Genomic DNA, 134223 nt, shown 5'->3' on the forward strand with positions numbered 1-134223 from the left:
AAGTAATTTGGCTTGTGAAATTGCACCTTTTTTCCTCAACCCCCCCCCCCCCCCCCATAGTGCTCCTCTTCGATTTCCTGTCTGGGTGGCTGCAATCATTCTCGCCTTGTCCTTGGTCCGCGACCTTGGCAGCCAACAGCCCCTCTGATCCATCGTCATGGAGATGACCCCCGCATCTATCACCATGGAGACAACCTTTGCACAGCGGTGTGCCACACCCACTGGTGCTTATGTGGATACCCTCCCTTCTCCCACCCCCCAACACACACACACACACACACACACACACACACACATGCATGGATAATAAAACACACATAGCTGCTGTTTCCCTGGAAAGTCTGAAAGTCAGGTGAGGTGAGAGCAAATGTGGAATTCAAACAGAACTTTTTTCTCCCAAAGCGAACGTCTCGTAAATAGATCCTTCAGATGTATCAGTCACGTTGATGTGCCGTGATTAAAGAAGGGCCGCGATAAGGCGAACGAGGAGATGCAGATATGATAAATGTAGCATGAGATAGGCACATGAAAGGAGGGAGCCACGGCCCCCCCGCCCCCCCCAGGGCTGCCTGATTAACATCTCTGAACGCTGCTCTACTTCGTCTATTTGCAGATATTGACGTTAAAAAAGAATAAAATAAAATAAAAAAAAGTCAAAACAGAAGTGAGCGCTACCACCATCGCCCTCCTCTTCATCAGCTTCATCGCTAAGTGCCTTCCTTATTGAACGTATCATTGGCCCTAATCAATACAACAGCTGCCATTTTACTCCTCTTCGAACGTCGGCCTTTATTAGCATCACCCTATTTTTACACGTGCTCATCATCATCATCATCATCATCATCATCATCAGCATCATCATCATCAGCATCATCATCAACAGCGAGGCCATTATTCTGAAACGTTCCACTGATTGTTGCTGGAATACCTTCAAAATAGTCATAATAGTGATGTCTTTGATTAAAATCAATAATTCCTTCACACTCGTGCGCGCGGGCACCTACACACACACACACACACACACACACACACACACACACACACACACACACACACACACACACACACTGTCTGTAACGGTCTATCTGAACATGTAACCACAGGTCTACTGTCCCACCCACTCATACAAGCGCCGCTCTTCACCTTTAGAGTTCCCTTCCTGTTTATTCCACTGTATTATTTATTGTTGATCTCGATGCGTATGGATTCCACCTCCATCGACGAGCGACTCCCGTGTGTTTGTTTCACCAGATAAGAACGCAGACGAGATGCCAACAGATGATGAACTTTTGTCAAGGGCTTTATTTCGCAAGGTGATCAAATTGGATTCTGTATCTGATTCTGATTCCACTTCTCCTCAATGCCGCCAGATAGGAAGTGGATCTGGGAGATTAAAACACTGAATTTATATTTGGATCAGAAAATAAGCGAGGTAACAGAGAGGAGTAGAGATACGACTCCCCTCAGGTGACGCAGGTTCACAGTCAAGTATATCTATGGAACTGATTGATCCAAATCCCCCCAAAAAACAATTATTTTTAACTCCTCACACCGTAAACCGATGATAAACACCTGATTCCATGAAGCAGATCTTGGTGGGTTCATATCATCACTAATTCATCATCGCTCAGATGAAGTGTATTAGTTAACAACTCTCCAAGATGAACGGTTCCACAATATCTTCATGATAACGGTTATTCCACCTCTGCTTTATATTTTCCCAGAACAAATTTAAATATAGGAGGGTTAAATATCCCTTTATCATACAGTTTTAAAATTGCCCCCGTATCAAGGTGTATGTCGCCCCTTACCTGGGCCGATTCTTAGATGCCACTATTTGCTTATTATCTCTAACAGCTGTGCAAATTGACATCTTCCATTACTACAACAGTGGAGACAAGAAGAAAAGGGGTGTTGGCAGTCAGAAGACAGAACAGGATGAAAGGAAGGAAATGGGAGAACCAAAAATAACACCACACACCCCCACCAAACTTCAACTCTACCCACTTAGAGCAAGAGAAGAAAATATGTGAACCTCTGTTAGAATCGCACTCAAGTGTACTCATATGCAAATGCTGCTGTGTTGGTGTCAACGGTTGCAGTGTTAACAGGGAGAGCCGTGGTACGCGGGGCCCTCCTCGCCGCCACATCATTTGTTTAAGTCATTCAAACAAAAGCCAGGGGAGAGAGCCACATGATTGGTGAAATATGCTTGTGTGGGATCACTGCAGTGGAATAATGATTGCGGCATTACTCCTGCGTGTGCCAGAGGCTGTGTGGCCATTTCATGCCAGCACTGAGTGAAAGTAAGAGATGTTTATTCATGAAGGAGAGAAAGAGAGAGAGAAGGATTGTTAATAAAGGATGGTGGGGAGGTGGGAGACACCGATATTACTCCTGTGTGAGCTGCTAGTGTCTGTATGTGCTGAGACTGTGGATCAACACACACAGGAGTCAAGGAATAAAATAAATAAATAAAAAACAACACAGAAAAGGTCTGTAGGTGTTTTTGAAAGCATCTTTCAAATGGAGGTCAAGAAAATTATGATTTAGTGAATGCAGGAAACGTCTGCACAGCGTGTTCCAGAAATGGATGCAAGGCCTCGAGACTGAAGTCCACATGCATGACTTTTTTTTGTCTTTATTTTGAAAATGCGCAATCACATGCAAAACCTTTATTGCATGCTCTTAATTTGAAATGCGGTTTCTTCCACCGAAGCATCTCTAGAACGCAGTGATGCTGCTTCTGTGATGCTGCTGCATCGTTTTGCTCTATATGATTGCATGTGGGATGTTCTGTATAATCAGGGGGAAAAAATGGTTTCTGTCTCTAGTTTCACAGATAATGTCGACAATCGGACAAAAATCCAGAAAAATTCAAGGAACTTATGGAAAATTCTCTCCATTGAAATAACAAACGACAAGACTCGTAACTCAAAACTGTGTTTTACAAAACTTCAACAGCTATTATATACAGTATAAACAAGCTGTGATGTGATTATTAGCTTTTCCACTGAAGATCAATAAAAAAAAAAGCCAATACAGAATATGCATTGATCATCTGCTGCCAATTGATTTCTCTTTTAACACGTAGCTCAGGGGTGTCAAACCCATTTTTCCCGAGGGCCACATCAGCATGACGGCTGTCCTCAAAGGGCCAGATGTAACTAATAAATGTAACTCAATGTAACTCAATGTAATGTGAAATAAACGTAACTACACCTTAATGTTAAATAACCCTACATTGATTACTTATTCAAGTTACAAACATTACAGTTACACAGAAAATATGTTTGTTTCTCTGTTCTAACATAAATCTTTTTATTTGTCAGGTTACTAAACCCACAGAACTCCATCAATCAAGGATCAAACTATCAATCAATAAAGAAAAATAACATCAGACAGAAGTTAGGACGTTAACTTTGTTCAAAATGTTTTTGTCAGAATTAAAATGGGCTTAACTACTGCATTGTGGGAAATGTAGTTTTTCCTCAATGCACACTTTTGACCAATTTATTTTAGGACACACTGACCCTTTATGACCCTGGAGGGCCACATAAAATGTGGCGGGCCACATTTGGCCCCTGGGCCTGAAGTTTGACACATGTGATGTAGCTGATTGCTTTAGAACATGCACACACACACACAACACGCATGTTTTAGACTTCCCTCCTCTTCTCTTCCTTTTTTTTTGCAAAAAATCTTCTTCTGAAGCACTTTAGTGCTTCATCTAATGTGCAATTGCAAAATGTTTGAACGTGATTAAAGTGTTTTTGCAAAAATCAAAAAAAAAACTTCTATTCCTCCTCTTTTATGGTTTCTTACCTCTTTTTCCCCCCTCATCACAAGTGTGATGACATACCATCTGCCCGTCCTGTATCTACTCCAAACCGGGTCACTGCCACCTGCGCTGGACGGCGTTCTTCTGCCTTCCACCAGCGTGCGCTGGATGATTGTGTGTCTTCACGGGAGGGCAAAACGTTGCAAGAGACCCCATTTTTGTTCTCCGCTGTTAATGCATCAATCTAAATGCATGCACAATCAAAACAGACAAAAACCTTGTCTGCAAGATAAACACGGCTTTGTGACGCCGTGTGACAGAGACAGGAAGACAGAAGAGCGTCACAACGGGAGTCCATGTTCATGTAGTCCGCTTTCACCTCATCGACTGTTTTATGTTGATTTCACTGTGTTTAACTGGTTTACGATATACAAATGTAAAGTAAACCTGAACTGTGTGTGTGTGTGTGTGTGTGTGTGTGTGTGTGTGTGTGTGTGTGTGTGTGTGTGTGAAGCTGCCCCCCCCACAGCAGATTTCTCCAGGCCCAGTGGCACACATAACCAGCCAGGTGTGAAACATTTAGAAGGCCAGATGAGGAGAAAAGCTACATCTAAGTAGAGCAGAAATAATGCTTTGTTGCTTTATTCACATGTCTCTCGTGCGCGGCGGCTCACTATAGCATCCCTTGGAATCACAGTGGTTGTTTAGCATTTCTGCTATTTTCTGTTGTTGTGAGTCTTTGATGTCGAACAGCTTTGTGTGGCTCCTCTCCCCGCGCAAAGAACAAAAAGCCGATGCTGACAACGCAAAGCTCGAATGCATATTCAAGTTGCCACTGCAGAGTAATCTGGTAATCGCTATCTGTTTGACACAAGAGTTTGAAGGATGAGTGTGTGTGCATGTGTGTGTGTGTGCGTGCGTGTTGGTGTGAATATGTGTCAAGGCCTATACGGCACGCTTATTCAGATGAGAGGCCGTGCTGGTTATCAGTATTGAACACGCACCGCCGTGGCTGAGCCTTTGTTTGGGAGCCGCGCTGTTTGGTGATGAGAGGGACTCTGTCGCCTCCGTGTGAGCTGTGGAGGGAGAGGAAAAAGACGCAGCAGTAACACACACGCACACACACACACACACACACACACACACACACCAATCCTGGCCCCTGTACAAATCATAGACTCAGCTTCCTTAACCAACCACAACAGCACATAAATTGTCAGGGGCAGCTGTAGAGCAGCAGCTCTGTTCAAGAGCCAGTTGCAATTTATATTTATTTCCCTACGTGTACAGTTCTTTTTTTTTTGTACAACTGCCACATAATGGTGAGACACTAATTTAAAATTTAAATGGGCGTACAATGTTTCCCCAAGAAATTATTTTAGGCCTGGTGATAAGAGATGATGGACGCCGTTCCAATTTTTTTTCATCAGGATTATTTTTTGGGGTCACATTTATTATTTATTTCTGAGAGGATAACTCACTTCACTGGAACAATTTAGAGCAATTTTTTTTTTCTAACAAAATTTTGCTAAGTATTTTTTTTGTGTGTATGGGGGGGGTTGTTATCATAAGCCTGGCAGGGGGTCTATCCATCCTGATGATCTGCACAATGGTTGGAAACTCACTATGATGAAGCGCAGTGTTTGAAGATAAATAAAAATGGACCCATCCATTATAGCTGCTCTTACAGATTATGCAGGTATCATTATGGGAAAGCAGAAGAGTGCAGAGGTGGGTGGGGGGGGCGAGGGGGTAGGTATGATCTATTGCAATCAGTGTGAAGGAGGTGTTATAAAGAGGATGGGAGGAATCTAAGGTGGAAGGTGGTAAAGTAGGAGAACCAAGAAAGAGTGCAGATTGAGACATGTACACCAGCCATTCAGAGCTGACCTTGTAATCAAAGACAGTTGAAAAGCAATTAACTGGGACAATTATAGCGGCCAGAGGAGGCTGAATGGTTGGCTAAGTAAAGCATTGTGCCGCTGAATTGAGATTAATTGATGAGGGGAATATTTCAAGGTCTCTATTTGGTCTCTGCAACTTTAAGTTGAACACGCTTTGTCACATTCAGCGAGCAGCGACATATTCAGAAATCTTCTTAGTTTATTTGATGGAGGTATCATGACGCTGATGATCAAAAACATGTAAGCATCAATCTGCATAAAACAGCACGGGGTTGACTTTAATTATCAATAATGTGGGCTTAAAGACTTAACCAGTTGGTAAAACCTGAGGGTTTTTTTTTGAGAGGTTTTACAGTTCAGTTAAATAAAATGAAGACACGATTGATTTCCTCTGACCATCTCATTCAGGAACTGAAATGTGAATATATTCTGTAAAAACTGGCTGGAATTTTTTTTTTAAAAACCTAAGGGGTCAATAATAAATGCCCTTTGCCTTGTGGACTTCTTCTATTTTGTTTTCCCTTTCCTTTTTGCTGGAGCATTGTGTTCTTGGACAACAAGATACCAGCTGGCGAATGCAGGAACTCTACAGTCACCATGGAGAAACGCAATCCTCCTTCGCACTCTGCTACAACAGTCCACACAGCATGCATCACACATGAATAATCCAACCACTAACATTGGAAACATACGCGAGTGCGCTGCCTCGTTTTCTGTTTCATTTTCTGGTGCAGTTTGTTATTTTATTCAGGTAATCAATAATTCAATGAGAAACAAGATGGAGGAGAATGATTATGAATGTTTTAACTACACGGTCAGTCCAATTAAAAGTGGAGGGGAGGGGATTTTTTTTTGTAAATCCCCTTCTCTTTTGAGTGTGTGTGTGTGTGTGTGTGTGTGTGTGTGTGTGTGTGTGTGTGTGTGTGTGTGTGTGTGTGTGTGTGTGTGTGTCAGGCAAATCACATAATTTCAATTCCCTATGCACAGAGTTAGACTCACACTGCCATAAGGGTAGATGCGTGTTTATTAATACTTCACTTGTCATTCTTCATTATTTTCATTTTATAATTTTAATCACCATAGTAACAGTTGCTCCCTGGCAACAAGGTCAAACAGGGTGAACAATACAAACTGTTAGAAGAGCTAAAAGTTTAGCAAAGGACACCTAAAGCGGATGCTGCTGAATTGTCAGGAATAATAATGAATAAGTAGAGAATGATTTGGAAATTGTACGTAAAAATTATTAGGTCCTGGTTGAACCAGGAATTCAGCCTTTAGATTATAATAAATATTTACACCCAAGATGAAATATTCAATTTTTTTGCTGATCTCTTAGGATAGCTAAGGAAACGTCACCAAACTATGATATTTTGCATTTATATGACGTTTCTGTGATAACATCTTGAACTGTATGTACATGACAGCTGAAGGTGAAGGTGAAGCTGAAACATTGCCCCCTGGTGGCTAGTTGATGTATAGAACAAACTCCGCCCCTTCTACGTTAGCAGAGGAGACAAATGTCACCATCATTGTTTCTGCTTTGTCATTGATTTAATGCAAATGTCAAATTAAGTTCTGGAAAATTATATTACTGGTTTGTTCCAAATTAACTGAAGGTTACATTTCTTGACATGTTTTGGACTCGACCAGCTTCTATGAAGTCATTTTCGTTCATAGATGCTTCATTATATCCAACTGGCCACTGATAATGTCAGTTTGGTTCAGGTCACCTCCTGCACAATCAGCTTTCCAGTGTTTCTGTTTCATAAACTCAATGAGATGAAAATGGAAAAAGGTGCTAAATTGCAAGCTAAGTGTTTGCCTAAGTGGATAACATTTATCCAGTGAGGGATTTGCTTATTGAATTTTGACGGCAATCCATTTAGTTGTTATCGAGATATTTCACTAATAATCCAAAGTGCAAACAGACGAAGAGTCAGAAAAACATCAGTCGGTGAGTTGGATTCCTCCTCCTGGCACCGTTAACTTGTGAATCAAACTACCATAACAATCCGTCCGACAGATGCTGAGATAATCTCAGCAAATAAAGAGCTATGACTGCAAAGTTGTAAATGCAGGAAGAAAATTAAAAATTTAATAGCAGTTATCCTTTAAAATAAACGTTTCACGACTGCTTAAGTGACAGGAGCTACAAATTAATTTGTGCAACATATTCCTGGAGATGCCTCAGAAACCCACACATGCTCTGACATTGAGTCTTCACACCCATGATCTCTATTAGTCAAATTAAACCAATTAACCTACTGAAACAATTAAGACATGGCGCCTGCAACACCTCACCAACGCTCCACAAAACCCTGAAGGAACGCCTGTGTGACTGATCCCTTCCCAGATACAGCAAAAAAGGACAAGCGCTGTTTCATATCATTACCATAAACAAATGAGGGCATCGTTCCCTCGTTAGACCAAATATGTCTCATTAGCGCCGGAGCTGAACAAACCTCACTTATTAGGCCTTACTGTCTCTCTTTGAAGCCAGAAAGAGGAGTGTCTTTGTTTTTTGGTGTTTTTATTTATTTATTTATTTATTTATATTAAACTCATTTGCATTTACAAATGAGAAGCTAATTAAGAAGACTTTTTCTAGGGCTTTTCTAGTCTGGCAGGAAACACGCGGAAACAGTTTACTACATGCGTGTAGTAAGATGCGAAAGGACGACAACGACAGCAGCAGCAGAAGAAAGCTGCGGTGAGGATTGCTCTCTTGAAAAACAAAGCTTAGAGACCCTCCGGGCAGAACCGGCGATGGGGAGTAATAGGCAGCGCTAGGCTGAGAAAGTGACAAGGCAAATAAGGTGTGAATGAGTGTTAATGTGTGACTGTTATAGGAAAAAAATAGAACAAGGACCAAAAGAGAGATAGAGTAAAGAAAGGTGTGATATCATCAATTAAATAACCATCCCACACAGCATCTGGTGCTCTCTCTCTCTCTCTCTCTCTCTCTCTCTCTCTCTCTCCCTCAATCTCTTTCCAGACTGTCATACGCTTATTTTTTTGCCCCTTCATCTCTTTTATTCCCTTTCCAGTCATTTGTTGGCCTCAATACTTTTTTTTTTTTCACTCGAACTGAACACGCTAGTTATCCTGGGTTACAAAGTGCAGCTTCGATCCCTCCCTCTTCCTCTGTGTGATGCATTCATCCACCCACCTCAAAAAATACTCATAAATTTCAGCAGCTAATGGGAGGAGAAAGAGAAAGAAGGTCAGTGTAACCAAACAAACAAAAAAAAAATGTGTGAGGAGGAATAACCCGCTGACCACACATTAACCTGGCAGATGTGCACGTTTTCATCATGCTGCTAATTCATCCACAGACTTATCTGTGCTGCCTCGCTCCAACACACAATAAGAACATTCTCTCTGCTTCTCCATCACCTTACGGTTTAATAGTGGAACCAGGTCAGTTCACGTGTATCATGGAAAGAGTCGACACAGGATCGAACGGGGAGGATGAAGCGAGATTTTAATATTAAAAGATCCAATTATAAATGTATGTGAACTAAGTCATTTGCAGTTTAGCTTTTTGAATTTGACGTTAGATTCCAAGGTGAGAGAGAAAAGAGAATTACGTTTTGATTCAGTATGAAGGGATCAAAATCGGTGACTAGTGATGCGGGAAAAAAGGGGAATCTTGTTACACGTTAGGAGGATGCTGTGAGGAACTTTTATTTTTTGTCTGTCGTGTGTGTGTGTGTGTGTGTGTGTGTGTGTGTGTGTGTGTGTGTGTGTGTGTGTGTGTGTGTGTGTGTGTGTGTGTGTGTGTGCTGACACGGGGCAACATCTCCTTTAATGCATGTGGTTTGGGAATCTAGGTCAGCCTGGTGAATTAGAAACAATCTGCATCCCTCTGCAGTGAAGCCCTCCAATGACGATCCATGTTCATGCACTTTGGTTTACACACACACACACACACACACACACACACACACACACACACACACACACACACACACACACACACACACACACACACACACACACACACACACACACACACACACACACACACACACACACACTCACACACAAAGCATGCATGCACACATGCCAGTCAAATCCTAACAAATACAATCCCCTTTTTAGATACAAGCATTCACATCTTGATATTCTCAAAGATTTGAGAGAGGAAAATATTAAAGGAATATCTAACAGGGCTGCTGACATAAAATGTTGTGTGTCTTTGACAAATGAAGCTTTTTTTTCTTTTTTTCCACGCACAAGTTCAGTGCGAGAGAATGATGAGTGTGTGACACCACTGAGTGGGATTCGATAGAGTCTGCACTTTGTTGTAGAAACGCTCTCGGTTAATGATACGCCTCTCTCATCCAGAGCCCGACTCACGCCCCCCCCGCCTCCTGTCCCACAAAGTGAGGAGAGATAACGAGAGAGCAGACACCCCCCCCCCCCCCCCTAAACTTCACACAAAGAGCAAGAGGATTCAGCACAACGCGCCATCCCAGCCTCCTCTTCAAGAAACTTTCTCTTCCACTCCCTCTCCTGTCTCTGACATCTGTTTCTCCTCAGTCTTTACATGGTTGGCTCAAACTTGTTCAAATTTGCCTGCTGATCAAGAAAGGGGTGGGTTGGGGGGGCAAATGTACTTGTGTAACACCAGAAATGCTCTCTGGAAACACGTTAAAGTGAATATGGTACACACACAAAACTGATCCAGACATCCAGCTTCACCATGACTCACAATTTTGAGGACAACTAGGTGGAAATTGTGCTTCCTGCTACTTTGTGAACGTGTGTGTGTGTGTGTGTGTGTATGTGTGTATGTGTGTGTGTGTGTGTGTGTGCATGTGTGTGTGAAATGGCACATTTTAAATATCAATACATGTATGTGAGACGCAGTGGGACAGAAACTCGTCTCTCTCTAGAGCAACGTACTCTGATGGATGCTAATGTGGACTGACTCAGGGGTGTCCCCCGAGGGAGGGAACACGACCAGTGAGGGAGTGTGTGTGTGTGTGTGTGTGTGTGTGTGTGTGTGTGTGTGTGTGTGTGTGTGTGTGTGTCTATGTGTGTGTGTTGAGGAAGGGGATTCATTTCTCTAATCCTCTCCCTTCTTCACAGAGCGGGGAAGAAGCTCCGAACCACCCAATGAATAAATAAAAAGCCTCAGCCTCCGCTCCTCTGCTCCAGCCTGCAGCCCTGCACAGGAGCACTTAAAAGCATGTTAACAAGAGAGTCACTTCATTAAATATGGACTTCCTGCCCGCAAAAAAAAAAAAACCCTAGAAGGAAAACTCTAGGTGACTTTTCACATTTTGAAAAGCTTGGAATTGGAAGGAAGATGGAAAAAGGAGGAAAATGGAACTATTCTGCAGAGAGACAAAGGGAGGAGAAGATGGTGGAACAGGGGGATAAAGGATAAGCATGGGGAGATAACAGAAGCAGCGAGCTGGAAGTGGTGGTGGAGCTTTTTGTATAAAACACAAATCAGGTCATTCATTCATAGTGTGTCCCTTTTTGTGTTTTTTATATACTCAAAAGAACTTACATTAAATCATTATAGTATGTGACTTAAGAAGAAGATAAAATAAATATGAGGAAGAGGTCGTAAAGGAAGCAGCTTCAGGTAGAAAATGATGTCTGTTTAGTTAAATTCAAAATTTAAATCTTGATTAGCACCAAACACTTTTTTTGTTTTTGAGAGAAATTTGAATTTAAATGAACTATTTGAATCAAACCTTTGTATTTTTTTTTGAAGGCTTTGCCAGATGGGATTTTGGCTGCCTGTGTTCAGCTCGCTGTTGAATTATAAATAAAGTATTTGTCATGAACAGTTGTGTTTGTGTTCAAACTGAGTTGTGTTAAAAGAGAACACATTGCCTCTGAGCCCTTTGTGCTCAGTATGTAAGTTAAAGTTTCAAGCCTTAAACAGATCACATCCTCAGAATCTTCTTAATAGATCACACTTAACAAGATGTCTTGCAGAAATTTCACCGCTTATAAATTTATACCGTTTAGTGAATGCATTCAGTTTTTAATGCAAGATTGTATTTTTCAGTCAAGGAATTATTAGAACATCACTGAATTCATTAAAGTGATGGCAAAGAAAGAAAACCAGGAGATTCAACCAGCGATCATCCCTAGGATGAGACCGACTGACAGGTGAAGAACACTGGTTATCTAGACTGGAACCAGTCGGGGGGGGGTGGGATGTACAGTGTGAAGCAGCAAAAGTGAACATTTTGTCCTTGTAGATGAAATGTTGGAAGTGGGGAAAAATGGGTGAATGTGAGCATCTGGAGAGATTTCAACAGCGGGTCAAATTATGGTGGTTATCAGACGGGGTCAAAACTGCAGGTCTTTTTGCTTGTTCCTCGTCTGCAGCAGCTCAAACCCATCCACAGGGTCATCCACAGCTACTGGAGCACACAAAGGCTAAAGCTGGTTCTGACAGAAAGCCAGAGTGTTGACCTCCACCCGACATCGAGAACAACTACAGTAGTTTTGAAATGTGAAAATCAAAGCAGTGGAAGACGTCCTGCTCTGATAAATCAACTTATCTTTCACGTGTGTCGCGAACCTGCAGAGAATTAGACGAAAAGATTGATGACACGTTCTTACCTATGCATTGATTATGCATTAGGAGATGAGAGCTGATTAGGTTAGTTTACCATGAAGCATCTCAAAGGACTGTTCCAACCTGCATGGTGGGTGTCATTGTAAGATAACACAGACAAACCCAGTCGGTGCCATTTTTTATTACTTCATGCACAAAAACCCACTGATGACCCTTCACATTTTACCGTTCCCTGTTTTCTGGAACATTTCCGACAATAAATATGATACGTAAGAACAAAACAGGAAGGAGATTTCAGCTACTGACAATGGAAAACATGTCAATCAGCTGCTTTTTGTGAGTTCACTTTCGTTTAAAAAACCTGCTTAAATTTGTGCCGGTTGTTGGTGAACTGGTGCTACGAAGGAAACCATGCAGCCGCGCTCATATCTATTTTTAATCTCAATGAGGATTTCACCTGGTTAAATAAATTATACATCATCTTCCTCCTTAATTGAATATAGTTAGTGGTCCAGACAAAGCTACACCGAGGAAACACTGGGTAGGTGCTTCCCTGCACGAGATTCAACATAATCAGTTTAGCTTGAGGATTTATTGTTAGAAATTAATTTGTATTTAACAGTTTCCATAATTAACATGAGGCTAACAAACAACATGACACTCAAGGACTGTATTTCAATAATTAAGTTTAATTTTTCTAAATGCACTACTGCTAGCAAATGTGCACTGCATAAATAATAATTCGTCAGATATTTCTTGGAGGACTGCAAAGACTACTTCACGCTCACGCCACACATCTGACCAATGAAGTAGTTTTGCGTTTGAAGTTCACATTTAAATATCTTCAGTCGACCTAAAACAGAGTCGGGCGGCTGCGGCACCTTTAAGGGGGCCAAAAGGGACTCCAAAGTGGGTCAGAGTAAAAATATCTTCAACGATTATTCATGTAACCCCGCCTATCTCCACCATACCTCCACCCTGTGAAAAAATCTGCATTGCACTGCAGTGACGGAAGACAAAATGGAGAGGAAAAAAATAAGGATTGAAGAGGCGAAAGGGAGAGATGGTTGGGGATAAAGGGGGTAAAGACAGGAGAAAAAGTGGGTGCATTGTTTACTTATTTTGTGTTCCTTGTGATGAAGCGTGGGTGAGATGTGTGAGATGTGCACAAAGCACACTCTGCAATGTGTGCCATGCAAACACTTTTTGATGCTCAATGCTAAATTTTTCATTCTCCATCGTTTGTCAGCCATCCTCCCACCGAACACCAACACTGTACCCACCATCACAAACCAGAGCCAGGACTCACCGGTTTGAACATTTACCACACAGATCCACATCTATCTCATACTTTCTAATCCTCCTAAGATAGGAGGGGGGAAGACTGGGATGAGTGAAGGACTTTGTAAAGTCTCTCTGATTGGGTGGATGGGGGGGGGGGGTATGCTGGGACCGGGAACACGAACTACGGGTTTGTTTTTGTTCTTCAGTGAGAGCTTATATGAAATGGATCGATGAATAAAATCAAGGGCTGTGATTGGTTGCAACTAAAACTAGATTCCAGTGCAGGAGAAGAAGCGTGTCATGGCTGCCGGGTCCCTGTAGGTCTGCACTGTAAATCCAGACATTAATCAGAGCTGGCAGGAGGAGATCAAACGAGTCTGTTCCATCTTCACTCAGAGCTACACTTTGATGTGTGTGCATGCATGTGTGTGTGTGTGTGTGTGCGCGCATGTGTGTGTGTGTGCATGATGGAGAAAGACAGAGAGTATGTGTGTGAGGCAAGAGGTGGAAGTCAAACAGAGAGCGTGGTGCTGAAAATTAGGATATGAGAGTCAGCCTGGTGAGACGGCCCACATGAGTGCCTCCTTCTGGGTCTCACTACAGTATATCACATCAGGAATAATCTACACCTGATGTAAATTTGAATATAAACACCAGAAAACATTTTTTTTAAATTGTGGTTTGCACCGTTTTTACAAATATTTTCCTTGAAGACAGTCACAGCCATGATTTAATTCATTTTGCACACACATTTTGCAAAACAGCTACGGGTGCTATGGGATACATAAAGTATGCACGCTGACATGCATTTGTACATGCATGTATGTATATATGCACTCACTTTGCATCATTCCTGCTTAAGATGGAATATTCATAGGAATAGAAAATACTTTTCTGCCCCATGGCGGTCCTCTGCTGCCACTGCAAACACCAGCTTCTGTCTTATAGCACACAGAGTCCCAGCCAAATGTTGTATGCCACCATTGTATGGCAACTGAGCCTGCAGTTGCCATAGCAACATAGAGCCAAAGCACAGGCTCTAAAAGCATCATGTGTCATTAGTTGCCGTATTGACACTTTGCTGTTTTTCTTTCTATTCATTCGATATGAAGCTTTTTGTGCTCATTCCTCCTCAAAATAAGTTGACGGTTCTGCGCTGAGCCGTCGGACGAGCCCTGGAGGATGTGATCGCCACAGACCGTCAGCTGACATTGTTCATTTACAGCCTGCACTGGATACTTTTTCCTCACTGTATATCAATAGCCTTATTGATTTTGCATTTTTAAACAGACAGTACAAACACCAAAGCATTCCATTTCTCAATGTGCAGCTTTTTATTTTGTGCATTGTTAGATTAAGGAATATTGTAGAGGACAAGACATCCACCGGTTAAAATTATTTTTTTTTAAAGAAAGAAAACACTATATAGCACAACATGACCTTGAAATAATTATTTTTAATTACTGAATAATGAGTGATAAATAAAAGTGTGGTGTTCATTGTGAGATGGAAGTTTTTTCAACTTGTGGGCTTTTCTGCTCTCTGGTGGTCACTAGTATTATTGCACATTATTCTGTTGGAGAGTCTGCTGTCAGCAGCTCACACGTTTAACCAGATTCACACATATATCACTACATGCATGATATAATTTGTCAGATTTAAACACTATTCTCCTTTTTTCTTAAGTTTAGGTGAAGCCTTAGGTCAAATATGAGCATGCATGATGATTTCACTGGTGTACAGTAATAGGGATATTTTAGTATTTTGTATGATGTCTCTTTTCTATGAAGTTGTGTATTGTAATCTACAGGTACAGTCTGTACAGACTTTGTTTCGTATTTTTGTCTGCATGTTTTCTTTATTGTTCCTTTTTGTTTTGTAGTAATGTGTCTTATCATTAAGGACATTTTGACATTCCACAGTGAAAAAGAAACAAGTGGTAAGCAGAGTGATGGTTGGATTAATTACGGTGTTCAAGTCTCAGGGTCCTGGTGTTGTGCCTGCAGGTTCACTGTTACAGTCACATCTTTGCTGGACACTTTGAATCAGAATGTCCTATGGTGAAAATTACCACAAGACGTTTTTAAGATGCAACAACGACACAATAAGGGTAATTATTTAGAATTTTGTGTTGCATGTTTTCTTTTACCATCCTTATATCGGAATTAATTAAGATTTATTCAGAATTGTATCAGAAATAAATCAAGTCATTGAGGAATACATCACAGCGCCTCACTGCAGTGGTTTCCCCTGACTTTGACCACCGATAGAGGGCGCACTTGTCAAGCTTTATGCATTTTCACAACATGAGATGAGAGATTTACAAAAAATAAAACATTGTATTTGAAAGTGGAAAAACGCCACCCCAGACAGAGCAGATGGCATTACATAACCAATCACCATTTCAGATTCAAATGCCCCATCAGTTTTACATTTGTACATAAAGTGGTCAACTATTTTAATATGGTTGGTTTGACATGTATTATTAGCAGCACTGGTACTAAAAGAAAATTGAGATAAAGCTTTAAAAATATCAAATAAAAACAATGTTTTGACATTTAGGAACCACCAGTGGGCCTGTATGTTGAGAGCATGGCGCCCTAGATGGATTGTAACTAAAAGCTCTTTCAGATAGGTAGGTCTCTGGTCATGAAGGGCTTTGTAAGTGAGAAGGAATATTTTAAAGTCTATCCTTGTGTTGACAGGCAGCCGGTGCAGAGACGCCAACACAGGAGACACATTACATTTAGGATTCAGGTGTAAACATGATTTTAAAATAACTGCAACTCCTCCTTGGCCTGAGTCTCCAGGAATCTGATAATTTAGGTAAATGGGAAACACAGCCAGGTTTCAGAATAAATCTATATAACCGCTATATATACAGACTATACACAGCTTTTGAATACAGATCTGATATTCAGGAGGTCACATTTTATCTTCTTATGTTTTGATGTCCAGCTTTACTCTGGACTTAAAATCACATAGCATGTCTATCCATCCATCCATCCATCCATCCATTCATTTTCTTATCACTGCTTTATTCGATGTAGCGGGTCACGAGGAGTGGAGCCTATCCCAGCAGGCTTAGGGGGTGGGGCGGGAAAAACTCCGGGCCCGACGCCAGTGCACCGCAGAGCCACACAAAGACACAGACAACCTCACACACACACACACACACACACACACACACACACACACACACACTGACACCTGTTGAACTGGTGAACCTGAGACTTTGGCCACGACGCTTCCTTTGAATGGTCACTCACTGATCCTGGTTCCCCTGATCTGAGCTGGTGGGTCCGCTCTGGATAAAACTACCTGGCTAGCTGCCACAGCTATGGTTTCAGTCATGGTTAAGAATCAATCAAGATAAACAGCTAAAGATGACATTAGATGAATTTTCAATCCAAAAATATGTTGAAAGAAAAGCAAAGAACAGTAGAAACAAGCGTCTGGAGCAGCTCCACTCACTGAGTTTGTTCATTGTCCTCCAGTATTGAGGATGAATCCACTGGTTCTTCATCCTCAGAGTCTGATTCTGGAATTGTTGACTGATCCAGATGATCGGATGAAGGAACACTTTCCTTCTCCTGCCGTCACACAGACTCTGAAGTCTCCTCAGAAATCTGAAGGGAAAGACAAGTTTGGAGAAGTTAGATTTGTCCAAAACAACCCTTCTGATGTCTGCAGACATGCCATCAATACATCTGGCAATCGTGTTATCAGAGAGGGATTTTAGCCCTTTTTGTGCCGCTTCAGGACCAAACGTCTCCTTAACAATGGATTTGCAGGCAGGTGGCCTTCATGACTGTTACAGCGTGGGACTTTTAAGATTTGACTACAAGTTCAGCAATGACGTTGATATCTTTGAGTCTTCTTCCATTTCCCTTTATTGCATTTGTCATAAAAGTTGCCTGCTACTCCCATGTTTTCACACAGGCTAATAAAATGACCTTCATCTAGATCAGAACTTTGTCTAGGGCCCAGCTTGGTGCTAGTCTCTTCCCTTTGGTAAAAGTTCTCCATCACTGCCATCAGTTGTTTTTAAATTGTGCTAACTTTTTAATAATTTTAATTTGTAGTTTTGCTTTTGTTCCATAACGTGTACATCTTGCCTCTGTTGTTCGTTACATTCTTGTGTAAATGCTTCATGTCTCTGCTGTTTGGTTTAATACTGGACAGAATATTTGACCAGAGACAAGGGGACAACATACAAACTCTACGCAGAACAGGACTCGAACCTGGATTTCATAGGGTGTGTTTAAGGAGATCCAGGACCCACATGTAGAGTATAACGGTGTACAGATTTATTGAAAAAGGTTCAAAAAAAAAAAATTTCTTTCAGGAATTAATACTATATACACAAAGTAGGAACTGAAAACACCACAAGGGGCAAGTAAATAAAACTAAAAACACTGTTAAGAGAAATACTTACAAAGTAGCAACCAAAAACCCAGGAGTGTTCTCAAAACTGAAGAAATAAAATAACTTTCATGAGCAACAACATCTACAAGAAACCAGAAGCAGACCACAGAAAATCAGCTCAGAACAGAAACATGCAGGAAACTACAAGAACCTCCTGGCACCACAGCAACAGAAGCTGACTTAAAAATCCTCAGGCTAATCAACCTGATGGGGCACAGGTGTGAAGATGAGGCACAGGTGTGGAGACGAGGCTCTGCTCACAGGTTTGGCTCCACCTCCTGACACACTCCAGTACTGCAGAGCAACACCAACACAGAACCGTGATACTGGACCCGCCTGTGTGAGGTGATAGCGTCACACCCACTGCGCCACCGTGTTCAAATCATTCCTTTATTTACATTATTTGATCTCTGCAGCAATCATATAAATTTAAAAACATAGTGTTAAATCCATTTTGCACAACGGGGGCTTTTTCTAGTCTTTGAACCCCTGGGGGCCCAGGCTCCCTCTCATTTCTCAAATCATTTTTTTTCTTAACAGTATTTTGTATGAAATGCCTTCTACAATATATGTGAAGTGTTTGAACTATTCTTTCTTAGACCACCATAACTTCCACTGACAACTGCTAAAATATTTATTTCTCTCAATTATGACCATTCTCAGTATTTATGATAGAATAAAAAAGTAAAATTTCTTTTAAACTTAAATAACTCCGAATTTATACTCATCAGCATTTTACTACAATAATAAAAAATATTGAAAAAACGACCGTAACTCTGGAAGAAACATGGTAAATAAGGTGGTAACTTATTCTGATATTTACTGTCGACCTTCTTCCACAAGGTGGCGCAACAACACTTGATCCCGATGTTGCTGTAACCCAAGTGGAGACGAATCCTGCGTGACGTGGAAGTGAATACCCACCGGTGTAATGTTCTATATCGGACACTGAGAGGCAAACCTCACCTTCACCATCATCATCATCATCATCATCATCATCATCATCATCATCATCATCATCATCATCATCATCATCATCATCATCATCATCATCCCGTGTCAGGACACCTGTTTCCTACCGACCGGATTGTTGCCTCATTTACAAACCATTAATGATCGGATCGTCGTACTTTGTGCTACTTCGGGCCGTCTTTACGCTGAATAGATTTTAATACACAAACACTAATTAATTACCCGTTTGCTTACAGTATTGCGCTGGGACGTGATTTCACACATATGATGACTTAACGCCTTTTCTCGTCAGTAGCATCGCTATATTTGGCTGTTTTACGCCTCATTGTAGGCATGTAGTATTTATATGAATACTATAATGAACAGAAAACAGCTTTCAGTTTCCATAAAACCACTAATATTCAATTAATGATCAACCCGTTACCTGCAGAGGTGACTGAGTAGAACTTATCTCCAACTTGATGATGTGTAGGTTGAACGGTGCGTAAAAGCAACCTGCACAGGTGAATCCACACTTCCTGGAAAGAAATAAAACCCAAACAAGAGAAGAAAGGGAAACAAGGAGGTCACATGTTCCAACCTCACCTTGTCTTGTCAGTGTCTCCTACTCCCCGATCTCTCTTATTAACACAGACAGTCTTCAGACAGGTGAGTATGTGATCACCTTATATATTTATAATACTGTTAAGTTCTGAATTCATAAGGTCTCTTTTTATAGTGGTGAAATAATTTAAATGTCTTATATTATAATGTAGTGACGACCGCGCGTCATTTTACGCAACAATTAACACTTGATGATTGAAATTGGGAGCCGACGTGCTTTCCTCTCGATTTAATTAAAACGCCCCCCTGATTGGACGGCTGGATAATCCCGAGGGGGGGTGCCTCGTCCTCCTACTAACTTGCAAGCAGGGGCAGAACGCGAGTCACAACCTGCCCAAGGCGAGGGGAGGGCGCGTAAAAACGCACGGAAGGAAAGCGACCGTTCCGAGCGCTCCGATCTCTCCGCGCACAATTCAGAGAAGCGTCGTTTGAACGTAGGCTATGCGCGCAACAAGGGGGTGCACAGAGGAGGTGAATACATGTAGAGGATCGGCTTCACATTCATCCTACTTCTTGAAGAGTCACTGCGCGTAACAGAGGAAATAAAGTGAGTGGAAGAAGAAGAAGAAGAGTGGAACTCCTAGAGAACAACTCTTTGAGAGAAATACCGTGAGTACAGCCTGCAGGTTTTTGGGTTTGTTTGTTTTTACAAAACAAAGAGATAGGAGTGAGACAAAGCAGAAGAGTTTCCTACTCCTGCAAGAGAAAATGAATGTCAGCGAGGAGAACCTGCTCAAATCCATCAGCAACGACGCGCTCCTGGATCTGACGCAGCGCTACGGGCAGTCCGCCTTCGGATTTGGCGCTGGCCATGGTGCTGGAAGCCCGGGCCGCTTCCCTCTCACGCCGGCCGCAGACTTCATGTCAGGGCAGACGGCAAAGTCCAACGAGAGCGGAGGGGAGCAAACGAGCGAGGACGAGGATGGCTTCGACTCGCTGGAGTCGCGGAAGAGGGGCTCGTCGTTTGGGGACGACAAGCCCGGGGGGCCCCTGGCCAAGAAGTCCAAGGAGCAGCGCTCCCTGCGGCTCAGCATCAACGCCCGGGAGAGAAGGAGGATGCACGACCTGAACGACGCGCTGGACGGTCTGCGCTCCGTTATCCCCTACGCCCACAGCCCCTCGGTGAGAAAACTCTCCAAAATAGCCACGCTCCTCCTGGCCAAGAACTACATCCTCATGCAGGCTCAGGCTCTGGAGGAGATGAGGCGGCTGGTGGCGTATCTGAACCAGGGACAGACAATCACCTCACCGATCCCCCCCGCCCTGGCGCCCTTTGGACAGGCTGCCGTCTACCCGTTCTCGGGCTCTGCCATCGCCACCTGTGCCGAGAAGTGCACCACTTATTCCGCCACACCGTCGAGTCTCTTCAAACACTGTAACGACAAGCCTTGATTTGGTAGAAATATCTCCTGAACTTTGAACCCTTTACTGCGCCTATGTCACTCTCTCTCTCTCTCCCCCACACCCTAGTTATTTCTATAAAGAAAAAATCTGTGGAAAATAAAAACAAGCTTAGTCTGATGCATAATCTTAAAGTATGGTTAAGTAATTTTACAGCAATGTTCGTTCCATCCAGTTTTACATGGGAAATAAACTGTTTAGGCCTATAGAAGTCAAAGCCCCCGTCACTTCGTCGCTCGTACTTGCAGACACTACAGGCCATGTCCAAATAAGTTTAACTATATTTTAGTTAAGTTATCCTCTCTTATTTGTAATCTATGCAACATTACAACACAATGAAAAGTGGTAATGCAAAGAAACGTGACCCGATCTTGACTTTAAATTTTTTTTTTCTTCTGAAAGGACATCCCTTGAATGACTGAGTGTATATGTGGGGGGGGATCCGTTGATGGCTGAGGTTCTACTCATTGAGATGATGTGTTGACAAGTTTGTTTTCTCATCAGGTTAACTTGTTCAGTTCTTGCACATCTTTACATGATTGTATTGTACAACTGTGGAAAAAAATCACCTGCTCCAAACCCCGGCTATAGAATTGTTATTGAACTACAGCCTATACATACATGAAGAAGCGTTTTGGTTGTGTTGCAACATGAATTTCATATATTGTTTATATGTCTTTATAATTAAAACAAATATCTATGCTTGGACCCAGTTTGCTTCATTTCATCACACATTTTACTTTTGGTTTATATTTAATGGCAACACACACTAAAATGTCAATTTACGCACGACACAACCTAATATGTGAAATTAATATCAGAAATGCTTTTAATTAGGCTGTAGACCTAATGCGCAACAGATTCAATTAAAATTAATCCACTTTAAAGGAAGTGAAAGGAAAAAAGTTTTGACAAAAAACAGGTTAAATGTATTTTGTCTCATCAGTAAAATAAATAAATTAAATTAAATAAAACAAAACGCCCGTCATTCTGCTAAAATGATTCCTCTGAGTGACCCCCCCCCCCCCTTAAAATGAGTTGGCAACTTTCTTTTCCTGCATGAGAGGCCTCTGACAAGAAGAGCTGGGTCCAGACGAGCTCGGAGGGGCTGGTGGGGCCTGTTTGGCACGCACTGAGGACGATGGCGCTGAGGGGAAGGGCGCATGGAGCGCCCCGGGCACCCCGGACCTGTCTCTGAGTATTTGGGTGATTGCAGCCTCCTTGGCGCGCTCTTATACTCCTGACAGTTATTAACACGATTTCAGTTTCTGTCTCCATGCTCCATTTAATTTAGTAAATGTTAAGATGACAGTTCCCTCTTGCAGGTTGTTGGTGAGTTTAGAGAACAATTAATTGTTTATGTGAGTACAGTCCAGTAATATTTATTCTATTTTAAACATTCTGTATATTTTTGAGGTTGTTTTTTTTTTTTTCTCTGATTGTTTTTTTACATCCAGTTTTATCTGGAAGATGAAACTTTCCTCCCTTTGTGGTGTTCATATAAATTACAGACAGATTTTAGTGGAATATTATTGTTCTTAAAGGTCACCCTTAGAATTTAAAATTTTAAGGATTTTCTCAGCATGAATCAGAATAAACAACTTGTTATTATAAAGTGGCGCTTGTGGCGTTTGTGTCTCCAAAAATTCACAATAAGCAATTTTTCAAAATAAATATACATCTCAGTGAATTTGATTATTCCACAAAACGTGACTTGTGGAGCAGGACTTTATATATATAATGTTTATCCATTACAGCGAGTGCAAAAATTTGAGTGATTTTGTGTTGAATGGGATCTTTTATAATCCCACTCACTGTGCTAAACCCGGAGAAATCATTCCTTCCAATCCCACAGGTGCTCGTCTGCTATTAGCATATAATTTTGTAGGCCCGTTTGTGCTTTAACATGAATTAAGTCATGCGGTTTCTGATCAGAACACCCCTTTTAAACCACTGACTGATCCACTCCAGTCTCCTTCTTACAGTCCATCCTCACGCCACAGCAACAGGCCACCCGTGGCATATTAAATTGGCCCTCTAATGACACTTGTCTTGTCTGAGACCCCAAGAGACATTCAGGGAAGCCGGCATGAAATGTGACAAATGTTGTTAGATGACGTGAGGGATCAGGTCCTGCACTCCATCAGTCTATGCGCTGCTGCCTAATTGCCTTGAATGACACAGTTGCCTTTTTTTTGTTTTTTTTTTGGTTACTTTACGTCCCTGAAGGCCTGTTGTCCAGCGGTTGAAATAAAGATTTTATTGTTATTATGTCACCCACCTCATTATTTTAATGGTCGTCAGCGCGCGTCATGGTTGTGTGTGAAGTTATACTATAAGACAGATCACATGGTCACATATTTAAAGGCCCTTTAGTGCACCGGCAATGGATGGTGTGTCCATTAAATCACCATAAATTAATCTTTTACGCTTCTTTGAGAACAAATTCTGCAGACAAACAAATTAAACTTTAAATGTTTTCTGATGAACACTTGTAGAGTAATTAAACAGTATACTTTAAGAAATGGAAACACGCGCTTAGTGCATTAATGTTAGTGTGTGTAACATCTGTCAGATGCTTAAAGTGTAGAGATACACTAGACTTCTCATTTCAGTTCATTTTTAAATAGACCATGTACAACTCAGGTGTGTATTCACATTCACATTTTATTTTAAAGTTAATATATACAGTTTTGTGCTAATTTATTGGAACTATAATACACAATACATTTAGGCAAAAGTAACCACACCTGTCAGATATTGATGCACTTAAACTAGGATTGTTGAAAAGACGAACATTTTGCATGCAAAACAAAAACAAATTAAATAAAATATTGTCTCTGTGTGATCCTGCATGAAGTCAGTACCTTGTTTCAAAATCAGAAAAAGATAATCACTGAATGAGTCTGTCGGGAAGAAAACTGCACCAGAAAAGAAAGAAAAAACAACAACACAATACATGAAAATATCTCATTGGACTCTTCATTGATTTGTTGTTCCAAGAAACACTTTGACCTCCATCGTCATTGTCTGCTTTTCATAAAAGCACATTTTCATCCAAGTGGCGTATTTCAGATTCACATGTCATCCGTATTTATTCTATTCTATTATTATTCTCACATTATCGCTGCTCAGCATCACCACAGAACTGTTCATTGACTAGTTTTTAAGACTATGTGGACAATTGTGAAAACAATTCATGTACAGTATTTGTCAAAAAAATTACAGTTTGACCTGTGAGGTCATAATCTGGATTACTGCAAATGTGTGCAACCATATTGTTCTGTATGATCTGTTTAGACACTAGCCTACAATCATGGGTGCCCTCAGAAACAACAAATCAATAATGTTGCAGTGCCTGATAAATCATTTATTAAATATAAGTGTGCTAAACTTAATTTGAAATTACCTTGCGGTCATTTTTATTTAAAGGGCTGGATGGTATGAAGCGGTTTTAGTGAAATTACTCATTTTACCACTAATTCTAACTGACTGTCTGTCTCTGAAAGTGCCGTTATGCATTCAAACTGGCGCTCCGGTCGGTGCACAACAGCCCAGTGTGTTGCAGTGAGTACAGGCAGACTGTGTGATGTCTGTAAACATTTGTGTTTGCTCTCAGCGGGATGGAAAGGGAGTGATTTCATTAGCATGACTCTGAGCTTTGAGGTATGTTTGTGTGCTTTTCTGCGACCCGATGGTGTCGGACTAAACCATATGCCCTTAAGTGTGTACCTCTGTCTAATGCATCTGACAGCGCTGCTTTCTCTAATTAAGTTCTCATCTATGTGCAAGTTCATGTGTCTGGTGCACAATGTAGCACCCCCCCCCACACCCCTCACACACACACACACACACACACACACACACACACACACACGGATTGTACTTAAAACAGAGGATTTGAAGGAAAATGAAAATACTTCAACTCTGATTATGATTATAATGTGAGGGGGGGAGGGGGGGTTATAAAACACTTTCCTCCATTAAAATTTGCCCACAGGAACATATTTATGTAGATTTTGTGGATCCACGTAGGTTCACGTGGGGTGAAAGGGTGAAGAGGGGAGATAGAACAGTAGGGCTAAACAGGTGTGTGTGTGTGTGTGTGTGTGTGTGTGTGTGTGTGTGTGTGTGTGTGTGTGTGTGTGTGTGTGTGTGTGTGTGTGTGTGTGTGTGTGTGTGTGTGTGTGTGTGTGTGTGTGTGTGTGTGTGTGTGTAAGGCGTTAGAAACTGCAAAAGATTTGAATGAAAATCAAGGATGCTGTCGCCTTGGTTGTTTTGTGCTGGCGGTGGTGCTGCAAGGATACCCCCCCCCCCCACACACACACCCTTTACCCCATGGACCCCACTACTCCTCTACTCCGCGATGACATCACACCGTCGTCCCTCCCAGCCCCGCCTTGTCGGAAGCGATGAGCGGGTGAGTCAGTTGGTTCCGAGGAACCATGTGATTCGGGGCGACGTTGCTGGGGCCTTTCATTCGTTAATCAGACATGTAAAGGGGGGGGGGGGGTGTCTGTTTGTATGTCTCTGTGTGTGAGTTTCTCATGCTCGTGTGTGTGTGTGTGAGTGCCTGTGTTTTGTGCTCAGATGGCCACAAACCCTTGAAGCATGGCAGCGAAGGCAAAGCGTTTTGCCTATCGCCACGAGGCACCTGACGCCACGCTGGTGGGTGGGCCGGGGCAGAGAAATAGGGGCCAAACTGGGGGGCCTGGTGGGAGGAGGTGGAGGTGGAGGAACGCTAAGCACTGGATGACAAGCGCGCGGTGTTTTTTATCAGGACGGTTTTTCAGCTCAGGTGCTCGTTTGTGTTTTGTATGGAGTCTCGGTTCAGTCTCCAGACTTCACTTCCACTCAGTTAAAAACCTCCGTCTCCCCCTCGTTTCCCCGACCTCTTGACAAAAGATATGAGCTGACAATCGGGGGCATCCGTTACTGCAGCTACGCCTAATCTCTGTAATGGCCTCACAGATACAAGACTGGTAGTCAACGCTCACACACAAGCGCCGACACACCTCCAAGATGCACCAACGTGACCCGGAGGTCAGGAAGCATCCCGGCGTTCAGCCTCTTTTAGCAAACATCAGAACCTCCTTCACTCACTATGACTACACACACACACACAGCACCTAACACCCCTCTTTCTGTTTAGTACCAGCTGAGCAGCATCATGGTTTTGTGGGGAGCAAGAGGAGTGGGGGGGGGGGGGACTCGTTATCCTCATTAATTAATGACAAAAGCGATGTAATTGGCCATCCATAATCCTCCAAGCGGAGAAGGTGTGACAGGAAGGAACGGGACCATCCTGCACGGAGAGAGCAACTCATGAACACACACACACACACACACACACACACACACACACACACACACACACACACACACACACACACACACACACACACACACATCCCCACATGTGTGTGTTTTTTTCTAATGATGCATTTAACAAAAAATGGAGTTGCGTTCACCAAAAATGCTTGCGGAGGTTGTGACAGAAAACACGGACGGACCTTTAAATACGTCACGTTTTTAAAATTCCTTTTTCCTGTTGTGACACGTGAGGCAGCGTGAATGGAAAACAAAACGAAAAAAAAAAAACCAAGATTAATGGCACTTCCTGTCAGTGACGATGTGGCGCTAGCCTAATTAAAACCATTGGAACATGCGCCTGGCCAAGGATCAGTGGCTTTTAATGAGGGGCTTGTAGGCTGATTTGGGCCTCATTTTCTGCTTAATAAGGCTGGTTTAAAAAGTAATTTTGAGAGGGATGTGACTCCTTTAAACCTGCTCATTATCAACGATAGCGCTTCACTTAAGTACTTCAGGAAACGCTGTGTTTAATTAATATGGTGTCGCACACGTGGATTAGCTGACAGGCCGGTATGGCGCGAGAGGAAGCGAGCGAACGAGCGAGGGAGCTAAAATTGATGAAGAACTTTCAAGGGCACTGATTTCATTAAGAAGCTTCATTACAGCCCAAATAACTCTTCATGTCATTTCAATGCTTCGGTCCCACACACACACACACACACACACACACACACACACACACACACACACACACACACACACACACACACACACACACACACACACACACACACACACACACACACACACACACACACACACACACACACACACACAATAATCCTACGTTGAATAAAAAGGCTGCACTGAGGATTTCTTTTACATTTTAAGTGAAAATAGGACGCTGACACGTTTTACCTCAGGCGAACTCGATGACGTCTATTTTTTTTTTTCATTCTTTACTTATATGTAATATTGACATAAACTTTTTTGCAGGAGGCTAGTTTTGCTATTTAATGTATGGTGCTGCTATTTTTCATTGCCGTCTTTTTTCCTTGGACAGCTTATAAACAGAGCTTTTAAGGTCAAGCAGTTTAAGGGCTTGAGAGAATGCTGTCGCAACTTTCACTGCGCCTCACGACACCGAGGCTACAAAGGCTCTTACAGCCTCTTCATCCCATTGTGGTAATCTCCTTAGCCCCCTGACTCCATGTTCAATATGTATGGAGCAGAAAAGAGCTGGACTTATGAAGCTTTGGGTGTCCTGGGATTTTCTTCTCTCTAGAACCAATTATCATCCACGGGGCTGAAGGCTTCACCTATAGCACGAGGCTCCTTTTGTTACTCCATGGCAGGGGTTTTAGTGTACATCAGTCATCGAGGCGCTCAGCCTCCCCGCGGGTGATTGTTTCCAGTCCATTTGAATTGTGTTGCTCTACATAATCTGTTTTGGTTATGACAATGCGGCAAACAAGGTCAGAAAAGGCATTTCTGGAATCAGAAATCAAAACAGGTAAAAGAAGGTGAATTAAACCAGTCAGGTTAGCCGGTTTGAGCTAAAGGCTAACACTGGTCACTGAGTTGTCCAGGGTGAAACACAGAGATCCCATGTGGCTCATGATGGTCAGATAAATGTGTGAAAACACTTTGGATAAAATGCTGGTCTTTAGTTTGCCATGTCGCAATTGAAAAGTTGGGAATATGTAAAAAAATATGCTCATAAAAACACATTTACTTACAACCACTTTACTATTTTTATGTTTTTTCTCCTCATTAACCCCTGATCTGCACAGCACATTCATTACTTTTGCAATTTTATAAATGGCGGGACAAAGAAGACAAACAGCTTCCATCCAGCTGATGGTTTAATCTGGAATCAGAAAAGACGGAAGAGAGGAATGAGAGGCTGAACAAAAAGAGACGTTGCATTTTGGGAAAGAGATAAATTGAGAACACGGCATGTTCACTCTAATCTCCACAATGGGGACCCGCTTATATTATTTTGGTCATGTTGGTCTTGTTGATAGTATTCACACTGTACACCATCCTATCAGGTAATATCACAGTCTTTGAAGGATTAGCGGGAATAAAAGAGGGGTTTTGTTCTGTTTTGTGGAAGGGATAATTCCTCTGAAATATTCTAACATTTTCATACTAATATGGAAATGGATTTCAGCTTTTTTTTTGTGGTTTGTTTTGTTTTTATCCTGAGGTTTCTTCGGGGCACTGTGATGGAAGAGTGGATGATTTTTTTTTAGTGATTGGAAAACAGAGAGAAACAAATAGAAGCAGATGCTGCAACGGAAAAGACGTCAGTCAACCAAAAATGTTACGCAGCAGAAATGTGATCTTTCTCAGCGAAAATAAGTGACTATCAAACCATCTTAAAGTGCTTTATGATTAAGTTAACTTTCTGCTGCTAATGCTAATGCTACAGTGGTTAATAGAGGAGCTCTAGATAAGCCTCAGCTACCTTGTTATTCCTTTTTTCATAGAATGCAAATAAGAGGATAATAGCCCTAGATATGATCCGCAGACAGGGTTATTGTTCTGATTGTTTTTGTTGGGGTTTTTTTTGGTTTTGGATAAAACAACAGAAAAACACCTCTTGGAGTCCAGTTTTTGTTCCAGGAACACGGATGTCTGGGATCACAGCGACGAAAACATGTCTGGGAATAAAAAATAAAAAAAACAATACTGTTTTCAATTTACGAATCAATTAAGATGCCATATTACTGTATATAAATCATTCATTATCATTGCTCGACTAACCCTCCACTGTTATCTCAGTGATCCGATAGACGCCCCCCAGGGCTCCTGTCTCAAGGTTGATCTGCACAGAGGATGGACAGCAGACAGCTGCCCATCAGTCTCCTGCTCGCGGGTCATTAGAGCACAGAGGTCTGTTTGCGTCGACGTGTTTGTCAGGCCCGGCTTTAATTAGACACTACCGGTAATGGAGGCAATGACTTTGAGGGCAGTGGGTGAATGACACTCCGTCATCTCAGGCAGCAGCTTTACAATATGTTTCAGTGAGAGTTGAGAACCTGAGGAGGCTGTCGGAGAGGTGTGGAGGGAAAGCAGAAGGAAAGACTGAAGGGTGAAGGGAGGGTCATATTGATATTATTTATGAATGGATGGTTTTGCATGTGTGTGTGTGTGTGTGTTTGTGTGTGCATGTGTGTGTGTGTGTGTTAATGGTTGGTCCAGGTCACCTGCCGTTCCCTCTGTTGTGTTAAGGATTATCCCAGGAAGTGAACTGGAGCAACAGTAATGTGAAGCTTACCTCGTACTGTAAGTTGCCTGGATTCTCTAACACACACACACACACACACACACACACACACACACACACACACACACACACACACACACACACACACACACACACACACACACACACACACACACACACACACACACATGCTGACATAGCTCTATGTCTATGAAGCCTCTCCACCATACACACCAAATAATTCCCCAGCAAGAAGATTTTTGACAGAAAAACTTTTCTTCAGAGACTTGAAACTTGTGTGAGATTCATATTTTTCTCCAATAATTAAAGTCTCCTGATCTTCTTTACATTTTTGGCTCAAGTTTTGTGAAGTGGGGGAAATGGACCAGATTGTCTAATGTCTGTGAATCTAAATTGTCTGTTTGTCGATGTCAAACTCTAAAATGAATGGAAACTATCAGCTAAAATAAATGTCAAGAAGAGGGAAATTGACATTTGAAAATCAAACAATTGATTTTGTCATTTGAAACTGGCAACAACTTTAAAGATCATATGACTTCTGTTATCAAATTCAATTAAATATGGATTTTGAACAGATGGACGAAATGAAATAAAAAATCTCCACTGATACCAAAGAATTATCCAAAATTTCCTGATTATTTGAGAGAATATTTGGCAAATTATTTCATAAATTGGAACACAGTATAAAGATTTGAATAGAATTTAACAGCGACGTCAGTGAAGTGATTTGAGGTGAAGTGATTTGAGTGTCGCAGGTGCGTCTGTGCAAAACAAAAACATGTTTTTCTCAAAACACTCCGCTCATAAACAAATGATTTTACTACTTCTGAGAATGGAAATGTTAAATATTAATAATTCAATCCCATCAAGTGTAATCTTGTCTCTGCTATCGCGAGCAGTAAAAAAAAAGAAAAAAAAAACAGTGTTTACAATCCACGTCAGGGAATTACCTGGGACACATTTAAATCATCTGCATTTGTGATTTCACGCGCACGCACACACACACACACACACACACACACACACACACACACACACACACACACACACACACACACACACACACACACACACACACACAAACACACACACTTCTGATCTTCCTTACAAGGTGAACATGGGATTTCTGGTAATATCCCGGCTCCGTTTTCATTTTAATCACGGCAATGGGATCAGACAAGCTGGTGGGAGGGGCTTGGCCTGGCTCGGCTGATTGTTCTGATTGAGTTTTCTTTGTTTGGCAGATATGTAATACAGCCTGGTTAAGAGGATTTGATGAGGGAGGGGGGTTACTGTGTGATTTAATCATGTTCACTGAGGTGAACCTGCACTTGTCCACTTCCTGAAGACCGTAGCAAGAGGGGCATTAAAACTTTACTGCTGCTGGTGTCCCACATGACTTATTAGTGATACGTTCTCTCTCTCTCTCTTTTTGGATTTTGCATCAACGTGATTATTTTGTAATTTGACTTTAATAAATAAACGTGACGATAAAAATCAAATCAAAACCATCCTTGTTAACTACATTAAAAGTCACTCCCTGATGTCCCACACCCAAATCACTGAGACTGGTGCTCAAGATCTAAAATCCTTTGAAAATGGGTCATGATTAGATTCTTTCAAACCAAAAGAAAATGTTACTCAAACAGGCCTCAGCAGTCATTTTCATCTGCTGGTCAGTTTTTACTAACAAAATGATGTAAAAGCTCACTGAACACACACCACGCCCCAATGACGGGGTTTTAAATGTTCGTTTTTTTCCTCAATTTGAATTTATAGCATTTTTGGCTCAGAAGTATTTGTCACTGATCAGTTATTTGTTGACAGATTTTGGATTTTTACATCAGATTTGATGATAATATGAGAAAAATATAGAATTTGCCAGACACATTAGAAAGAAAATGTAAGTTTTAGAAGGTTGAATATTTGGATTCCTGGTTTGCGTTTGGTGTTTACAATTTTACTGAGGCAACAATAGAGGTGAACTAGTTAGTGGAACATCTCTGAATTGAAAATGTCTGTTTATAGAATTAACATTTAAAATTAAACTTGTTGAACTAAAACCTCACTTTGTTAGGTTTATTTAAAATAGACTGTTTATCTCCATGCCAAATGTCACTAGCAAGGAGACACCGTAAAATCAGTGCTCCATACATGTCCATATGGATCTCCTGATATCTAACTGGTCCTGTTGTTACCACTGGGGGGGATTAAAGAGGCGGGGGTAGAGGGGAGAGTTCCCCCTGTCCTGATGTTCACTTTCCCTCTTCCTGTTTCACTCTCTGCCCTTCATGACAATAATCATGTAAAGAAATGTTCTCCACAGATCGCTGGACTCATCTACAGCTACACTAGAGATGAAACATATAGAGGAGCGAAGCGTGTGTTAAGAGAGTTAAGTTAGCGTTAGCTTTACCCAGTTTGAGCATTACAGGACTTACATGAGAACCAGTGGGGTTCTTTAGCATTGCTTACATGGTGCTTTATTAATATCTTAATGTTTTTCTTATCATCTTTATTTTCATCTTTATTGATTCTTTTTTAATTAAACTACTTAATCTAATTTGATTGAAAGTGGACATCATTATGGAAATATGCTCATAGATTATAAATAAATCAGAAATATCATGAATGCACTTCTTTAAAGGTGAAGGAGAGGGTTTGGATTTCCTGGATCTAAACATTGCAAATTAAATCTACATTTTTTTTAACAGTGCAGCTGTAATGACTTAATCCTCTCATGTCGACTCCCAGCAATCCTCTAAAAAACAGGGTCATCTCTGGTGTTAATATGTGCTGAATATCATGTGAACACCTACTGTGTGTGTGAGTGTGTGTGTCTGATATGCCCTGACACACACACACACCCCACCCAAACACAAACGTGACCCCTACAGTCTCTCCCTCCACCTCATCCCGACCCATCGGATCATAATCTCATGTTAAGATTATTTCACGTGTGTGTGTGTCGCCTTTATTAGAGGGGACAACAGCCAGAATAGCGTCTCTTAATTCTGATCTTGTGTTTCATTATTTCATTTTAAAACTTTCTGCACGGCAGCAGATGCAGTTTCTCTACTGTGTTTTCTTTTAATTACATTCCTATCTCAGTGTCGCTATTCAAACTACATGCGTGACTTCACTCCTTCAGTGTGCAGCTGCCACAAAAGTGTTTCATATAAATTACTCTAAAAAATTTCCAACTTTTCCTCTATGGTGGCATTTTGGGCTTGCTCGACAGAAGCTTTGTGGCTGACTTGCTGGCTGGTTGAGTGTGACTGGCTGGCTTAGCATCAGATGTTGGCCCAGCCAGGCTCAGCTCAGATTGCTCCAGATTAGGAGATGGGGCACTCTGAGAGCAACTATGATCCATATTAAAGCTGCATAAAATGAAAATTGCAAAGATTTAGTGGCGGATCATAGGCCACAGAGAATTTAATCACAACCTGGCAGTGTGTGTGTGCACACATTGGTGTGTATGGATGTGTGTATGCAACTCTCAGCATAATACAGAGCACATAGTGACATGAGGATTATCGATGTAGGCTGTATTTACTTATCAACCCAGTGTTCATAGATGTATCACAAATGCTTTATCGGCGTTGCAGCGATTCTCTGTCAAGGCTACCCGGGAGCAGGATGGTGCGTCCACACTGTCCGTTTCACATTTATAAAGTTGACCGAGAAATGAGATGTGCACAGACAAAGACAAAAAAAAACTATTGTGAATTTGTTCGGTGTGATGTTCTGTGGGAGTGGGTGAGACAGTGTGTGTGTGTGTGTGTGTGTGTGTGTGTGTGTGTGTGTGTGTGTGTGTGTGTGTGTGTGTGTGTGTGTGTGTGTGTGTTTATGTGTGAGCATAGCTGAGGATGATACCGCTTTGTAACACTTGTAATCCCCTAAAGATTTAAGTCATGTTACCGTACATTCACAGGACAGTCTGGTAATAGATATACTGTATGATCAAAGATACAGATTCTTATGTTTTTGTCTGAATATCAAGCTATATTTAATTTTCCACTAACTTGCTACATGCAAAATATTATCAGTTTAAATTGTGGATAACATTCCCTAATAGCACGAGAAAGAATAGATTCATTATAGGTATAATAAATCCAATCCAATATTATAATAGTATAATTCCTTCTGCATGAGTAGTTTTACTCAAACGCTTATAATAATTCTGATTTTTATTAATAAATGCAGCTTCACTTGTTCAAATATTTTCACATTTGTTTCATTTTATTCAAATCTAATCTCATAATTCCATTACTGTCCAGATTTATCAGAAGCATGTTGCTGATTCAACCATGTATTATACTCCATGTAATTAAACGGGTATAACTGACTAAATTATTTATAGTATTGGTAATAAAAACTTTCAATCCCATTATAACGTGTTATGAATATTTGCGATGAATGTGCGTGCATTTAAAACATGTGTGTTTTTGCAGCCACAGGCTTTCTTTATTCTTAATAAACCTGAATTTTTTGACATGTGCCCCATTTATGTTCACCTGCGTCTGCATCTCAGCTGCATCCAAACACAGACGGTGTTTTCTACATTAACACTGTTTCTGTCTCTCTCACATCGTCTCTTTCATCACTGTGTAGGTTTTTGTAGCATCTCTCTTCTTTATCTGCTTACTTCTCCCTTTCTCACTCCCTCCCTCCCTCCTTTTTCTTCCTTTCCATATTTCCAAATCCCTCTCCAAGAGCACATTGTGTGCGTGTGTGTGTATGTGTGTGTGTGTATGTGTGTGTGTCTGCATGACTGTCATAGACACAAGTGTTCACATGCACAGAATGCAGACTTAGATTGAGCAGATGGTGACCGTATTCATTTTTTTCCCCGACTAACATTAACCATTCATTATAGACAGGAGACTAAGCCAATCCCACATCCTCCCCCATGCAGCGTGCACACACACACACACACACACACACACACACACACACACACACACACACACACACACACACACACACACACACACACACACACACACACATCCACACACACACAAACACACACCCAGAGTCCAGTAATTTTACCATTAAACCAGTGATGGGCCCAAAATCTTGCGTGCCCCTCAGTCAGTGTTGATACTCGCTCCTTCCAGAGAAGTCCCTATTCTGCTGTTTCAATCTGTTGCCATGTCTGAATCCACCCCCCACCCCCCATGACGTAAATTTCTTCTCCCTCACTTCAGCAGCCCGCAACAGGAATGCAGAGCATCTGACGATTCCCTCTGCCTCCCCTTCCGTCCAATTCTGTTATTTGTTTCTTTGTTCCCTCCACTTTCCCTGTCTGGCTTCTTCTGGCAACTCCTCCACAAGTCAGAGACACAATCTTTTTTCTTTCTACTTCCTTCTCATTTGCACACACTCTCTTTTATTTCTCACTCTGTGATCAAATAGAAAAAAAAAGAGTCAAACCTGTTGGGTTGTAAATCAGGTTTAATCTCGAGTTTGAAGAAAAGATGAACATTAATCCACATCTGTCCGTGCAAATGTTCAATGCTCATATTTGATTCGGCCCCTGCCCTAAGCTGCGTGCACATGGATCTGTGCGCTGATGCTGCCAGCTAAACACAGAGTTGTGTGTTTTTTTTTCTATCAAGGTTTGTGTGCTCGGAGTCATTCACATCCACATTCTTGCATGGTTCCCCCTTTAGCGAAAGCCATCTGAGGGGGTTCTGGCCCTCTGCCGCCCTGTGCGGTGTGAAGGCTGAGGATACCAGGAAGTCTGCTGCTCTTACACTAATGAGAGTTTTACATGCAGTCAGAGAGCAAAGTGAGGAAGTGATCCTCAGCCGCCCTCTGGGCATCAATCGCTCTGGAAGTTCTGCTCAGCTTCCCTTTTTTAACAATATGTACATCTATATCATCTATATCTATTATATATAGAATATATCTATATGTAGTATCTCTCTATATACACACTAACACACACACACATATGCATATGTAAGAGGAAAGACTATCAGTGGAGATTATTAGCACCAAGATTGTACAGAACATACCTATATAGAATATACTATATAGAATATACCCGTCTAGAATATACCGTATAGAATATACCTATATAGAATACACCATATAGAATGTGCCTGCAGTATTGCAGAAACAAAAGGTAAAAGTTTTCATTTAGTTGCGTTACAGTTGTAGAGTTTCTTTAAGGTCTTTTCAAAAACACAAAACCGTTGCATCGTGTTTGAGTAAATGAAGTTCCCAGATTGAGGCTTTAACATAAAAAAATAATTATTAGAGATCATTCTAAAAGGACATGAAGTATTAAAAAGTACCATCCTGTATTTTATTGCGTGTGAATCGTTTGTATTTGTTGCCCAGCGATATCAATCCCATAGATGCAGTGTGGTAGCCTTCCGGTTGATCACCATCTAAGATTGAAAATATCAGCATTTCTTTCACTGTTCACTGTTTTGATGTTAAGTACACAAAGCTCACACTTGAGCTAATATTAATTAATTAATTAATTAATTAATCCATTCATTCATTCATTGGTTGGAAGGTTCTCCATCAGCACCAGAAACCCCCCGTCTGTTTCCCAGAGCCCACAGAGAGACACCAGCTCCTGCATCAGGTGTGTTAATGTGGATTTCACTGACTTCACATCTATAAATAATGTCAAGGGTTTCTTATATTACAGAGTACCCCTACCCTGACTCCCAACACACACACAGACACACACACACACACACACACACACACACACACACACACACACACACACACACACACACACACACACACACACACACACACACACACACACACACACACACACATCACACAAAATCCACATAGAGGGCCATCTCTGTCTGTCCTTTTGTCTCTTCTTCTGTCAGAAACCCCAGTGCCCTAAAACTGTCCTAAATGACTTAATCTAGCGGGCGACGGCGCTCCAGAGAGGCTGGTGAGAGAGGACGCTCTCTGTGTGCTGTAAGGGGATTGCTGTAATTACTGGGATCTGTGCACCGTATTTATCTTTTCAAGGGACTGGTGATCCTGCCATAAAAAGCCCAACATTTGGCAGTTAACTAATGCATGCCATTAAATTGATTGTGTTGGATTTGTGTGTGTGTGTGTGTGTGTGTGTGTGTGTGTGTGTGTGTGTGTGTGTGTGTCCCATATTTCCCTACTGCTGTCATGCTCTGTGATGTGTGTTAAATAATGCTTGGTTGTTCTCCTTAATCCTGATTAAATGGGGGTTAATGTTTGTCTGTTTTACTTTTTTCATGCACTCGCCAGCCGTCACACTCTAGGATTAAAGAGTCGGTGTAAATGAACGGAGTGAGGATGAGGATGAGGAAGACGAAGGTATCATCAGGGGCTCTGTCGGTATCTGCCGTCTTCATTTATGACTATGTTAGATCAAGAGAGATGGAATGATTGACCCCCCCGTGTTGCAAAATAAACAGAAACAATTGTCTGATATGCTCTTCCCTTTAAACATAAACCTTAACAGCTTTCAAAATCTGACATTAGGATTATAATAAATAAAAGACAATTAAAAAAAAAAAACAACAAAAGAGAGAAAATAATGAAAGAAAATGAAATTATCACTCTCTTTGGATATGGCAGAGAAACAAACAGATTGACCACATTCTTCTTTCCAAAATCCTCCCCCGTGCAGGCAACATGTTCCTCACGTCCATCTTGGCTGTTTTTTCAGATATTTGGTGTCAGTGTGTGTGTGTGTGTGTGTGTGTGTGTGTGTGTGTCTGTGTGTGTCTGTGTGTGCGTACGTGTAAATTTGCCTGTACGGTTTGTGAAGACGGAGGCTGCACCAGGCTGTCCAGCCTACACACAAACCGTCCCGTCGTTAAATCACCTTACTGTTCCATCCACCATCCACTGCCCTGAGCATGTTTTGCATTTGATGTGTGTTTTGGGTTGAAATGAAAGACACACGGGGAGAGGAGAGCGAAAAGAAAAACGCAGGGGCATCGGGAGGGGATGCACAAACATCGGATGGCAAAGTAACTTCAGTCTACTTTCTCTTTGCATTAATAAAACTAACTTTTGACATCGTTGTCTCATTGAATTACCACACACACACACACACGCACACACACACACACACACACACACACACACACACACACACACACACATTTAATCGCTCTACTTTCTCTAACCCTTTCTCTCACTTGTTCCTTATTAATTTTTATGTTTCTGACCTCGGGAACGGACATGAGTACACAGATATATTACAGTAATTATCTAATTTTACAGTGTCATTAAATGTCACAGAAATGTAGAGTTATGGCATTAATACAATAAAGAGGGTTTGGGCCAAAGGGATGATAACTTAATACTTAAAAAACTGCCTACTGCCGCTTTTTCTGTCAACATAGGGGGTTTCTCTCATGGAAAAATCTGCCTCTGAGTGCAGAATAAAATAAATATATTAATACTGGATGAAGATGTCATTCCAGAGGTATGATAACTAGAAGTACATTGACAGTTTCACCAGTCAAATTCAAAGTTTGTGGAAATGCTTATGCTGTTTAAACCTGTTTTATATTTAGGAAAACTTTCATCATATCATCCTAATTTTAAAAAAAAATAAAAAAATTGACATTTTCATTTCTATATTCAGGAAACTATGTTTACCACCAGGATTTAGACGTACAAATTTTTATATTAAGATTGTCCTCATTGTCCAAGATGCCGGCCAGAAATAGTGTTATTTTACTGTGGCTCTGACTGAGGCACATTTGGGAGCAGTTCAAATTCAAAGCCGTGCCAATCTACTTGTTCCTTTTTTTGTCTTACCCCCCCTTTTCATCGCCCTCTATTTTCTCTCACTCACAACTCAACTCATTTTTATGTACCTATATCCCGGGAGATGGAGAAAAAGAAATATTTAAACACACTTTGTTGTTTGGGGGACAATGCACTTCAGCAGATGGGCCATCGCTGCACAGACCCCCAATGTATGCAAATCTCCATACAAAGCAGCCCAGGATGTTTTCAATATAACACAAGTGCCTCAGGCCCTGTTTTAATCCCTCTTTACCCGCAGCCAATGCACTGTTTCATCCAGTCAAACGCCTTAAGCGCTATGTCAACTTGGACATCTGGCCACATAACTGAACCCAAAAAGAGTGTGTGTGCATGTGTGTGTTTGGAGGAAAAGCATGTTTATGGAGGGTTATGAAGGAGAGTGACGGAGATATAGAGATAGATCGAGCGCATGCTGTTGGAATGAAATATCAAGAGATGAAATTATCAGTGGCGTCGGGACATCAAAGGTCCAAGGAGGTGTCGTTTCTGGGTGGGGTGGGGGGGCGATTCTTTTGCCCTTCACACCGAGGGAAACAGGTGCCACTGCTGCTTTCTTCATTGTCTCTTAACTTGTTTTGCTGTTTTCTCACTTGCTTTTCTCACCCCTTACCCTCTAGGAATAGGCAACACACCAGCTCTCCTTCACAGATGTGCCACACACACACACACACACACACACATACACACACACACACATCTTGTGCACACACAAATGTGGCACGGTAAGACATGCAGGATGCCTGCAGACTTTCCAGTCACCGTTCTGATTTTTGTCGTTGTGACATCTGAAGGGTGCTACAGCACAGCCAGACACCTGGATACACATGGCATCCATCACTACTGTGTGGAAAGGTGTACTGGTGGGTGCATGTTTCAGGGATGGAGTGGGGGGGCGGGGGTTGTCTGTTGGGTGTGGGGGAAGGTAGAATACAAGGCAACATTTCCAGGTTGAACTGTGAGTTCAGATGCTTGCGGTAGTGTTGCGTGTTCTTGGTGACATGAATGATACAGAACACACGTGTATGCTTGGAAACGTGTGTGAGTCTAGATCAAGATGCATTTATTTACCTGGGAGAGCAACGTCATACATGATCATATGTTATCATGCTATCCTTAGTCAATGCTCATGAGGGCCAGACAGGGTTTTAGGGTCATTTTCTCAATTCCACATCACCTAAACTCTCAGGGATTAAAGGTTTTCCAAGAAATAAATGTGCAAGAAGTATTATTTTATAACATGTTGGTAAAATATATACCTATACACCTACATCTCACAATTAGAGGTATTGATTCCATAACCACAAGTCAAAAATAGATGAATAAAAACATCTTATAAATAATCAACATGGAAAAATATATTTGACCCAGTCCATTGCATGTATGTCATACTTAGAAAAAGAAAATGCCATGCTATTCTTCTTCTTCTTCTTCTTTTCCTTTCGGCTTTTCCCTTCAGGGGTCGCCACAGCGAATCAATTTCCTCCATCTAGCCCTGTCCTTTGAATCCTCTTCTCTCACACCAACTACCTTCATGTCCTCTTTCACTACATCCATAAACCTCCTCTTTGGTCTTCCTCTAGGCCTCCTGCCTGGCAGTTCAAAACTCAGCATCCTTCTACCAATATATTCCCTATCTCTCCTCTGGACATGTCCAAACCATCTCAGTCTGGCCTCTCTGACTTTATCTCCAAGACCTCTAACATGTGCTGTCCCTCTGATGTACTCATTCCTGATCCTATCCTTCCTGGTCACTCCCAGAGAGAACCTCAGCATCTTCATCTCTGCTACCTCCAGCTCTTTCTCCTGTCTTTTCTTCAGTGACACTGTCTCTAGACCAAACAACATCGCTGGTCTCACCACAATTTTGTACACCTTTCCTTTCATTTTAGCTGAAACTCTTCTATCACACATCACACCTGACACTTTCCTCCACCCGTTCCATCCTGCCTGGACACGCTTCTTCACCTCTTTTCCACACTCTCCATTGCTCTGGACTGTTGAGCCTAAGTACTTAAAATCCTCCACCTTCTTGATCTCTTCTCCCTCTAACCTCACTATTCCACTTGGGTCCCTCTCATTCACACACATGTACTCTGTCTTACTGCGGCTAACCTTCATTCCTCTCCTTTCCAGGACAAACCTCCACCTCTCTAGCTTCTCCTCCACCTGTTCCCTGCTCTCACTACAGATCACAATGTCATCTGCAAACATCATAGTCCATGGACATTCCTGTCTAACCTCGTCTGTCAGCCTGTCCATCACCATAGCAAACAAGAAGGGGCTCAGAGCTGATCCCTGATGCAGTCCCACCTCCACCTTGAACTCCTCTGTCACACCTACAGCACACCTCACCACTGTCTTACAGTCTTCATACATGTCCTGCACCGTTCTAACATACTTCTCTGCCACTCCAGACTTCCTCATACAATACCACAGTTCCTCTCTGGGCACCCTGTCATAAGCTTTCTCCAGATCTACAAAAACACAATGCAGCTCCCTCTGGCCTTCTCTGTACTTCTCTATCAACATCCTCAAAGCAAATACTGCATCTGTAGTACTCTTTTTTGGCATGAAACCATACTGCTGCTCACAAATGTTCACTTCTGCCCTTAGTCTAGCTTCCACTACTCTCTCCCATAACTTCATTGTATGGCTCATCAGCTTTATTCCTCTGTAGTTGCCACAACTCTGCACATCTCCCTTGTTCTTAAAAATGGGCACCAGCACACTTCTCCTCCATTCCTCAGGCATCTTCTCACTATCTAAGATCCTGTTGAACAACCCAGTCAGAAACTCTACCGCCACCTCTCCTAGACACTTCCATACCTCTACAGGTATATCATCAGGACCGACTGCCTTTCCACTCTTCATCCTCTTCAATGCCCTCCTCACTTCATCCTGACTAATCTTTGCTACTTCCTGGTCCACAACAGTAACCTCTTCTAGTCTTTGTTCCCTCTCATTTTCCACGTTCATCAACTCTTCAAAGTACTCTTTCCATCTTCCCATCACACTACTGGCACCTGTCAATAGACTTCCATCCCTATCCTTAATCACCCTAACCTGCTGCACGTCCTTCCCATCTCTATCTCTCTGTCTTGCCAACCGGTATAGATCAGTCTCTCCCTCCTTACTGTCCAACCTAGCATACAAGTCATCATAAGCTTCTTGTTTGGCCTTTGCTACCTCTACCTTCACCTTACGCTGCATCTCCCTGTACTCCTGTCTACTCTCCTCAGTCCTCTCAGTGTCCCACTTCCTCTTGGCTAACCTCTTTCTCTGTATACACTCCTGTACCTCCTCATTCCACCACCAAGTCTCCTTATCTACTTTCCTTCCAGATGACACACCAAGTACTCTCCTACCTGTCTCCCTGATCACATTAGCTGTAGTTGTCCAGTCATCTGGAAGCACCTCCTGACCACCCAGAGCCTGTCTTAACTCCTTCCTAAAAGTCATGCAACACTCTTCCTTTTTCAGCTTCCACCATTTCGTCTTCTGCTCTGCCTTTGCCCTCTTCATCTTCCTCACCACCAGAGTCATCCTACACACCACCATCCTATGCTGTTTGGCTACACTCTCACCTACCACTACTTTGCAGTCACTGATCTCTTTCAGGTTACACCGTCTACACAAGACGTAGTCTACCTGTGTGCTCCTACCGCCACTCTTATAAGTCACTCTATGTTCCTGCCTCTTCTGGAAGAAAGTATTCATTACAGCCATTTCCATCCTTTTTGCAAAGTCAACTACCATCTGTCCTTCTGCGTTCCTCTCCTGGATACCAAACCTGCCCATCACCTCCTCATCACCTCTGTTTCCTGCACCAACATGTCCATTGAAGTCTGCTCCAATGACAACTCTCTCACTTCTAGGCATGCTCTGCATCACTTCATCAAGGTCCGACCAGAATTTCTCCTTCTCCTCCAGCTCACATCCTACCTGTGGAGCATACCCGCTAACAACATTGAACATCACACCTTCTATTTCTAGCTTCAGACTCATCACTCTATCTGACACTCTTTTTACCTCCAGGACATTCCTAACAAACTCCTCCTTCAAGATAATTCCTACTCCGTTTCTCTTCCCATCTACACCATGATAGAACAACTTGAACCCTGCTCCTAAACTTCTAGCCTTGCTACCTTTCCACCTGGTCTCCTGGACACACAGTATGTCTACCTTTCTTCTCTGCATCATGTCAACCAACTCTCTACCTTTTCCTGTCATAGTTCCAACATTCAACGTCCCTACTCTTAGTCCTATACTCTTGGTGTTCCTCTTCTCTTTCTTCGTGCGAACGCACTTTCCTCCTCTCCTTCTTCGACCAACAGTAATCCAATTTCCACCGGCGCCCTGTAGGTCAACAGCGCCGATGGCGGTCGTTGTTAACCCGGGCCTCGACCGATCCGGTATGGAAGTCATAGGTTTGATTCGCATATTTGATTTGGCAAAGTTTTACGCCGGATGCCCTTCCTGACGCAACCCTCTGTATTTATCCGGGCTTGGGACCGGCACAATAAGACACTGGCTTGTGTCCTCTTGCGGCTACATTCTATTATGGGCGTTGTATTTAAAATAAATCTTGTTGTGTTCATAATTTACTTGTTTTATCTTTACAAATTAGTAATTGCTAACAGTTCACTTAAGCAGCATCTTTGTTAGGGATCAAAGACCTGCATTTTAGTTTAAGTTTAACACAGCAACGTAAGAAAACGGCTCAGATTGGTGCTCCACGGTCGGGAAATCTTGCTAGAAAACACGGTCTGAGCAGCATTTTACTTGGATATTCAGTCTACGTGCCGATTTTCATCAAATTGTAAAAATGTGTTCAAGTTATGAGCAGCAACTATATATCGGAGCTCTGCGAGCACATTCCTTTTGCACTGTGTTTGTAGCTGGCATGAGAGAGACTGCCTGCAGCCTGTGTGTCGGTCTGTGGATGTGTGGATATGGAGGGGGGCCTGTGTGTGTGTGTGTGTGTGTGTGTGTGTGTGTGTGTGTGTGTGCATGTGTACTTAAACCTCAGGCCATGGATCTGTTTGTGTGGCTCAATATGTGTGTGTTTGTGTTTGTGCATGTGTGTGTGTGTGTGTATCTGCAAGGGTAGAAATGGTGTAGGTGAGTGCAGAAGACAAACCTGTCAGTTTCACAGCTGGTTTCTCTGGCTGCAGGGCTCAGGCCGGAGCAGGGTGACACTCAGCATCACAGTACCACCACACACAGCCTGGGGTAAACACACCATCATATACTGTAGGAAGAAAAACACACACACACACACATAGATACACACAACTTGGTTGGCTGCCCTCACCCATAAGACCAAGAGAGCAGTGAAACACACCACCTGGGCAAATCATCATATCTTGTCTAAGATTTTTTTTTTTTTGGCTCAATGGAGGTGTGAACAACATCACAGAGCAGATTGCCTGGCAATGGACTGACCATCATGTTATAAGGAAGGGGTGGTGGTGGTGGTGGGGTGGGGGTTGAGAGGAATACAGAGCGAGAGAAATAACAAGAGGAAAAAGTATAATGTAAGAAGAGAAACGCTCTCTTTTTATTAGTGGTGAAGGATGCGGTCGGCTTGTCTCCCCGCATCACCAGCTAGAGTTCGCTTGATCGGGACAACCAAGGGCCTCTCTTGACGCCTGATAGAAGTTGATGTGGAACTATTAGATAGATGGTCCCTTCCTGCGTGAAGACAAGAGGAGATGGTGCTCCTATATCCTTTGGCCTCATTTCAGGACCCGTTTTTCGTAGCGTGTTTCCAGCCAAACATGGGAGAAGAGCTCCGGGCGGTCCCAACCTTCCTTCCAAACAAAAGCGTCTCCCCTCATCCCCACGTGTTGCCGCTGAGATGGAAGTGATGGCAATTTCTTCAGGGTATCTAGATGATGTTGGATTTTTTTTTTTTTTACTTCTCATAACAGGAAAAACACACATTAAGAGTTAAGATTCAAACAAAAAAAACCTCTCACCTTGAGATCAGGAGACATCATCATTTAAATATTTGAACGTTAGCTGTGATTCTGTGGAGACCTGATGGATGATGGAACACTAATATTCATACAAATAAACAGCAACATCGTTAATCCTGTTGACATTTGGTGAGGGGGGGGGGACGACTCTAAGTGTGCTCAATTATAAAAATAAAGGAAACAGGTTGACAGGCGCGCTGAAACACTGTTTTGACCACTGCTGTCCAGGGAGGTTCCCTGTCTAAAGTTTACACAGCAAATGATTACGCCTCAGTGATTACGCCCTGGATACGTGCATGTGTGTGTGTGTGTGTGTGTGTGTGTGTGTGTGTGTGTGTGTCTATATATTTGAATGTGCACACTCAACGATCAACCTCTGCTAAATACTAATTACTGAATACTTAGTGCGGATGCCCTTTCTGTTGGGTCCCTTTAGTATAAACATTCATTATGGCTCTTTTTTCTCCTTTGTAGCCCCCATCATTATTATTCCACCACAGCCCCCGAGGAAAGAGGCAAGAGCTGAGACCGGGGCCGGACCGGGCTGGGGGAGAAAACACCGCAGAACCAGAGCGTCAGGACCTGGGAACGCACACAAGTGATATTTCTGCACAGAGATCAAAAAGCGTTTACCTTTAGATGTTTCCCTGATATGAATATTCAACATCCTTATTGAAATCTAATTTGGGTCTCCGTGTCTCAGGGGTCTTTTCATCAGTGCCTGTTGCCTGAGGCCACGGCTGATTGACAGCCAAACTTTAGTAAAGAGCAAACAGGAAAAAAAAAAAAAAAAAAAGGGGGAGATCTGGTGTTGGAGTTGTGAGCGGTGTGAGGCTGGAGCAGATGAGTGGAGGGATACTGTGGGAGGTGGGGGGGCTTCCATTGGGGGTGGGGTGGGGTACCTCACCTCCTTGCATGCATACACAAATAGAATGCTGTAGATTATTAGGAATTAAGAGTTAATAAGGAGAAACAGAACCATTTAACTATAAAAAAAACAAAACCCAAACCTCCAGTTAACACGAGATTATTGTTTTATTTGCATAGTACATAATTTAGTATTTATAATTAAAAAATTAACAAACGTCTGCAGTGAGCTCCAATTATTTTTTGATTCAATGGAAGTCGACAACGATATTGATAATTAACTATTTTAATTATATTTTCAAGCAAAATAAGCAGCCAAATATTCTCAAATCTCAACTTCTTTTTTGACATTTTACTTCTTAATGACATTGAATATTTTTTTGGTTTTTCTCAGACAAATAAGAAAGAAAATGAGATTCCAGATTTTTAAAAAAAAAAAGATTTCCTGATATTTTAGTCACACAGTGCTGTATGAATCAATCGCAGATTCAAAATGCACCTATGGCTGTGCTGAATGTATTTAGAACAATTTTACTCCCATAACATTTCACATAATGCATTTAAAATTGCTGTAAAACTATTTGTGAAAATTAATTAAGTCAGTTACCAGAAATAAGAAAGAAATGCTGATGATCACTGATGCAGACATTCCCATTTAACCTAAATGATTTGAATTTTATACTGGAGCAGTCAGTTACATTTAAACTGCTGCGAGAGCATTTCATTTCTTCTGCTCTTGTCTTATAACTGAGCATCTGACACTCTCTGCCAAAGGCACTGGATTTGTTTTTCTAAAATTACATTTCTAAATTTTTGTTTGGTTACTTGCATCTGTCAATTCTCATTTAGCAAAATGAGGAAGCAAAAAAACAAAAGAACTCTCAGCCTGACTGCAGGGGAAAGATGGTCGGCAATGACCAAATACATTTGTCTCTTTCTTTTTATGCCTTATATGATTAAAAAAAGAAAGAAATCAGAGCTGCCCATCTCTTGGTGCAACTCAAAAAATCAAAAAATTTAAACAAATCATACTATTGTTCTGTAAATATTAATACACCCTTTACCGGTTGGCCTGAAATAAGACAGACAACATGCTTGTGTACACACACACACCAACACTGTTCTCATCTGGCCAGTGGATTGAGCACGGTTTAATGTTATTATTGCGCAGGTGTGGGTCTTGTCCCTCAGGGTTCTATTAAAATGATGCCCCCACTCAATGGCAGCTCCATTTGCTCTTTAGATTTAACACGGGCCATATGTCTGGCAGGAGGCAAACAGCTGACAGGGTCTTAATTGACAGAAATCAACATATTTTGATGGCGTGTTTTTGTGTGCTGGTGTGCTCATAATACACACACCTTAGCGTGAGAGGATCGCTTTAAAGGGTCAATTATTTATCAGACCAGAGTTTGCAGAAGAAAGAAAGAAGTGTGTGTGTGTGTGTGTGTAGGGGGGGTGCTAGAATGAAGAAAGAGAAAACTCAAAGCTTCACATTACAGTTTATGTAATTCCATTCCCTTCATGTTGAAGCTGAAACCCTCGACTGCACCAGGAAACACGCTGTTCGTCGAGTGTTTACCGCGTGATTCATCTCGCTACACACACACACACACACACACACACACACACACACACACACACACACACACACACACACTCCATCCCTGGCTGCAGTCGAATCGATATCACCTCCGTCACAGAGAGCCCGATCGGGGGCTCGGGGGGGGGGGGCAAACAAATGAGAATTCATCCACTGCCATGGCCTCAGAACTCCATCAAACTGCAGGACTGAAGAGATGAAATCAGATACAACAAGCCTTTTTATTCCTGAATGAACTGCTTTAATTCATGGATACGTTTGGAAAAGTAGGAGAATGGTTAAAAGTAGTTTTAACTCACGAGGGACGAACCGACATTAAGCCAACAGGCACAGCGCAATTAACACATAAAACCTGTCAGTGGCCCCCAGTATCACTTTCCCTCTGAGGGGCGCAGACTTATACAGCCTCCTGATCTACCACGACAAAGTGCTTCGTTCTCCCCACACAATGACCAGTCTTAAAACGGGCCTCCATGTCATTAGGTAGTCCTATATGACAGTTTAGCTTTGCTCTAATTAGCATTCTGATCAGGGTCCGGAGAGACAGCCCCCCACCCCCCCAACACAGAGGAAGGACATAGGATGAGATGGCGACACAGTGAAATGTCATTAACTTGATGTTAATTACTAATTAATGGGGCTATTTCATTTACATGTATCTCTGGCTCTCTGATGGGGGTGGGGGTGGGGGTGGGGGGCTGCCTTTACTGGGTTAACCCTTAAAAGCCCCATAAGATGGGAGGGGGGAGGGTTTATCTCCCCTCTCCTCAATACTCCCCTTAACAGTTTTCATCTCCGCTAATGAAATAGCGCTCCACTCATCATGGTAATGTCTGCTTTTACAACGCCGTTCTGTGTCAGGTGACCCACCTCTGGAACCCGATTGGCTGTTTTTATACGAACTGAACATCAGAAAGACAAATTCACCTTCAACTCCGCTGACTTCTATCTGACTTGTTACCTTCACTCACTCATGACCCCCCCCATCCCTTTCTTTCTTTCTTTCTTTTCATTGCCACACAGCAGCCACAAGCCACCAGTCACCATGGCAACCTGAGTGGCTCGGTCCCATGAGAAGGGTTGTTGGTTTGGTTTGACTAGCGTCTGGCCGTTCACACATGGGCAGTGCCAGCTCGCCAACATGGCACCTAAGCGTCTCGCCATATGGCGCTTCGACATACGTCCTGCTAGCTCAGACCCGGGATCTGAGCCCCGGAGCGGGTCGGGACAGAACCGAACCCGAACCTCTTCAGCAGCTGACCCACATCAAGTGTCCAGAACTAAAGTTGTCAACTTTAGAACAGGAAAAGCTTCACCGTTCTCAACCGCTATGAACAAAAATACTCATCCGTGTTTTCATGATTGTTTTGCTTTTAAGAGAAATTTATCTCAAAGAAAAGGTCAAAAGGTCGTCCTTCCAGCATTTAGAGCCTAGATGTGATCTTGTGGCGTCTTTATTATTTGATACCGTACTGCCTCTCTGTGGACTTAGTGAAGAAATACATGCAGAACGCTCAACAACACACCGTTCCTGACAAAATATATTTTTATTCAAAGTTAATATGATTTTAAATACATATTTCATCACGATGTTACATTGTCTTGGGCTGAGGCATTTCTTTCATACCAATGTTCTTTTTTTTACTAAGATTATTTGATTGGAGGCTTTCAGTGGGCCTTGGGAAAACATGACTTGATCTACAGTTCAGAGTAACTTAAAGGTTTTTTGACCAAAACATTCCACTATTCAGCTGCTTGCAGACCCCAAATCAAACAATAACAGTTTAATTGCTCAATAACTACTCCTGTGTGCACAAAACCAAATGCATGATTTAAAATGCTGTCCTGTGGAGTGGTGCAACAGTAAAGAATCTAGAATATCTGGAGGAGGAACAATGAAGCGTGTAGGTAACTGGACCAGCAGTGGAGCGTGGCAGCGGCTACACGAACCCTGATATCCTCAGGAAGTCTGAGGATAAGCAGCGTGTTGAGGGCAAGACGGATTCCACCAAATGTCAGGAAATCAAGAAGGAAACCTCTCGTCTGTGAAGACACTGAAGTTTTGGACATTCCAAAAAGTACGACGGTCCCAGGCTGACCTCAAGGTCGACCTAGGTGAGTTTTTGGACATTGGACAGACGCCATCACAGTCCCTGATTTCAACGCCACAGAAAACCCCTGGCAGGATTGAAGCCTGCCGCCGCAGCAACTGAACGCCTTTGCTCATGAGGAAGACGGGGTGGGGGGGGGGGGGGTGAAGATTCCTCAAGACTTAACAGCAAATGTCGCTCTCTATACTGGAGATACTTATTGGAGGTGAAACGTTTTTAGAATGTAAAAGTAAATTATGTGTTATATTCTGCATAAACCACATACATGATCTCTCGTATCAAGTTATTGAAGCTGCTCTTGTTTGATTTGGTTTCTTGCACAGAGCTGATATATTATAAACCTGATAGGAAGCGGAGGTTGAACAAATCAGATTAGGAACAAAATGACACATGATGGTGAAAATAAAGAAAACACAACACATTTTTAAAAAAAATTTACATAAAAGAAGGCCATCCATCCATGTTTTCAAAGACAAGACGACCATGATTGTCTCGTCTTCGGCTGCTTTTCCACCTTGCCCCCCCCCCCCCTGATCTGCAAGGTGGGAAAAGTGGCAAGAGAAGGTCAAACGATCAATAACATTAACTTGTATCTTATAATTCTTCAGGTATAAAATAGTAAATGCATAGATTATTTCTATTTTTAAGGAGTTTAGATGGAAATCATCTACATGTAAAATGCTATCAGTAGAACTGTGCTGTAAATGCTAAATCTAACTAGCGATTGTAGCTCTAGTGAACTCAGGGATTATCATTGAATCCTCTCACCGGTCTCTATTCATTCTTAACGTGTAACATGGTGACTCTGGTACTTAACTCATTTCTGATAACACCACACTAAATGCATGAAATAGTTATTGCCTTACCAAATACTGACATCACATTTTTTTGTAGTGCATAATGGAAAATTACATCAAGTGTAATTTTCCATTATTTCCATTACGCTCCATCTGGATTGACGAGACACTGGCATCGACACACTTCTTTTAACCAAACCTGTATCCACAAGCAAGAAAGTGCAATAAGAATTATTCTTATTCCTCATTCATCTTATAATAATTTAGGAATAAGATTTCAAGAATAAGTGAGCAAACTAGACTTGCACGGAGGTCTATTTAGGTAAATAATTCGTTTTTTAATAACTTATAATAATTTGCTACTTTATATATATTTTTTCAGTCATTTCACTCTATACATTTTTTTGTTAAAAAAAAAGAGAATATAAATATATAAGGACTCACAATAGTTGAAATATTTCTATTCCAACCAGACATTGAGAAAGAAAAATGGAAATAATTCATATCCTTTGGTCTTTTTTCGTCAAAACATTTGAGTCAACTAATAAAGATTTGAGGTCTTGAAAGTTCCACTGGACTCTTTCATCCCCTCTGAACTGTAATGGTTGGATGAGTTTGTAACCATGGAGACGGGGATAACCGCAGCTAAATCACACCAAAATTACTGCAGCTGCAAAATAATTAGCAGCTGGCTGACGCAGTGTGACACTCAGTTCACCCCCCAGTCACACTGCGTGTGTGCGGGGCGGACTCGTGAAAGACGAGGTACACGAGGCTGGACTTCCTCGAATCATCGATCACATTCCCAAACCACCTCCTCCCATCCCTGCATGTAAGAACCCACCACCTTGTTCCGTCACAGCTGTCAGAGAACTCCTGGCACACACTCATACACACACACACAGAAACGACAATCCTAAACACCACACCAGCAGCCATTTCATCAATACAGCAAAAAGCTTTGACCTGGAGGTAGACGTTTTCTCATTCTATCCTGAGCTGTCAGAACATCCATCCTCTGTGCCTTTTCTCGGATTCAACGCTCCATCTGCAGAAGAGTTCTCAGTGATATTGTGCCGACTCTGGCTTGTGCTTTTCAGTAACTGTTGCAGCGCTTCCTACACGACAGTCAATCAAAGTCCTTTTTTTTGTTGTTACAAGAGCACGTTATCCATGTCACAGAAGTTGTCCAATTCCCCCAACCTGCTGGTTGTCCAAGGGTGTGTATCTTCCTGGGAGTGAGATTATTCTAGCATTTGGGCGTGATAACGGATTAGACGTGGATGCTGTGGTGATGGGCCTTACAAGACTCGATGTCAAACCGGCGAGCTTCAGCATAGATCAGGAATATGGAGAGGCCCAGCAGGTTGACTGTGGTGATGAGGGCAAACACAGTCGCCCATGAGCCCGTGGCCTCGATAAGATACCCCGAGACGTAAACCAGCACAACACCTGCAGAAGAGCACAGAAAGTCACCGCCGATCGATCGCACATTAATATGGAAGACACAAATGAAACCCATGCAACTGTTTTCCGTAGAGGAAATGTCACGGTTCATGAAAGCATCCCTCACAGGACTGCAAACTGTCACTCCTCTCCTCTTTGTGTGATTCATCTCACTGACTGTTCTGCTCTCTTGAAGCCAAATGCATGGAGTCACATAGGAGTCAGCATAGCTGACAGGAAGCACATCAGTTCAAAGTTTGAATATTGACAAGCGGATGAATTATTTCACCTAATGGATTTTTTTCAAGATGAAAACAGTAATTTTTTTTTTCAACTGCTGGTCAAAGATTCATCAAAGGTGTTTTGTTCAGGACGTGTCTGCTTGAAAAGTGTGGAAACTCACCTGAGAAAGCCCCACAAGTGTTCATAACACCTGAAAAAAACAACAAAAAAAACAGTTGCACGCATAAACATTTAAAAAACATATTTAATATTTCACCTTTATAGAAATTAAGTTTTTTTTTTAAGTTTTTCATTTAACTTACCAAATAAAGCTCCAGCACAAGACGGGGCGAGATCCTGAACGTTTACTGACACACCGCTGCAAAAGAAAATGTCTTCAGCCATTTAAAATGAAACGCCTACTAAACAAACTCTTTGTGTTTTCTGAGTGGCTCCAGAGTAGAATCAGAAATTATCCTGATAAATTATAGCCATTAAAAGTTATAAACATATTAGAGGAGAAAATAAATGCATCGCTGCTACACTCCTATTATTTATCCTGATGTGCTGCTGGAGTAAATCTAGATTGTAAAATATTAATCTGGAATTAAAGATATTGTTTGTTACCAATATTTAAAATGTGATCTACATTTCTATGTGTCACTCAGTACATAGGAGTATAATGTCAAGGAACAGGACATTTATGGGCCAGTTTAAAATACCATAAAAACATTTTTAAAAAATAGAAAAAACATCTACACACTTATTATTTACTTGTCATTGCATTCAAGTTCCATCATTGTCTTGACTTCATACCATTTACGTTGGCATGAAGTCAAGAACGGGGACAAATGATAAGTCTGGTGATGTATATAAAATTAAATTCTCACGATGAATGGATTACATCATCAAATTTAAGAATGAATGTAAAGAATAATAATGTTTTATTTATGACCTTCTTCAAGACAAACAAGCATGAAATACTCAGGATCCCCTGCCATGGGTGCATTTCAATGATAAGTTGAGCTGTTGATATCAGTTGCTAAATTAAATTAAAATGTAATAAATAAAAAAAAATGTATTAAATTCTTAAAACTATAAAATAGCACCTCTCCAATTCACAGGATATGATTCGTGATTATAGAGGTTTGGTGAAAAAAATGATACAGTTAAGCTCCACAAATGAAACATGATGAAGAGATAAATGAAAAAGATTGAACCGATTCCTACTAGAGCATTAATTTATTTGAGCGTTCGAATAGTAATGAGTTAATTGCAAAAGAAGATTATCCTTCTGATCAATTTTTCCCCTATAATTTTACATGTTGTTGTAATGCAACATGTTTGCCAGAAGGTGGCGTTAATGTACCTACAAGATCTTTGCTTCTGCTATACAGAACTAAGCAAGAGGAAGGCACAGTGACCACAATACAGACAACAGAAGCCTGTTAGCCATTAAAATAAATTAAATATTTTTTTTAAATAATTAAAGGAAAATAAGGTGCAACAACAACACAACCAGATCAATCACCAATCATCTGAGACTAAAGCTGAAGGTTAATACTAACTGATCAGTAGCTGATTGGTGTAGAGCAGTTCTTGATAAGTATTTTACTTTGATTTGATATGTACTAGTTCCTCCATTCTCCACAAGTGTGAGGTGGTTCTAGGCGCCAGTACCTGTGAGTGAAGGTGCTCAGGCCTATGGTGGCAGACACAAATGCTACAGCCCAGGGGAAGGTGTTGTTGCCACACAGAAGGAGGGTGAACACACTGGACAAACCCATGGTCATAAACTGACAGGAGGATTAATGCAAACAAAAACACATGAATCAGGATTTGACAGAATCCACTCAGTACAGACAGGATATTTATACACCGTACAACTAAACAGACGGCAGCAGACACAAGAAGAACCAGTCACATGTTTTACCTGCATCAACTTCCTCACTGAGACGGTGTTGAAGCCTGTAAGGATCAAAATAAAACACTCACATATCTGTGTTATCGTATCATTCTGATACACACTCTTCACACCTCCTACCTTGAGTGATCAGGTGGTCGGAGAGGCAGCCACTGAACAGCGAGGTGGGAATGGCGACCAACCAGGGGATGACGTTAAACACCCAACCCTGGAGAGACAACGTATTTTAAATGTGGGTCCAAATGAACTGGACTGCAATCAGCAGAACATCTCAGGTATATTTGAACGTATTCTGTGTGACGTGCTGTCTCTTGACAAGTCGCAATGCAGGTTTGAAATATCTGTGAGACGTAGATGGGCTTTGACATGATTTATCTTCCACATCCTGTACTCAGCAAGTCAGACGCGAAGTTTACACAAGTCATGTGATTTGTCTAAATAATAAATATGCGAGATTATGAAACAATCCTGTATGAACATATATTTTATATTTCCTTACCTATGGGTAGCTTATAAATAAAGACACATGCTGCTTTTGTTCTGTGCAGTAAAACTATGTGGATTTAAACTGCAGACAGGTCATCGAGTTCTCTAAAACTGCCTAATAAAAAATATTTATGACCTTTAGTGAAACAGGAATTTAATATCACGTCAGATCTGCTCTGGATAAAAATAACCTAAAAGTCCTAATTTGTAACCACGGAAACAGTAAATGACAGTCCTAAAATACCACCTGATTGTCAGTCTCCCGGTTGAGCTATGAAGGGAAAGCTTTTGTTGTGTTCAGTCAGTTTGTTCCAGGTTTTACAGACAGATATGTCCCAAGGGAAGCAAGCATGACATTAGGGCTGCATTCCATTTACATAACCAAACATCGAACGTCTTATTCGTCTTCAGGACTCATGTTGAATGACTATTATTTGATTTGTGTTATTTACTTTTGTTTTCGACCTTTGTTCCCTTTCAGAATTTATAACCTCTGGTATTTTAACCATCCTGTCAGACGACTGGATCTTTCCTTTACCCGCAGACGATGTAATTGGGTGTCACAAGTTTTTCTGAATCCATAAAGACAGGCAGAGACATGAACTTTGACGATTGCTTTAACCCACTATTGTCAGTCCAACTCCAGCATCTGACGTCTTTTCGTTCCTTTAATTTCTTTTATTTGATTAGTCAGTAAACATAAACATAATAAACATAAAGAAATCAGGTATATATTTTTGTATTGTAATAATTGAAACTGCTGTAGCTTAAAGCACCATTGGGCCTTGGTACAGAACTGTTACCATGACTTGTTGATTTAAGAGTTTAGGTACATTAATAATCCTTTCTTGACTTAAACATTCCGACCTCATTTTAAATAATGAATAAACTGAAATGCAAATAAAATACAAAATGATGTGGTCACCTCCATGTGCTTGGTAACACACAGCACATACTGAGAAGCTGCCAACCGACTTACATATACATTTTCAGCTACATTTCTCATGCAGCTAAGATAGATAGAAGTTTAAGAGTCATTAAGACTTATTTCTTATATTATTGAAATGTTTGTTATATTTAGATATATAGATCCACAGCTGCCATTATGGAAAATAAAAGCTGAATAAAGTCATAAATAACTAATGATTTGATGAAGATCAGATTAGAGTTACGATGTTGACACTGAAGCTCCTTCACAACTGAATCACCAGTGGCTATGGTGGAGGTATGTGAACCTCTGAGGACAAATATGTGATAAAATGGAAGGAGAAACGGTAAGGGTGTTACCTTGGCATCAGGGAAAGTGTCTCTAAAGAACGTCGGCAGCCATGACAAAAGAGTGAAGAAGGAGCTCGATGCACAGAGGTGCGTAATGATCACAGCACTGGTCAGGAGATGAAGGAGAGAGAGGTAGGGCATTGAAAATACACTGCTATATAAGTTATGAAAATCATCCATATCAAGGCCTTTGCCGTCACATTATCACCTCATTTGTTACTTTCAAGGTGGATCAGAAACACGAAATAAAACCACAGAGGTCCTCCCTGTCACAGGAAACAAGAGCACATGAGTTGTATGTGGAATATCGAGGAACGAAAGGAGAAACGGGGGGGGGGGGTATTGTTAAACCCAATAACTGAGACAGAAACAGAAAGCTGAGGAACCAGAGAGCAGAAATACTATTCTGAAAATCTGATAAATGTAGCTGCTTGTCTGCAGAAACCTCTTTACCGAGTTGTAGAAAATAAAATACATTAAACAATTTTCTACATTTTTCCTCTTAATTTTTTCTTCTACAATTTCTAATTCTCTGAGTAAGACTCTGACAATGAGAACATGTGGAATAAACTGACATGTCAGATGTTACATAAACCAGGATTGGGATGTTAGTGTAATATAGACCATATAGGCTTATGGTCTCAATGTCTGTTGGATGTGTAAAAATATGCCTGCTGATTTATAAAAAAACACTATAAAACTACTAGACTGAATGCACACACACACACACACACACACACACACACACACACACACACACACACACACAAACACACACACACATACAGTTATAAAATGAATCTCACCATATTGCAGGTTGTTTAAGGAGCCATAACCACCGTCTTTTGGACAGCTTAGACTGGGACCCTCCACTTCCCAGAGACTCCAAGGTAATGATGGGTCCTGAATACGCAGATGAACGCAAGCATATGAGCATAAGAAAGGACACAAATATTCTGCACATACACAAAGCAGCTCAACGGCTCCCTTGCCTTCTCCTTTGAGTAGACATTTCCATATGCAGTGGGCCCACAGGACTGAGAGGAGACCAGACACATAGAAAACACTCTGCCAGCCATACAGGTCCAACATGATGGAACCAACACCTCCGATCATCAGCGTTCTGAGAGGTTAGGGCACAAAGACATTCATGTCAGAATTTTGTACCGCACTGTGCATAGAAACATGAATTAAACCCTGCTAATAATGAATAACAAGTATAAAGTAGTACCTTGAGATACGAGTTATTTGAGATACGAGCCGTCACTCTGTCCATATTTGTGTTTGACATATGAGAAAAAATCCGAGATACGAGTCGTTCTTCGGGACACCACCGCTAGTTGGCCGATGGATACAACATCAGTGAGACTGGATCTCGTTCTTTACCACGTGGTGGCGGATGGATACGACATCAGTGAGACCGGATCTCGTTCTTTACCACGTGGTGGCGGATGGATATGACATCAGTGAGACCGGATCTCGTTCTTTACCACGTGGTGGCGGATGGATACGACATCAGTGAGACCGGATCTCGTTCTTTACCACGTGGTGGCGGATGGATATGACATCAGTGAGACCGGATCTCGTTCTCTACCACGTGGTGGCGGATGGATACGACATCAGTGAGACCGGATCTCGTTCTTTACCACGTGTTGGCGGATGGATACGACATCAGTGAGACCGGATCTCGTTCTTTACCACGTGGTGGCGGATGGATATGACATCAGTGAGACCGGATCTCGTTCTCTACCACGTGGTGGCGGATGGATACGACATCAGTGAGACCGGATCTCATTTTCATTCATGGATAAAGACATACTATAGCTCGTGTCTTCTTTTGCGTTTCTTTTCATACTTTATCATTGTTCACGTAAATTATAATTAATTATACACAGGTAAAGTCTGCATGTCTATTGGTTGTTAAAAATAACTCGTTTTTCCATAATGGTTTTTTTACAAGGCTGGAACAGATTAAAATGATGAATGGTGAAAATTTGTTTGATTTACGAGTTGTTTGACTTTCAGTCAATGAACAGATTAAACCTGTATTTCAAGGTGCTACGATAATATGAGGGGTTTTTTTGTGTGAAACTGTCTAAAATGCACACCGACAATATATAGTTAACATAAAAGTAATAATATCACTTATTTTATACAATTATTAATTTATTTATTTTTTTTAGAATTTTAAAAAAATGACAGGTATGACAGAAACTTTCAGAGGAGACAACCCTCACTCGTGTCATTCTATTAAAACGTGACTCACCCCAGGTAGGAGCCGCTCCCCACGGTGCTCATGAGGAACCCTCTCTCACTTTCCACCACCTTCTGGGAGCAAAGACTTGCTAGGGAGGGGTAATGAACCCCTAAGAAGGACACAACACATGATTAGTTCACATTTTGTGAAATTCCAACAAGCATAAACAACTATATTTGCTTTTACACACACACAAACATACACACACACACAAACACACACAAACACGCATGAATCTCAGGAATGACAAAATCACCACAAATATTTTGATAGGTGTGGAGCTGGTGGATGAAATGTGGTTCAGACAACACCTTTGTTTGTCAAGAGCTCAGAGGTAATTGTTATTTAGACGCACTCGCTGAACACACCGGCCTCCCCAGGGCAGTCCTGTTCTCGACTGCTCACCAAGTGACAAGTAAAAATAGTCAGACTCTGTAAGCCACACACACAACGATGCTGAGTTACAGGTTTGAGTTGATGCATCTGAAATGTCCTGCTGTAAACCTACTCAAAAAAAGAATGAAAAAATAACGTAGCTGACTACTGTACTGTAAATAAAATTGTGTTCGTTTCTGTTCTGCACTTTCCAATCTGATATGAAATCAGTTCCAAATCAGTTTTCCCTCAGTTCATGAGAAAATTCAGTAAAAACAGGGAAATAACATTAAATGATGATAGACAGACCGGATGGGAATGATGTCTCTGCTCCATTATAATTGCATCAGTTTGCCTTTTTACCAAGTTGGTGCTACGCAGAGGAAACGGGGCGTCTTTCTTCCTGCATCCATTATTTTTCATGTAAGTTGATTATTGGACATTAAGCTGTGTTGAAACATGTTTTTATTTTCCAAAGCCGCCCATCTCACCTTGCAACAAGCCCATGAGGAAACGGGACAGTGTCATGGAGACGATTGGCTCGGAGCAGAAGTGGGATAGGACGGGGGTGAAGGCTGTCATCGACCCCCAGGCAGCGGTAGACAGTAGGAGGACCTTCTCACCACCCACCCTGTTGACACAAGTCCCAGTCTGTCAAACGTTAACGTACGGATTTATATCATTTAAAGCTTCTTGTTAGATGTAGCTACAATTATTTGACTGACAAGCAGAACGACAGGAAAGACCACATTCTAAATAGTGATCCTACTGGGGTTGCATAATGCCGTGAGATATACAGTATATATGTACAAGTGTGTGTATATATATATATATATATATATATATATATATGTATCATGCTAAATGATAAGACAGAAAATATTCAGCTTTATTCTCTTTATCTATCCAGAACTGGTTGAACACAAACAATCTGTGTCCTGAAAACATTAGAGACCAACTGTTTCCCCACCGGTCGCTGACGTAGCCCCCGAACACCTGGGTGAAGCAGTAGCCCCAGAAGAAGCTGCCCAGCACCATGCCCGACTCGCTCTTACTCCAGTGGAACTGCTCCGCCATGCTGACGGAGCAGATGGGCATCGCCACGCGGGCGCAGTAGAGGAGGCACGTCCCCAGCAGAAGCACCACCGTCCACACCCTCGCCACAGGCCTACACGGGGGGGCAGAAAAGACAGCATTTGGGTTCAAAGGCGGCTTAGATTTTTGCTCCTAGTCTGTGAAAAAAATTAAAGGTGCACCGATGAAGAGAAAAGTTGTAAATCATTGATAAGAGCTATAAATCATCCTCACAAACTATTTCCTTGTGTGCCTCTGGCGCTACAACAGCGACAACTAATTACTCACGAAACTTATTATACTATATAAACACTTACAGGAACAGGGAGGCAAAACTATTTAAAACATGCCACTGGAAAAGCACGCAAATGGGGCACTTATCTATGTTCAATCTACCATACAGACATCCAGGGGGGGTACTTTTATGGTTTTTATTTTGAACATGGGGAATAGACGACTCCTTTAATAGGATAAGGACTTTATTGATTCCAAACTGGGATCAATAACACATTCAACCTTGAAGCAGCCACTAGATTCCACACATCCACTGTGTTTCAAAGTTAACTAATTTAAAACTGAACATCGACTCAAAGTAAAGATCACATGAACTGACTGTAGCGTCCTCAAAGTTAACGACGCAGCTTCAGGAGACGTGAAAAATATCTTCATTTTTGGTCGTGTCCCTTCAGGGGTCACCACATGTTAGCCGATCATCTTCATCCCTCACCAACATCCTCACCATCTCTCCTCTGGACGAGTCCAAATCATCCAAGTCTGTTCTCTCGGACTTTATCTGGTAAACATCTCACCTCGACTGTTCCTCTGACCCGATCCAACCTGATCACTCCTAGAGAACCTCAACATCTTCATCTCCTTCACCTCCACTTCCTGTCTTCTTTTCAGCGCCACTGTCTCTAATCCGTCCATCATGACCGTCCACAACACTGTTTTATAAACTTTGCAGTTCATTCTAGCAGGAATTATGAAAACATAGTAAATTCTTGTTATTCTATGTTCTTATATTCTTGTTAATCTGAACAGACGACCCACTGTGATCCACAGCAGCACCTGGACTTGAACCACTGCTGAAGGTCCAGACAGATTTCATTGTGTACATTTAACAGACACACAGCTGTGTGTGTCTTTACTGTCGGATCTCAAACCCCACAAAAAGCGCGTCAGCACTGCTTTGAGTCCATTAAGTCATGATTTAACATGATTTAATCACGGTTCTGATGATGGTGGTCAGCAGCCCTCTCACCTGGACCAGTAGCTGTTGGGTTCCGGCCACCTCCTCCGACACCCGGACACGGGGGTCCTGTCGGGCGGGTGGTTCTCCTTCAGACACACCAAGTCTTGACAACCGTTCTTGCCACATTTTTGAATAACTGCCATTCAACGTCAGTTTGACGGGGGCCCCTTCCTTAATCCCGTTCGGCTGATCAACCCAGTCCGTCTGGTCCCGGTCCGAAAGGCGATCGGGGGGGGGGGGGGTCCAACGAGCTTTTTCTTGGAGGTCTTTTTCTTCCACCGGACTCCTCCGAACCGGGCGGCGGCTAATGAAGCAGCGAAAGGGGAGGGCGCCTGCTTTTCCCCGATGCTCTGACTAATCCACGTGTCAATCGCCCCCCCCCCCCCCCCGCTCAGCCTCCTCCGGTGGAGCCCAGCAGTTCTCCGGGTGATCGGTAGGGTCAACCAGGAAGTGCTCCCTGTCCACCGCCTCGCTCCTAGCGGACACCCCCACCACCACCACCGCCACCACCCGGGGGGGCTCCGATACTTCCGGTCGCGTTGGTGCCGGTCCGGGTCTGAGGTGGACCGGGTCGAAAGTGACGTTTCCCCGCGCTGACAAAGTCGCCGTGTCAGGTCTACGTCACCGTGACGCGGCATAAACCGGAAGTGATGACGTCACATTCTGCGCTGGGTCACTTTATTCTGAGGAGAAACGAAACTGAAATGCGTGTCGCCGCTTTGCATTTACATTTGACAAAGATCAGATTTATCGATTTTTTTAGAGGAAGCCCAACACTGGCAGCAATGAAAAAATGTGTTTTACATATAGATACATATATATACATATAGATACATATAGATACATATATATATACATATAGATAAGACATATACATATATAAGCCTGTATTTGATTTCCTAATGTATAATATTTGATATGTTAATGTCAAATTATATTATTTCATAAAGTGTTAAGTGAAAGAATTTGTTTGAATTAACTGTGAATTGATTGTGGCAATTTAGGGCAACAAGTTACCACAAAATATTCGTTACAACTTGATGCCAGTCGAAGTGTGACCGCAAACACCTGGAATATAAAAAGCACCACATGATAAAAAGTAAATTAGGCTCCCACAAACAAACTCAGAGGTGTGTTTGTTGTGTGCAAACCATGTAGAAATTGTCTGTGGTTCAGATCTTACAAAAAGTTGTCAAGTAGTGACTTATACTTTCAGAATTTTAATACTTTTATTTTGTATAATTACATATTATTTGTATTCTTGTAAATGCAGGATATATGGTTGCACGGTTTGATATGTTTGATTTTTTCAACTACGACCAACACTGATGCTCACCAGAGATGTGTGGTCTGCATAAACACCTGCAGTTCAGCTCTATCTGGGGTGTCAACATAGGATTCATAAAGATTTTACAACAATTCATATGTGCTAAACAAGCCCTCCATTAAGGACTTATATATATCCAGACTAAGGAAACAAAGTGGAGACACCTAGAATAAGACCTGTTTTGTCTCCATCACTCTGCTTGGTGCTCAGAGCTAAACAGGATACAGACAACCACTCTCTCTCACACACACACACACACACACACACACACACACACACACACACACACACACACATACACACACACACACACACACACACACACAAGAAGAATCCATTCTTAAGCGCCATTACTTTGTTGAGCAGTTAAATCATTTAGTATTAACTTCCAACAGTAAATCAATCCACTGGTTTCCATTATAGATGGTATTTTCAGTTTAATATGCAATTTTTTCTCATGAACATATGCACTTCAGTACAAGTCGTGCAGGCTGCATATAGTACACAAATCTTATCAGAAAATCTGATTCTGATAAATGCAGTCCTGCATATAGCACTGTAACAAACTCCATCTCATCCAACTACAGCAGTAAAATCTTACTCAGCCATAACTGATTGTAACCCTAACCCTGACTAACAGCAAATTATTACATTTTTCTGCAATGAATGTTCAACATTTGATATTTCTGTACGTTATTTTTGATCATTTGATCATGTAAGGATTTTACTTCCTTCACCACTTTGCATTCAGTAATATTCATATTGGTGTTGCTGATGCATTAATGTGAACATTTATCAGGCTGTAGTTGGTCAAAATGGAGCTAACTGGACTATTTAATTGGGTGGGTTATGATATAAAGAAATGAATCATATTTTATAGATCAACAGTTTAATTTTTGACAGAATGAATAAAATGACCGGTATATCCATTAACTGTAATGCATCAGTACAACAGTTCTCTCAAATGTTGTGAAGTATAAAGTACCATAAAGCATGAACAGCTTAGCAAATGAGTTTCATTCAATCACTTCTGCTGCAACACTGAGCTGTACAAATACAGCAGATATTTCAATAAAATTTTTATGTAATTAAAAATAGGAAAAGCTGAAGTTCTTTTTGATTTGCAATTAAAAAAAACAACTTTTAGTGCAAAGTAAAATTCCAGCAAAAAAATCACAACAGGTTTTGTAAGAGCTACTTATTCCACATATGTAAATAAAACATATATAAGAGTTTCATGTTCGTGGACAAATATATATCCTCACATAATCTGAGACACAGTATGAAACTGATGCTACCTTTAAGCTTGCAGAGTAACAGCATCCTTCTTGCTCGTTAATCTCTTCAAAAATATATCACTTTAAAAACTTTCTATTGATTTATTCTACGCCAGCATCTTTTCAAATGCCTAAAGCAACAATGCAGAGCCAATCTACAGAGAGATTTAACATACAAAGTCACAGTACTTTGAAACATCCCAAAACTCGTTTTGTTATTCACTTATAGTAATAGCTAAAAAACAGTTAAAGCTACAATGTGTGTGTTTTTATAAAGAAATGGTTATTTTTGAGGCAGTGCAGCGACCCAGCCATTTTCCCCTAACTTTAAAATTCAGCACCTTCTAAGTGGCCACACACAAAAAGTGACATCCTAATTATGGCTTTAAAAACACACTTTCATGCCAGCAATGTTCTTTGTTGACATTAAAAACTAGACTACTAATTCTGAATTATAAACCAAGTAAAATGATGATTCATGTTGATGTGAGAAGTCACTTTAATATATCAATAGAGTTTTCACATTCTAAGTTATTAAAGTATCAAAAAAGCAACCCTTACAAAAACAAAAGGTTGTACTCCGTATAACTAAGTTTGTTGCGGTATAAATAGATAAAAGGAAATGTGTCCATTTAGTAACGCTCTGGTATGTTTTCACTGGTGGTGGTTCTTATTTGGGGTCTTCAATTGTTCCCTTGCTGAGGTCTGTCATTTTGGGATATTTCACTTTCTTTTGATCAAGTTCATTTTGAACCCACAGCAGGAGCTTCAGCAGTTTAGCCAGTTTGGGTGTTGATTCTCTGTTTTCATAGTCTAGCACACATTGATTTACTTCACTCCACACCTGAAAGACAAAGACATAAACAGTTATTGCTTTGAAAACTTTACAACGGGACAGCAGCTCGACGGTTACACATCACATTAAATCAATACCGCACCTTGAACTCTTGTTCATTATGTCAACTATGCTTTTAGTATAGTTTTATTAAAATCCTGGACAAAAAGTGTCTATATATATGGACGACATTATCCCATTTTGTAAGTCAGAATCTTAAGTTCACTGAAAGACCGGCCATATGGGAGAAAATGTGTTTTTATGTCAAGATTTAGTAAATGAAAATTGTTTTTATTTTTTGAAATATCATCATATAATTAACATTTTTTAAAAATGTAGTTGAACTCAGTGTTTTGTCATTTTACTCTAATTTCATGCAAATTTTGTCTCATCTGTTAAACGGGTTGAATGATGAAGAACACAGCTTTGAAGAATGTGTTCAATCTGATGATGATAGAGGACATTCAGAAATTAATGTGTTGTGATTTGCATATTTATTTTGAACCATACCTGCCCCAAGCCTGTGAGCCAGGCTCACTATCCATCTACAGCTTGAGAATAGGTTGAAAAAGTTTCAGCATCAAGATCTCCAATTAATTGTAACACTGTAAGCCTGAGAACCAGGTATACTGAGAGAATTTTTGAAGGGGGACTGGTATGATAATGAAATTTACACTACGTTCATTAATATTTAATGAATACACATTTAGCAACAGCTAAATGTCTCTGTGTGATGCACTCATGTGCACTACCAACTCTACAAATGTGACATCCTAACTGCAATATCTGGCAAAAAAAAAAAAAAAATCTTATTTTGCCAGCTGGTACTGCTATTGTTCATGCAGAACCATTTTCGTGTATATTTTGTTCTTATTTTTATCATTACTTTTTTGTAAATGCACCAAACGAGAAGCACCCTAATTTCGTTGTATTTCATACTGTACATAGTATTTCATACAATGACAATGAAGGTGATTCGATTCTATTCTGTTCTACTTAAAATCAAAGATATCTTAGTATTGAGTTCAACGAAAATAAATCTTGAGGAAGACATAGATCACAGAGAAATTTCAGTCTAAACTAATGTAATCAATGTGTATGAAAATAATAGTGGAAGATGATAAAGTGTCTGGCAAAAACAATTTTTACAAAGACAGAGAGATCCTACCTTTTGCCTCTGCATCATATTGAGCAGATCTCCAAAAGGGGAATCTTCAGGGTTGTCAAATGCCAGCAGGGCCAGAGTCCTCTCCATTTCTGTCAGGCATTCTCGGCTCTCTTCCCCCTGCTCTGCCAGCTGAGACTGGGCGAACTCAAGGGCAGCTTCAGTCTCCCTCAAGCGAATGAGCTCAATCAAATGTTGCTGCTGCACACGTACACACAGAAAAGACGTAACGACTATGTCAGACAATAGAAAGTGAAAACATTTGATGTATGCAAAATGAAAGGTACCTGTAAATGGAAATAAAGATAACGATTGGTATCCAGCAGCTCTGGGTGCAGACTGTTGATCAGTGCAATAGCATCCTGAATCTGTCCTTTCAAGATCATCTCTCGGATCTTAATTCTTTCGTCGAGAGAATCCAAGTCCACACTGGGCTCTATCCCTGACTCCATCCTGAATTTCTCTGCTGCCTCCTTGAATCCCTCTGTTAAAAGTAATACAGTGAGAAACACAGCGCCATAAACATTTACACATAGAATTAATCTGCCAGTTTATCAGTAAAGCTAATTTATCTCAAACGAGATAAATTAAAGTACGTTACATCACCTGTAACCAAGTAGTTCATAATGAGCCGGTTCATGTCGCCTCTCTGGATGTGGACATTGTTGAGTTTATCCATCCATTCTTCCCTTGTTATGTCCTCCGGCTTCTCAGCATAACTCATCATGCTCATGTCCTAAACGAGTACAGTAGGGATATTTTAAAAATGAATGAAATAAATAACATATTGAACTCGTGGGAGGGGGTAAAACGGTTTTTGTAACTGAAATCTAACCACACATCACTTCGGGCCTTCGATGAAAACACATCACTGAAGCCTGACATTTGTCAACACACGTCAAAACAAAGCCAACTTCGGCCTGTCGGTGCATTTATAATGAATACATTCATCTTGAACGGGTGTAAGTCTATTTTAGCATCCTCTATTGACATGTATGTACAGTCCTACACACAATTATTTAATATTTAACTTACAATCCTTAGGAATGTGTCGCTACTTTCCAGCAGTAGCTAGCTAGCTAGCGCAGGTCTAGTTCTTCTTCGTGGCTTTTCGTACCATAAATTGTACAATCCACGTAGTACCGCCCCCTACAGTCACCTGATTGGACGTTGGGAGGGAGGAAGGAATCATTCTTCTTCGATGTTTATATTTAAGGTTGGCAAAGTAAATTTTATCTGTATTACTGCCACCAAGTGGTAAAGTGTGGAATGACAACTTGTGCGATGATTATTTTTGAGAACAGAACGTTGTTCCCTCCTGATTCCCATCAGGAATTCTAGCTTTTCTTCCACCAATATTGTTGATTTCTAGTTGAACAGAAGTGTGAATGCAGTACCCAGTGACATCTGTATGTTCTCAATAAATGTGTCAGTTATTTTTCCAGAAGCTCATGATCCTGTTGTACACAAAATCATCCATTTCCATTCGCGTTTATGTTAATGACCTGAACAGTTATCATCATACTGTAACAAATAAAATTACCTATAGAAAAAAAATGTAAATACCATATATGATGTATATATACACAGTATATATACACCGTATCCTCTGTGTGTGAAAATTTTCTTCAATATTTTTGCCATTATTTTCTACAATAATTCTAAAATATAAATTTAAATATACTATATAAAACTGTTACATTACTAAAATGACTCATCACATTAATTAACTTCATTCCTGGGTCGCTCCTCTTCCATAGGCGAAAAGTAAAATTATGTCGTGTCGTTAGTTGTCAAGACACAAAAAAACTAAAAACCAACCTAAAATATAGTAGTTTTGACAAATGTGTTCTAATAATAAATACTGTTTATATCAAGTACATCTTTAATTTCGTCACAAAAAGATCCTGGATTATAATAAATCCGATTTCTCTGAAGAATTTGTATGTAAATAAGTGTTTTCCTCGTCATCTGATGATAAACTGGTAACTGGTAACCAGTATCTTCTTCTTATCGGGTACCAGGTGGGATGGGATCCAGTCCCGCCCCGCTCGTCTGCACAACACGTGGATCCAGAATGTGGATCGATGTATGGATGGAGTTTACGAGCGGGTGAGCCACGAGGAGGAACAATCGATTCCTGATAGGTCAGGAGAATCAGACTGGACCAATCAGAGCCAGAGGTGGGCGGGTGATGCGTTCAATGACCAACAAACAAGTCTTCCTTTTTCTAACTCCAGTGTTTAGAGTTTCTATGGTAATGACGCCATAAAGTTCGTTACAAAATTAGTTCAGCCTTTAAATTAAAGACCTGACATTAGTTGATATCAGCGAACTAACCAAAAGGAGTGTATATCGAACGGGAAAAAGGTAAATTAATAGCTATCCTGTTGTTATTCATTGAAATAAACTTTTGACATAATGAAATTGAAACTTGCGAAAGAACAAGAAGTGTAAGAATTGTAATTATTTTAAATTCCGTGTTCTATTTGGTGGCTTGTTGGCACAGATGGCTGCATTTCATGGTATTTCCACGACCATCGGGGCGAAGGACCTGTCCAGGAGTCTGGTCCTGCCTCCGATCGAGGGCCCCTATCAGCGGGATCGAGGCGCACGGAGCAGCGCGGCAGAGGAGATGATGAAGAAGTTAACAGCTCCAAAGAAACTGTTAAGACACAGGCAGAGGAAAATACAGGAGGAGCAGCACTGCATGATACTGTATGTTTTCACCACTGGTCTTTTATTTGAATATAAATGTTTTAAGCAGTAAATCATTTTACAGTACCAACATTTTCATTTCCTGCAATGTGACACTTCATTGTTAGGTTGTCCAGAGCAATGCAGGACTACAGACGGAGCAAACACAGGGGACTATTATGTCCAAGATCACCTGAGCCACAGCTTCCACCTTCTGTATGACATTTTTCCAATCATTCCAGTCATTAATTATAAACTAACATTATATAAATATATGATAAAATATAATATATTATAAATTTAATATAAATAATATTAATATTATGATATTATAATATAATATAAATATAAAGTAACAGATAATCCTTGTCTAATATGATGTGGCATGTCTTTTTCAATCATTATTTTACAGATGCTTAGTGAAGAACGAAAACGTAGAGTAAGTTTTCATTCTAGCCCTTAATGTAACAGGTGAAGAGTGTCGATACTGTGCTTTTTACACTTTCCCACTTGTGTTGATTTGGGGGGTTTTTTTGTCCCATTTGCAGATGAACTACACGTATCTTAAGCGGTGCGTAGAAAGTCGCCCATATGCTCCAATCTCACAACACTGGTTGGATTCCATTGATTCTCGAATCCCTTCCAAATTCAAAAAGAGCCCAGAGACAAATAAACTACTACAGGAGCTCTACAAGGAAGTCAGTGATGACTTCCATGATGTAATTCTCAGACACACAGGTATTATGACGATTAGTGATTTTTACTTGTGTATGTTATGTATATATGTGTGTATCTACGCAAGTCTTTCTCAACCAGGATCACCACATCAGGATTTGTATCACATGCTTCTGTTCCCATGCCACTGCATCAACTCTGACGATGTGTTTTTGAAAACTGAGCTTGAGTACTCCCTGAATAACCATTTATTTTTAAATACATACTAAACTGGGGTAACCAAAGATTTTACATACGATGAATGAGTGTTGTAGCTGAAAAAAGTTGAAAAACTCTGTAGGTCTATGAGTTGCAGTACAAAGGAGAGCCATATCTAACCATGTCGCATTCACTACCGGCAGTGAACACAATATTAAAGAATCCAGAGAAAGAAGAAGAAATTTCAAGAAATGAGGCAGCTATCCAGCCAAAGTGAGTGTGTAGAAAAAAACCAAGTGTTTGTATTCAAATCGGATGAGTGATGCACACTAATTATTATTCATCAAGGACACAGATTATAAAGACTTTTTATGAGGTAGGTTTCCAATCTTTTGCAGAATTCTTGATTTCTCCAAACCTTGGCACGATGATGTTGTCCGACACCGCAAGATGATAAAAAGAAAATTGCACATTCTTCATCCGGTAATGAAGTCTATCTTGGACATTAGCCACACAACCTTTTCTACTCTGGTTCTGGTTGATCTTTCAGGCTGCAGGTGAGAACATCACAAATATAACGCAGCCCTGTTGAGATCAGGATTTACTTCATGATTTTTATTATTCAAATGTGTCTTCTGTTGGTACAGAGCTTCAGGACCTGTGGATTGTAAGAACCTGCAGAATAAAATGGCTGTGGAGTGTAAGAGGACAGAAGATCGCATCATGAATACCTGGTTTTCGAAAGTCATCCACTTATTAACAAGTAAAGACATCTTGAAGGGGTTTAAGGAGGAGAAACGGGACTCCTTCTATAGCTGTGCATCTACCCTCATCTCAAATCAGGTGAGATGAACATCCGATGCACATCCATCAAACAATTTAGCTTTATGCCATCAGCAGATTCATTTTTTTAATGTTCTTCGATTACAAGTATTAACCTATTAACTTCTTTTTTTTTCTTCTCTAAATTTCCAGTTAAAAATCCTGCAACAGAAATGTGTGGAAGAGTTCGTTAATCTTTTCGATCCAAGCAACTGCTACTGCATGCCTCTGTTTCGCATGGCCTTGACTTTTGATGATGAAAAGATGGAAATGTATCCAACCTTAGAAGATCTGGAAGCTGCTGTTTTTGAGAGTCTTAATTCCGTCACAAATACGCTGCAGGTTAGGTCCCGTTCATGTAAAACAACCATGAGATTTTTTTGGACAAATTTTAATGGTTTTTTTTAATGTACTGTACTTATTGACAGAAAGTACCAACAGTCCAGTCATGGTTGGCACAAGGTACTACTTCTTTTGTGGATGCCAAGGTGCCCGATCATGTGCTTGCTTGGGCACATGTCACTTTGAAGGCTGCTGTGTGCAAGAATCTAGAAGAACCTGAAAAACATTTTCTCAGCTACGGTGGGATTACATAATTCAACAATTTCTAATTATCATCCCATTGATTTGATGCACATGTATACTTTGGTTTCTTTTTCATTTTGCAGTCGACAGCTATGACTGGTTAGTCAACGGAACGGCACAGGTTCAGGTGGAGACGTTCATGGATGAGCAGCGCTCTTTCGATGAATACACCAAGGTAGCTGTTGAATTCATTCTGGGCGTTATAGTCATGTTCTTGCCTTGTTAGCTTTTTTCCCATCATGACTGTTTCAATATATTTTTAAGAAAGTGGAGGAGTTCCATATTCTGTCAAAGGACATTATCAGCCTTCCATCAAAAGCCCACTTTACAATGGTCCAACTGGACTGTGAGGAGCTGAAACAGGGGCTGGCCAAAAGAGCCAAAAACTATGCTGAAATTCTCTTGAAGAAACTAGCAGCCACCCACCGAGAACAGAATTTACAGTGAGTCTCTAACAACAAACATTTTCCACGTGTATTAATTTTTCTGCTTTTATTATAAAATGTTTTATTTCTGTTTATAGGATCTGCTCTGAGTTTGAGACCATCAGAGAAAATGCACTGAAAACACCAGAGAACATAGAGGACATGGCTCAGATGACAGATTACATCACATCCACTAAGTCAAAAGTTATTACAGAACTTCATGGAAAGATTGAGGTCAATATCTTGATTTTGTATTATATTGATGTATATTCATTTCACTAATCTTACATGTTCTGACGTGTTCTGTTAGGAGGCCCACTGTAGGCTGAATTATCTACTGGACGTCCACATCTTTGAGGCGCAGGATCTGGAGCTCAATGCAACTGTTGCTCTGTGGCCACAGAAAATCCTCAGTGTCTTTGAGCTCGCTGAGGAGGTAATAATATATTTTATAACATGATTTTTTTTCTTTATTAGAGAAAAATCCAATTCAGGACACCTTTCTCTTTTTTCCAGGTAATGCACAATGCCAAGCAGAAAGGGGAGCAGGAGATGGTGGCTAAAAGAGAGAGACTCATGGTGCAGCTGGAAAAACTGGGACGGAGGACGGAAGAATTCCCACATCGCTCTGAGCTAAAAATGATACAACAGGTTGAGTATCAACAAAACATTCAACTAACCATGAATTAACACCTGTCATATATTTTTTTCTTATCTATAATAAGACACTTTATGAGTCTAAAATAAGATCAATATCCCTCTCATATTTGGCTCATAATTGCATCCATTAGTCATTTAATTTGAGCGTCTTTGTAATAGAACTATAAAAACATGTAATTTCAATGATTATATTATTTAAAAGTATGACTTTAAGAATGAGTGTTCTTTTATCAAATTGAGAGTAAAATTCTTGTCATCCCTTTTTTTGTCATGACTTTTTTGGCAGTATGTAAATGATGTCAGGGCAGTTCAGAAGCTTCTCAAAGAGGTTGAAGAGGCGATCGTCTCCATTAACAAAGAGGAAGCCTTTTATAAACAGGACAACACCTGCTACCCAGAGGTTGAAGCCATCAAAGACACAACTGAACTCTACCAGAAGCTGTTTGGACTCATACTGAAGTGGCAGCGGACAGAGAACAGGTCCGAATGTGGTTTGATTCATGTGCTGCTCGAGCTGAAACGTTTGTGCTGAGAACCTTTTGCCTTTAATTTTGAATAGATGGATGGAAGGCCCTTTCCAGGAATTAAATGGTGACAGCATAGAAGAAAATGTGGACGAATTCTTAAATGAAATCTTCAAGATGCTGAAGATTTTCCAACAGAAAGAGAAAAAGGCCGAGCAGGAAAAGGAGAAGATTGTTCGGATTTCCGGGCAATGCAGAGACCAAACAAAACAAGAAAGCCCCACCATACGTCTGTGCTCTGCTGTCATAGAGCAGATCAAGAAATTCAAGGTGTCGTAACCCTCATTTTAATAGGACTCATTCATTTGTTGAAACCTAACCTCTGTGTGGAATGTGTCTGCATCCCCAGGACCACATCCCTGTCGTGTCCGTCTTGTGTAACCCAGGCATCAGAACTCGCCACTGGGATAAAATGTCAGAGATAGTCGGATATGACCTCACTCCTAACTCTGGAACCACACTGCAAAGTGTTCTCGGTCTGAACCTGGCTCCTTTCCTGGAGCAGTTTGAGTCCATCAGTGCTGCTGCGAGTAAAGTAAGAGCTGAACTCTTGTGTTTCCTCTTTGCAGCATTTAAACAATACATAACGTTAACGTTAAAAATGGTTTTACTGATGCTATACCCCCACTGTGTGTCTCCAAAAGGAGTTCTCTCTGGAGAAGGCTGTGCAAACCACAGTGCATGTTTGGGATGGGGTTTGTTTCCACCATCAGCCTTACAGAGAGACGGGGGTATCCATCCTGACCGCCTTGGAGGATATTCAAACGATGCTAGAAGACCAGATTGTGAAGACCCAGACTATGAGGGGCTCACCATTCATCCAGCCATTCGAGACTGAGATTAAGGTTAGCTAAATTCTATTTATTTTATTGATCTTTAATGGACACTAATAAGGGATTAAAGGTTCAATGTGAATTAATACATGCATTAGTTGAAATTATATTTAACTGTCGATTTATGTGACTTCAGCAATGGGAGGAGCGTCTGCTTCACATCCAAGAGACCATTGATGAGTGGCTGAAGGTGCAGGCCCAGTGGCTTTATCTGGAGCCCATCTTCTCCTCTCAGGACATCATGCAGCAGATTCCAGAAGAGGGACGACTTTTCCAAACTGTCGACAAAAACTGGAGAGAAGTCATGACACACTGCATTAAGGATCCTGGGGTAACGCTTTAAAACAAAGCAGTGAACACACGATAGTGAGATGACTGATTTTCTTTAACTGATTATTGGTAATTGCAGGTTCTGCCGGCGACCTCTCTGCCTGGTTTGCTTGAGAAACTACAGGATTGTAACAAACTCCTGGAAAACATCATGAAAGGACTGAATGCCTATTTGGAAAAGAAGCGTCTCTTTTTTCCACGGTAAGAATGAATGAATGAATGAATGAATGAATGAATGAATGAATATATTTACAGATGAACAGATACTTGCTTCCTGTGTTGCTGTCAGGTTCTTCTTCTTATCCAATGATGAAATGCTTGAGATTCTTTCTGAGACCAAAGACCCACTTCGAGTGCAGCCCCATCTGAAAAAGTGCTTTGAGGGTATTTCCAAACTGGACTTTCTCCCTAATCTGGATATCCAGGTATGACATTCACACATAATGCAGTTATCGGATTACAGTAGTACTTTGATGTACGAGTGACTCGACATACAACATCAGTGAGACCGGATCTCGTTCTTTACTACATTTTGTCCACAGAGTAATGATATAGCTTGTGTGTGTTCATGATTTTTCCTTTTCTTTTTATACTTTAATCATTGTTTATGTAACATATATAATTAATTATGCACAGGAAGAGCATGCATGTCTAGTGGTTGATAAAAAATACTTTTTTTTTCATAATTTAAGGGGTTTGGGGCTGGAATGGATTACAATGATTTTTGTTATTTTAAATGGGGAAATGTTATTTGATTTACGAGCTCAGTCACAGAACGGATTAAACTTGTATCTGAAGGTGCATATATTTTGATGAACTTTTATTTAACTTTGTACCGTCTTTTTTTTTTCCAGGCCATGTATAGCAGTGAGGGAGAGCGTGTCCAGTTAATTCAGCACATCTCTACTTCCGAAGCCAAAGGCGCTGTGGAGAAGTGGTTGGTGCAGGTGGAGGATGTGATGATTCGTAGCGTCAGAGACGAAACCGCCCGGTCCATAGAGGTAGGATGGTGCTTCCCACACCATACCCATACACTGTAAACTCTATAACATTATTATATGTGTATGTGGATAACCTGCTTTCTTCCTCATGTGAACATGTACTTGTCATTGCACCTGCAGGCCTACGCTGACACTCCGCGGAGCGTCTGGGTCAAGGAGTGGCCCGGGCAGGTGGTTCTCTGTGCCTCTCAGATTTACTGGACTTTGGAGGTTCATGCAGCCATCAAAGAAGGAAGTAGTGTAGGTTTTTACACATTTTTAGTTTTGGCTTTTTATATAGTTTTTCTTTTTATTAATTATAGTGTAATTCATGGAAAAAGTTTCATGTTTTTTCTGTTTTTTTTATGATGAATTTAGTAGGATTCCTATTCCATCCATCCATCCATTTTCCAACCGCTTAATCCGCTAACGCAGGTCGCGGGAGGATTCCTATTGATTTTCTGAAATTGTGATAAGTCAAAAATGTTGATTGTGTTGACTATAGGTACTAAACAGTGACGTGTCTCATCTTTAACCTACCGACATGACTTTTTCTTATAAAGAGCCTGATCCAAAAACTATAGTAACTGGGTTTTTTTTTTTGTTGTCTGTAGGGTTTAAAAAATTATTACCAGCAGCTCCAGAATCAGCTGAATGACATTGTGCAGATGGTGAGAGGGGAGCTGCCCAAACAAACACGGATCACGTTGGGAGCGCTGGTCACAATAGACGTCCATGCTAGGGATGTGGTCATGGAGCTTATTGAGAATGGTAAGTACCACCACACCATTATAAGACTGGAACTGAGTTATGCCTCAATTTAGAAACAGGAAAAAGAAAATCAGATGAATAATAAGTGTCCTCCTTACCAGGCGTATCAAACGAAACAGACTTCCAGTGGCTCGCCCAGCTTCGTTACTACTGGACCAATGAAAATGTTCGCGTTCACATCATAAACTGTGACGTTAAGTATGCCTACGAGTATCTGGGAAACTCTCCACGCTTGGTCATCACTCCTCTGACAGACAGATGCTACAGAACTCTGGTAAAATAACAACCAACCTACATAAATATCATAACTGATCACTTTCTATTTGATTAAAATCCTTGTTTAATATCAACTTCCCTTTTTTTATTTCAGATTGGGGCATTCCACCTTAATTTGGGGGGTGCGCCTGAGGGTCCGGCTGGAACCGGAAAGACCGAAACCACCAAAGATCTTGCCAAAGCTCTGGCTGTACAGTGTGTTGTGTTCAACTGCTCTGATGGACTGGATTACCTGGCGATGAGCAAGGTGACAGCAGCAGAACATTTCAGTTTCACGTTATTAATCCTCGTGCCAGAGTTACAAATGCAAACACTTTCTTTTTATGGTTTATTTTGGTGGAATCTTTCACAGTTTTTCAAAGGTCTGGCGTCATCGGGCGCGTGGGCCTGCTTTGACGAGTTTAACCGCATTGAGCTGGAGGTGCTCTCTGTGGTGGCCCAGCAGATCCTCTGCATCCAGAGGGCCGTAGAGCAGAAGCTGGACTACTTTGACTTTGAAGGGACCAGACTCAAACTCAATCCCAACTGCTTTGTGTCCATCACGATGAATCCTGGCTACGCAGGACGCTCTGAACTCCCGGACAACCTCAAGGTCTTTAAACCGTAGATGATGCTATCATACATGATATGATCCCAAATGTTCAAATCGTTCCAGATGAATTGTTTTTAAAAAAAAATCATTTACCCTCTTTTACACAACAATCCTTTTTTTCCCACCCTGTCCCTGTTATGTAACAAATCAAAGAATATTGACTGGCTCACATCTGCAGGAAAAGCAACGTTTTCTTTCATTTCTCTGCAGGTATTGTTCCGAACCGTAGCCATGATGGTCCCAAATTATGCACTGATAGCAGAGATTTCTCTGTATTCACATGGCTTCCTCAATGCCAAACCACTGTCAGTGAAGATCGTCATGACCTACAGGCTCTGTTCAGAGCAGCTCTCCTCCCAGTTCCATTACGATTATGGAATGAGGGCCGTTAAAGCTGTTCTTGTGGCTGCAGGAAACCTTAAGCTCAAATATCCTGATGAGAACGAGGACATTCTGGTAATCATGATGAAATTAATGCAATATTTTTATTAACTTAATTTAGTTACATTTTGTAACCTATTCTGTTTGTTGTCATTTCCAGCTCTTGAGGTCCATAAAGGATGTTAATGAGCCCAAGTTTCTTTCCCATGATATCCCACTGTTCAATGGAATCATCAGTGACTTGTTCCCAGGCATCCACCTTCCTGAGGCTGACTATAAGGTCATATATGTTCATACCATTACCTACTAATGGCCATATATCAAATGATATGTGTATTTATAATGATGGTCTGTACATTAGAATCATTGTTTTTTATATAATTGGCAGCTGTTCCAAGAAGCGGCTGCAGAATGCTGTAAAAAGCACAATGTGCAACTTACAGAAGTCTTCTTAAAGAAGATGATCCAAACGTATGAGATGATGATAGTCAGGCATGGGTATGTTGTGAGGTTTACTGTTATCATCCTACACGTCTTAGTCATACACACACTTTGCAACTGTCTTGAAGGAAATATTTCAACTTGATGTCTCAGGTTCATGCTGGTTGGAAAACCTTTTGCTGGGAAAACCAAAGTTCTTCACATTCTAGCAGACACCCTGACTCTGATGAATGAGAGGGGGTACGGTGATGAGGAGAAGGTCATCCTCAGAACATTGAACCCAAAGTCCATTACCATGGGGCAGCTGTTTGGACAGTTTGACCAAGTTTCCCATGAGGTACACCTTTGCTTGCATCATGTTCTTTATTCTGTATCTTAGATAAATCTACCAGCCCTGTCTTCCTCTTGTCACTTTTTGTTTCCCTTTATTATTTAGTGGACTGATGGAATTGTGGCCAACACATTCAGGGAGTTTGCATCTGCTGACACACCCGACCGTAAATGGGTGGTTTTTGATGGTCCCATTGATACACTGTGGATCGAAAGCATGAACACTGTGCTTGATGACAACAAAAAGGTAAATAACACCCACTAAAAATGTTAGTTATGAAATTTTTATTTCCCACATTCTTGAATCAAACCTTTTTTGCATTACTCTTCCCTTTTAGCTGTGCTTGATGAGTGGTGAGATCATCCAGATGTCCAATCAAATGAGTCTCTTATTTGAGGCCATTGATCTGTCACAGGCCTCGGTAAGTTATAGGTGTCGTCATCAGCTGCTGAAAGGCTAATATTTTGTTATCATCTTGCATGATGTGATAAGTTTGTTTGCCCACTGCAGCCTGCCACGGTCAGTCGGTGTGGAATGATCTTCATGGAACCGTCTCAACTGGGTTGGGACCCGTTGGTGATCTCCTGGATCAACACCCTTCCAGATATTCTGCAGAAGCCAGAGAACTGCTCTTTGCTGATGGACCTCTTCCACTGGCTTGTACCACCGAGCTTAAAGATGCTGCGCAAATGTTGCACAGTGAGTGAATTTATAGAAAGTTAATTTTATTTATATGCAACAAATAACTGTGTCACTCTGGATTTTGATTTGGTTTACAGGAAGTAGCTTCCACCAGCGACACCAATACTGTGGTGTCTTTGTGTCGACTGTTCGGGATGCTGCTCGACAAACCTTTAACAACGAATCCTAAGAATGAAAATATTCACATCTGGATAAAAGTAAAATCATCTAAGTCATTTACCTTTTTGATTATTGTTATGCGTTTTGTTTTTTTTTGCTTTTGAAATTATAAAATAACTTCACCTGTTTTTTTCAGTTGGATTACGTTTGTGTCTTCGATCTACCTTCTTAATTTCTGATTGCAGGCAGCTTTTTCCTTCTCCCTGGTGTGGTCTGTTGGTGGCAGCTGTGATGCAAACAGCAGAGAGAAGTTTAGTAAGTTCTTCAGGGTGCTTTTGTCGGGAAGGTCTGAAGAGCATCCAATCCCTGACACTGTGGGAAAGTGGGAATGTCCAATGCCAGAGAGAGGCCTGGCGTATGACTATTTCTATGAGGTATTATATGATAATTATTGTATAATAATTTTACTCCACTATGTTTTTTCCTGTTTAAATCAGTGAATTACGTTTCATTCTGTTACGTAGTTTGAAGGAAGAGGCCGCTGGACTCACTGGAACGACCAGATTGAGAATGTCAACCTTGCCGACATGAACACCAAGGTTGAAGAGATCATTGTTCCCACCATAGACACAGTTCGCTATGCTTACCTCATGGACCTTTGCATCAGCTATGGAGTGTGAGTATTGTATTAGTAATATGTATAAATATGTTATAGTGTTTTCTTTTTAAAACCTTTCCTGTTTCCCTGTCTAGCCCTCTTCTGTTAGTTGGACCCACCGGCACCGGAAAGTCAGTCTACGTGAAGGAGAAGTTGATGAATAATCTACACAAAGACCACTACCTACCTTTCTTCATTAATTTTTCAGCTCGTACTACTGCCAACCAAACTCAGGTAAGCGCGTATAAAACCTGAATGAAAACCTGAAAAAAAATGTGGGTAAACTAATTGAGTTAATGTAAATCTAGTTAATGTAATAATTGGAACAAGTCAGAAAAAATGTCTGTCATCTTAATTAAATTGTGTTTATTGATCCCCCCAGAGTATCATCATGTCCCGGTTAGACAAGAGAAGGAAGGGAGTGTTTGGGCCTCCAATGGGAAAGAAGTGTGTCATCTTCGTTGATGATCTGAACATGCCTGCATTGGAGCAGTTTGGTGCGCAGCCCCCAGTGGAGCTCCTCCGGCAGTATATAGATCACGGACACTGGTAGCGACTAACCCACAAACCCACAACTGTGATAATTAAGAAAAAAGTTTATAGCCAGAAAATGAGTTTGAACTTGGATTAAAAAAAAAAAAAGAAGTTAAAAGAACACACAACACAGATCAGAAGAATCAAGAGAATTCAATCACATATTTTCTGTTATGATCTGGCAGGTATGACTTGAAGGATACCTCCAAGATCACTCTTGTTGACCTCCTACTCATCTCAGCTATGGGTCCCCCTGGTGGTGGGAGGAATGCTGTGACGCCTCGCTTTCTGCGGCACTTCAACATCATTAGCATTAATCCGTTCAGCGATGACACCATGGTTCGCATCTTCTCAAGCGTGGTGGCATTCACGCTCAAAAACAATAAATTTCCATCTGATTATTTCTCAGTGGGAGACCAAATAGTGAACGCAACCATGGAAGTAAGTCCCCCGATAACACGATGAAGCCAAGCATGGACCTTCAAATATGTTTAAGTATGACAGGATCTTATCACACATGTAAAAACCTCCCCATGTTCCCCATCTGTCTTTTCATTTACAAAGGTGTATAAGAAAGCAATGGAGAACTTACTTCCTACTCCAGCCAAGTCTCACTACACCTTCAACCTGCGGGATTTCTCAAGGGTCATCCAAGGCTGCCTGCTCATAAAGAAAGACTCTCTGGAGGGCAAACACACTATGATCCGCTTGTTTGTTCATGAGGTCTTCCGTGTCTACTATGACCGTCTGGTGGACGACAAAGATCGAGCGTGGCTCTACCAGCTCATGAAGAGCATTGTTAAAAGTCACTTCCATGAGTCCTTTGACCAAGTGTTTGATCACCTGAGACAAGGATGTAAAGTAAGTCATTTATCCACATGTCTTATATTATATATCAGGGGTGTCAAACTCATTTTCACTGAGGGCCACATCAGCATAACGGCTGTCCTCAAACGGCCAGATGTAACAAATAAATGTAACTAAATGTAACTCAAAGTAGTGAAAATGTAACTACCCACAGAACTCCATCAATCAAGGATCAAAGTATCAATGAATAAAGAAAAATATCATCTAACACAAGTTAGGACATTAACTTTGTTTGAAACGTTTTGGTTAAAGTTACAATGGGCTGACTTACTGCATTGTGGGAAATGTAGTTTTGGTCAAACCACACTTTTGGCACTCTGACCTTTTATGCTCTTGCGGGCCACATAAAATGATGTGGAGGGCCATATTTGGCCCCCGGGCCTTGAGTTTGACACATGTGTTAAATATTGTGGTAGAAGTAGGGGATCGACGAGTATACTAAATATTAATCAATACTTTTTGTTTGGAATATAAAAAAACCAATGTCTGCATTTGTACTGCACAAACAAAAAATAAATGAATAAATAAATGCACATCATTTAGGAAAATTTATATTATAATAAATATCCTTCTGTTCTCAGCTGGTTGAGGAAGACATGCAGAATCTCCTGTTTGGTGACTACATGAACCCTGACCTCGAGGACAATGAGCGCTTGTATGCTGAGGTGCCTGTAATGGAAAACTTTTCTCAAGTGGCCCAATCGTGTCTGGAGGAATATAACCAGACACACAAGAATGGAATGAACCTTGTCATCTTTCGGTGAACAGATTTGTTTTTACACCATCAATTTCAAAAAGTACAATAAGACTATTAGAAAAAGCTGTGAATACAAAAGCTGTTTGCTGCTGCTTGTTAAAATATCATTATACAAAATAAAAACAAATTTATTTAGAATTTCAGGCTGAATAAACAATCAAATTTCTTCAGGTTTTTAGTAATCAGTTCGTAAAATTCTGGTTTTTTTAACACTACATTCTCATGGAGGCCTAATTACTTTATTTCATTATGCAGCTATGTCCTGGAACACTTGTCTCGTATTAGTCGTGTGTTGAAGCAGCCAAGAGGCAATGCCCTTCTGGTGGGAGTGGGTGGGAGTGGGCGCCAGTCCATTACCCGTCTGGCCACATCCATGGCCCACATGACCATGTTCCAGCCTGAGATCTCCAAAAGCTACGGGATAACAGAGTGGAGAGAGGACCTTAAGGTCAGCACCATGTTTTAGGATGTATTTATACCACCATGATCACAGCATGTGATTTTTTTGTGACATTATTTCCTCCCAATCCTAATCCTTTAGATGCTACTGAAAAATGCTGGGGTGAAAGGTCAGAAGACGGTGTTTCTGCTCACCGACGCTCAGATAAAAGATGAGGCTTTTCTCGAAGATGTGGACAGCATCCTGAACACGGGGGAGGTGCCCAACATGTTCGCCGTCGACGAGAAGCAAGAGATAATGGAGGTGCACCGTCACAACATTTAGAGCAGCGTAATCAACCATTTCTGTTATAAAAGGCCATGTCGGTCGCGTTCAACGCCACTTTTTCTCTCTCTTTCTCCAGACCTTACGTCCCATCGCCCAGGCTGGCAATAAGAACTTGGAGTTGAGTCCTTTATCTCTGTTTGCCTACTTTGTGACGCGCTGTAGAGAGAATTTGCACATCGTTGTTGCCTTTAGTCCGATTGGAGACACCTTTCGAAATCGCCTGCGCCAGTTTCCATCACTTATCAACTGTTGTACCATCGACTGGTTCCAGGTATTGTAATGGGCTTGTGTTTGTTGCGTGAGCAGTTATTATATATGTTTTTTTTTTTAATTAAATGTTCTCCACAGGATAGAAATAGAAAGTATCTTAGGCTGTGTCTTGTATGTTGCTTGGACCTCTGATAACATGAAGGCAATAAAAGCTACTTCAGAGAATGGTTAAGCTTCCCAGTACTTGCTCCTTTGCTTCTATCTGGACAATAATCTCTTCTCTCGGCCCGGACAGCCGTGGCCGGAGGAGGCTCTGGAGCGAGTAGCCAACTCTTTCCTGGACTCGCTGGAGATGAGTGAACACGAGAAGCAGGAGGTCATATCCATCTGTAAAACATTCCACACTTCTGCCAAACAGCTCTCAGAGAGGTAGGGCATTGAATTATTGGTAACTTGGGAAATAGACTGTAAAGTATGTTTTTTAAGGTCTCACATTTGTCTATATTTGCAGATTTCTCTCTGAATTAGGTCGCCATAATTACGTGACGCCCACATCCTACCTGGAGCTGATTGAAACGTTCCGTCTGCTACTCACGCAGAAAAGAGACACCATTATGAAAGCAAAACAGAGGTATACTAACGGTCTGGAGAAACTAGCCTTCGCTGAATCCCAGGTATATCTCACACTATTTTTATTGAATTGTAAAACTACGACTTTTACAAATTGTATTATTATTAAATGATCAGTAATCCTTTCTATTAGTCTTTTTTTGTTTTTAAGATAAATTGGTGCTTCTATGCAGGTTGAGGAGATGAAGAAAGAACTTGAAGACCTCCAACCCAAACTAACAAAGGCAAAGATAGACAACAATAACATCATGAAGGTGAAAAAATCTCACATCCCCATCATGCATCATCAATATCGTCATCATCAACCTAGGGTATGTCCATATACCAGTAGCTATAAACATACTGCATGTAATTCTTCAATGTGATGACATTTCAGGAAATCGAAGAGGAGACTAAAGAGGTGGAAATCAAACGTAAAGTTGTGGGTGAAGATGAAGAAGAAGCAACTAAAAAAGCCAACGAGGCTCAGTACCTAAAGAATGAATGTGAAAGTGAGTTGGCGAAGGCCATCCCTGCCCTGGAAGACGCTCTGGCAGCCTTAAACACTCTGAAGGTCAGCACTCATCCCTCATTACACCAACTTAATCCACTGACTGAAGTTTAAACAGTTGAGTAAGTTGAGCTGAATGCTGTGTTTCAGCCGTCTGATGTCACGATTGTGAAGTCGATGAAAAATCCCCCTTCTGGGGTGAAGCTGGTGATGTCGGCCGTGTGTACGATGAAGGACATAAAGCCAGATAAGATCGCAGACCCAGCTGGGACAGGAAAGAAGGTTGGACCACATGGTGTCTTATTAAGAAATCAAGAAATATTTTTCATATTTCATAAATCTACAAATTACTGAAGGAATAATCTTTTCCCTTTATTTCACAGATTTTAGACTACTGGGGTCCAAGCAAGAAACTACTGGGAGATATGAACTTTTTACGTGATCTCAAAGAATACGACAAAGATAATATTCCTGTAAGTGTAACAAGCAATAGATGGATAAAATAAAGAATTACATTTATGTTATGCTGAGATTAATTCCTTATTTCTTAATGACAGGTCCATGTGATGCAAAAAATCCGCTGTGACTACTTGACTAATCCTGACTTTGACCCCAGCGTCGTGGCAAAGTCCTCCTCCGCTGCAGAGGGTCTGTGCAAATGGATCAAAGCCATGGAGGTGTATGACAGGGTGGCAAAGGTGCTGTTTGTGTTTGATGTTTCTCTCTTTTTCTTTTGATTTCTTCTGAAAATATATGCATACATGTTTTTTCTTCTTTTGATTGTGATCACACTCTCTGGTTCAGGATGTGGCTCCCAAGAAGGCCAATCTCAAAGAGTCTGAGGCGTCCCTGGCTGCCACCATGGCCCTGCTGAACCAGAAGAAAGCCGAGCTAAAAGAGGTGGAGGATCGTTTCGCCGCCCTTCAGAAAACCCAGAAGGAGAAAACAGAGGAGAAGGCCCGGCTGGAATTCCAGGTGGATTTGTGTGCAAAGAAGTTGGAGAGAGCTGAGAAACTCATTAGTGGTCTGGGGGGAGAGAAGACCAGGTGAAGATGATCCACATACATTCATTCTTCTCTTCAACAAAAAGGGGTGACAGAACAACACCTACAGAGATAAATTGTGTTTTTAGATGGTCAAAGGCAGCAGGAGATCTGCAGAACACGTACGACAACCTCACTGGAGATGTTCTCATTTCTGCCGGCGTCATCGCCTACCTGGGGGCTTTCACAGCTGCCTTCAGACAAGACTGCACCAAGTCATGGACAAAACTTTGCCAAGTAACAGTCATTCTGTTCTGCATTTATTCTTATTGTTATTCCTAATCCATACATAATGGCTTAATCAATCTTATTTGGTTTTGTCTTTTCCTAATATCTGCAGTCAAAGAACATTCCATCATCAGATGACTTCTCTCTCAGCAAGACCCTGGGAGATCCTATAAAGACCAGGGCTTGGAACATCGCAGGCCTTCCCAGTGACTCCTTCTCTATTGACAACGGTGTTATTGTCAGTAATTCACGTAGGTGGTAAGTTGACGAGATCTCCTAACTGGTGGAAGAACTGCACAATTCAAACTGAGATGTGTTTAATTTAATGTTTGTTATCTTCTAGGCCCCTGATGATTGACCCCCAGGGTCAGGCCAACAAATGGGTGAAGAATTCAGAGAAAGACAATAATTTGAGTGTAATCAAGCTAACGGATTCAGACTACATGAGAACACTGGAAAACTGTATTCAGTTTGGAACACCGTTGCTGCTGGAAAATGTAGGCGAGGAACTGGATCCCTCACTGGAATCACTGCTTCTCAAGCAAACCTTCAAACAAGGTGCTGTGAATGTGATATATCTACTCAAAAGGTTTCAATCCAACCTGAAAAATTCTAAATTCTGTCATTTTTCTTTCACCTAGGTGGTGTGGAATGCATCAGGTTGGGGGAGAGCGTGATTGAGTACTCTGCCGGTTTCCGTTTCTACATCACCACCAAGTTTAGGAATCCTCATTACCTACCAGAGGTGGCCACCAAGGTTTGCCTGCTGAATTTCATGATCACTCCAGAGGGATTGGAGGACCAGCTGCTGGGGATCGTAGTAGCCAAGGAGAGGTAAAGGTCATAACAAAACCACATTTCTAAAGAGCTTAAGTATTTCTTATCACTTGAATTGAGCAACGTTTCTGTCTACTCTACAGCCCAGAACTAGAAGAGGAGAGGAATGTTTTAATCCTTCAGTCAGCTGACAACAAGAGGCAGCTGAAGGAAATTGAGGACAAGATCCTGGAGACGTTACAGTCCTCTGAGGGAAATATCCTGGAGGATGAGAGTGCCATTCAGATTCTGGACTCGGCAAAGATTATGTCCAATGAGATCACCAAGAAACAGCAGGTGTGGACAAAACCCAAATAACTAGTTCTCTACAAGTTTTTAGGAATGAGACAAGTCTGAATTTTGGTACTCAAATATCTTTCAGATCGCTGAGAAGACGGAGGTCAAAATAGCGGAGTCAAGAGAGGGTTACAGACCCATTGCAAACCATGCTTCAGTTCTTTTCTTTAGCATTGCTGATTTGACCAACATAGACCCAATGTACCAGTATTCTCTCAGCTGGTTTGTCAACCTCTATAACAAATCCATTACAGACAGGTGAGTGATGCTCGGTCAGTTCTCCACAAGTGAGACAGGAAAGCTGAATGAACCAGTCGTAACACGGGGAAGCCACCAGGGGGCGACTGTGTGACGAGAAGCAATAATAGCCTGGTCACCAAAGAGTGAAATATACAGTATTTACACTGGGAGATGAGACACAGAGAAAATCATATGTTTATATGTGTTGTGATATGAAAGAAAATCTCAACATGATTTTTTCTGTTTTTTCTTTTATTTATTAGTAACAAATCCAAAGTCCTGGAGAAGAGACTTCGAAACCTCATGGATCACTTCACCTACAACCTGTACTGTAACATCTGTCGCTCTCTGTTTGAGAAGGACAAACTCCTCTTCTCTTTCCTTCTCTCCTGCAATCTTCTCCTGTATGTATTAAAGCTAGTGGAGAAATGAATTAAACTCGGTATGTTTTGTGGTGTAAATGTTATTTTGTCCTGTCTTTTTTTCTACATTCAGCGCAAAAGAAGAGATTGAATCTTCTGACTTCATGTTCTTGTTGACCGGTGGGGTGGGCCTGCAGAACATGACCTCTAACCCTGACCCCGGCTGGCTACAGGACAAGAGCTGGGATGAGATCTGCAGAGCCAGTGAACTTCCTGGGTTACAGGGGTTAAAGTAAAATACAGACTTGCTTCATTTAGACCATCCTGTTTTGTCTTTTTGATTGCTGCTGTAAGTCTGAGCGTTTTTTGTTCCACAGAGAGGCATTCATCAAGGAGTCAGGAGACTTCAAGCCTATTTATGACAGCAAAGAGCCGTGGAACACTCCTCTGCCTCCTGCGTGGACCCAACGACTCAATGATCTGCAGAAGATGATCATTTTCCGCTGCCTCAGGCCAGATAAGATAATTCCAGCTGTGACAAAATATGTTACCGGCAAACTGGGGAAGAAATTTGTCCAGCCCCCTCCGTTTGACCTGAGTAAGAGCTACATGGACTCCAACTGCACCACCCCACTGGTGTTTGTGTTGTCTCCAGGAGCTGATCCCATGGCTAGTAAGGGATCACAATACCACTGATTGTTATGTTTAAAACAATAATGAATAATATTCTGAGTAACTTTATCCCTTCATAGGTTTAATCAAGTTTGCCAGCGATAAAAACATGAGTGGTTCCAAATTCCAGTCCATCTCCCTGGGGCAGGGGCAGGGACCCATCGCAGAAAAAATGATATCCACAGCCATGCGGGATGGGACGTGGGTATGCCTGCAGAACTGTCATCTGGCTATTTCCTGGATGTCCACCCTTGAGAAAATCTGTGAAGACTTCAGCGCAGTAAAGCCCCATTCTGACTTCCGCCTGTGGCTAACAAGCTACCCTTCATCCAAGGTAAGGGGGCATAAATTTCCATCACCACTTCCGGTTAAATTCTGGATCTATAATCATGATAATAACTTTCTTTCTGATCTCAGTTTCCAGTGTCGATCCTGCAAAATGGGGTAAAGATGACAAACGAGCCTCCGACGGGACTCAGACAGAACCTCCTGCAGTCCTATCTGTCAGATCCCATTTCTGACCAAAATTTCTTCAGTGGTTGCCAAAAAAAAGCGCTGGTGAGCCACAGAGCGGAAGTAAATGTAGATAATGAATGACAGGAATTTGGGTTTATTTAACTTATAATCAAAAAATAAAGGAAAAGTCTCTTACTCGTGGATTCCTCTACCAGGTTTGGGAGAAACTCCTGTTTGGATTGTGTTTCTTTCACGCTCTCGTTCAAGAGAGGAAGACTTTCGGTCCACTGGGCTGGAACATTCCTTACGGCTTCAATCAGTCTGACCTTCACATCAGCATCAGGCAGCTACAGGTAATCCGAGGGGACACGTCACTGAATCACAGGCATTAAAAAAACGCATTTCATTTGCTTTTCTGTTTTAGCTTTTTGTAAATAGATATGATGACGTTCCCTTTGACGCCATCACCTACTTGACCGGAGAGTGTAACTACGGTGGGCGCGTGACGGACGACTGGGACAGGCGGCTTCTCATGACCTTATTGGCTGACTTCTACAATAAGGACATAATAGAGAAACCGCGCTTCCCTTTTTCGCCGAGTGGTGACTACTACGCCCCACCTAAGTCGACTTACGACGACTACGTTAATTTTATCAAGGTGAAGCCATTTAGAGCATAAAATTCCAATTATTTTTTTTGTCGTTATCATGAGTACCGACTGAAAAAGGAATGCCAATTTCTCGTTCTAGGAGCTTCCATTGAGTCAACACCCTGAGGTGTTTGGGATGCATGAAAACGTCGACATTTCCAAAGATCTTCAGCAGACAAAGTTGTTGTTTGATTCTTTGCTGCTCACTCAGGGTGGGGGAGCTCAGGGAGGACAAAGTTCTGGGACTGACAACACACTCTACGACATCGCAAATGACATCCTGTCCAAGGTATAAACAGGATCTTTAGGTCCAAGAGATTTGTGGATGACAAATTATTTTTAAATCAATCTGTCATGCTCAGCTGTACTAGCATCCTGCAACGATAAAATACATTCATATGCATGATGACTATTACACCTGAGCAAGTACAGTCACATTGATCTGGAGTGGACATTTTAGATCGTCACTGTCAATCCATCCATTTCCTGGATTATAATCTCTGTTAGCTGTTTTGAATGCCCTAATTTTTCTGGATTTGCTTTTTATTTTTCCCTCCAGCTTCCAAGTAATTTTGACACAGAAGCAGCTCTCTTGAAATTCCCGGTGCTCTACGAGGAGAGTATGAACACTGTGCTTGTTCAAGAGATGGAGCGCTACAATACGTAAGAACACACAGATTAACGCAAACAGACACACGACACATAATCACATCTTTTATAAAACTACAGTACTGTTTTGTTCTTTCTCAGGCTCTGCAGTTTGATCCGTGTTAGCCTAGAGAAGCTGCTGAAGGCCATCAAGGGTTTGGTGGTGATGGATGCAGAGCTTGAGGTAGTTGCAGGAAGTTTAATTATTGGCAAAGTCCCAGAGATATGGGCCAAATGCTCCTACCCCAGCCTCAAGCCCTTGGGCGGCTATATTTCAGACTTTCTGTCTAGGCTGAAGTTTTTGCAGGTGAGATTTTCTTAATGAGACAAGGAGGACTCTGAGGTGTTCTGTACACTCATTATTTTACTTGTTTTGTGTCTGTAGGACTGGTACGACAACGGTAAACCAAACGTCTTCTGGCTGTCTGGTTTCTACTTCACCCAGGCTTTCTTGACCGGCGCTATGCAGAACTACGCTCGCAAATACCACATCCCCATCGACCTGCTCGGCTTTGATTTTGAGGTTGAAAGACACACATGCATTAAACTTTTTCTCCAGTTTAATGACCTTACTGCCTTAAAGGCTGCACAGTTTGGTACTGAGGGTTTCTTCTTCCAGGTCCTTCCCATAGGTGAGTCCAACACGTCCCCTGAGGACGGCGTTTATGTCAACGGACTGTATCTGGATGGAGCTCGATGGGACAAAGAAAGGTGTGATTTCTAACAAATATTACATAATAATAATTGTTATTTCAGGGATACTTGATAAACTAAAATTATTATTTGTTTCCCTAATATTAGTGGAGTTCTAGCTGAGCAGCATCCAAAAGTCCTGTTTGACATGATGCCCATCATCTGGATAAAAACTAGTAAGTAACGCCATACTTTGTACCAGATTTATGACAGTTAAAATGTATGCTATACATATTTTTAGGTGCTGTTTTTACAAAATTGCTGTTTATTTTAGATATCTCCATCCATATGTACTGTATACTTATACATAACTTGGAATAATCTGTACACATCCCATCAAAAACTGTGAATTTAATCCAATTTCCTAGATTCTTTGTGGATTCTCTAAACTGGCCTGTGATTTTCATGCCTGTCACCCCTGATAAAGATCATGTTTTCTCAACATTAGAACAAGCCCGATAGCAGGGAAACCTACGTATGTTGTGGAACATTTCATTTTAATTCTCCTTCAAATTCTTAGAAATCACTTGTTTTTTCTTCTCTTCTTTCTCTCCCGTACAGCTCAAAACAGGAGCGTGGATCAGCTTCAGAAGCCATTCGTCTGCCCGCTTTACAAAACCAGTGAGAGGAAGGGAACTCTCTCCACCACCGGCCACTCCACCAACTTTGTCATTTCCATGATGCTGCCCACTAGCAGGCACCCTCAGCACTGGATCAAGCGTGGTGTCGCCATGCTCTGCCAGCTTGATGACTGAAAACAGTTGAATCCATCGAGATATATTTGATGCTGAATATTTCTCGCAAACTTTCCATGCTATCATCACCAAACTTAACACATGAACGTAGAAGGACAGCTGGTTGTACTTATCAATGTTTAGATTTTCCTCCAAATATGTGTGTTTTTTTATTTACCATGGAAACATCATTTTAAGGTGACTCTGGAAGTTTGCCATCTTGGAATGGAGGATAAGTCATACATTGATGCATTTGTTTTTTTCTTTTTTTGTGTGTATCCCATAATAAACTGTGTTGATAAAACATCAGTAAACACAAAATGCAAGATTTAATATTAAATTTATTTTACAAGATTTTTTTAATACCCAAATTTCAGGGATGAAAACATGTTTTCCACCTTAAATTTAGTCACTTTTTAGCATGATAACTGCTGCTGGGAAGAAGCATAGAGAAGTTTCTGCTGAAGTGGGGAAACTTTTTGCTGAAAGTAGGAGTGTGTTATGAATTTGCTCTGGCAGCACCATCAGGAATATTCGCACTAAAAGCCAATGTGAAGATATTTGGAATAGAGTGAGGAATATGCAAAGATTTCTGACATTGTCGGAAGGCAGGACATTGAAAAAAACAAGTGGGACATGCAGTCTAGCTGACTGTTTCCCTTTATATTGATAACTTTTGCACGTAAGACTGAGCTGCATTTTAAAAGCTAGAAGTGCTAAATAAAGAGCATTTTGAGAGACATTTATTAGCAACCACAGCCCAAAGATCTGGCTCACTTCAAAAAGCACAAATTCCTGTCTCTAGTTGTGAGTGAATGTGCCCATGACCTGAAAGGTGATAGTTTTGCAGTGCTCAGTGGGTCAAAGCTGCTGCTGGTGGCGACGACGACCCCGTGATCTGATATTTATAGGGGGGCAGCTATAAATATCTGAAACATGTGTGGCCAGCCGAGGAGCCTACTTGCTCTACTGTTGTAGGAGCCACCAGGAGCACACAGACATTTGACTGAAGGTAAACATCTGACGATAAAGTAATGACCTATTTAGAGAAAATATAAATGATTAGCTGAAGATTTTTATTGAATTTTCAGGTAATTATTTAGCACAACCATTTCAACTTTTCTTAATCATGTCAGAATTATTTTAAAAGTGGTCTCATTAATTACGTATTTGTGTTGTAAAAATATTCATGCATTTGTCCTGGCCTTGGTTGAACAAAATAGTTGAAAAGTCCCTTTTCCAATGTTTTTTTGTGTGAAATGCATTAGTATTCCAGTGTTTACAATGTGGTTCTGGGAAGATAAACCTAACCCAGAGCTTTGGATGGTAACAGTTTTATAGGACAGAACAAAGGGACAGTGTGGAAATGTGACGGTGAACAGCGAGCGGAGTGGCAAAAACTGAAATGTGTGAAGGTTTGTGGGTCAAACGTTTATTCCCCAGGCAAACAATGCATCACAAAATCAGACGTGTCACAGTGACACCGGGCTGTGAGAATGCTGCTGCAGCCTTGCCCTAATGAGAAACTTCCCATCATGCAGTGTCCTTCTTTCTCTTCTTATGTCCTTCCTGTTTTATTCATGTGTCCATTTAATGCATGATGCTAATTTCACTTTTTCCTCAGAGTCTTTACGGTTTCTCATCCTACAGATTACAATGAACTGTGGTTGGATTGAACTTTGATTAGTTATTATAAATACTGCTAGTTGTAACCTTTTTAATTATCAGCTGTTACTGGCATAACAATAAGTTCAACTAGTAACAACTAGTTGAACTTATTGTTGTAGTGGTTCTGCTGTAAGTTTGGTTCACTGGTACTAAATTTAATATAAATGTAAATGCACATTTAATATAAATCTATTTACACTGACCCTTCCTGCACTAACAGATGACGACAGAGACAGAAGACGACTTCTATCAATCAGAGGACGACTTGGATGAGGATGAGGCGACTCAACGTGTGATTGAACAAAGTCTGATTCAATATCGAAAGCTCAAAGGATTGAATCCAAGGTGAATTTCAAACCTGTATCTATAATCTCTCTCTGTACAGTGCTTATCTTTTGATAATTAGCATCCTGTTTACTCCTATAGTGATCTAAAAGCCAGCGAAGACCCTGATGAGATATTCAAAGCAATCACTGAGGGTAAGCTGATGCATTAATTCATGACCTGCTGAAAGGGATTCTTCTTATCATTAATTTCTTCCATTTTCTGATGTAATCTTCATATTTAGGTGATGAAGATTCATTAAAAAGAATGTTATTGCAACCAGAGAATTTTTCCAGAGTGGATGAACGAGGCTGGATCCCGCTGCACGAGGCCGCAGTGCAACAGAATCTAAAGATGCTGGAGATGATCTACTCAGGTTCTTAACATTTTGATGGAAAATAGTTGCAATTTCAATTCTAGACATATTGACTTTTTGTTGCTTTGTGTTTTTCCGTTCCAGCGTCGCCCACAGGTGCTTCTCACTGTCGAACCCTAAACGGTGAGACTCCTCTGTTTCTCGCTGTGGTTCATGGACGCAGACAGAACGCCACATTCCTTTTACAGAACGGTTGTAGCCCGGATCTCCAGAACGATGAGCAGGATTCACCGTTAGTGGCAGGTACCTGAGGTCTAAAAGCGACATGTGGAGACATATGAGGATATGCACTCATTTTCAAACTCTTTCATTTTCCCATTCTTAGCTATTCTGAATGACCAGTATGACTTGGCCACACTGCTGCTTCGCTACAACGCCAACGTCGACCAAACGGGACAACTGAACAGGACGGCTCTACACGAGTCAGCGTTTTTAGGCCTGGAGAACTTCGTCTATCTGCTCCTGGATTCTGGCGCCAACCCGAACGCCTCCGACATCAAAAAGAAAACTCCGCTGGCTCTGGCTGCACAGAACGGACACGTGAGCGTGGTGGAGGTCCTGTTACAGAAAGGTAGATGAGATGCGGTGATGCAGCATCAGTTCAGTAATGTGTGGTACAGGAGTAAAGGTATTTAATTCTATTCTCTGTACCTCTCAGGAGCACATGTCTGGTGTGAATCAGAAGCAGGATCGATCATGTTTGACGCAGCAGCGTCAGGAAACCCTGACATTATCTCCTTGTTGCTGGATCATGGGGCAGATCCCAATCTACCCCTCTACAGTGGGCACCTTCCGATTCACCGGCTGGCCTACCACGGCCATATACTGTGAGGACGAGTTACGGTTTTGCAAAAAGGAATTTAAACCCTTTATTTTTAAACTGGAACTCGTCTTCCACAGGGCACTGGAGCGCGTCATCCCAGTGACGAAGATGGATGCTGTGAAGGAGAGTGGGATGAGTCCCCTCCATTCTGCGGCCGCTGGGGGGCACGCCCATTGTGTGGAGATGCTGCTCAAAGCTGGCTACGATCCCAACTTCATGCTGCACCAAAGGGTGCGCCGCAGCTATGATGACGAGCGCAGGTCTTCCCTTTTCTTTGCGGTGTCCAACAACGATCTTCAGTGCGCCCGATTGCTTCTAGATGCCGGGGCAATGGTGAACCAGGATCCTGTCAACTGTTTGCAGGTGGCTCTTAGACAGGGCAACTATGAACTGATCAACACATTACTGAAGTCTGGGGCAAATGTAAACTACTACTCCCGGGTCAACACCACACACTTCCCCTCAGCGCTGCAGTACGCTCTGAAAGACGAGGTCATGCTGAGAATGATTCTGAACCACGGGTATGACGTGAAGCGATGCTTTGACTGTCCCTATGGCGACAGCTCTCATGACTACGCTCCCTGGACAAACGCAGTCATCAAAGATATGGTGGTGAGGTCAAGCTTGAGGATTGATTTGAGAAGTGCATAGATATAAATTCATCCAACGCGGGCCCAAGTGGGGTCATACTTAATTTAAAGTTTCTACCTTGACAGCTCTGTGTGTCTTTGTATGTTTCATTCTAGTTCTGTGAGGTGATAACAGTGTCCTGGCTTAAACACCTGTCAGCTCAAGTGGTGCGCATCATGCTGGACTACACTGACCATGTCTCCTTCTGCACCAAACTTAAGAACGCCTTGGAGGAGCAGAAACAGTGGCCGGAGATCTGCCACATTCAGAGTAAGTCTTTCCTACTCGTCACTCAAACTGTTTTGATGATTTTATGTGCATCCATTGAATGAATTCATTTGTTTTATTCTTAGGAAATGCACGGAGCCTGACACACCTCTGTCGGTTGCGAATAAGGGAGCATCTCAGTTGTCAGCGCTTGAGATCACCGGTTTTCATCAGTTTCCTTCCTCTTCCCTCCAGGCTTAAAGATTACCTGCGTTTTAAGGAGTTTGATATCTACAGCAGGGGCAGCATGGTTGACCCACAATGAAAAGCTGCTTAGAGTTGTCACAGATAGAATAATAATACAGGGAAGAACACACTCAGCAGCCATGATCTGAATTTCTTCATAACATGTGTTTGTAAAGTATTTTTAGTTTTTTAAAGTACACATTTGACATATGTCCTATTTATTCCCGCTGTATAGGTACATTTTTTAAAAGAAAATATTTCCAAAAAATATTTTTAAAATACTGATCGAAAGTTATTCTTTTTATCATCAAAAACATAGCATCAAGATGCATACATTTGTTTTTTCTGTTTCTCTCGTGGGTTGAAGAATTTCGGACTCATTGTCACCACCTAGTGGCAGAATTCAGTTTTACATGAGTGGGATTTATTTCTTAGATTTATCAACCTTTATGTTTAGAGTAAATGTTATTTTAGTGGTCAACTTCTGGCCCATCGAAGTATCAACTGTAAAAATAATACTGTTTATTAAAATGTTTGATGATTCTTTACAATATATGGGCTGGTTGATTTCCGGAGTGGATTTTTGCAATTTCATCACATCACATTATAAATATAGCCAAAATCTCATCAGACTTTGGGATTGACCCTCGTTTGAGTTAGAACAATGATGAAACATTCATTTACCAGGATATGAAGAAAACGTAGTAGTTCTTTTCTAGTCCTAGTTTGTCCATCATGACCACCTTGTTGGGACACAGGGATCGTAGGGGTCGCACAGGTCGCGCCACTTGACCTCTGGCCACTCGTGTTGAACACTTTGGTGAAGAGAGGGGCAGAGCTGACAACTGATCACCCCATGGTGGTGAGGTAGATGGGGATCAGCACTCGAGAAGGTGGCCTACCCTCTCTGTGTCCGTGGGAATCTTTGCTTCAAGTGGAGGAGTTCAAGTTCAAAATGAGCTTCCTCCACAGGGTGGCTGGGGGCACCCTCAGAGATAATGAGTGGAGCCAGCTGAGGAGACTCGAGCATCTGTTCTGGACACCTCACTGCAGAGGTGGCCAAGGCTTGTCCCACCAGGAGGAGGGAGGAGGCCTCGGGAAAGACCCAGGACACGCCAGACAGAGAGCTGGAGGAGGTGTCTGGGGAGAGGGGTGGGCATCCCGGCTTAGATGGATGGATGGATAATACCATTTGATCTAGCTTTTAAATGAAAGCAGTGAACACTTGGTGTGCTGCCATCCAGATGATCTCTCTTTCAGGAATGTCACTGTTTATTCTAGGGCAGGGTTGTCAAACTCAAGGCCTGGGGGCCAAATGTGGCCCTCCACATCATTTTATGTGGCCCGCGAGAACATAAAAGTCAGAGTGTCTAAAAATAAATAGGTCAAAAGTGTGCTTTGACCAAAACTACATTTCCCATAATGCATTAATTCAGCCCATTTTAACTGACAAAAAGTTTTGAACAAAGTTAATGTCCTAACTTGTGTTTGAAGTTATTTTTCTGTATTCATTGGATAGTTTGATCCTTGATTGACGAAGTTTTGTGGGTTTAATAACCTGACAAATTAAAAGGATTTATGTTCGAACAGAGAAACAAACAAACATGTTTTTTGTATGTTTGTAACTTGAATGAGTAATAAATTCAGAGTTATTTAACATTAAGGAGTAGTTACATTTACAGTATTTTACATTACTTTGAGTTACATGTAGTTACATTTATTAGTTACATCTGGCCCCGTGGAAAATGAAATGACACGATTACGTACCAAACGGTGTTGAGCAACGGAGGTCATGTATTTGTGTATAGAGGTCATGTATTTGTATATAGACATACAGTATATCAATGTGTTCTGTGTATACAGTAAATACAGACGGACATCCTGCAGTACCTCCGTCCGCCGCGGGGTGGCGCGGATTGACTCGAATGTAAACACCGTGACGGCAGCGTTTTGCAGCAGTTGAGAAGAACGTGAACGTCATTTTCACAATGGCGGAGGCTGGGTGAGGAGGAGTGCTTGCGAGACGCGGCGCCGTAATCGTTCCTACTTCATTGCCCTAATTACGTGCACGGTGCCCGAAAATGGCCCTGAACCCCAACGCGGTGGGGAGAAGGAACTCAGAATGTACCGAGACGGACGGTCTCCAGTTGGAGGGCGGCGAACCCCAGAAGAATTCCGCCGCCAGCTCGGCCACAACCAACCAAAATGGCGATCAGACTGGATCTGGAGACGGTGTAATGCCCGAACATGAAGCCACCGAGCGGCGGAGGAGCACGCCGGCGGACGCCCGGAACTTTAGCAGCTCTCCTCTACCGGGACAGAGACCGAATTTCCAGATTCCCAGGAAGACGAGAGAACGGAAAGGTGGTGTCAAATCGCTGCGGATTCGAACGCAGCACGTCCTGTCTTTCATAATTATGCTACTGCACGTTGCTAGCCTGCTAGCTAGCTGTCTGGCCTCGCTACTGTAGCTACTTTAGCAATAATATTCGTTATTAATGGAGGTATTTAAACGAGTAGGGGGTCATGCGATCGAAGCCCACGGATTGTCTGGTTTTGACGGCGGTGTCACACACGGCAGCCCCGGCTCCGGGACCCCCGTTAGCCGGGGAGCAGCTGATGCTAACAGGTTGTAGCTCCTGGGCAGAGGCTGTCTGAGGACACTCCGTCTGGAAGTGTCTCCAGCTTCTCAGGGAACCCAAACCCTCCTGGATCACACTGCTGTCACCGATGGGTTACAGCCCGTCAGCTGACACATGGGGGGTCCCGATGACCTCAGTGAAGGGCATGGATCCACCCCCGATGGGTGTAAATGTGATGTTTCCACAGAGAGATGTCACCTATGGAGTTGAATCTAAGTCGGACTCCTGCTCCAGGTTGATGTGGATCCCATTTAACTTAACATCAGCACATGATTCTCCTCCATCTTTCAAAATGCTGGACTATTATTATGTGGCAGCAGATGAATAGTTGTTGCTGTGATGCAACAGTTATTTTTAAGCATGCACAGTTCAGCAGATGTTCCTCTACTTTGTATTTAATGTACCTTACTTGCAGGCAGCGTCTCCCACTCCTCATTCCGTATTGGAAAGTTGGACACATTAAAAAAAAAAACGAGACACACACTTGAGTCCTGCTTTGTAATCCCTTTCAGGAGGAATGTCTGGGTCCACAGCTTGACTTGAAGCGTTACGAGCTGATTGCATTCACCCTAAAGTCAATCCAGACAGTTACAGTCATAGAACCGAACGCTGTTGACCCAAGCTATTCTTAGTTATTGTACTTTTCTCCTTATCTCAGTAACTTCCAAAGCATTTGTGACTTGACTGATGCACTGACAGCAGCGTTCGACTTTAAACGTAGGACGCTGCTGATTCGTTCGAGCTCCACGCAGACGCCGAAAGAACTGTCGTTTGTTAGCGATCAGTTCACACACTTTCATCTTGTTGCACCTGCATCATGTTTGTTGTAGATGTGAAACATTCGTCATCGGTGCAGCAGGCCACTTTTTCTACCGATGCTGTGTGTGTGTGTTTGTACAATACACTGCTGGTGTTTCCTGTAGGACACTGAGGTGAATATGTCGGCTGTGGTACAATTCTTATAATCGTCTGTGTCTTCGTCATCCCGTCTGCGCGGTCGTGATGGTCGGAGTGCATCAGAAACGGTGTGATCGTACATTTCTGTTCACTCCGATACCAAACCGTACCGTTATCTCTGTTAGAACCAGGAGGAATGTTTCCTCTCTGACAGCCAAGATGGGTCAAAGCTCGTCTTCCTGTGCTGGCTGGTGGCTGTGTTTGTGTGAAGGCTCAGGGCGGTGGAGGCACTGTTAACATCCTCACCTCCGGTCCCAAGTTCATGTCCGTTAGGCGACAGGTGGAGTAGCAACACGTTTAATTTTTCGATGTTTATTCGTCTCCAGATGCGTGTTAGTGGAAACACTGCACAGGTTTATTACTGTTTGCACATGCGATGAGCTGATCATTGGGTTGACTCCTGTCCCCGCAGGCTTGTACCACGATCTGCTCCCCGACAGCCGAGAGTTCGAGGACCTGTTGAAGATCGTCTCCTCGTGTTACTTAGACTCGTCATCGCGAGGAGCCTTCTCCTACTGCAAGGCCCGGCTCATACACAACGAGCTGCAGGAGAAGGAGGTTAGTCACGGCCGTCAAGACATTCAGTGTTGTGTCTTAAAGAGACGTTTCACCTGACGGCTGCTTTCTTTTAACCTGTCAGTTCATCGAGAAGCGGAGGGAGATGAAACAGGAGGGGCGGACCGAACAAGAAGTGACCGAGTCGTTTTGCTTCCTTTATCCCGACAAATCCAAGGTACTGACGATGGAGCCGTGCAGGAATTAAGCGTGATGACGTTCTACTTCTTTCACAGCATTCTGAGCTGTTGATTTGCTCTCGTCTAGCTCCAGTGGATCTGTGAGAAGGGTCTGACGGTCGGACACTCGAGGATTACAACACTAGGAAATCCATCAGTAGGTAAGTTACATGTTGCTGATGGTGTATAATTTACTGTTGTAGCAAATTTTGTATATTTAGGTCTTTCCAACTCATTTATTTCCTTTATTTCTGTTTGGTAGCGTTTATCATCTTTTTTTTTTAAATTATCCTTTGTATTAATGAATTTAATTTGGAAACGACTCAAATGTTCACGGTGGACTATCCAGTTTAAAAATCAACCTCTGTTCTGAGAATATCAACAAGTCTTGACATGATGTCTTGGTAAAATGTTTTTGAGAGTAAATATGATCCTGAAATATGTTGGCATGAAGACTGATAATCAGGATTCTATGATAATCCGGTTCTTTTTGCCATCGTAGGTGTTTATCTCTCCAAGTATTCTGATTTGTTACAAATCAATCCCTTTGACGTGGGCTCATCCGGAGACATGGTTGTTTTCAAAGTTATGAGGGTATGGCTGCCTTTTATTTTTTCCCGTTTCGTATTCTTGATAAGCTTCTGTTTCCTTTGCACACGGAGCTGAAGTGTTTGTTTGTTCCTCAGGGCCGCATAAAGCACATCCACGAGAACATGCCTAAGAACGCCATAGAACCTTCACCCAAGTTTGACGGTCATTCGTCCAAGAGTGCCAATAGGGTGACGTCTCTGCTGTCTTACAGGGCTTTTGAGCTCACACAGGTAAACACGGGTTCAGTTTCATCCACCTGTTGTGTGGTTTCTGTCGTCACAGGTGGGTTTTCAGTTCCTTTAAATTTCACTGTGTCTTTCTTGTCCTTTCTCTTTAGCAATATTTTTTTGAATTTGCATTTGATGAGATAAAGGCGCGGCCCCGACACGTGTGCCCCTACGCCGTCATTTCCTTTCAGTATAAAGGCAAGGAAACCGCAGCAACAGCCATGACTGCACAAAGGTATTCGTTCATTCCTGTGAGAAAAAGCAAAACTTTTTTTATTGGGTTTTACAAGAAATGAGTAACATCTTTGTTGGTTTTGTTTCTGTCCCTTCTTCTTCTTCTTCTTCTTCTTTTCCTTTCGGTTTGTTTCTGTCCCTAACAGGTTAAATACCCTTCACCCCGAAGGAAGTCGAGGTAAAATATTTTTGAACTGTCTAATCTGAGAAATGTGTAACAAAACAAATATGTGCATAATAAGTTATCTTCAACGAATAATGTCTGTGTAAACTCGGAAATACACCTGGAGTGATAACCAACCTGTTAAACCCTCGACAGTTGTTGACTGGAGGTGAGGAAGAGTTTGGATGTAGTTGATCCAGATATCAGCAGCAAAAGACGGCTGTAGTCCCAATGTTAGTCAGTAGAACTACTGACTTCATATCCAGCAGGAAAAGTAACGTAAAGTACTGGATGTACAAAAAGCAGATGTGGTAGTAAAACCTGGACAATTAATGGAAGAGGAACATCAGCCGCTCACTTTTACAGGGATGTGCATGAAAGGGCTGCACGCCTCAAATTATCCAAGTAACTCAAAAGATGCGATACATTTAAAATGATGTAAAATCAAAACCAGCTGTTTGTTATTTATGTATTTTATTTATTTATTGAGAATAGGTAGCCTTGTTCTGTCTCTACCTCATCTGACCCCGTTCCCTTTACAGGAAAGAGCTGCTACAATGTGTGGAGCGGTCTGCTGGTGAACAAGAACCAGGAGTTATTTCCAATTTGTTTACGATCCTCGTCGCGCCCTTACCTTCCTTTCAAATTGTGAGTGAACTTTTAAACTTAAATCTAATTGTTTTTACGCTGAACAAAAATCCACAGTGCCCCTGGAATCCCCTTGTTAATCATTGACGGCACTGCTTGTCAATAAAGATTTTTACGTGGTAAACTTTGACACGGCACAAAGCTTTTGCAGAGATCGGGAAATAAAATCGTCTTCTACATTAAACTGAAAGTAATTTTTTTTTCTGGAATCTGATATTCTTACTCCCTGCAGGCCAGAGAAGTTGGAAATGGATCAAGGCATGCAGCTGGAGCAGGTGAAACGAAAGATCCCCCCTGTGCTCTTTTCTTGGGACACCTACAATATATCATGTGAAGGTCAGTATAAACCACACACGTCTGCTTCATAAACAACAGAGAAATATCATTGGAATGGAAGTAGCGCTGCAAACTTGTAATCTAATTTCCAAATCTATTCATCTGCTGGAGTTACAAAAATTTTTTTGCAGATAAAACTGAGAAAACGGAAAATTCGGTGATGGCGTTACGAGACCGCTTTGCATTCCCAACTTTGCTTTTCTTTGTCCGCAGTGATGAAGTTTGGGATGTCCTGCAGCATTTTTCAGGTGGTGGATGGAAAAGGAAAACCAACCAGCGGCAGTTTGGCAGCGCTGGTGAACAAATTAGAGAGGGACAGAATGGTGAGTCACCCATAGGAACCGGGATGGGTTTTTGCAATGCAATACACTAAAATATGACTAAAATAATATACTATGTCCATACGCGTATAAAAATATACTTCTTTTAGGAATCTGTTGGGAAAGCATCTGTGATGGCTTACAGTGATGATCCGTATTTTCTGCACCTCTTAAAACATGAACAGTAGTCGTGCTCGTGTACACAAGGGATGCATGCAGACCTGTCAGTCTAGTATTGTCATTTAATCCGACACGCCCGGTGCTACTTGTCTCCTCTCTCCACTCAGGTGCTGGTGAAGTCCTTGTTTGACAGGGGCTTTCTCTTCCTGCTGTCCTCTGCTCAAATGGTCGATTCTAAAGGTGCCAAAAAAGACTTTACCTCCTTCCATAATTCTCTGATCAGATATTGTTTCCTCATTGAGGTTTAGTTTTTTATTTTAAAGTTGCTGTTTGTTTTCTAGAGCGACGAGGGCGGTTGGAGAAAAGCCTGCAAGCCTTATTCATCTTCCAGGAGTCCAGGATGGTGGTCAAGTATTGTAAGTCTTATTGAATAATGATCCGTCTTTTTCGCCTGACTAGTTTTTTGGAAGCTAAGACGCATCCCTCTGATTATCAAAGCTCCTTTGGCTGTTTTTAATCTCCTCCAAACATTTAAATCGAGCCGAAAGGCATCTTTTAATCGACGCTGACGAATGTCTGTTTGATCGCAGTGTCGAAACTGTTCGAGCCAGAGCCGCTGACGGCGGAGCCCCACCCTGCCCTCCTGTCGTCTGTGGAGTCCTTCATTCCCGCGCTGCACTACAGTTTATTCAAGCTGCGCCCCAACCCGGGAAAGGACCCGAGCGCCGGGGTGGAGCGCCAGGCCACCGATTACCTGACGCGGATGGACTCGGGCACGGTGCGACCGTTCATTCTGCCCGACTATAAATATAACATGGAGGACAGGATCAACCCGGTTCCGGTGCCCAGACCCAAATTCAACGTGGATGCCGTGCTGCGCGCTTACATCCACAACCCCCCCAGCTACGTTTTACCTCTGAACAAAGCAAAAGACATTGTGGAAAGAATACGAAACCCTGTGCCCGCACCTACACCCACACCCGCCCCTGCCTCCGTGGAGTACAGTCCTGTTTCCGACTGGGGGGGCTCGGACAGGGGCTCAGACAGAGCCGAGAGACTCACGGAGAGGATTCCCCAGGAGAGGCCCCCTCCAGGGCAGGACAAGCCTTCGGACAGCGCTAGACGAAGACCGGGGGTGTCCCGTTCCAACGGGGCGCAGGTGCAGCCAAAGTCCAACGCGGAGTCGCAGCATCAGCCCCCCCACAGGTTACGGCTCTCCCAGAACGAATACGACGAAGACAAGATGAAGCAGCTGCTCAAGCTGATCCAGCTCCACAAAAAAGCACTCGTGAAGGATCCCTGGAAGGAACGGGGGGAGGACGGGGCGTGGGACGTCAACAGTCTGAAGAGGAAGTTCGAGGGGGAGGACAGGGGAGGCACAAACAAACACCAACGCACAGATTCCTTGAGTAACGGGGAGCCGAGCAGAGGTGAGGATCCAACTGTAGCGGTTCTGATGTAATATTTGATATTTTGCGGATTCTCATCGCCCCCAGCTGCGATTCCTTTGAATTTTTTTCTTAGTTTTAAAGCGCTCTGCCTGTTGACACTTCATTTACAGGCAGCATATTCTAAAATATCTGTTAATATTCTTGTCTGTTGGAGTTTCACATTTGATTCTCGGGTTCTTTTTAAAAAAAATTTTTCACATTTGATTCTCAGGTTTTTATTTTTAATTTTTTTTATCACAATTGAATCTCAGGTTATTTTTTATTTATATTTTTTTCACAATTGATTCTCAGGTTCTTTTTAAAAAAAAAATCATATTTGATTCTAATCTTCCGGGTCAATTGTATGAATGAGTGTATCAATGAAAGTGGTTTTATTCTCTGATTTGGTCGAGTTAATGCCCTTCATTCTCCCTGTGTGTAACGCTTGAAGCTTCTAAGCTCTGATAACTCAGGATATCCCACCGCATTAACGTGCTGAACGTGTTTCTGTCTCTCCAAGTCGACGGAATGGAAGAAGAAGGAGGACAGAGCGACAACCTGACCGCCGTGATGGAGAGCATGGGAATCTACGACACGGACCTGAGGGCTCGAGGCAACGCCAACGCCTCGACGGTCAACGAGACGCAACGCCTCCTCAAGATCCTCCTGACGACTCTCAACAAAGCCGTGACCCAGGGTTCCGTGTCGGTGCCGTCGAACCACGGCGAACCCTCGACGGGGTCGGGGTGGGCGGAGCCCGACCCGGATCAAAAGAAGCAACCTGAGCCGACGTCACAAACGAACTACACCGAGGTGAGACGTGAGCAGATGGTGATTGGCTATTTTTACCGTGTTGTTAAAATGTTCGTAGGCATGAAAATATTTAGTGTTATGTGTGTGTGTGTGTGTGTGTGTGTGTAGGAGGACATGGACTGTAGCCCTGGTAGTCCACTCAGTGCAGGCTCGCCACCGGAGCAACATCAAACCTCAGACGACCCAAACTGGGTCAACCCCGCCGATGAAGGTATGACGAAGCCGTCGTTACGCACAGACCACTATCTTGTAGGTCCGTTTTGGGTTTTGGCGTCACGGTGACACCTTCCCGTTTCCTTCCAGACAAAGCACAGCCTTTTCCTGAGCCAATGCCGGAACCGGAGCCGGAGCCGGTGACTGAGGCCTTAACCGACAGCCACCCTGAGCCGAACGCCCCCGCAGCTGCGGAAGCTAAAAGTGTTGCTGCACCCCTCACCCTAGCAGCGGTAGAAGAAGTTCCCTTCAGACCCTCCATCAGCCTGGACACCATCCTCAATCAGGAAGTTCACAGCCTTACCTCTGAAATTAGAAACATCATGCAGACCCATCACGTCTGTTACATGTCGCAGCCCCCGCCGCGGTTAGCGATGCACCGCTGCTGGACGCCCAACAGCTGCTTCTCAGACTTTGTCGTACCGTTTGTCACCCCCGTTCCCGTTCAGGGCCACGTCAGAGCGCTGTGCGACAAGATGGACAAGTTGATCCCGTCCCCACCCGTGCCCCCCAAGGACGCTTCCCCAACCCCGGCGGTGACGACGTCTAATTTGTCAACACCACCACCAGTCAACGTAATCCAGGCTTCCAAAATTAAGGCAGAACCCTCTTTGCCGAAGAGCGCCCCCTCCTGTCAGACTAGCAAAGCAGTCGCTGTTAAAGATTCAGCCCCCACCAAGACCAAAACGGAAGCTCCGGCTTCAGATTTGATGGGAGACGCCTACTCGCCCTCTCAGATTGCACCAGACTCTCCAGATTCGAACTCCCAGAACCCCGGTCAGGGGCCCGGGGGGGGCGGGTCCGGACTGCTGGCCGGCAGCCTCATTGGTCAGCTCAAACCGGAGGTTTTCAGCAGCCTGGTGGAAATCTTTAAGGATGTCACAAAGAACACAGTCAAGTTCTACATCTACTCCGCTGACGAGGGGGAGGAGAGCACTGTGTGTAAAGAGATCAAGGTACAGCGGGGTGTTCCTGGGGGGGTCGGGACAGCAGGGTTTCATCATAGTATCAATAAACCTATAGCTTTTTCTACCAATGGTTAGAAATAGATCAAATTGTCCTCTTACCCCCCCCCCCCCAGGGGGTTTGTCGGTTTGTGTTGCAACCGTGTTTTTGATGTTTTACAAACACTGAGCAACATGGTTCTATATTTTCATGCTGTTCCCACTGATGAAGGTTAACATCTTCATGTTCTGCGTTTATTATGTGGGGCTATGGAACCCCCCCCCCAAATAGCTTTTTCCACCGCGGTTTATGATTTTTAGGCCCAACAATGAGGCTTTTAAATTAATCACTCCTGTCTGTTGGATCATTTAAATATTAGGATGTGCAGATCTGTTGCTGCACCTCTTCTTCCTTTAGTTTTTGCGTTCCGCTGCACACGTGAGTCTAGAATGTGTTTCTGCTGTTGGTGCGACAGGACCCACATCAGTGATCCCTGGAGGAAATAGTGCTTGTTATTTTGTGAATGGATGCTGCCCCCTTCTGGCGTTGGTCCTGCGTTACACTTCCTGGTGCAGCATATTTAGTGTTTTGTTAATATCTTTGGCTCCTGCATAAAGCTAAACTTTTCATTTCAGTCTATCCTTCCATTTCCTGTTTCTGACTGTCCCCACTTTGGAATTTCTCAGTTAAAATAATTCAACAAACTGATGATGTTGTATTCATGAGCTAATTTAAAAGCTTCATTAACATTTAACTGAACTACAGTCTCTGTTAAACACACGTGTTTTTATCTCATGATTTCCTTTTTGCAGGGAAAACTTATGTATGAAAGACTCTAACTTGACTTTTCATAGATAGATAAATATACTTTATTTATCCCAAACTGGGAAATTTACACACACATTTTCCGTGAAATCGTTATCATTGAACGCCTCTCTTCCTTTGGAGCAGTTGATCCTCCACAGCTTTCTGTGGTTGTTTTGGACACTTGAATTCAGAAATGAAAGTGTTCTTTTGGAATGTGAGGAGCCGCGGCAGCAGATCTCTCTCCGAATGTTTTTCATGTCGGTGTTTCTCTTTGTGTGTGTACGTCTGTAGTTCGGATAAGCAGGAAGGACACATTTTTCTGTTTCTAACTGTTTCTCCTGTGTTCATGAAGGAGTACTTGAAGAGTCTTGGCAACAGAGAATGCAGCCCGCAAACGTTTCTGGAAAACAGCAGCAGTTTAGATAAACTCCTCATCATCATTCAGAATGAGGACATCGCAGCACATGTGCACAAGGTAGATTCACCACTCCACCCTCCTCTTCATCGAATCATCTGATCATCAGATAAACAGCAGTATATAATTTATGGATCTACTCGAGAGCATTGCTTTGTGTTATATAAACTCTTTATTTATATGCTGTATCAACATGTTGTTACGGTTTTTTTAAAACTCCCCAGATCCCCGCTTTGGTTTCCTTGAAGAAGTTGCCTTCGGTGAGCTTCGCTGGCGTGGACACTCTGGATGACGTGAAGAACCACACGTACAACGAGCTATTCGTGTCGGGCGGCTTCATGGTGTCGGATGAGTTTGTCCTCAACCCGGACCTCATCACACAGGGTAACATTTCTGTTTTATCTGTGACACTTCGTGGAAACGTCAGCTGGTATTCAACTTGTTTTATCTTGTTTTGTCCAGATCGTTTACAGGGGTTGCTGAAGTTCCTGGAGGAGCAGAGCACCCCTGAACACCCGTGGCAATGGAAGGTGCACTGCAAGTCCCAGAAGAAGCTTAAAGAGCTGGGAAGGTCAGCATCTCAGTGACAGCTGTCCTAATGTAATGGCTGATCTTTGAGTTGTGATTAAACACCACAATACTTTTGTTTTTTCCGTTGAAGGCTGAACCCCAACGCCATGGGGCTGCTGAACCTTCTCACAGCCTATCAGAAGAAGCACTTAGTGGAGTTCCTCCCTTATCACGAGTGTGACACCCAGTCCCGTCAGGCCCCGGATCTGGAATGCCTGATCAAGCTTCAGGCTCAGCACACGCAACAGCGGCACCTTATCTTCCTCACAGGTATTGTCATCCAGCCTCTCCAAAGATATCAACGTAGATCACATTTCATCAACAAAAGACGGGGGCAGATTGTGTGTGTGTGTGTGTGTGTGTGTGGGGGGGGGGGGGGGGGGGGCATTCAAAATGTCTTAACACTGACACGTTTTCACATGTAGGATTAATTACTGGATACTTCATAAATGTAATTCTGTGTTTATGCCATTAGGGTGTGTATTTATTATCGTCCATCATTTCTGGCTACATGATGCAGCTGTAGCCTTGACGGTAATTGTAGCGTAACAGCTTTTAGATTTATTGTGTCATTAATTGTACATTATTTTTTAATTTTACACCAAACCTTACCTACATCTATCTTTTAGAGCTCGATAGATGTGTGTTTGTGTGTGTGTGTGTGTGTGTGTGTGTGTATAAGCCACACACTGTAAGAAAACAAGAGCAGAGACGAGTTCGTATCAGTGGGGGGTCACACCGTAGTGTCTACGTTTTCCTGCACACGATTCTTTTGTCTTCACATGTTTTGACCGTCGTGTGGAATTTTACTTTGCGCTGTGTTTTTACAGAGAGGCCGTTTGAGATGTTTCTGCAGTACTCCAGAAATGGAATAGTAATCGGAAGCATCGATGATGTCATGAGTGGTTTCCACAGTCTGATCGGCTCCATCAATCAGAATGAGCTTCCAACGCCGCCCTCTACTGGTAGGAACTTCCTAGTTAAAGATTTCATTTCTGTCCAGCGGAGTTAAATATTTTTATGGTGGAATTTTGAACACATTTGTTTCACAGATGTTCTGTTTTTTCTCCGTCTCTTCTAGTGATGAACGACGAGTGTGTGGAGGAGGAAGACATGTCGTTGGACTCCGACGACGGCGAGCCGCCGACCGCGTCGGATCCTCCGGCGCAGAACCGAAGATTTGAGGAGGGGAAGCCTCCGCTGCCGCCCCCGCCGGAGACGGACGACTTCCGTCCTCCGCTCCCAGAGCTGCAGGCGACCCCCGAGAACGCTCTGACGCTGCCCGACTACAACCCCCTCAAGACGGCCATCTCTCAGTTCAAAGCCACCAACCAGATCAGTATCGGCTCTGCAGACGTGGACGGTTTGTCCCCGGGGGGGTTTCCTGTCAACCCCCACCAAAGCTTCCTGTGTCCCTCCGCCTCCTGGTCTTACACTGGCTCCTCCAGCTATTCGGCCTCCCCGGCTTACCCCGCCTCGCCCTGCAGCAGCACCCACGAACAGGAATACCGCCCCCCGCCACCACACCCACCCACAGCCCCAGCCACAGCCCCGCCTGTCATTGCAACGCCGAGACCTCTCGCCAACTTGGCTCCCCTCCCCTTGGAGGTGAAGCCGCCGCCCCCACCTCACCTCATGATGCTGGGTCAGACGTACGGCTCGGACGGCGGAGGAGGAGCAGGGGCTGCTGGGAACTCTCCGCTCGTTTCCTCCCTCCCCTACAGTGAACACAACGACTCGGCGCAGCCGGGTTACCTGGCCCCGAGCGAGAACCCCGTCCAACAAGACAGGCCTGGGGAGGCTGTTTGGGGGGCCACGGAGACCACGACTGGTGAGACTGCTAGCAGCCAGGGCGTGGTCCCTTCTGGCCCGGTGGAACCCAGTGCGGGGGACACCCTGGGAGGCGGCGCCACCAGCTGTCAGGGGACCAGGACTCAGGTGGATTGCGTCGATAACCTTGGATCTGCTATGGGTGTTCCCATAGTGGCCAGCAGGGGGGGATCAATAGTCAGACCTAAGATGCCTCCACATCCAATGGGCGGGGTGGGCTACGGTTGCATCGGGGGGGTCTCTGGACAGATGAATCATCGTCCGATGCGGGGCGGTCCAGGTCCCGGTCCCGCGGGGAACTATCGAGGGAGGGGAGCCCCGGGGGGTCTGTGGCCTCGGCCAATGAGAGGACACGATCGGGGCGTTAGGACTGGAGGGGGAGCCTGCTCTTGGGGCTACCCAGCAGGCAGGGGGGGTGCACAGGATTACTACTCGGACTACATGTACTCAAACAACTACGCGCCTGAATAGACAACCAGAGCCGGCTGGGTGTAAATATCTCCTTGTAAAACACATTGATTTAAAATCGGTAAATAAGGATAATGGTTTTCTACATGAATAAAGTAAATTGATACAGGCAGTGCCGAGTGTCCTACTGTGTTCTGTTAACTGTATGTACGCTCATGTGAGTAATTTGAGACCCTGTTCAAACCACTATATTTATATTTGCCAACAAAATGTTAATGGCCTTCCAGTTGGTCAGGACTTAAACACGTCATTTCTGTTCGTCCGATTCTGAAACGGTTTTGTCAAACGCGCAGGAAGGCTGATATTTTTTTAAAAAGAAAATTAGTGAATGAATATCAATGTTGCTGTTGGTTTTGTTTTTTGTTGTTTTTATTTCACATTTGGTTGTAAAAAAAAATTCTATCAAAATGATAATAATAAAAAAGAAAGAAAAGAATCTTTATGTGTGATCAGTTTGACACTGTCCAGCCAGCCCGTTTAAATATAATGCCGTTTCAGTGTCCTTCCGCTCTAACAATATTTACCTTCCTACAGTTTCCATGTACTGTATGAATATGTAAAATGTAACCTTCAAAAGCAAAAAAAAAAATCGTGAAATTAAAATATTTTCTAATAAACCAACAGGTCAAGCTTTTATGAGATGGAACGTTTGTGTTGACGGGGTCATTTAAATGTGACGGGGGTTTGGTTCCCTCCTCTCAAACGCTTCACCACCCTTCAGCCCCGGCTCCGCCCACTCCACCTGTTCCATCCCCGGCTCCTGATTGGTGCAGCGTGTTCTCCAATCCCAGATCCTCAATCAGAGCGGGAGCCCTCAAATCGTCTTCAGCTGTTCAGATGGGGGGGGGCTGTTTCCTCACAAACAGTCTGCCTCGTTTGCTCCTGGAGATGAGATGTTTGAACCAAATTTGTGACCACATTGTGGAAGAGTGGGCCGAGTTAGTCACTGGATTGTGTTAGCATCAGGAGTAGGGGGGGGGCTGCTCACCACGTTTTTTGTACAACTGTAATTAGATTACTTTAGTTTTCACTTGTAATTTACAGACGGATTCAGCGGTCGTCTTCATCCTTTGGCCCTTTTGTTCATTTTGTAAACCTTTACCCGTCCAGGGATTTAAAATAATCTCTGGTTTATTAAATGTTTCTACGTTAACCCTTTCACATCGGTTTCTTCTTGTTACAACTCTTTTTAACGAGCGGGGTCGTAACAGCGATCCATCCTGGAACTGGTGGGTCATGTAGAGCAGTGGTCCCCAAACTGAGTCCCGCGGGCCGGATGCGGCCCGCCTCCACATTAACTTGTTTGCTTTGTGGTTTTCACAGAGAAGTTGAGAGAGAGCTGCAGACAGAGTCTAAGAGCCTCCTGGACCGACAGAAGGGTCGGTCAGTCCAACAGGAAGTTCACGTCCAACAGGAAGTTCACGTCCAACAGGAAGTTCACGTCCAACAGGAAGTTCACGTCCAACAGGAAGTTCACGTCCAACAGGAAGTTCACGTCCAACAGGAAGTTCATGTCCAAGGCCTTTTTCTCTGTGAAGATCCCAGAGAGGGTTCTTTATTTATGAAATCAATAATAACCAGTGTTCTGCATCCTGTTCATTCAGTTTACTAGTAGACGTTACTTCACGTTCATGATAGTAAAATATCAGCAGCTTCTGGTTCATCAGTGTTTATTGATCACATTACAGGTTCTTCTTCCCACAAACTTGATCCTACTATTACCTACAAACCTGACGACATCGGAACGCTAGACGCCTGGCGGCAGCAGTGGTCACCTATCCCCAAATAATTAATTAATGCTCATGACAGCAGCAAAAGGTTAGCCGTTTCTTGTTCAGGGCTCCATAACCCCCTCTTTCTATAGCTCCAACACCGCGGAGGGGACACGGCCCCCCCCGGGCCTCGTTACTGCGAGACACAGTTTGATCCAGAACCTGCAGCGCTGGGTTGGGACATGAATGTGACACCGAGGGCTCTTGGTTACGGGCTAACCCACCACACTACCGATTCCTTCACGCTCAAACCTTTTGTCCAGGCGTATTTGTCTTCGTCATTCAGGAAACAACCTGAAAAATGATGGGAGGGGCAGGATTTGAACCCACAACCTCAGCTCTGAGTTCCTCCTCTCATCTCTCTGAGCTAAACCTTCAGCTGCAGTGATTTGGTTTGGAACTTGTATTCATGGGGTTCACGGGTGGAGGAAACCACCAAAATGTTTCTGTAACCAGGTTTAGAACCAATTCCCCACTACAATGACCCCCCCCCCCAGGTGTGTCCTCACACCCTCCTTCACACCTATGATCCCTTTTAACTCAGCTATGCGCATGTTTTTGGAACCACCAGACACGTGGAGAACATGCAAACTCCTCACAGTGAGGCCCTCAGTGGGGTTTGAACCCCAGACCTCCTGGCTGTGAGGCGACAGCGTTACCGCTGCGCCGCCGTGCTGCTGTGATGAGAGGACGAGGACGACCTCAAGAACAATTCACGCTTCACACAAAACCTTTTTACTGCCTGCACTGTTTAACTGGACCAACTTCTGCTTGATTTGAAAATGTTTGAACCTTCTTCTTGGTTCTGACCCGTAGATTTAACCCACGACTTTCCAGAAAAGTGAAGATGAGCTTGATACCGATGGGAGAGAACAAATATATCCCTCAGAACTATTTTGAGATGGAGGCTGAGTGTATTTTCCCCTGAATCTTTCCACCATGAGGATAAATGTTGTCTTCTGGATCCTAGTGCGTTATTGATAGATGAACACCAGAGGGCGCTGTTCCACCTTGATGCAGGTTGCACTGTGGGCCTAATCTTCATCTTCAGTGCCACATTGATGAGCGACATGATCTTGGGATGCTGAAGGGTGTTTTTGGGGTGTATCGTTTATTGACCTTTACAGGAATGTGAAGATACAAGCGAGGATTGAGCTGGAAGAACGCTCAGTGGACGCAAAGCAGCTTCATCTTTACAGGGCAGGTCTTCACATAAAGGTCACACATGACTGAGTTGTGAGTGGTTTCTTGAGTCTAAAAAGACATAAAGGAATAGCAATAATACCTTAATTAAATTTAACCCAAGTCAAAACTCGATGGTTTAACCAACCCACCCCAATAAAAAAGGCATTAATCTAATGAAGGTTTTAAAAGTCACAAGTAATTTTTTAAAATTTAAACTGAGTGTAAAATCCTCCAACTCCTCCTTACCTGCATGCCTGCCTTTGAAATATATGTGAATTATTCTTCTGTATTATTCTGCATTCACATGTGTGAGACACATCCTGGTTTCCAGGACTTTCGTCTGGACTAAAAGTGGAGAACTGTCTGAAGTTCCCATCACTGCCAGTTTGACTAAAATGTACCATAAAGATCATTACAGAGCATCATTGACACTATAAGAGATTATATATATATATAGTGTGTGTGTGTGTGTATACTGTATTTCATGGCAAGCTTTTTTTAATAGCAGTAATAAAACTATCTTTCATCACAGTTCATTGTTGCCTTTTTAGTGGACAAGTGTGACAAATAACAAAAGAAGCACAATTACCACACGATACAATAAAACTCGTCGGAGACGGCAGCTGAACGCCGGACGGATAAAGACAACAGAGGAAGCTGCAGAAAAATGTTGCTATGAGCAACAGTATTAAACTCAAAGCTGGGGGCTTGTCAGATCTCATAATATCCCGCTCCATTTTATTCTCCAATCCTCCCCCAGAGATGCTGCTTCTGGCACGCCGTTTTTCAGTTCATGATGTTTTAAAGCACATGCTTTTTTTTTTTTTTTTTTACTAATGAAGTATAATTGTTTGATTAATGAGGCAGTCGTTGTGCAACGCAAAGACCACAATCCTGTCTGATATGGCCACCATCCAGTTGCTTCAGTCTGCCTTGGAATCACAGAACGGGGGCCTGCATTTATCTCCAGCGTGGAGGCATGATGCACAGCCTGTTGTCTGCTATGTGGCAGTCCACATTAATTTAGTCTTTTTTAGTAAGCTAACCGCCTCCCGCTTTAAGAAAAGGTCAACGGTATAATATAGCGGTTGGTGGACTGTTCCAGCACTAAACCTGTATGTGTCTCTCTGGCATTTATTCCAGGTAAAGAGTCCAACTGGAATGAAATGATGAGGTTTTGTCAGTTTGGCAACAATCAGGCCTCAAATGAGTCTGAATGCAGTGGGGGGCGTAGCGGCTTCCCAAAGATGTGAATAAATCTGTCACAGCTGGATGCCTCCACTTCAACCTGACAACTGTTTCGACGCTTCAGTAATAGACCCTGTTGACAGAAAAAGCTGCCTTCAACCTGGCGAATGCAATTCAGCTCCGCGCTATTCAGAGTGAAACTCTCCTTTCACAGTAATTAGATTCTCCAATAAAATTATTCTGCATCCCTCCGAGCTCGGCCAAACTGGGGGAAAACAATTAAACTGGAAATAGAAGTACATACTTTAATCAAAGCCTGATGGAGTGTGTTGCTTTAGGAGAAGGCCATTCCTTTTTAAAGCATCAAGGGGTCCTTCATTTATGTCTGGCTAATTTGTTAGTGTGTGTTCAGAATTCAAAAAAGAATTTACAGATAGACAAACAACCATGCATCTCTCTGTGAAGCTGGAAAAATTCTCGCATTCATTTGTAATTACCTGCACTGATCAGTCTATTCACGCGTGAATGCTGGAGCAAAAAGGAAACAAAGAGCATTAATTCATTTCAGCAAACTAAATTTCCCTCTTTCTCCTCATGTTTAAACGTTTAGGAATGTGTGACAATTCAATGGAGTGCTTTTAACACCCTTTTATTTTTTTAAGAATGCGCCGCCGAAGCCTCCCATTATCAGTGAAGTACTTGCTGTCACAAGGTGAAAATAAAACGCTGGATACCAAATGGCAGAGAGATATGATCTCGACTCATTCTTCCTCCGACACACCGCTTACGCGCCGAGGTCGACCCAATAAATCAGTGGTGTGCTTACATAATCATTGTCACCAGTGGACCCTCTTGTAATATTAGAATGCCCTATAATAAACCCTTACATCATGTCCTCTCTGTGGTAACTTGTCTGCTAATCATATACGAAACAATAAATCCCAACTCATCTGTGTGTCGGAGAGCAGAATCAGATTAGAGGGATTTAAAAGAAGTGAAATTGACAATGCACCCAGTTTGTTTTTTTAGTTTAGTTTTTTTTATCCTTATCTGACAAAAGCTAACCTCAGCTCATCAGACCATGTAAAACCTTTAGCACAGTCTCTTGTTCAACAATGGGTCCTGACAGATTCTGTTACGAGGGGTTACATCATTTGGGAACAGAGCGGCGCGTTGTGCAATTTTTATTTAAGGAACTGAACGTTTCTGACCGTTTTTAAAAGCGTTTAAATTTTTTACTAAACGCATCGAGTCTGTAGCAGCGTGATTAAAACAGAGTGGTGCATCACAATACAGTGGTCTCATTCTGAGAGATTTTTTTGTTCTTAATCCCTGTGAGTTTAATAGTGATGAAAGCGCTGTCAAAGAGCTCTTGTCCCACTTTCGTGCTCTGCTGCTGGTTTGATTATGAACGTCCACTTTTTTTTTTTTGTCAGTGAAATTACGTTCAACTCACACAAGGAACATCAGTCGCTTGAGAAACAGTCAAGTCTTAATGAATTATGTAAAAAAATAATCAAAGTCCCCTCCTCTGACATCCTAGCTCGACAACTTCTCTCTTACATTATACAAAAGGATTACACCTAATCCTATTCCATCTGGAAGCATTTGTTATTCTTCCCCAAGTGCATTGCGATTAAAATAGAAATTCAAAAAACATTATGGAAGCAAAAAAGAATGTGATTCGTTCCTGCCGCTGCTGCTATTTGTTTGTTTCTTTAAGTTTTCCAACATCTTTCATTGGTGCTCTTGTAGAATGTATTTCTATTAGGTGAAACACGTTAGAAGAATCTAAACCATTTTGAATCTGAGCGACGGAATTATTTGTCACTTTAAATTTACATTTTGTGGCTGTGTTTGCCTCACAGTGTTTTAAGCAAAAAAAAAGGCCAACTGCTGTTTGTATTCGAGTTGTTGACACTCCTGATTTCTGCACTTCACTGTTTGTCAGATAAGCCGAGCGTATAGATAGAGAGTCATTGTTCTTTGCTGGCAGATTAATGTAACAGGTTTATGCGAGATATGCATATGTATTGAGGATCGCCGCTGGACACGCTCTGTTTTCTGTTAGATAAGACTGTTAAATATTTGCAGAAGGCCACGGTATCCATACAAAAAAACTAGTTTTGCTTTTCTTGTTGAATCTCAGTTCCCATTTTTATTTGATAGTAGGGGATGGATTTTTGTTTTTTTTAAAGTGACTTTCTAAACCAAAAGGCAGAGCACGTAACCCGGTTCCAAAGCAATTAAATAGTTTATTAGGCCCAGAGGAAACATATTTACAGGTTGCACAATTTTCAAATACATTTTATGACTGATACAACTTTACTTCTGCAGTCTGTTGATAAGGAACTTTTTCTAGGACTTTAAATCCTTTGACAGGTTATGTGAAAAAGCCCCCAAGTTCATTGTCTGGTCCAGTGAGAATATAAGCTCACACAGTTATTAGCTGACTTCCGGTGTTGATATTTCTGCTGTTATTTAGTGGTGTCGGTACTCAGGTTGAAACCTCAGATGACAGATAAGAGATTTCGACATGACACACTTTTGATGTTGTCCCCCAGTTCATTCCAGAACGAGCAGCTTGTTTCCACCCTCCCAAAAAAGAACATCTACACCGTCAACTCTCGGGTAGCTGATCCGCTTCTTCTTCACTTATCGCCGGCTGCATGAACGCTACATGCTTGTTGGTTTGGATTTTGTGCTGGTTTCTACAATAAGGGGAGATTACGGTAGTTAAAGTGCCGGGGTCATAGGTCACAGCAGGGACAATGGGAGGTTTGGGTTGTTTGCAGCATCTGCATCGACACGGCGTCAGGTAGAGGTACATGAGGATGGCGATCATGGACACCAAGCAGCCCAACAAGGTGGTGTAACCCGTGTTGAACGGCTCGAGCGCGGGCAGCAGCACCGTCACGTTCACTTCACGGGTCGCGTTCAGCGACTGCTTCACGTCCAGAGCCGTGCACACGTACAGGCCCGAGTCGTTGACCTTGGCCGCTTGGATCTCCAGGGTACCGTCAGCCAGCAGGCTAATTAGCGTGTCGTTGGTGCCGGTTTGGGTGATGTACCCCTTGCTGGGGGAGAGCCACGTAAATGAGAGTTCTGCACCCCTCAGGGGCGTTTGGCAGTCCAGACTCACTTTATCTCCCGCTGAAACCGATACGCTGGAGAGGAACACGGTCACCGGCTGCGACACCGCCGTCTCCACCGTGCAGTTGAGGAAGAATCGGTTTTGTCGCAGGAATCGGACGGATGAACGTTGATCCCCGGAGATGCTGCAGGTGTGATCGTCCGTGAAGTCCTTGAGCGAGTTGTAAGCCCTCAGACTCCAGTGCCAGAACACGCTGTACATGGAGCAGTCACAGATGAGGGAGTTATTATGGAGGTAGAGGCCTCTCTGCACCAAACCCGGAAGAGCTTTCACGTCCTCCCACGGCAGTCGGGTCAGACGGTTGGAGGAGAGGTCTAACATGGTCAGAAACGGATGGCTGTGGTCCCGGATGGAGAAGAATGGGAATTGTGTGATCTGGTTGAGGCTGAAGTAGGCCTTTTTTAAGCTGCTGAGACCGATCAGCGTGCCGGCCTCCACCTGCGTGATCCTATTATTGAACAAGAGGAGCTCCTGCAGCCGCCACAGCCCCTGGAAGTAGTGCGGCTCCACCACTTGCAGTTTATTGGAAGACAAGTCGAGCAGCCTGAGGCTAGACGCGTTCAGAAACACGCCGTGACCCAGAGATCTCAGCTGGTTGTGGGACACTTTGAGGTTTTCCAGAAACGGCATCTTGTTGAAGATTCCCGGGCCGAGCCAGGACAGATGGTTGTGGCTGACGTCGAGGGTGGCGGAGAAGGCGGGAAGGGACCGAGGCAGCCTGCCCAGACCGCCGGAGCTGCAGCTCACCGTGTCGGACACGCAGAGGCACACGGATGGACAGGCGTGTTCTGATCCACGGATGAGACAGAGCAGCGCCAGGAGGAAACCTGCATCCAGTCCACCGGTCATGTTTCTAAAGACGTTTCTTGGTTCCGCCAGCGGTCCCTGGTCGGACAAGAATCAAATGAGAAATGAGAAAGTATTAACAGCAAATATCCTGCGACCAAATATCATCCAGTCGACACGTAACATGACCACAGGGTGAAATCAATGCACAATATCTGTGGCACAAACTGCAAAATAGTTCACATCTTATGGCGACACCTTTTTTGCCTCCAGACAAATAAAATAGGTTTCTGTTGAATTAAATGACCACACAGGGAAAATTTGAAATATTTTTTTTAATTCTCATATTGATAGATTTATTGCTTTTGAAATGTACCTTAGCTAAAAATCATTGTCTAATTAGTCAGAACTTTTAATCACATTACAAGTTGTTTTTTTTAGAGCGATGAGGACAAAAGGAGATAGCTCACCTTAAATCCACCTTTCCTTGCAGGTAACATCAGACGTGCCGTTAAACATAATCAGAGATATCTTCATGGGTATTTTCTCACTGGTGACTTTTGAGGATGGAAAAATTTGAAAAATCCCCTTCTTTTTTTTTTTTTTTTCCAATTTCAAAACAAGAAAACTAAAAGTAAAAAGCCTAGTGATCACATATAAGACGCCAGCTGTACGACGTGTTTCCTCTTTGGAAGTTTCCTCTCACCAACATCTCCCCGCCACAACGCCGTCGGATCCTTTTATCTCGAAACATCCTGTGTTGTTCAATGAAAAAGGATTTTTCACTCCCAAGTTTCAGATCCGTCCACGTCGTCCTCGTCCCAAATGAGAATCCTGCTCAACAAAAAAAAAAAAAAATCCTGCAGTGCTTTCAGTGAACAGCAAACAGTGCAGAGCTCACTTAATCTCCCACAATCCCCTCCTCCTTCTATGTGTCGTTTAGAGATCAGCCCCATGTCTCCCTCTCTCATCATTAAGTAATGATGCTGGTGGTTTCCTTTCCTACTCTCAGTCCATCTTTCTCCTATATTCCGTCATTCTCAGTATCCCATTAATGTATTATAAACCGATAAATGGACCCCTCATGCTCATCCTTCATCTTTTGCCGTATTGGTTTAACATCCATGTTTAATCTTTTCTTTTCTCTCACCTGAACACTAAATCTTCTCATCATGTCGTTTGTGTTTTAACACTTGCTCTGTTGTACGGTAGACACGCACACATTGTCTCACTTTGACACACAAGTCTTCGTCTCCAAGTGCCTTAATCACTACAGTACATTCCATCCTTTCTCTCTGAGCCCCCACCCCCAGGCATCCCTGCTCCCCATCGGCTCTCGGTTTGAATAGATATATACTGTCTGTGCTGCTCGGTCACGGTGCTCCCTGACAGCTCTGATTTCTGTCACAGTGAATTAGCTCTGCCTTCCAGCAGCCACCTTCTCATTGCTAACCCCCCCACCCCATCCACCATCCACCGCCACCGCCCCTCCCATGAGTGCTTGGGGCTTTGATTGACTCCCACTCACTCACTCACTCACTCACTCACTCACTCACTCACTCACTCACTCAATCCACACAGGCACAATTCCAATTCCACGTGGATTCGGGGCTTCCTGGGTAGGTTCTACTTGTCGGAGTCAAAGCAAAGTCCATCTGAGGAAGGATTCAGCAAACTGAATAGGAATGCAGTGAGTGTCACACTACACCCCCTTTAAAATGTTTTTCCTCAGGTGTTTAAGAACAGGATTGAGGATTTTCACTCTATCTTGCATGCATGCAAGAAATCTGCACTCATACATGTACATTTCGAAAAGGGTTCCTGCAGATGTGAGTGGTTTACATCAGACTCAAAAGTGTTTTCCTGTAAATGTAATTTTGTTTTAAAGAGAAGAAATCTTTCTCCAGAATTTAAAATGTTGCTGATATAACATAAAACTGGTATTAACTTCACTAAAATAAGCTTAACTGTAAAACAGATTAAATAACATCAATAGACTACAATATCCACCCCCATAATGTGATTAAACATATCCTTTTTTGCACACGTGATGCACATTTAACTGCCACATACAAACCCGTGTCACATCGTTTTTAGTTTTCACTTTCCCAGCCTGAGAGGCTCCTGCTATTCTGTAAAAACGGTCCTTTCACCCGTATCTTTGTGTCAACCATCTTTTCCTGGATGTATTTGGTCGGACTTAACGTATGCAAAATAGTTCTGTCAAATGGTCCAGGTTCAGAGCAGACCTCGAGGGTTAAACCTTGACCCTGATGCATCCTGCCCCCGGCAGAAAGCAATTTTCTCTTTACCATCTGCTGCAGAGGATAAAGGAGAAAAAAAAGGGAAAAGAACACACAACAGCGATGGGAAATGTGCGCTCTTATCTTTGCCTTGAGCAGAAGTGACGTTCATTTAAAGTCGGTATGAAGCTTTCTATTCTCAGGTGATAGAAGAAAATATAGATTAATACAGTAGTGGTATGTATGAATGCAGAACCGTACTTGAGAACAGATTCATATAGTAGTCAAAATACACAATGTCACGCTCCGCATTAACGTCTGTGTGCATGTTTGGACACGAGAGAAAAAACCTGATGGCTGCAGACGCACTTCTACATTACACCTGGAGTGTTTCTCTATGTGACACCTTTATGTGACACCTTTATCTGTCTCCACTCTCCTCTGTTTAATGCATTTGGTATCTATGGTGCACTAAAGTATAAATGTGAAGAGACAAGAACACCATCTAGTGGTTTAAGATTCAATTGGACTAATGCACTCTCTTTTTTCCCCCTTATCTTTAATATCTATACAATACAAATCCATAAAGGAAAATATAATGCAAATCAATTTAAAAGTTCTATCAAAAGAAAAATAGAGAAAAAAAAATCAATACGCAACATAGAAAAGTACAAGCAAATAAAGAAAATAGGGTCCTTTGACATTGTATGGAATGCAGACACACATAATTAACTAAACACACACGCTGTTTGTGTTTTTAGGGTCTGGGTTTTTGTGTGTGTTTTTTAAGGTTTTTATGATTGTTTGGTTTGTCTGTCTATTTTTAGGATTATGCAAAAAACTAATTAACAAAATGAATCGATTGAAGTTTTCAGCAAACATGAATCCTAGTAAATAGAGAGAAGAGCTGAGGGTAAAAAAAAAACCAGCAAGTAGCTGCAGCTTTTTTGTTTTTTTACAAATCATCCCATCAAAACGATTAAAAAGTGTGTTAAATATGTTGTCAAATGGAGGAATTAGTTTGTGTTCTGCCTGCTTGCAGAATACAACTTGACAACCTGTTTACAGTGAGTTGAACTGTTTCAGACACTGTGTCATACAGTCAGACTGAAGGTTCCTGTCAGAACACAAAGGAAAAAGTCTTGTGAAAAGTTAAAAATATGTAGAATAGAATTAAAAAGTTACTGCAGTTTGGTGGTCAAACTACACAAAGGAGATAAGACGTGTGTCAAACCGAGTGTTTTTTAATGATTCACCTGATTTTGAAATGGATGTTATTTATTTCCATTAATTTAATGACTATATATAATATCAGTTTGGAGTGACCACATCACACGTCTGTAGTCTGTGGGAAAAAGAAATTATCTGGGAAATCCTGTCCTCAGTGTTTTCCATTACCTAAATCAGTTGCAGTTTCTGTAAATAATGTGACTCAGACGGATTCTAAAGAAATATCTGGGGTAAAAAAAAAAAAAGCAACCAGGCACTTATAAGCTCCGATGTTTTACTGCTGTGTTTTTCTGTTACTGAGAATCCAGCACAGCTCAACTCCTGCCTAGTAAGCAGGTCCAGGTGTTTATGTGCGTCAGAACAGAGAGAGATCAGCAGGCAGGAACACGGGCTTGAGCTCCTGCACATCCCCGCGTTGCTTCCACCATCTCCATCATCTGCACTGATTGTTAACGGATTTCAATTAGGACTCACAGGAGTTAATATGATTGCTTGCTGTTTACCCTTTCATTCTTTTTTTTTTCCATAGAAGCCAATTATGCATGAGTAGCGGTGGATGAGCGCTGGACGCTGCTAATGGCTCCGCTTCTCCCTTTGTGTTCACATTATTGAAGGATATGGGTTGTGAAATGAGATCACCACTCACTACTGTGCTATCAGTGATTGTGCTATAAAACATTATGGGCCAGAACATAGTAAATTGTGTGACTGTGGGGTGGCAGGCTGTCTGTTATTTTATCTGTTGTCCTCTCATCTCTTTCCTGTTTTCACCCATTTATGTCATCTTCTTTTTCTTCCTTTCATTGATCTCATATTTTGTCCTCCTTTTTTTTTTGCTCAGCCAATCGGTCCCTCTAGTTTCTTTCTCCTTCTGCTCACATCCACTGCTCCTCTCCTTTGCTCCTCTCCTTTGCTTCATCCGCCTCAGTTCTTATCTCCCAGGATTACTTTTTCCTCCTCTGCGCCTATCATTTCCTACCCTGTGGTTATCACCAGAGGCAGACAGGGCGTGAGCTATAAGGCTCCAGCCTCTCCCTCTCCGCAGATCACTTATGGTGGATTTATCTATCTTAGAAAAAAAATCAATCAAATCTATAAGTATTACAGCACATAATAATCAGGATTTGATATAAATCACAGTCATGAACTAATTATTGACTTATGATGCGGCCATGAATGCAGACAATTAACCTACTGCATGAAATTCAAAGAATCAACAAGTGCAATCAGTTTCCTGTTATTTTATGATCTGTGCACGTTTTTACAGAATGTTATCTTACAAAGAAAGAGAGCTGCACCCAGCATCGATCGGGTTGATGTCGCTGAACTCCACAGAGCGATGAGATCCTGCAGCCAGATGTCTGCACCACCTGAGCCACGTCACCACGTTGGTGCTCAGACGGACACCTGGGGATGTGAAGGTTGATGAGCAGTTAGCATTTCCATCAGGGATCTCTGGGGCCCTTCTCTGGCAAATGAAACCATCTCTGAACTGGTAACTCAATTTTACTTGTGGCTCCTTTCTCTGGAACTCTAAACACCAATACTTTCCCAGGTGATGAGATGATGTAACCGAGCATGGCCGGAGTCGCCGAGTGCAACAGGAGAGCCCAGCTTCACATTAACCGCATGGACACGGCGAAGGGAGGCTTTCCTCTTTATTTCTCTAGATGGAGAAGCAGAGATTGAAGCATGTAAGGGTTTGGGCTTTTCTCTCTTTCCTCTTCAATCAATAAAATGGACCGGCTTTAATCGTAGCGGTATTGGATTGGTGGAGCTAGCAAAATGGAGAGTTGTTGTACTGGAACCATTCCAATCTTTGCCCTCTGGTTCAAGTACCGCATGACTGAATTTGTATCATTTTAAAAATATACCTTTCATTTTGATGCTCAGTGCATGGAAATGAGGGCCATCTTTTCTAAAAGTCTGTCTAAAAAGGAGCAACTCATGAATCTGACAGCTTTACTTTTAGCCCAGGGGTGGAAAAAGTAGCTGTAACCTTTACAAAGAGTGAAAGTGTTGCTAAATTCTACCCAAGTAGATGTATTATCAGCATAAATATTTAAAATAGCAAAAAATAAATGCGCATTACTCAATGTCATCTGTAATGATAGTTTAGATGATAATATTTTAATGTTTATGCGAATGCATCAGCTTCTAAGTAGCATTTCACTGCTTTTCATGGAGAATAAATATTTTTAATTACATAACATACAGCCAGGAATTTTAATCCACTGGTGTGGCCTCTCCAAACATTCACAGGACCAATCACTGGAGGGTGTGAGGTGATTAATTGGGTCTAGAGAAGGAAAAACATTCCTCTCCTTTTTTCTAATCTTTGCCTTTTTCAACCAGAGGATAATTCTTCATTGTTGGGCCTTAAGCATTTATTTCAAGTCGGGGTTGGTATTAGGTCTGTCACAATTACAAACCAGATTCCAAAAAAGGTTGGACATTGTAAAAAGTGAGTCAAAAATAATGTTCCATTACAACGTTCCATTTGTTTGAAACAGTAAAGCAACAATAGATCTCATGTAGCACCTCGTCAGCTCCATTGATTATCGTGTAGGGCACAAAGGGGATGTCACACGGACCACAATTACCGGGGTCCTTGCAGCGCATCTGTTGTCATGAATACACAAAGAGTAGGTTAAAAATAATCAAGAAGAGCAAAAACAAATCAGCTGGAATTCTTCTGGTAGGATGAAGACGTTTCACCTCTAATCCGAGAGGCTTCTTCACTTCTGACTGACTGGAGAGTCCAGATACTTCAGATTTATAGATTAAATAATGTGGAATGCCTACAGTATTTACAGGTATTTCCATGTCACAACAACAATTCCCTTAAATGCTTTTAAAAGCTGAAGATAGCTTCTGGTCTTGCAACATTTTCCAACCTGCGCCAAATCCACCACAACTGCCCCATCTTACTTTAATAATATACTTTAAAAGTACGTACACAAGAATATCTTCACACGTTATGTGCATTTTTTCATCTACTATTTTAAAAATCAGTCCCAAGCCACCTTCAGACACCCCCAAAAACAGCAGAATAGAACATCATGTATTTACTTAATAGCCTTCACTGAACACTGCTGCCTTGTGGCTAAAATATGCAACAGCGAGTAAATTCCTAGCAGACCATTTGGAAGCAACGCAAATACAAGAAATGATCAATAAAAAAGAAGCATAATCTTCTGAATGGACAAAACAAATGAGCAAAGAATATATTCAAAATGTGAAAATATTAACTATTAATAAATATGTATCATTTAAGATAAAGATACACAAACCACATGAGGATCCAAGACCCCACCCAGTTTGCTCAACAGGGGGACAGATGAACAAATACGTCTGACTTTTTTATCAATGAAATTACAATAAAAGAAAAATCATAACATAAAGATGACTTTACGATAAATAGCTCTTTTTCTTCATAAGATGTTTTGGTGTTATTACACTATAATTAAATTTATCTTATCGTGGGATAAAATAAACAGAATAAACCAATTAAATATCCAATCATGATTATTTCAAGACAGTTATTTATCATCTAACTTTTCTAAAAACCCATTAAGTTGTGTTTGGATTGCCATTCAGCTCAGAAATGAATGAATGAATGAATTCATATTTGCAATCAGACTCCATGCAGGAGGAGGTGTCACTCTTCCACCACTCATTAGCAATCAGTCTTATTAGAAGATGCCGTAATCACTCTCCAGCTGAATTATCTAATGATCACAATGACCTTCCGCCGTCATGCTTAGCAGTCTGTGTTACTGCATTTGCAAAAGTCTGATAATGAGTGCAATTTAGTGTGAGGCTCAGTAAAGCTACTTCTACTCCATTATTTATCACAATAAACAAGTTAGCTCTGTTAATTATTGCAAATGTGCCACAACGTGAATGCCAATGTGAACAGAAAGCTTCTAGCTACGTTAGTGAACGTGATGTATTCTTCACCCCTTGGGATAAACTAGTAAACGGTCTGCTCTAGAGGTTAGATAATGCAAATTCGGGCTAAGATGTAGCTTCATGTCTTCCTTTAAAGAGAGTATGAGTCCATTAGAAAACATAAAATGAGACTTTAACGCTTCCTGTGGGCAAAAGGCATCATAACACCTTCATGTTGAAGAGGAGCTCTTAACATTCAGCACCTATGGACATCCTACATCCACTATCTGGGGTGTAATGACTAAAAAAAACCCACTTTCCTCCAATTATCCATATGTGAACCTCTGTCACTATAACAATTTTCCACAGATGCTGAAGTATCCTTAAATGGGGGAACGGAATCCTTAGCGGTGTCATCCTCACTGCTCTGTTGCAGAATAAAGAGCCCACACAATGAATTCAAGTGGACCCCCACCTGCAGCGCCTCTCGCTGATTATCTAATGAAGATGATAACTCTATTTAAAAGCAGAGTGCAAAAAGACAAATGAGTGCAACGACAATGCGAGACGGCCGTATATCACGCTGCTGTTTGTCAGTCGCACGCTGTGAAAGAAGAAGATGAAGAAAAGGAAGAGGAGATGCTGAAGGCTATGTGTGTGTGTGTGTGCGTGTGGGGGGGGGAGCAGGATTGTGTGAGACTGATTGTAGCCTGCAGAGGGCCGCCATTAAGCTCACCAAATATCATTATGAGATTTTCAATAAGGTTGCAGCCATCAGATAGTGGATGCAAACAGTGTTGCTGCTCCACTCCACTCGCCCGGGCGTAGCTGCACCAGGTGCAACATGTTTGCGCAATTCAATCTGGCTGCAAGGCCGTGAGGAGGCTTTACTTATTGCTTGGATCCCGGAACAAATCATAAGCCTGGCAAATATCAGGGGCCGGGCTGCCTGGAGGACGGCTGCAGGCTCGGGGATTTGGATGTGCGCTGTTGTTTGAGTGATTACACAATGATTACCACCCGCTGTTTACTGTTGTACAAGGGCACTAGGGGGGGGACTTAAAGTGTTCTTCATTATCAAAATTTAAATTGCTTTGCTGATAAAGTCGATTCAAAATTATCTCATATTTCAATAGATTATTTTCCTCCATCATAAAGCAGCAACGCTCATCCTAGGCCAAAGCTAATGAGATAAGAAACTGTAGATAAGGGAATTTGGGCTTGCGGCAGGTTGTTGTTTTTTTGGGGTTTTTTTTGCTTTATTCTACACAAAGCTTGAAAGCAGCAGAAAGGTTAGAAGAGACTGAACTGTCTGTGTAAGTCGGGACGTATCAGACGGAGAGTTTTGGTTTGGATAAAGTGAGATCGACCGCACTAAATAAAATTGGAAGCCCATCCGTCATTGCGGTCGGCCTTCACCTCTCTGTTGTGATTATTTCCTTATCGCTCTCTTTCTGGTTATCTATGAGTAACAGTGACCCTCTGGATCGCTTCCTCGGCCATATTTCTTGGTTTGACTCCAACGTTGTAATTCATTTTGAACATCAGTGGATTTTTGAGGCTGGAAATTCCTCAAAACAGCAAAAAACTGACTCAACAATAAAGAAATGTTGAGTAAATTCATGGATTGTCTTGAAAATGTAGCTTCCATGCACAGCAAGGCAAATTTGACAGACATATGCAATTTCCTCCGGGATTAATAAAGTATATCTATCTATCTATCTATCTATATTAACAAGAATAAATTCTCTAGGTGTACCTTAATGTTTAGATTTTTTTACAAACCTTATTTTTTGACTTTCTGATGCAAAGCTGATCTTAAAGTGATGGAATTTATCTTTATTTCTCAATTTCTTACTGTTTATTAATCGTTAATTAAATAGCATGGTATGAATGCAACATGCACGAAAGTTAGTAAGAATAAGAAGAATAAGAATAATATCCATTGTATAACATATGTTTAATATAATATGGTTTGAGTTTCAGCCAGAACTGCAAAAAAATTCAGAATTTTTCCAGCTAAAGTTTTTCATTCAAACAATTGGAGAAAATAGTTTCACAGTTCTTTAATTATTCAGTACGTCTTCTTGCACTTGCTAATATAGAAGAAATACTGACTATGGTTTTGTCTTCAGAAGAGCAGCAGCTCCAGGAATACTACGCAACTGCCAATTTAAACCTAGTCTTACATTAACACATACAAAGTTGTCAAAAAGCAGAATGTTCCATTCTTTTAACTTAACTAAACTAACTCCAGACATAAATATGAACGTGTTCAACAACTTCTTGCGAGGTCATTTCAATACTGACCCCCGGTTTTCCTCCTGAGGCTCATTTGTTTGGAGGTTCGACTGTTTTCTTCAGTCTGAACAGTCTGAGGTGCTGCCATCATGGCAAACAGCTTCATCTGGAAACACATGGCTGATCCAAATGAGATAATGAGTTTATTTTTAGATGCATAACAGACAGAGTCAGGAGGGTTGAGTGTGTCATTACATACCAAGATAATGGTAAGAACTTTTAGAGATCTGTGTGATCCACTGGTCGATTTGGTCACATCTGTAGTTTCTGCTGTAGAAGATGCAGCACAGGTCACACACACTCTGGGCACACACACAGCTGTTAGTCTAACAGCTGACTGTTACTCGCCTCAATATTTCAAACTAATCTGCAGTCAAAATGCCAAAAGTCGTTCTGTTTCCATATTTGTAGCGGTAAGAGTCAGGCTTGCTGATAAGCTTATTTTCTGTGAGTAATTTATAAGAAATGCCAAGTCGTAGTGCCCCATTTATTTAATATGGCGCTGCAGCTGCTGGTAGTGTTTATTTTGCTTTGGAAGTAACAAAGAGCTCCGATTATTTGTTGAATATGGCTTTAATGAGCGGGCCATGAGCTTAATCACAATTGTTTTACATTAATTCGTAAAAGATGATAATTTGCAAACATTTATTTAAATGGATGACATAGAGATGCTTTAAAGGAATATAAAATCAAACAGTTCCTGAATCATAAAGGAATATAAAGTAAAACATTTCTTGAAGACAAAACCAGTGAAAGCAACAAAATAATGAAATGTTATCACCGATATTCTTGATTATTTTCATGGCGTCTCATCCTGCTAGAATAAAGTTATATTTACTTATATTATCAGATGAAACACCAAACTTACTATTGTGATGAGTTTTTTAATGTTTTAGAGTACATGTGTCAAACTCAAGGCCCGGGGGCCAAATGTGGCCCTCCACATCATTTTATGTGGCCCGCGAGAGCATAGAAGATCAGACTGTCCAAAAAAAAAAAGGTTGAAAGCGTGCTTTGATTAAAACTACATTTCCCACAATGCAGTAATTCAGCCCTTTTAACTCTGACAAAAACGTTTAATGTCATAACTTGTATTTGATGTTATCTTTCTTTATTCATTGATAGTTTGATCCTTGATTGATGGAGTTCTGTGTGTTTAATAACCTGATAAATAAAAAGGATTTATGTTAGAACAGAGAAACATATCTTTTTTGTGCAACTTTAATGTTTGTAACTCGAAGAAGTAATAAATTCAAAGTTATTAAACATTAAAGGGTAGTTACATTTATTTTACATGACATTGAGTTACATTTATTAGTTACATCTGGCCCTTTGAGGACAGCTGTTATGCTGATATTGCCCTCGCTAAAAATGAGTTTGACACCCCTGTTTTTAGAGGATAAAATCTGTATAATTTTGATGTTTCTTGAAAAAAAACAAAAAACCACGCTTTGATTTCACATCGTCCAGATTGTGTCCTGTCCAAGAAAAAGAGTGTCATTGAAGTATTTCCTCACCGTTAATAGCCACGACACCTTTAATGATGAGGCAATAGACAAGGCCTGTGATAAATATTAGCTCAGCAAGGTCACAGCAGACAAGGTCCCATCTGTCTCTGTGCACCGCCGATGGATCTCAGGCCCTTACATTTACTGTGGCCCCAGGGCAGGGAAATGGATCATCAATCTGATTTACAGAGATTCTGACCAATGCTGTGAATTTCCAAGCAGAATAACACTAGTTTCTTCTTCCCTCATCCTTACAGGTGAATTCATAATGATAGTATGTCTCGTGAATGACTTTCAAACCAGGCTTCACATCCAACCAGCATGCCAGAAAAAATGACTGCGAGCGTCGTGGGTGTCTGGTTGGATTCAACCATGCAAGTCAAGCCAATAACAGCTAGATTAGAGCAGAGCATCGACTGAAGAATATACAGTAGTACGTGTTTCAAGGTAATCCCCTGTCATGGCGATGAACTCTCTATGTATAGAGCTGATAATGATCTGCAATCCATTAGACACAGAGTGAGATTCTCATGCACCCTCAGCCAGGACAGGCGTTCACAACAGCATCCCGTGATAGACGTTGGGATAAAAAAAAAAAAAAGCACGGCGTGAAAACGTGGCGGCGTAGGTGGGTCATCGTATCCCAGAATGAACCGGTGTGGGAGAAATCCCCCTCTTCATGATTAGTGCCACCTTCTTTTTCCAGTCCCTATAAAAAACCCAGCTGTCTTCTTATCAGCCTCACCCACCTACGAAGCCTCCTGTTTTTTAAGCAGCTGCTGCATGAAGGGGAAAAAAAATGCATTTATCTGAAAGTGTAAATTGCTCTCATCTTAAACAGAAAGGAGTCCGTGAGGAGGGAAGAGGTTTTTCTTCTCCGCAGCCTTCAAGGGGTTCTTTTAAAAGCCAGTACTTTTCTGCTCAGCATTACTCTAATATGACACAAATCCCTCCAACAGAGGCGTGACTTCTACATCCTCAGGTTGCTGCAGGTGCAGCACATTAGTTGTATTTTTTCCTGCCCTGTGTGTTACGTGTTGCATTCAAGCAGGAAGACCCCGACTGTTAACCCCAGCTGGGGTGTTTAAGAACCTTGGCGGCGGCGGGTGGTTTCAGGCCGAGCTCGCAGCGCTCTGGCTAGACTTTGAACTTGATTCGTGCAAAAATCCGCCCATTGTTATTCACCTGGAACTCGCTGTTTTTGCTCGACTTTCAGACCCCAAACAGAATTATAGCAGGTCCCGTATTCAGCTCAGCCCTGGTGGGGATTTGTGTACTCTGCATCATATCACACTTTCATACATAAAGTCCCAACATCCCTTTAGAACCCCTCCCTCGGCACATTGTGTTGTAGCGTACATTGTTCTTTCTGGCAAGGTGAATATTCTCAAGGGATCGTTTAATAAGAGAGGGAGAAAGAGAGAGATTGCTTGGAAAAGGATGAGGCCGAGCCTCAGGTGGAGAGCCTCCCTCTGATGAGGATTAGTTTTATCCTGCATATGCAAATGCAATTGATTAGGCCAGAGACATCCTCTCCCCCCTGCTTCAGTGTGGCATTCCTCTCCTGCAGGTGATCACTAGCGCTAGCAGACAGGGCTATTACCGCAAAGATAAACTGCCATCGCCACCATCATCATCACTTGTGGCTCACAGACAGAGGTGGGGGTGGCAAATTACACAGAAATGTCATTGAACAACCGCTGTTTGCTTTTCTTTCATCTACCAGGGTGATCAGCGTGATCAGTCAACGGGTTTCTATATTCCTAAAAAACACATCGACCACTTTTCTTGCAGCGTTTTGACTAAACAAGCCTCAACATCTTCCCCATGCTGGGACTTTTAATGTCTTAATCCCTGCAGCATATTGCAGGAGATTATCTTTCTAAAATTAACTAGCCCCCTCGAGACTGCAGAGATAGCAGATGTTTTTTTGCCACTTGGTGAGTTTTTAACAAACAAAGTGGCTTACTGTATCCGAGAGAGTACGTTCACATTAGCTTTTCAAAGCAGCTAGATTATGGGGGCCATTGTGCCGTTTCCTTTTTGCAGCTTGAATTATTCAAATAGAGGAAACGCTTGCATGCAGGTTCAAGGATTCGTAAAGATTTATTTATTTATTTTCATTGCAGTCTGTTTAGCAGCTTGTGCGCGCTGCATGTCATCGCAGTATTGACAATCCTACTTCAGTGCTGGTGAGTCTGACATTCATTGGAGGCAGTTTGTCGAAATTACTCAGAGGTACATTTAAGACGTCACTCAGCGTAAAAAAATAGGTTGGTTTTTCTGCAACAAATTATAGATTAATCACACTTATGACTGCAAGGAAACAAAATTTAATTAAAGAACACTCATGTCTTTTATACGGGGCTGAAAGCAGCAGCTAGTCCTCTACAGACTAGTTTTCAGAAAAACTCTCAGCAGGTTTTCATTTTAGTCTTTGCTCAGCTTTTGTCACTTGCACCGATCAACGTCTGCAGCTTTGATGAATTAATTCTGAATTATAATGAAGGGTGTTGGGAAAAGAGCCTTGAAGAGCCTTTTGCCAAAGAATTTAAAACTGTGACAAATGACAAGTAGCTAAATGGATATTTGGCAGTTTGGCAACCAGGAGAATGTGGTTATCTAATATTAATGTTAATCATTATTAGTGGCTTTTAAATCTTATATATAGGACATATATACACATGAGATAGATAAGATAGATGATTTTGATGATCATGACACTTTGTCCTCTGCCATCCCCGAAACCTTTATGCTAATTGTCCTGGTCTTATGTGAGCAGTAATCTTTGTCAGTAGTGATGTTACTGTTACTGCATGAATGAAACGCACAAAATTCATTAATTTTTCACAAGTTCCCATTCTTATCTGGGAACCTTGAGGAGTCTTTCACAGTTTAGAGGTACGAAACCAACTCGGACAGACTGTTAGGTTGTCACAGAAAAAAATCTCAGGTTCACATATTAAGTCACTTTTCCAACTACGGGTAATTTTTTTGAGAGTCATAAATTCTCCCCATCTCATTTAAACCGTGGGAGGAAAATCTTACGAACATGCAAAGAACAAAAGCACCAATTCAGATTGATTTATCAGTTATTAATGCCGACAGCTGCGACTTGTGAAGAAGGAATCAGTGAATTTGTAACGGCGCAAATCACTTTTATTTGAGATTTATATAAATGACAAAGATTTATAGCCTCCTCTGAACAGAACACACCTCTCAGCCTGCAACAGTTCCCTTTACCTCACATTTACTTTTGTGATTTTGTGAGCATTTTCTCTACTGTATTTACTCAAGTACTGCAAATATGTGGTGCTTGAAATTTACACTATCCTCCTCGACTCTAGTATGGAGGGCAGCATTTTGCTTTTTATTTCTTCTGCATGTATAAAAATGTCTCTTAAAAAACATATAGGAGGATATAAAAATGAAGCATTGTTTCAGATTTAACTACTCAGCAGTGTGTGCAACACTATAAATAGGTTACACTTGTATAAGTACAGTAGAGTCCTACACACACACACACACACACACACAGAGTTAATGTAATAATTTAAATAATAACAGCATACTGCTAACATTACTACCCCTACTGATGCAGCTGGTTAAAATTAAAGTACCTTTCTTTATTGCTGCTGATATTTTCCATATATTTAACTATCCTGAGATGAAGGAACATGAAAGCTGTCTTTGCTGCAGGGATGCTCTGGAACATAATAGACCACCCTTTCCCATCATCACTGCTGGTGAGCTTTTATAGAAATACGTTCACTACTAAACATATTTTGCCGAGCTGCGTTCCACTTCAACTCACTCTCTTTGTAACGTAAGATATTTTATAGAGTGGATCTATTATCTGTAATCTGATAAGGATCCAGCGAGCAGCAGTGTATGGCTGCGGCGCTCCAGCCTCCTGTGTGTGTGCAGTAAACTAAGACTCAGACAAGTGAGTCATGTTGGAAGTGACAGCAGATATTTATCACTGCCAGTGTTTATGGCACAGCCAGCACGAACAATTTCTCTTTTTTTTGCTCTGTCAATCTAGAAGCCTAAGTAGGAGAGTTAAGCACTAATAAGACAGCTTCAGTGCTCATCTCATGCACTCCCTTTCCCCCCCCCACCTCTCTGTCAGATAAAGGAAGAGATCAGAGTGCGTCCTGGAGCGTCTCCCCAGTGTAGAACTAAAGCCGATTGCTCGAATAGTAAGTAAGAAGAAGCGACGACCGACTGATTAGATGTGGTTTTTTGGTTGTTGTTTTTTGTGTTTTTTTTTTTGCAGTAGTAAATTTCCATCAATGTTTGAACGTGTGAATATCAATAAACAGCTGCGGTTTTCGCTCATCTTGTAAACAGAGTGGAGGCATTGGGATAATTCTGTATGCTGTAAGAAGGTACTTTTGAAAATTGGGACTCCCAAAACAGCGTGGCTCTTTTTTTTTTTTCCACTGAAAACATGATGAATAATTAAATGATAAACGTTGTAAGCAGTCACATGTCATCAGTGCTGCAAGTTGATTTCAGCTCAATCTTCTTTAAGTGAAACCAATCTTCTTGAGCCCCAGTCTTTTTTTTCCTCTACATGTCTGTAATTGGATTTATAAGAAAGACTAATAGAATATAATAATACCATATAATACAGTGTTTTCAGGGGGAAGAATGCCCCTTAAATGTTTGGCATTCAGTGAACTGCAGCTCACCACCAGGGAGTCTTGAACACGTTAATGAAACGCTGAGAAATGTTTACTACAGAATGAACAGCGGAGAAAATTACTGACCCTGAAGGGAATGAATTTCTATTTGCTTTCGGTCTCAGCCCCGTGATCATGATATACCCACAACCCTGCAGGCACGTTGTGATTGCCGAGGTCGTCTGCTAATGGTTCGCATTTTACTTCTGCTGCACTTTCCAAATCACTTCTACCACCTTGTGAGCCTGAACACACGTGCTTTTCTAAAAAGCATCCTGAGAGCGAATCAGGCATGTTCCATCCCTGACCTCCCTCTCTCTCTTTCTCCCTCCATCTCTCTTTCTACCATATCAGGATGCAGCATTCATCAATTTTGTCCTCAAGGTCCAATCTAGCAGCATATTTCCACTCTCAAATGAACGTAATTCTCGATTATTATGATCTGGCTCCTGATGGCCCCTGACGTCTGACGGGATGATGTTTTTTCCTGCTCTCCAGTCTGGCTCCGACATAAAGAGGGCCCCGTCGCTGGCCACACTGGTCATTTTAATTGTTCTCCTTGTTTCCTGCTAGTTGCATTAGCTCGCCCACTGGGGGGTTCTTTTGGCACATTAAACCTGATTTGGGTTAATAATTTATGCTGCGATTTATGGACTCTAATGCCTTGAGGTTCAATCGTAAGCCTCCACTTAAAAAGAAAGCATGCTTTCATTCCTGCCGTTGCCTGCGAGTGCTGTGATTTATGGCTTCAGTTTGATGGAGCGTAATTTATCGTATAGAAGTCTTTTGTTGAAAAGTACCACATGTTATCATTTTTCATTTTGATTTGATTGTATTTGAGTTCCTAATTTCCCATTCAAACATCAATGAATGAAGAATATTGATCCGTATAATACAAGCGGTAAATCTATTTATACAGTACCGAGCGCCTGACTCGTCTTTGATTAAGACATGTTAACTGAAATTTATAGTCAATATCAACACCAGATTTGACATCATGTGAAAAGGTCTATTTGCTGGTAATCAATAACATTACTTAGCTGATCAGAGGAGGTGTGTTGTATTTGAGAGCATTAGGATTTCATTACATTGGATAATTTCCCTTTGGGATTATTATAAAGTATTCATTCATTCATTGATGCAAAGGAGCTATAAAGGATTACATCCCATAATTATGCCTTTATATAGTCTCTCTCTCTCTTTCCATGTGATGTACTTCATGTGATCACATCTTCATACCCAGATCAGCCTATTTGCAGGTTTATAATGTGAACACAGGTGCCTGATTGTTTTTTCTTGTGTGTCGTGTTCAAATGTAGAAACGTTCTGGGAATAAAAACAGAACAAAACAAAAAAACCCGATAGAAAGCGTTAGATCACGGAGCTCATTACGCCACGGCGAGGAAATGTCAAATCCTTTATTCATAAATAATAATAGTAATAATCTGACAGATGTTTTTGCAGGAAGATGATGAGACACAAAAATCACAGCGACTTAAAGTGTCTCGCTTCTTTTTCATCTCCGTCGAGATGAACAGGAACTACAGCTCGAGAGATCACCAGAGAATGTTTCTGTGGTTCGTTTTGAGACGTCTTTCACTTTATTATTATCTTTTTTTATACTTGACGTGGATGGAATGATGTTCATGTGCTTCACGTGTAACGGAAAAAAAATAAAATAAAAAATTACCCTCGCAAACAAATTGAAAGCTGTAAATGGAAAATGTTTCTGCAGAGGTGTATCCCCACCTGGGAGTTAATGATCATAGTCTTTCCCAGAAGACTAAAAACCAGATTGGAGTGGGTGTTAGTGCTTTTCTTTTTCAGTGTCGCTGTCTAAGAGGAAATACCTCCCAGCTGTCTGAACTCATAGGATCCAAATTATTTCACAAAAGTGCAAAAGTTTAAAAGCACTACAATTCAAACTGTGGCTCTAGGGAAAGCAGTCCTCTCGTTCGGCTGCTTTCGTCCACACCAAAAAAGGAAATTTCACACACTCTTGGCTCCCTGATGATGTATTGTACGGCCTTAAGTTTTTTTCTCGTGTCACGACAAAGGGGGGGATATTCTTCATTTCGTCTACCTCGGCAGCTATTTAATGAGTTGCTGTAAGATTTACATGCGTTCTTAATCTCACCAGGGAGTCAGCACTATAATAAAATCAAACACTTCCCAAAATTGCAGAATGATATAGCAGAACGGCGTTTATCCTCAGATGTGCTTTACGTTTGGCGCTCGGGAACATTTCTCAATAACTTTCTAAAGATTCTCAGTTGATCCAGAGAACTTTAATGTGAATTGATTGACAGAGCACATTTCTTTCATATTAGCGTCTCTGTACAGATTGGAATTTAAAAACAAAGCCGCTAATCAGCTATTACTGACGAATTATATAAAGCTTGTGGCACTTTTTGTTCCAATGGAGTCACATTTTCTCAGGATGTGAGGATACTTGTGGTCCTTTTTGAGTCTCTGAAACCAGACTGGGAGCCGTGGCCTTTAGTTATCACCCTCATCTCCTGTGGATCCATCTTCCAAGGCAGTAAATATTTAAGACTGGGTATAAAACTTTCCTTTTTTGATAAAGCTTATAATCTAGTCTGGCTCTGACTAGCCTTTAGCCCTTTCTGCTATAAGCGTCGATACCGATGGACTCCCAGGAAGGTGACTTCAGATCAGTTTGTTGCTTTTGGTCTGACTTGCTGACATCTAAAAAAATAAATGATAATACTGTAGCAGCACAGTGGTGGAGCGGGTCGGGCTGTCGCCTCACAGCGAGAAGGTTCTGGGACCGATTCCCTTTCTGTGCAGTTTGTATGTTCTCCTCTGTGTGGGTTCTCTCCAGGTTCTCCAGCTTCTCCTCACCTCCAAAAACATGCACTTCAGGTAATTTTCTCACTCCAAATGGTTCATAT

At 42.0% G+C, this 134223-nt stretch overlaps 7 protein-coding genes across 8 annotated transcripts; 4 read left to right on the top strand and 3 right to left on the bottom strand.

Moving 5' to 3' along the window:
* Positions 1-19886: 19886 nt before the first annotated feature.
* bhlhe23 (basic helix-loop-helix family, member e23) lies at positions 19887-21505 on the top strand. Its single transcript, XM_068343585.1, has one exon. The coding sequence runs from the start codon at positions 20234-20236 to the stop codon at positions 20915-20917; it is 684 nt and encodes a 227-aa protein (XP_068199686.1). The 5' UTR covers positions 19887-20233; the 3' UTR covers positions 20918-21505.
* A 26794-nt stretch (positions 21506-48299) lies between these two features.
* Positions 48300-60324, bottom strand: slc17a9b (solute carrier family 17 member 9b). Its single transcript, XM_068305661.1, has 13 exons — positions 59995-60324; positions 58630-58827; positions 58151-58290; positions 57294-57393; positions 56020-56150; positions 55834-55930; positions 55037-55133; positions 53384-53471; positions 53273-53307; positions 53020-53135; positions 51663-51718; positions 51521-51550; positions 48300-51123 (listed from the first exon to the last, which is right to left on the bottom strand). The coding sequence occupies exons 1-13, from the start codon at positions 60126-60128 to the stop codon at positions 50945-50947; spliced, it is 1401 nt and encodes a 466-aa protein (XP_068161762.1). The 5' UTR covers positions 60129-60324; the 3' UTR covers positions 48300-50944.
* Positions 60325-61777: 1453 nt separating this feature from the next.
* Positions 61778-65718, bottom strand: LOC137609824 (glucose-induced degradation protein 8-B homolog). The gene is made up of 5 exons (XM_068337147.1): positions 65625-65718; positions 65196-65325; positions 64877-65073; positions 64593-64790; positions 61778-63433 (listed from the first exon to the last, which is right to left on the bottom strand). The coding sequence occupies exons 2-5, from the start codon at positions 65320-65322 to the stop codon at positions 63260-63262; spliced, it is 696 nt and encodes a 231-aa protein (XP_068193248.1). The 5' UTR covers positions 65323-65325; positions 65625-65718; the 3' UTR covers positions 61778-63259.
* Positions 65719-67098: 1380 nt separating this feature from the next.
* dnah12 (dynein, axonemal, heavy chain 12) lies at positions 67099-88819 on the top strand. The gene is made up of 73 exons (XM_068324463.1): positions 67099-67307; positions 67415-67502; positions 67699-67725; positions 67835-68024; positions 68363-68432; positions 68558-68716; positions 68807-69002; positions 69135-69323; positions 69410-69563; positions 69650-69741; positions 69831-70009; positions 70090-70225; positions 70302-70427; positions 70508-70642; positions 70938-71131; positions 71211-71445; positions 71525-71710; positions 71820-72020; positions 72145-72339; positions 72418-72539; positions 72628-72763; positions 73193-73339; positions 73460-73579; positions 73933-74089; positions 74191-74363; positions 74460-74612; positions 74718-74957; positions 75168-75413; positions 75499-75618; positions 75727-75836; positions 75933-76116; positions 76216-76356; positions 76448-76531; positions 76621-76809; positions 76890-77009; positions 77157-77345; positions 77436-77587; positions 77665-77803; positions 77952-78118; positions 78289-78544; positions 78668-78964; positions 79552-79730; positions 79983-80175; positions 80269-80430; positions 80531-80725; positions 80960-81093; positions 81176-81338; positions 81468-81548; positions 81671-81847; positions 81935-82066; positions 82168-82257; positions 82342-82482; positions 82589-82830; positions 82917-83064; positions 83168-83313; positions 83399-83613; positions 83697-83889; positions 83976-84168; positions 84254-84426; positions 84672-84812; positions 84904-85062; positions 85148-85443; positions 85523-85776; positions 85860-86000; positions 86114-86251; positions 86323-86556; positions 86648-86836; positions 87107-87210; positions 87298-87502; positions 87581-87718; positions 87815-87906; positions 87997-88064; positions 88450-88819. The coding sequence occupies exons 1-73, from the start codon at positions 67099-67101 to the stop codon at positions 88641-88643; spliced, it is 11913 nt and encodes a 3970-aa protein (XP_068180564.1). The 3' UTR covers positions 88644-88819.
* A 762-nt stretch (positions 88820-89581) lies between these two features.
* On the top strand, positions 89582-93449 carry asb14b (ankyrin repeat and SOCS box containing 14b). 2 transcript variants are annotated; one of them, XM_068340458.1, is made up of 10 exons: positions 89582-89634; positions 90511-90635; positions 90717-90769; positions 90859-90990; positions 91075-91233; positions 91316-91561; positions 91649-91817; positions 91891-92425; positions 92560-92713; positions 92797-93449. In XM_068340458.1, exons 2-10 carry the CDS (start codon positions 90511-90513, stop codon positions 92973-92975), a joined length of 1752 nt encoding a protein of 583 aa, XP_068196559.1. In that variant the 5' UTR covers positions 89582-89634; the 3' UTR covers positions 92976-93449. The 2 variants fall into 2 exon arrangements, with proteins under 2 accessions (XP_068196559.1, XP_068196568.1); XM_068340467.1 differs by lacking the exon at positions 89582-89634 and having other exon boundaries at positions 90606-90635; positions 90728-90769.
* A 1424-nt stretch (positions 93450-94873) lies between these two features.
* On the top strand, positions 94874-108307 carry tasorb (transcription activation suppressor b). Its single transcript, XM_068332702.1, has 23 exons — positions 94874-95260; positions 96908-97053; positions 97136-97228; positions 97318-97390; positions 97732-97823; positions 97916-98050; positions 98158-98282; positions 98428-98459; positions 98987-99092; positions 99325-99428; positions 99642-99751; positions 100036-100108; positions 100210-100284; positions 100459-101298; positions 101819-102111; positions 102220-102322; positions 102415-103280; positions 104429-104551; positions 104716-104875; positions 104954-105062; positions 105153-105331; positions 105892-106026; positions 106143-108307. The coding sequence occupies exons 1-23, from the start codon at positions 94978-94980 to the stop codon at positions 107360-107362; spliced, it is 5475 nt and encodes a 1824-aa protein (XP_068188803.1). The 5' UTR covers positions 94874-94977; the 3' UTR covers positions 107363-108307.
* Positions 108308-113859: 5552 nt separating this feature from the next.
* On the bottom strand, positions 113860-116254 carry LOC137613690 (amphoterin-induced protein 3). The gene is made up of 2 exons (XM_068343089.1): positions 115915-116254; positions 113860-115543 (listed from the first exon to the last, which is right to left on the bottom strand). The coding sequence occupies exons 1-2, from the start codon at positions 115942-115944 to the stop codon at positions 114125-114127; spliced, it is 1449 nt and encodes a 482-aa protein (XP_068199190.1). The 5' UTR covers positions 115945-116254; the 3' UTR covers positions 113860-114124.
* Positions 116255-134223: the final 17969 nt, after the last annotated feature.

Source organism: Antennarius striatus, chromosome 2, assembly GCF_040054535.1.
Source record: "Antennarius striatus isolate MH-2024 chromosome 2, ASM4005453v1, whole genome shotgun sequence".
NCBI classification, from domain to species: Eukaryota; Metazoa; Chordata; class Actinopteri; order Lophiiformes; family Antennariidae; genus Antennarius; species Antennarius striatus.

Bases quoted from the DNA above. Each gene is read 5' to 3' on its own strand.
- bhlhe23 (XM_068343585.1), top strand. From the start codon at position 20,234: ATGAATGTCAGCGAGGAGAACCTGCTCAAATCCATCAGCAACGACGCG.
- slc17a9b (XM_068305661.1), bottom strand. From the start codon at position 60,128: ATGGCAGTTATTCAAAAATGTGGCAAGAACGGTTGTCAAGACTTGGTG. The intron at 55,134-55,833 runs GTGAGATTCATT...TCTCCTGACCAG, and splicing joins CTTAAACAACCTGCAATATG to TGCTGTGATCATTACGCACC. The intron at 51,551-51,662 runs GTAAGTTAAATG...TGTTTTTTTCAG, and splicing joins TTGTGCTGGAGCTTTATTTG to GTGTTATGAACACTTGTGGG.
- LOC137609824 (XM_068337147.1), bottom strand. From the start codon at position 65,322: ATGAGCATGATGAGTTATGCTGAGAAGCCGGAGGACATAACAAGGGAA. The intron at 64,791-64,876 runs GTACCTTTCATT...GTACGTGTGCAG, and splicing joins ATCTTTATTTCCATTTACAG to CAGCAACATTTGATTGAGCT. The intron at 63,434-64,592 runs GTAGGATCTCTC...TTTGTCTTTCAG, and splicing joins ATATGATGCAGAGGCAAAAG to GTGTGGAGTGAAGTAAATCA.
- dnah12 (XM_068324463.1), top strand. From the start codon at position 67,099: ATGGCTGCATTTCATGGTATTTCCACGACCATCGGGGCGAAGGACCTG. The intron at 70,226-70,301 runs GTCAATATCTTG...GTGTTCTGTTAG, and splicing joins AACTTCATGGAAAGATTGAG to GAGGCCCACTGTAGGCTGAA. The intron at 76,532-76,620 runs GTAAGTTATAGG...TGCCCACTGCAG, and splicing joins TTGATCTGTCACAGGCCTCG to CCTGCCACGGTCAGTCGGTG.
- asb14b (XM_068340458.1), top strand. From the start codon at position 90,511: ATGACGACAGAGACAGAAGACGACTTCTATCAATCAGAGGACGACTTG. The intron at 90,991-91,074 runs GTTCTTAACATT...TTTCCGTTCCAG, and splicing joins GCTGGAGATGATCTACTCAG to CGTCGCCCACAGGTGCTTCT. The intron at 92,426-92,559 runs GTGAGGTCAAGC...GTTTCATTCTAG, and splicing joins CAGTCATCAAAGATATGGTG to TTCTGTGAGGTGATAACAGT.
- tasorb (XM_068332702.1), top strand. From the start codon at position 94,978: ATGGCCCTGAACCCCAACGCGGTGGGGAGAAGGAACTCAGAATGTACC. The intron at 97,229-97,317 runs GTACTGACGATG...GCTCTCGTCTAG, and splicing joins TTTATCCCGACAAATCCAAG to CTCCAGTGGATCTGTGAGAA. The intron at 103,281-104,428 runs GTACAGCGGGGT...GTGTTCATGAAG, and splicing joins CTGTGTGTAAAGAGATCAAG to GAGTACTTGAAGAGTCTTGG.
- LOC137613690 (XM_068343089.1), bottom strand. From the start codon at position 115,944: ATGTTACCTGCAAGGAAAGGTGGATTTAAG. The intron at 115,544-115,914 runs GTGAGCTATCTC...TTGTCCGACCAG, and splicing joins CAAGGAAAGGTGGATTTAAG to GGACCGCTGGCGGAACCAAG.